Here is a 144,179-nt window from a genome sequence, read left to right on the forward strand (position 1 = left end):
ATGGTTCTTCGCTGACTCCCCCACCCAAGATGACTTGTGGAAATAGCGAGAAACAAAGACTGAACTGTGGTAAGTGCTGGACCCAGGATGAAGGGATTTTTAGCCTGTGAATGGAACACCTGGGGATTCCAAGCTGTAAGCACGTGCAGCTTGCCCCTTAAGAATCTGCAGCCTGCTTGTATCATCACTGAGGGTGAGAATTTGCTATTCATAGATGATCTATGTAGTATATTAAGCTTAGTTTGTATTTTTTGTTAATTTGCTAGATAATCTGCTTTGATCAGTTTGCTATCACTTAAAATCTATCTTTTGTAGTTAATAAACTTGTTTTTGCTTTATCTAAAACCAGTGTGTGGGAGTCATAACTCAGGGAAGAAAGCTGTGGCATATTTGTCTCCCCATTGAGGGCGGGGGCAAATTTCATGAGCTTACGCTGTACAGTACCCTGTTCAGCGCAAAACGGTATAATTTGGGTATACATTCCAGACGGGGTACATGTCTGAGTAGCTGGGAAGTACCCTAGCTGGATTCCTGGTCAGAGCGTCTGCATATAACTGCACCTGGGTGTGTCCCTACCTGTCCGTATGCTGATGAAAGGGAAGGCTGAAGCTTGGAAAGGGCTTGGCAGCTTGTCCCAGCAGTACAGTGTAAAAGGGAGCCCAGGTGGTGGGTCAGGGGGGCTCAGTGGTACCCCAGTTCCAGGTGGCACCCCGGGGGGGAACCTGTCACACAAATGAATTTGCATTTCCTCCTGTCTGCATAACATAGCCTCTTAAGAAAGGGATGCATGACATGCCCCACCCTCCATGGAATCCTGCACCAACTGACTCCCATAACTACTTCTCCACAGAGGAAAACTAAATTATGCTCTGGAAATCATCTAACTTGATTCATTTTATTCTGGGCTAGAGCAAAGCCAATAGACAGTGGGAGGACTCCATTAATAAAGTATTTTTTCCAAAGCAGAGAATACCAGAAGATAACACAACAGCAAATTACTGCATATTTTAAACCCTTGTAGCTAAACATACAGTTCTGGGGCTACGCCAGGTATCTTGTGGTGCCAGTGAAAATGGGATACAGATGTTCACTTGTTTGGATGGAGACACTGCAATAATTCATGCCTGCTACAAATTATATGATGCCTTGTGCTCACAAAAGAACACCTCTATCTTTTTGTCAGTAATGAGAAAATATATTCTAGCTGCCTATCTTAAGGAATACAATGCCTGTGAGGATTTGGAATCTGGAAAGTTGGTTCTTTCTTTTCCATAATGCTACCTCTGCTGTAGAAAGCACTGACTTCTAAAAGGAGTAGTACCATGATACAAAACAAATGGTGTGTTAAAGCCATCACTCAGAAAATCAAGTCAATTAGTGGCAGGGATAGGTGTAAATCGAGTTAAAATGTTTGAGTAAAAAGATATGTCATGGCACAAACTCACAGAAGGACCATGAGAGAATTTGCCATGAAAAAGCAATCTGAAGTGTCAGTGGGGCCACTACAGACTTCTGCTGTCTATAGCCATGTTGGTCAAGGGTGTGAAGAGGTGAGATTCCCGATGGACACAGCTGTGCTGGCAAAAGCCACTGGGATAGGTGTAGCTATACCAGCAAAACTGGACTTTTTCTGCATAACTCAGTTAGCTCATGGGGAATGAAATAACCTGTACTGGCAAACATGCAGTTTTGCTGGTATAAGCTTTGTCCACACTAGGAGTGCTAGTATACCAGAATGGCTATACCGGCAAAGTATACCTAGAGTAGACCTGGCCTGGGACTTAGGCGCCTAAGTGCTTCAATCCCTTATACCAATGGAATTGTAGCTGCTTTTGAAATTTGTACCTCTGGTCTTGCAACCATTCCTTTTGCAAATAGCCCCATTGGAGTCAATGGGGTTACTCAAGGCAGTAAGAGGCTCAAGAATCTGCCCCATCCATTTCAAGAACTGGGGGGAAATGTGAAACCTGTCAGACATATGCTGAAAGGGAGTAAATTTCCAAAATGGGTGAGGCCTGCCCTCCCTCTGCAGATGGAAGATGCACCTGCAAAACTGTCATCCGCATATGGAATTCTGCAAGCAAGTCTGAGTACTTACACCACTGACTTGCACCTTCAATCAGATTTCTGCCAGCAGAAATGCAACTAGATTTGCATCCACAATTCAATGGCAGGTCCAAGAATGCAGGGATAAGTCCAGCAAGGGCAAATGGCATCCCTAAAAGACAAGTCACCTCTCTGGAAATCTGGCCCCAGATCACTTAGCTTTCACTCTGGCTATAATTTTTTCCTGTTTTTCTTGCAACATCTGTATTTAAATAAAGGATTTTTTGCCTCTCAGTCCATTGTCTCCTGGTGAAACCTTCACTGGAGTCAGAGTTAGTGCTGTGTGCTATCACCAATTTCATGGGGCCTTGTGTGAAATTTTGTAATGTTTGCACCATTTTGTCCCCACCGTTTGATCTTTATTTGTAATTTTGACAACATGGCTATGGACTTGCTGAGACTAGGGCAACTTGTAATGTAGCAATATCAAAACTGTTACACCATGGCAAATGTCTAATTTACCCCAGTAATCACCAGGATAAGTCACACTAACAGAGTTCCCATCATGCACCAGTGCATCACATCTACACTGGTGTATCCACACTAGTGCAAAAACAGAGACAGAGCCTATTTTTGTTCTGCAAGAGTTCTCAAAACATGAATTTCCATGTGTTTCCAATGTGGAAAGTACAGTTACTTTCATTTGCAAATGAGACTGGATCTGCTCAAGAAATTGCCAATTTCCAGTAAAAATAGTGCCCATTTTTTGCCTGGAAAATATAGACCCTTTTGAAAATTGTCCCATCAGATTTGGAACAGGATGGAGGTGTGCGTGTGGTGGGGAACAGTGCCATGAATTTCAAGTCATTTTTCATTTCTCTAGGAGTATGTCACACACCTTTAGTCACAATGCTGCATTTTGTGTTGTCACATTAATTTTCACAGCAACAGACTGATATAAACACTGTGACTGCAGTGCAGAATCAAGCAAGAGAAACTGGATTGATTTGGAGGCATAAATATCTTCAGTGATACTGAGGGGAATACAGGAAACAACCAGCCAAGAAATTGCTTTTTGTATAAATGTTATCTTTTTACAAGTGTGCTCCAGTGTGAAAGTCTAGGAGCAACAGGGAAAACAGTGACCTTTTAATCCATTTATCAAGCTGATTGTCGTTCCTGTTAAAGTGAGGTAATACAACAATGAACACAGGAGGAAGAAATTCAGTATGCATTCAGAAAGTTTTCTGAAATACAGGGGCCCAATCATGCACGATCTGCACAAAGGGAACTCCTACGGATTTCAGTGCGAGTTCTGTGCATGTACGAATTACAATACCAGGCTCAAAAAAATGATGTATTTATGACAAAAGATCAGCACGCACCCATTGAACCAGATCCTCCAGTGCTACAAAGCCCGCATGAAGATTCCTTTTGTGAAGGGGAATCCTTCAGGGGCATACAGCCAACAGAATAGCTCCTACACCTGTTCCCTTCCAGCTAGGGGTGCAGTGAGCTTGGCCTGGAAAAAGTGGGTATGGCCAGGCATCCCTGTATCCTAGAGATCCCTAGTGGGTCACCCATGCTTTTGTCACCTCCAGATTGGATTATTATAGTGGGTTGCTACATGGCTGCCATAACTCAAGATCATTTGGAACCTTCAGCTAGTGCAGAAGGAGGTGGCTCTCTTCCGAAGGAATGTTCTTTCCCAGTCTACCTACCAGCAGCGTTTCCCGCAGGGAGCACGTTACACTGGAGCTCTATGATCTGCACTGTCAACCCGATGATATCTGAATGAAATTTAAACTGTTACCCTTATCTCATAAAACATTATATGATTAAGGCCCTGCCTGTTTCAGTGACCACCTCTCCACTTGGCTCAGGAACTGATTCCTTCTTTGGCCCATCAGAGCCCAGGTTTCTGGATTTTCAGTGCATGCTGCAAAGCTCATCTCTGCTACCAGTCGTTTTCAGACGAAGGGCTGAGAGTTGCACTGGGTCCTGGAGATAACTTTTTGTAATGTTTGGTTAGAGATTGTTGATCAGTGCAGAAGAAATAAATGCATAAATAATGGAAGTGGGAAGTGTTCCATGAACCAAGTGCTGGGTAATAACATGAGAGGACACCCTGTTTCTAAAACTAAACTGGCTATTAACAGAACTATTTACAGAGATCTTTCAATTACAGCTAGCATTTCAGCCATGAGCAAACTAACTGACTTCCTGGTGCCTCCTCCAAACTCATCCTTCCTGCAACCTGTGCTTCTCCCAACAAATTCCATGCAGATTGCTCCATGAGGGAATATCACACTGTCCGAACAGATTTTGCTAATAAAGGTGAGTTGTGTATCCACATGTATGCTACACTTCTCACATTTTCCCCCACTCGTTGCTGGAACTGTGTAGTGTTTTGTAAAACTTGTTCTTCTGAGGCTGAGAATGCAGTTCCCAGTTGATAAGGCCAAGCTTCTGACAACAAAGGCCCTGAAGTGGAAAGTCACTTATACCTGAATGGCTTGCAGTAGCCAGAGCTTTTAAACCAAGAACAGATAATGGCATCTTCATAATGGTGTGTACGTTACCTGACACTGGACTGGACTAGATCTGAAAATTCACTCATAGCCAGACCTGCAAACACAAATCCACAATTTTTGAAGGGCAAGATTCAACTGAAGTTCTTAAGCCCTTTTTTATTGTATAAAGATCCATTAAAATTTTCAGTCTGAGCACATTATTTTTTTAACAAAAGAGCACGATACAGCCCAATATATCAGTCTGCAGCAAAGTGATTTGTGTCATGAATACTAATATGCATTTGACGGCATCACATAAATTCAACATTTTGAGAAACATTAGCAAGTTGTAGCTACTGTACTTAAGAATTTTTTCTTTTCAGTTACAGAGAAAAGGAATTTAGCAAGAGTCTATAATTGTATTCTAAAGAAATATGGCTTGGGTAATGGTAAAGCTTATGTGCACCATGCTAGACCTGTGACTAGTGCACATCATGGATTTTGTCTACATTAATCACCCTAAAGCTATAGGAAACATAAGCTGACACTGTGTAGATCTGATTTCCATATTAATTTGTTGTTCATTAGAAAGATTTTCTCTCTCTTATTTGCCGCACCCCCGCTGCTGCACGTTCATTAGGGGAGTGGAATGTATTCCAAATATTTCCTAGCACAGGCAGGGCAGATGGCTAAAAGTAATGTTGCAAACTCCTTTGGAAAAGAAAAAAAAACAAAACACCAAAACCAGAGGCATCAGCTCTCATAATGCTGATGTGTTTCACATTTTTATATCCCTTTGGGTATAAGACATTTTATGTCAGGATTATGTGAAGGGCTGTATATAGATGTGTGTGTATCACATTTAGGGTGACCAATAAGAAAAAGCCCCAAATATCGGGACTGTCCCTATAAAATAGGGACATCTGGTCACCCTAATCACATTACAAATGTGATGGCTGTGTGGCTACTTTTTTTGTTTGTTTTGCAAACACTGGGGTAGAGAGTCAGGTGAAGTTATGCACGAGCCAGAGTCATCCCCAGGGAGAATTCTGTCTGTCCCAGTTGAAAATTTTTCTGGGAGCAACCAGCATACCCGCTGCACTACTGTAAAAGAGACATTAGGTTGTGAGGAATGCAGGAACCATGGCCCCAAATTGTTTCAGGCACCAAATGCCCCCCAGGGTCCTGGGTGGTAGCAGAGACTGTGCTTCCCATTGGTGTCCCAGCCAGCTTTACATAGAACAAGAGAGGGAGTAGAAGTTCCTTATGTCTCCTCCCACACTGCATAGGTACTGGCCCCATGGAAGAAGAGATACCCTGCACAGGTCTAAATGTTCAGATAATGACAGAATAAGTAGCCACGAGTGCACTTCCCTCTTGACTCCTCTGTATAATCAAGAAAGTGAAATGGAATGGAAAATTCAGCTCTCAGATCCACTTGAAAGATCTCAACATTGACTCTCTGCTCTCCCTCCATGCTCACTTCTCCTGCTGATGTCACACAGATGGGAGAGCAGAATACCAGAGTCAAGATCTATCAGGCAGATCTGCGAGCCCTAAGTGTGGGTAAAAAAAGGGTTTTATTTTTTGTCTTGCCAAAGACATCCACTGCTCATGCTTAGAATGATCTCCGTTTTCCCATGAGCCTCTTGACCTTCAGGTCCTTTCTCAAACCAACACTCTTGCAATGAAGCCTTGTAAAAAAAACTCCACTGCTGGATTCTTCTCTCTCTTCTTTTCACACCAGCACAACACAACAAAGAGTCTGAACTGAGTGTCTGCATCTTTACTTTAAGCTCCTTTGCAGCCACTGTGCCTTCATGTTTTCAAAGTGCTTAAGAACAGCGGTGGCACTCAGTGAGTAATAAATAAACCAAGAAAGTAGGTTTGCCAACCCTCCTGGATTGTCCTGGAGTCTCCAGGATTGTCCTGGAGTCTCCAGAAATTAAAGATTAATCTTTAATTACAGATTATGTCATGTGATGAAGCCTCCAGGAATACGTCCAACCAAAACTGGCACACCTAAAAGAGAGAGGGGCTCAGATAGAAGTTCGAACCCTAGATCTGAACTGAGGAAAGTTCCTCCCTGGCAACTCTTAGCCACTGTTGAAAACAGTTCTCTCATGGGTGTGGATGGAGTCAGTCAAATCAACAAGTACTGCAGCTCAACATGCTAGAAATCTGGCAGAAGAAGGAAATGTGTTTGACCCTGTCTACACCAGTGAGTCACCCAAATCCAGCACATAGGGAAGGGCTTGGAAAAAAGCTGTTTTTGACACCAGTTGCAAAACCCAGCAGGATTTCAAGTGCAGATACACCCTTGGGGTTTAATTTTCAAAAGGGACGAGGCCCAGCCCTTCTTTCTGCAGGCACAATTTGCGGTGTTAAAATGTGTGGGTGCAAACTGTGGAACTTGTGCCGCTAGCTATACACAATCAAGTGTTAGAACCCAACTTTGACCCAGCAATTCAATGGCGGGCTCAAATTTTGAAGGCACAAATTGCTCCTCAATTCAGAAAAACATTTAAGCGTGTACTCAGCTTTAAGTCCCTGCTTAAGTCTCATTGACTTCCCAGGAGCCTGATCTTTCTTGTCTTCAATTTTTTGTATAGTTACATGTATGTTGCCTTCAGTAGGACTTAAGTACATGCTAAAATGCTTTGATGAATTGGTGGCCCAAAAGAGGATGCCAATCCTTTGAAAATTTTACCCTCATTATCCACTGTTAGGCTACTTAATGAACCAAAGCATGAGATCACCCTTGTAATAGATTAGTACTTATGTGGGACCATCGTGTTCCTCATTGGAGAGCTGACTTTCGCTGTTCTTTGGCTGGGAATAGCTAACACTAATCCTTGTTAATACCCCCTAGAACTGCCTAGCAAACAGTGTTTCAGCTGAGGTTTAGAACCCTGTCTAAGCCATACACAGACATATATTTTTCAGTGCCGTGTTTTAAACTACTTACCATCAGCTGGCCAAGAGTCTTCAGAGATGAACAGTGGGGATAATTCCATTATCAAGACTTCTTTTTAATATTTTTTTTACTGAAATGTTGAAAAATGTATTTTATTCACAATTATAATGTGTTGGAATGAAGTTTACCCTGAGTAATTTATGGCACAGGCTATATATGTGTAAAATATTATCACAATCATATTTTTAATTAAAATGTGTTAAGACGATGCCTCCCCCTCCAAAAAAAATCTGAACCAAGATTAAGTTTCTAATTGTTTTAACAGTGAGATTCAGTTCAGTGAACACAGGGCATATTAGTTTCCTTGGAAACACTAGCGATGTATTAGCTGTATAAAATCTACAATAAAAGATCTGCAAAAGTAAAGCCTCTAGGTCTTAACTGATATTATAACTCTTTTCATTTTAAAAATCAGATTGATGTGTGGCCCCTGGGAAGGAGTCATTTTGGTGTGTTCTGTTAAGCCTAAAATTAATCAGTTTACAAATGACCAAAATCATTAGGAAAAGAATCTAAAATGGAAAACAAAAACCCTCTACCAACCCAATATTTCTGATTCATATGGTTTATTTAAATGTGACTGCAAATACCACTGGTGCAAGCACTGCAGAGCTCAGGCAAAACTCCCAATGACTTCAGAAAGAGCTACAGAAATCTGGCTCTTTGTGTTTTAACATATATTTTATTACTATTATTTATTATTTAACACACGTGGTATTATACGCCAGAACCTCAGCTGGTGTAACTTGGTGTCGCTTCATTTACACCAACTGATGATGTGGCTCCATAAATTAGTCATAGGCACATAACACCATATGTTTTCATGACATAAGTTTTGGGAGATGTAGTCCAGCCACGGAGCGTGGCACAATGAGGAGAATGGTAGCATGAGGTGCCTGAACTACAACTCCCATGAGGCAATGTGGCAGCTCAAATGGACACATATCAGTGTCAATCTGAACCAAAATGCAATATTTTGTTTCAATTCTCCTGATGGAAAATCAGAACATGTCCGGAAAATCAAAATTTTCTGTGGGAAAAGTTCTATTTTATGGGAAACAGCCTTTTCTATCAAAAAAACATTTTGACAGAATTCCTGATCAGCACAGCACAACACCACTTATGGGGAAACAATCTACAATATTTTAATATGTGTAATTCACTGTGAGCAGAAAATGTGAGGTTATATAGTAACTAAGGACCAAAATACTGCAGAATCTTGTTTTTAAATTAAGCAAAAAAAACACTGCAGATAAATGACCAAATGTATGATTTTAAATATCAGCGTACAGAGTAGATGGCTGGGTTTTAACATGTAAGACTAATAACTCCGTTAAAATCATTTTACCAGCTGCTGAGTAAATACATTTACAGCGAACATCTATATGGATGAGTTTGTATTTTGGGATTCCCACTCCCAATGCCCCGCTCCCTTTTTTTCCCTTCCCCTTTTGTGTTGAAACTTCCAAGTTAACAGGTTTATTAGGTAATGATGACGATGTCAAATGTGCGACTATGCAATCAACAAAGCCTCTAGACTGTAACATATACATATAAGTTGAGCAAATTGAGTGCAAGTTCAGCAGCTCATCCCCAAACAATAGGCCTTTCTAAAGCAATAGGTCTATTCAACTACGTGCTTGGCTGATTGCCACCAAAAGCTGTGACCAGTCAAGCACAGTCCAAGAGTCTGCAACACACACACACACACACACACACACACAATCCCCAAGAAGACTTTTCCTTGTGCTCTTTAGTGATTTCTATCAGCTGCAACCAGATCACTTTCATTGCACTTTTCCCTAGTGAGCAGTAATCAGATCAGATCTTTCATAGAATGAGATTCCTAAGGCATACAGTTAAAAGCATCAGGAAAGTGGAATTGAGGAGGGTATGAAATAATAGGAGACTAAAGAAAAACGGTTCAAGAGTATAATCTTGTTCCAATTGAAGCCATTGACTTTTTGGGAGCAGAATCCATGTGACAAATGTGAAAAGGGTTCTTTTGAATTTATTGGGGGGGGTTAGTACACACCTTCTGCACCCAGTTACACAGAGGTGCCAAGAGTGAGTTGTGTTTAAACTAGGGGCATACACAAGCATGTGTCACCGAAAGCTTTTCTGGTTTAATAACATGGTAAATAACAATTCAGTAGTCACTAAGAGCTGCTGTTATTTTGTAATCTCTGTAAAGTGCTGTGTATGTGTGAAGTGTCAATAATCAGTGCAGAGAATGTCTGAAACTTCTGTTTTTAAAAAATAAGGGCCATATCCTCAGCAGGTGTAAATCAGTTCAGCACCATTGAAGACAACATATTTGCCAATTTGCCCATGTGAGGACCTGGCGCTGAGACTTCACAGATAAACAGTGCTGTATTTGATTTAAGGTTTAGCATTTTATGACCCACAAGGGCCCTTATCCTTCAAAATGACCATAGTTACAACTAGGAATAAGCACTGCCCTTGATGAGAAGCACTTGTGAGATTGGGTCCCTTGTGGCATAGAAAAATATAAGCCTGGATGTGCTTCTGTATCAGGCTGTTTGCTTGTGTGTAGATTTCTTGGGGAAGCTGATGCGTGTGCACACACAGATGTGTGAGTAACTTGACACAGGTGACTAGTGCTATTAAACCAGCTCTATTCACATCTGTAAAGGTACTCCCGTGCATAAGTCTTGCAGGATCAGGTGACCTAAAAAGCTCCTTACTTCTGGCATTATCCCCTATTTTTATTTATTGATAATATTAAAATGATACCATATAATTAAACATTATGGGCTTTATTCTAGCAGGTTCTGATCACTCATGACTCAGGATCAGATCCTAATAGAATCAGGCACAGAAATCCAACATATTACAAATCCTTTGTCTAGCCTTTGTGATGAATTTATCTTGAAAATTGCATTTTTCCTTTCTTTGTGAGTGCAGCATGTTTACTTCTCCCTTTCTTACCGGAACATGGGTGTGTATATTTTAAATACACTGAAGCTACCAAATAACAGGAGGAATTAATTTCTTTTTTTTAAAAAAAACCCCAAGAAGACGGATCTATGTCTAAACTGAACTTCATCCGTGGCAACAAACAATTATGGCTTTTAGGAACGTGTCTCCATCGCTTCGTAGACAGAGACATTGGTGCTACTTTTGCAGGAGGCAGAACAAGTGGGGAGCCTGTCTCTTTAATGCGTCTAGCTCAGGGAGAAGAAGCTGTTTATTCCTTTGTGATAGCAGTGGGTCAAACTGAGGTTAGCAGCCCCTTTTTACAACAGCCTCTGATTGCAAGGGTAATGAATTGTGTCTGTGTGCACAGACACCTCCTCCTCCCTCCCTGCAACACGTGGATTTAAAACCCCACATGGACAGCTGGGTCCTTCCTTCTCTTTGCTGATTAGCTCCCTTGCAACCAGTTGAAACTTCCACTTGAAGGAACTCAACTTTTGATTGGCCGAGCGATGGTGTCATTTACATGTGGAGACACAGAAACTCCTGTCTGTGAGCGACATCAAACCATGTCTGAAACCCACCTCTTGGGGGTCTGGAGAGATTTAAAGCAGCAGAACACTTTGATCAGTGCTTCTCCTCTAAGCTGCAGTAGACAGTTATGATTGTACACCGTTATATTTTTAAATATTTTGTATATTTCCTTGGGTATATAGGTAGATAGAGGAAAAACTGCATATTCCTGACCACAAAATCAAGCTTGTTTTTTCACGGATAGAGTGAAAAGAGTATGTATATTGAAATAGATGGAGAACACACAATACATATTCAAAACCATCAAATCTCACTGTTCTTTTCAGTGGTAGCATTAACTCCCTTCGGAGGGACATTCTTGGAGAGTCTTGAAATATTTGATCATCCTCTAGCAACTGAAATAGAAATAAACTGCATTTGCTCTAATTTATTTATTTTTTGCCTGTGGGCAAAGCAAGGCTCTACACAAAACTTGTACCCCTGTAATTCTCCTTATTTGAAAGAAGGGATGCATGCACACACATATCTGTCTCCCAGCAATAGATAGTGAAATCAATATAATGTCCCTATTTTTTTTTCTTGTTTTTTAATTTAGGCAGCTATACATTGTAGATAGTTCAAATGCTTGAGTGGCAATGTGACAGAATCCATGGACAGAATTACACTAAATCAGATAGTCATCTGCTCGGGTCACTGAAGAATTGAACTGTGGGCACTCCATTGCCTCTGAGTCAACTCCTGGGTTTAAGAGCTCTGTGTGAGCCAGCAGCCTGGGGAGAGTTCTCCTTTGTGTTTTTGGATCTAACTTCAAGTGCTGCATTGCCCCATCATGCATCATCCTGAACCTGAAGAAAAGTCAACTTCATTCTGTGGAGGGTGCATAGAAACACATGCGGGAATACAAAGGTGCATACATGGGTGCTGCTGTCCTGGAACAATTTGGATAGTGGGGGGTGCTGAGAGCCACTGAACCAAACTGTGAACCCTGTATATAATGGAAACCACTTCAAGCCAGGGGGTGCAGCAGCACCCGCTGCACCCCTTGTTCCAGCACCTGTGGGTGTATAAGTGCTTGCTGGAGGCTCAGGGCTATTCCAGAGATGGGAAGCAGTGAAAGTGGGAAACAGCTGCAGTGATGTCCATTGGTCATGTAGTCAAGACCCGATCCCCCTCCCTTGTCATAGCCAAATGAGAAGCAGGCAAGTGCTGCTAACAGAGCCATGCTGAAAACACCATTGTCACTACGACTTATCTGCTTTGCCACTGAAAGTGAGTTGAAGCCTGTTGAAAGCTGAGATGCTGTTAGGACCACGATAACTGCCTTGAGCCTGTGTTCTGTGAATTAAATGAATGCTAAATGTTTCCATAAATAAAGAGCAAACCACAGAGCATTTGTGGGTGGTAGTAACTGAGGTAGCTAAAACAGTGTTCGCTCCCCCTAGGGTACGTCTTCATTGCAGAGTTAACTCATGTGATCAGCAACCAGGTCTGAGCATTCCATTTAGCTTGTCCACAGATGTGAGCAGCCACCCTATTGCAAAGCCCTGCCTCAATTACTGTGTCCTCCATGGTGTGCTCCCTTGTGTGTGTTGCTAGGACTTCTGGGGGCGTATCCCATGGCTCTTTGTGCTGTAGTAAGCTCTATGAGTCTTTCACAGTGAATTGTAGGAGAAGCTGTCTGTCCGGGAATTGTGGGAAGGCACTGCAGAACTGGCAGCACTCGATGATTTAGCCTTCATCCTCACTGCAAAATAGGTGAAAGCGGCACCAGGAGAGGGGTTCGGGGCAACAGCTGGGTAAGAGCCTAGATAACTCTGCCGTGAAGATGTACCCACAGGGTAGAGGTGCTGCAGCAGTGTAGATTTGGAGTGACCCCATGCAACTTACCCAAATGTAGAAGTCCTTTCTTAAAGTTTGGACTGGGGTTTCCTTTGAGAGCAAGGAAACAACAAAGAAAGAATAAGGTCTCCAGGAGCGAGACAAGAGTGTGCCTTTCATTTTGTAAGAGCCTCCATCTAAAATCCACTCATAGCCTTGCCCCTCACCAGGCAGACAGCTATAGACTTCTTGAGGCAGACCCTCAGCTGGTGAAAATTGTCAGAGCTCCGAAATGGAGTTCCGTGGAGCACTGATAACTCACCCCAGGGGAAAATCTGCCCCTTTGCATCTAAAAGTGCAGAACAGAGGTAACAGGAGGAGAGCTACCTGCACCCCAATAAGTAGTTCTGCTTCTCCTTTTAAAACACAAAAATATACTTGTGAACATGTCTCATCAGCAAGAAGAACAGTAGAATCTGGATTTCTCTGAGCTTGCTTTTCTACAAGCATCAAGGGGTCATGAGGCATGGAGAGATATCCATTATGGTCGATATAGATATATAAATGCATCATTCTGTTCTGGCTAGGTTTTGACTATAAGATATTTTATACAGTTAATATAAGATCATATTATATATATAAAATTTGGACAGCTTAACATACGAAATGCACACAGACATTGGCCATCTAGACTGCTCCACAAAAAAGCGCCCTCAAAGCAAACCCTGTCTGAAAGCTGTGCACAAAGCTCTGCTTTCAGAATGTCTGAACTGCTTCACCAGAAGAGCTAGAAGACTTAACTTTGATATGCTGGCTGCAGTTTCAGAATTTCAAAGTGTCACTTTTGTTTGCCTTCCAAAGTACCATTTCTCTGTCCAAAGCGACTGTCTTTCCATCAAGAAAAATCAGCCGGAGTTTATGCTTCTGTATTTTAAAGCGCTTTCTCTAGCGCTGTTTTATTTTACATACTGTCATTGCTATTCTTGCTTTTCAGAGCAAGAAAGTAAAATGTTTTCAACTTGGAAATCATGAATTCTGAGGATGTTTATTTTTTGTTAGTGGTATGCTATATTTCTTACCACTGCTTCCAGCGAAATATAAGTTAGGTTGGAGTCTTTCCATTGATTTCAGTGGGAGTTGTATTGGGACCAAAATCAGGCGGAACAGACTAAAGTAACATTCCAAGGGTTTCAGTACAATCTGTCATTACAAACAAAAACAAGTGGACTTTCTAGCCCTCCTGGTTGTGAAGAAAACTTTCCATACATGACCCAGGCAAATACTGTAAGTTTGCAGAGACAGAATAAAGCATTAGCTACAAGGCAGCTGTGAAGTGTCTTCTTTCATCTAAATTGAGGGTTTACACTGAACCCTAATGATAACTATTTTCTAGATTATTTTTCTTTTTTTCTTTTAATCCCACCATACACAGGGTTGGAATTAAGTCAGCAGGAATGATGGAACATGAACAACCAGGTGAGAGATGGCGCAGTATCCACTGGCGGTGGGAGGGAAGGAGGAACGTGGCTGAGGGGGGAGTCCCCCAATAAAAGGAAAGAAACAGAGGTGCATCCACCCAAAGGAGAGGGAAGGAGGACAATTCAACAGCTACCAAGGATGAGCTATGCTGATGAATACAGTATAAATGCCTGGGGTGGGTGGACATGTACATTAGGTAGAGAACCACTGGGAGAGTTGAATGGAACATGAAGATTGTTCCCCCACGCTGCTCATAGGAATGTGGTGTAGGGTGAATAACTCTTGTCAACCATTCTGAGATCCTCAGAAGGAAGGTGCTTTACAAGTGCAAAACTCAGTTGAAACTGACGTGCACCTGTGTCTCTGCACAGCACTGTTCTGCTTTACCATGCCACGGAACTTGCTATAACTGGCATGGAGCAGATTGGAGTCCCTAGCACCACACAGTTAAAAAAAAAAGAAAAGAAAAGAAAAGAAAAGAAAAGAAAAGTGGATTAAGAGGTTAGTCACCAGAAAATGAAAACCATGTCTGGAATTGTTAGAAATAACGCTTGCTTGAAAATAAATATAGAATTATTCACCATGGTAACTATTGCCCTATTGCGTTACTGAATATCGATTTAACATTTATCCTGGGACTAATGCTGTGAAATATTTGGTCTCTTTAATGGACACCTATTTAGTTAACAAATCTTTGGGGAGCGCTGTTGGGTTTTTGTGTTTTTTCTTTTGTTTTTTTTCCCCCAAACTGCCTTGACCTATTTTCTTAAGAAAATGAATGGACTCCCACGTTTAATTATTTCTATTATGGATCTCTTCTTCACAGTACTTTATATGAACTTATACTCAGTATAATAATTACATGGGATAGCTCAAATGCTTAACGAAATCTAAAGTGTTTGTAGTAAGGCCTAAAAGCAAAGATTTAAACATGTGACTGTATAGGTGCTGAAGGCAGATACTGAACTTCTGTTCTTTAAATGGAGTAATATTATCTTATAATCAAAACATAGCCAGAACAGAATGATGAATTTATGCAGCTCAGTTCATCCAAGGGTTTCAAAACACTGTGAAGACTCATGAAGCTTCACAAAACCCTGGGAGGTAAAATTAACCCCATTTCATAGATGGGAAAACTGAAGCACAGAGAGGTTAAGTGACATGCCTAGGTTCACACTAGGTTTGTGGAAGAACCAAGAGAACCTAGACTTCCTGACTGCAAGACCAATGCTCTAACCACCACATTACTAGGGGATTAGTAAAATTAGTACAGAATTCGGAATAAATCAGTAAAGGTCATCTGATGTACTTTAATTTTTACAAGCCCCATCTAGAATGCCTTTAATTATTCATTCTTACATCACGACAGAAAAATGTTGGTTGTTCTTAAGGCCACATGTAGCTCTTCCGATTAAATTGGGTAGTAAACGTTGCATTTTTAATCCAGCGTCAACTTGCAAACAGTGATCTATTTATTTATTTATCTTGGATGAAAGGTTGAGAAAATGTGTGAACTTGCAGAAGCCTGCATCTGAAACTGGAGCTTATATCTGCCAAAGCTGTACAAAACTTGTAAAATCTCCCCTTAAAACAAGAAAGATGATTCATAGGAACAGAATAAACTCTTGCCCCCTCCTTTTCCCAGCCACAAAGAAAGGTATCCTTTCATCTCCTGTGCCTGCTCTTTCTTACTCACCTACAGCCTGCTCCTGCTCCCAATTAAGTCAGTCACAAAACTCCCATTTAGCTAAGTCTGGGCCTGATCCTACTCACCCCAAATTCCATTGACTCCACTTGATAACTAACTGATCCTAGCCTCAGTAGGAATTTTGGCTGTGCGAAGAGTGCAGAGGCCGAAATGACAAAGTCTATATCCTGAAATGGAGTAATTATTTATCAAACATGATGCAGAATGTCACTTATTCTTGTACAGGAACATGGATGCATATTAGAAGACAGAACACAGAGGGTTGAATGGTTAATTGCAAGATTAGTCCGAGTAGGTCAATGGTTTCCCATGAAATGTGAGTAAGGTTGTATTGTTAACATTGACTTATTTATGTCTATGCTATACGCTGTAAGTGTGAAGCCATATGTTAGTTGCAAGTTGTATGACCTAGCCTCAGCTCACATGCTTACACAGCTTTTTGGGCAAGCAAGCAGGGTCCATCGAAATAGGGTCTTTGCTATTCAGCTTGCATCAAAAGCATTTCTGGAAGAAAAGACCCAGTTATCCAAGCCCCATTTAAGTCATTTAAGGCTACGGAGGCAAAACGGAGCATTCCTCTTTAAGGTTTCAATTCAGCAAAGCACTTAAGCATGTGCTTAACTTTAAGCACATGCTTAATACTCTGCTGAATAGAGTTGGACTGCTGAATCAAGGCCCAAGTTAGTTTAGTTGAGCTTCAGGTTAAACGGGCTTTTCTTAGATATCAAAACCAACATTTACATTCTCTATTTGCATTTCCATGTCAGTAACAAAACCAATTTTTTGTGTTTTCATAGCACTTAACGAAGAGGATCTTGGCACACTTTGCAGCTATTAATGAATTGAGCCCATAAGAGAGATAAGGATTACAGACAGGGAAACTGAGGCATACCTCAAAGAACTGGAAGAAGATAGTGGTTTGGCTAAAGCACAGAGCTGGGAACCAGAGAATTACTGTTTTTTTTTCCCCAGTACTACCACAGACTTCTCATGTAACCCTGAGCAAGTGATTTAGGCTAAAGCTTTCAAATTGGGGTACTCACATTTAAACACTTAAATCCATATTTAGACACCTAAAAATTGTTGTGATTTTCAGAGTTGTTGAACCCTCCCAGCTCCCACTGACGTCAGGGTTCTCTATGTGTCTGAAAAAGCAGACCACAATTTTAGGTACCTACAAACATGCCTAATTTAGGGAGCCACCCAGGTTTGAAAAGCATAGCCTGACTACAGGATATCTGCACCACAGCCAAAAAAATAACTCATGCCCTACTGCCTCCCAGTTCTGTGCCTTAACAACAGACACTACCCTCTCCTCCTAGTTCCTTAACTCAAAGTTGTATTCCATGCACTCATATATGCCTTTTACTATGGAAAGAAAAATCTGTTGAATTGGCAAAGTGACCTAATAGGTTTTCTTTGCCATCTGTAGTTCTACAAAAATTCATATCCTTTTAGCACTACACAGTTAGGAACCACAATCTAGCTTCTTAAGGCTCATTTGCTATCTGTGATGCAAGACTTCTTCCCCCGTTCATATTGGACTAGTTATTGTTGGAGATACCTACTGTCAGATGGCAAAGTGTAAAGCCTACCCAATCTTTCAATAACATATCCTTTTCCATCAGGCATTTTCCTGAGGGGTAGATGGAACCATAGCCATTTCCAAGGGGTATAAAGGATTATTTAAAAACATATTGTAAATAATTGTGAAAAAAGTCCTATTTTCTGTGTGTGAAAATAAAAGTTCAAACTTGCCAATAAGTAAATCATGCCTGACTCCAAGACATTCTCCCTCCATCCTCCATGATTTCTATGGCTTTGCAAGAGATTTTGGTTTTTAATGTGGTATTCATAGTTTGTATGCTTTTTCTTTAGCACAATATTCATGATCGCATGTTTAGGGAGCATAGGCTCAAATGAAGACCCTTTAACTACTTCCAAACAGTAAATCATAGCTATCAAGAATTATGGGAAAATATGCCTTCTTGGAAGATAATTGAAGCTGACTTTCTCTCTCAGTAACAGGATTTACCCCCCCCCCCCGCAAAAAAGAAGTAATTGTGGCACCTTAGAGACTAACAAATTTATTTGAGTATTATGGGACCTTGTTCGCACCACTATAGTAAAGCATGTATCAGCATTTTCATTATAAACCCCAATTTTCACAGGTCTATTTCTCCACTGAAAAAAATCACTCCTGATTAAAACTTGGCACACAAACTCTCCTTGTGGGGATGATTCCTCCCTCCCCACTTATATCTGTCTAAAAATTAAACTGGGCTGGACATTTTTAAATTAAGTGACAATAGAAATGTATCTCTTTGGACTATTTGTTGAGATTTGCACCTATAAGGCAAATGCTGGTTCAGCTGACAAGTGATCAAGCCATACAATGTCTAAGAGCTTTTGGTGCCTTTACCAAAAAAAAAAAAAAAAAAAAAAAAGGTGACATGGAATTTCTGAAGTCATTAAAACTCCTGTTCATAAGGATTACCAGCGGCACCATCATGCTTTGGCAAGCCCCAAAGTGACCTTACATTAAGCCCAATCTTGTAACTACTCCACATACACACAAAGTTTGCACTGAAATTTTCCTGCAGAAACACCACAGATTTATATTTCAGGATTTATAACTTCAGAGCCTGAATCAATGGCTAAACTCCCACTGACTTCAATGACAGCAGAATCAGGTACTCTCTGTTTTCCTCAAAGCTTTTATTTTCCACACCTCCACATTCCCTTCCCTGGAAAGCTGCCCCAACTCTTCACTTAGGATCTGTCTACACAACCAAATTTGCAAAGCCACAGGGATGTTGCTATACTATAATGCCCTATTTTGTTTCTGAGTAACAGCCGTGTTAGTCTGTTTCTGCTGAAGGGACCTAGCCATATTACAGAACCATGATAAAGCCCTGTATATCCTGTATAGTCCAAGGCCAAACTTTTCAAAAGAGGGCACTGATTTTGCATGCTTCAAGTGGTTAGAAATTATTCAGGGCAGTGGTTCTCAACTAGGGGTCCAGGGCCCCCGGGGGGCCACAAGCAGGTTTCAGGAGGGCCACCAAGCAGGGCCAGTGTTAGACTTGCTGGAGCCCAGGGTAGAAAGCCGAAGCCCAGGGCCCTAAGTCCTGCCCCCTAGGACTAAAGGAGAAGCCTGAGCAACTTAGTGTCGCAGGGCTCCCATGGCATGCGGCCCCACACAATTGCCTTGCTTGCTACCCCCTAATGCCAGCCCTGGCTTTTACATGCAGAAAACTAGTTGTTGTGGCACAGGTGGGCCATGGAGTTTTTATAGCATGTTGGGGGGGGGGGGGAGCAGAAGGAAAAAGGCTCAGAACCCCTAATTCAGGGAATGTTAAAAATCAGAATTACCATAAGGGTGATCTCTGGAATGTGCATTTTAATGTACATTACAGATTTTCTAAACACATCTGTACATAACAGTGGGTCACAACAGCATTAACCAAGAATACAATATTTCTGGGGCCTCATTTGCAGAAGTGCTGAGAAGCGTAACTTCTGCTGAAGTCAAGGGGAGCTGTGGTGCTCTGAAAAGCAGGCCACTGACTTGCACAGCAAACCTGCACGGGGTGGACTTCCTTACAAAGAAAGGAAAACCTTCTAGTAACACCCTGAACTGCAACATTCCTGTATGATCATGAAATTTATGTAAATAATTTTTTATTTTTATTTTTAAAACGTATGTGGTGGGAACTGTTCCAGTGATTTTTTTTTTCAGAATAGTTTCACAGTAATCAAAGGATAGGTATAATAATTGGGAAGTACATTTTGCACACGGCAGTCCTTCGCAACAGCCTGATTCTTATAATAATCCCCTTCACTATAAATCGTGCTGCCCTCTACCCCAGTATAAGGAGGGTAAGGATGGTCTCCTAGGGAACTGACCTGGCGCTGGGAGCCAACACACCTGATTTCCATTACACCACTGTGGAGCTGGACTAGCCCCAGGGGAGTTGCTCTGGATTTGCACTGGCATCGTTTAGGTCAGAATTTGGCCCCAGGGGTCGATGCCCGACCGTCACCGACTTGCTGCGTGAGTCTGGGGCAGCAGTCTCGCTTTTTTTTTCTTAATAATCTGCGCTAGACCCCACAGGATGGGGGGTGGGGGGAAGGGGGGGGTGACGTGTCATCACCCCTCGCTGTCCCCTGGCCTGCAGCCCCAGGCCTGGCAGGAGTTGCCTCCTCGGGGGTCTGGTGTGGGTGTCCCCGTGTGCAGGTGGCTAGCTCCCCCCACCCGTTTCAATTCGGGTGCAGCGGAGGGCAGGGGGCTCCCCGCAGCCCCACTACCAGGGACGGTCCGTTATTACCCACGTCGCCGGGAACGACCTGCACCGCCACCGGAGAGCCCGCTGCACGGCCGGGGCTCGCTCCTAAGCCCGCCGGGGCCAGCAGGAGCCTTGGGGCTTTGGACCGGGCCCGCTCAGCGGCTCCGGCCGGGCACGGCAGCGTCCCACCAGGGAACAACGCGACGCCCCGGCGGGCCACCCCAACCGACCTCGCCGCGCGCTCACCCCACACTGCGCGGGTCCCGACAGCTGCGGCGGGAGGGGCCGGGGCGCTCCTCCCTCCCGCGGTGGGCGGGGCGTCGGAGCTGGGATTGGCTCGCGGAGCCGTCACTCGCCTGCCCCCTTCTCTCTCTCTCTCCTCATTCCCCATCCCGCGTCTATTTCCTCCCCGCCCGGCGGGGCGATGGCGAGGGCAGTCCTAGTCTAGCGCTGACGTCACCCTGTCTGCCTGCCTCAGACGCCCCTTTCCATAGGAAACTTGAATCTCCTTGGACTTGAATGAGGAGGAGCGAAGGGGGCGGGGGGGGAGAGGGGAAGCCGCTCGGAGCCTGCCTGGGCAGGAGCGAGAGCGAAACAAAGTCGCGAGTCTGTTTCACTCAGCCCTGAGCAAACTTCCCGGGCCGGCGGGGGGGAGGGGAGGGAAGGGACGCGAGCTGAGCCGAGCCCGGCTCGGGTCTCCTTCTCTTTCCGTCGGGGGGCTGCCGCCGTAGTCGTTCGCCGTGCCCTCTCCCTCCCTCCCTCCCTCCCCAGCCCCCAGGAGGAGCCCGGCTTGATGTGGTGCTGCCCGGCGAGCTCGGCTGCCTTCCCGTTCTTCGCTCGCCCCTTTTTTTAAATGTATCACTTGATGGGTGTGAACAGCACAGCCGCAGCCACACAGCCCAATGTCTCCTGCACATGCAACTGCAAGCGGTCTTTGTTCCAGACTATGGAGATCAGTAAGTACTTGCTCCTTCTCGCTCACCGCTGTCTCCCCGCCCGCTCAACTTTCACAGATGTGTGTGTATATATGTATTTGTCCGTCCCGTCCCCCCACCCCTCCACTCCCAGCCCGGACGGATCGCTTTGTATGGTTAGAAATACAAAAATGTTAAGCGTGTTTGCTGCTCCCCGGTCCTGGCTGGCAGGCTCCGAGCTCCGGAGTCTTTCCCCCGCTGCCTCTCGGAGAGGGGAAAAGTTGTTGGGGTGGTTTTTTTTTAATTTCTTTTAAAAATAAACACCTTGTTTAATTCTCTCTTGCCCCGCCCCGCCCGGTACACCTTTTCTCGTAACGCACCGCAAAGGAGCGAGTCGCGGTGATGACCTCTTGGCTCTGCGTGTGTGACTTGTGTGTTTTAATCCGATTTCAGCCCTCTCCTGCCTTTCTCCCTCCCCCAATTCTCTTACTTCCTTCTCCTCCACCCTCAAAAGTTGCTGTGTATATACAGGATGATCAGATGTCCCGATTTTATAGGGACAGTCCCGACTTTGGGGGCTTTTTCTTATATAGGCACCTATTACCTCCCCCACACACACACACACGCCCTGTCCCGATTTTTTTACACTTGCTGTCTGGTCACACTGTGTATATGTGGGAATCAGTTACATTTGGAAAGATCTGCATGTCTGTAAGGAACGAACTCTCTCCTCTCCCCAGGGCACTTTATGGGGGCCTTTCAGTTGCACATGGAGTCGCTGTATGGGAGACCGGGCAGACTTCTGTGCATTCTGCTGTGTGGTACTAACAGGGAGGGTTTGCTGCCAGGTCAGTGTTCCTGGGGTGGCAGCGGGAGAGGAAAGGTCTGTATCTGGGAAAGGGTGAGTTCTAGTCCGTTTCAGCTGGCTGCTTCTCTTAGCTTTGTCTCTGCCTGCGCCCCAAGGCAGACGGGGAAACAGACTGCGAGGGCTATTTAAAGCACAGGCAGAGTCTCAGCGTTAGGCTGGCGGATCCAGCAGCTCCAGGCGTCCTTTCCTCCGCCAGTCCATCCCTCTTGTTTTATTACAACGCTTCACCCCTGTAATTCCCCTGACACCCCAGGTATCCCTCACTGTGATTCTCTCTTTTCCTGCGCTTTCCCCCACCCCATGGAGCTATTATATTCTCAATAGTCTCCCCCCTCCATTCCCCATTTAGATTTTGCAAAGAGCAGGATTTGGGGGAGTGCAGTATTAGCTCCATTCTTGGTTGTTCCGTTGTCTGTTCCCAAAGGGTGCATTTGAGATCATGTGGCTGTGATAGGGAGATTGTGCGGGTCCCACTAACCTTCTGTACTAATTCCAGCTTTGAAGTGTACAGTCAGCTGTTATTATATGTCTTGATTTTAGGATGATGAATCAGTGAAGTTGCAGAAAGATGTCTGTGTTTTTCTCCTTTCTTTTCTCTCCCCCTACCCAAGACGATAACAATGGTGTAGTAGTAGCATTAAGTGGTCTCATCAATTTGTGTGTGTGTGTGTGTGTGTGCGCGCTGGGGGGGGGAGATACACATGTACATCCAGCAATCTAGAATTTGTGACTATAAATAGTAATCGCTAGGTCTGAGAAGTAGATTAAGACAGTGTCTAGCCTGCAGGGTGGTTAAATAAGTCAAAGTTTTCCTGCCTGTCTGAAGGGGAAGAGGGCCTGGCTAATAAGCTGTATTGTTAGACAGACTGTGAAACCAAATACAAAAAAGCTTGGATCTGTTCACAAAGGTCTGAATACCTAAGGGGTAACTGCAGGGGCTAAACAACTTGTAGAGATGTTGCTGAAGGGACAGAGTGAAGTAAAAACCATCAGGCCATAGAATTCAGCCCTTTTCTTAGTCTTTCTGCTCCAATTTTTTTTGATCTGCAGACATTCTAAATATGTGTCGCATCCTAAATAAACTATTTAACATGAATGCGTTGATGTGTAGACACCCATGTATGATCATGATCACACTTGACTCATTAGCCAGTTTAACATATGCTGTTGCCACACGTTGGGCTGAGTGTTTTCTCCAGGAAGACTCTGCCTGGTATTTAAACATCACAAGTACTATACAAAAGGTAAAAATAACAAAAGACCATGGCCTTCTCCATTCTGGGTGCTGTCAAGCAGTCTTGGTGTCTTGGCTTTGGTGAGCAGAATACAAACCTCCTAGACACAGCACTTTTCCCCCTCACCCTCCACTCCCCCCCCCCCCAATGATGTTAAAGTTTTTGCTGGGAAAGCAATGTCAGGTTCTGCCTGTCAAAAACTTCTCCTAATTAAAGATAAGTAAGTCCATTGAAATGATAGAATAGCTCCTTCATTTAAAAATAATTGTTGCTATTTTAATGGCTTTTCCATGCTAGCCCTGATCTTTCATCTGTTGCTGTTTAGGATTTAGAATATTTATGAGACACAGCATCCTCACATTAATAAAACCTAGCCATATTAATGCGGTTTTGTTATAAAGCTATGCAAAGAATTTACTTGATTAGGAGGACAAAACTGCATTTAATGCTACCTCCACATATAATTTTGAGTAGTTTGTACAATGGACAATTATGATCATCCATCTTCTCCCACTCAGCATATATATATGAAATAAATCCTTTTCAAATTCATCATTTTTTATTTAGGTCCTTCCCCTCAGCTAAGAATATAAACATAAACGTAATGATATTTTGGCTGACACTGAGGCAGTTTGGTTAATTTAGTTGTCTGCTCTTCCAAATAGACAACATTTCTCTCCCTTCTGATGAAGTGATGCTCAGGAGATTTTGACCCATAAGGTTAGTGTTGTCAACACTTTAACAGATAAATCTTGCTTTTAGGTATCTTAATTAGCCACTATATTAAAATTATATGTATGCATGTAGTTATTTGGAGGTTAGAGGGCTACACACAGAAATGGAGCAAATATTTGGAAAACTAGTTTTTTGTTTTTAAATCCATAAAAATGGAGTAGCAGTGGGAGTTTTGTCGAACCAAATATCTCCAGTTTTGTGTTTGCCAATCTGCCTTTTGAAAATAGACAGTATTGAGCTGAGATAGAAAGCGAGCTATGTTTTGGTGTGAGGGGTTTTAGTTTCGGGGACGGGGGTGTTTTTGTAGTTTTTTGTTATTGTTGTTTGAGAAGTTGATTGGCTTTTCTAGCTATTATTTTTAAATGTATTGTCTGGAAACTGAATCTTGTCACAGTATCTCAGCCTGTGTGGTTTTTCTACATCTAGAAGGCCAGATTCTGATCTGATTTACACCCTGTGCAACGCTATTCGAGTTAGGGCAGAATCTGAACCTGGGTGTGTTGCTGCATTGAGTGAAAAATAGAAATTTGGGGCACAGACTTGCCCTCACTTACGCTCAGGCAACCCTATTGGGCCAAATTAGTTCCTGGTGTAAGGAGGTGAAAGTAAATTGAGCTGTGCCCATCGATGCCAGCAGGGAATTTTGCCCATTGTCTTCATTGGGGTTGCGGTACTGTCCATTTTCAGATTTTTCTCCAGTTTCTGAAAGACTCAGCAGCAGACAGGACAGCATTGGGCCCTTAGGCTTTTGGATGGTCAGATTCCTGCATTCCCTGCACATCTTGGGCTGACTCGGATTGTTTGAATTTTGAAAAATCTATTGGCATTCACATGCTGGGCACTAAAACGTGTTCATCTTGAATTTTAAAATAAACCATGCCCTTTGTACGGTATGCACCTTTAATCTTGATTTAATCTCATTCGTGTTCAGACAAAACTAAGCTGGATTTGCCTGATTTTATTAACACTACCAGTACTGAATAGACCATTATTCTTTTTTGACTTTAACAGACCATGTTAGGTATGCATACCAATGATACTATATAAATACATAATAAAGATATGGCTCTCTTTTATGCCAACCAGTGAATGAATGTAAATTATTTCTCTATCCCACAGCATAATGAATCTGAGGAACTTTTTATTTTTTTTAAAACTAGGTCAGATCAAGGCAGTGATGATGTAAAAAGTAGCATATTAAAAGAAATAGCATCTGCACAGTTTGTCTTTTGAAGAAAAAGTCTCTCCTACAGTCAGACTCATGGCATGAGTTTCTTTTTGGAACCGTTTGGGCTGCTTTTGAATCTTATTCGTTGATTATTATTTTTTTTAGAGATACTGTCCATTTTCAGATTCAGGTTCTGAAAGACTCAGCAACATGACAGATGCCAGTCACTGATGTTGCTACTGCCTGTGTGCAACCCCAGGAAGAATTAAGAAAATGTAACTGTTTTTTTGCACAATCGCTTTCATTAAGATGGAAGCAGTTTTGCTAGAAGCTTGTATGTCAGACTGTTACACTGCTTAGCTCCTCTACCAAACAGTGTCTTTCTAACACTGCACCCTTTTCCTGTGCTGTCAGTCAATCAGCACTGTGATCCTGATCCAAAACCCACTGAAGTGGATGGAAGCCTTTTCAACGACTTCATTGGGCTTTGGATCTGACCCATAACAGTTTATTTTGCAGTAGGTTACTTTAAATTGCTGGCAAATAGCTAATTTCTGTGAGGCCAGAGTTGTTACCTTGCTGTGTAAAACGGGACTAGCTACACGAACGCTGCTCCTGGCCTGGATTTAATAGAAAAGACAGAGTTGTGCCTCCACCGGACTGATTATTAGCAGAGTTTTTCACTGGCTATTTGACTTATCTTTTTAAAATAACTATTTTAACTGGTCCTAAAAGCGGTCAACTTTGTAGCTGTAAATATAGTGTAGGAATGCAGCAGGAACGTAGCATAACTGCAAACTCTTTTTAATTTAACCCTCTCTCTATAAGTAGGTAAGCTGTGAAATTGACTCAACAATGTTTCGGTGCAGTCTTTAGTCCATATGACAAGCATGAGTATTTAGACAGATTAAAGCAGGTGGCATCTGTTGGTGGCACTCTGGGATTAGGATTGCAAAGGGGTTTTTTTGGGTTTCTTTTGCCCTTTTTTTTTTTTTTTTTTTAATGCCACGTTCCAAAGTCTTGACTACTGTAGTGACTAAAGAGAGTCCTCTGAGGGTATGTCTACACAACCCAGTTACAGCGCAGCTGCGGCAGCGCTGTGACATGGGCAGTGTAGACACGCTTTATCGCCAGGGGAGAGCTCTCCTGGCGATTAAAAAAAAAAAAAAAATCCCATCCTGAACAAGTGGTGGTAGCTTTATTGCCGGAAGCCATGTCTATACTGCCGCTTTTCAGCGCTAAAACGTTTGTCGCTCGGGGTGTGCTTTTTTCATACCCCTGAAGGACAAACGTTTTAGCACTGAAAGTAGCAGTGTAGACACAACCTGACTTGCTGTAGTGCCAGTACTCTGTGCCACGTTAAACCAGACAGACGTCTTCTCTATGGCCCTAATCAATCAGGCTGGGTGAAGGAGATCAGGGGTGATTTAAGTGTTGGCTGAGTCTGTAAATAACTAATTATTCAGCTGACTAAACAAATCAGTGCTGCGCCCTTCATTGAATAGCTCGCTTTCCTGCTTGCTAAAAACAGCAAAACTGTTTTTATTCAGTTCAGTGTTCTCCATGGACGAGTCTTGTGACTGCCCAGTTTGTCCAGCACTAGAGTCATTTGCACTGGTAATGGGTTTCTTGTGGATGCCAAGCTGAACTCTGCAGGGTTATTTTAGACCAAAAAGGTGGTCTGAGGAAGTTAGGCGGCCACGACCAAAGAATGCTTCTGCGCTTTCCTAGAACTTCAACATGCTAGCGTGATGCAGGTGAAAAACACTAATGACTTCAGTGGGAATGCTTAAGGGGTAAGGTGCTATTATTATTCACAGTGAGTAAGGAGCTGGTCGGTTTTCTTTTACTGATGTTAACCAAAATATTCTGGAGATTTATTATTATTATTTATTAAAGTAGTTAAAATATTTTTTAAGGAAATGAGAACATTCTCCTGACATCCTTACAGCTGGAAAGCAGACATTATACACAAATTTTAAAAGTGGCTTAGATTGCTGGTTTTAAACCATTCTGAGTTGACCATCTGAGTGGATTTCTTTCTGAAGGTAGAACTTTTAAATCTTTGCATTCTTGAGTTCAATAACCAAATACAGATGACTCACCCTAGTATCATGTCTCCTTTCCGCCCCCAAACTATTTCTTTTCAAATGTGTGTCATCATTGACATCCCATGTCAATGGCAGCACTTGACCTGTTGCCCTCTGTTAACTGAAAGAATCTGAGTTACTAAAATATTGACTTTTTCTGTCACACAATATAGTTTTTGACTAAAGTTTTCATAAACAAGACCAGTACATGTCAGCGAATGGCCCATAAACAGCACAGGTCTGCTACCAGCTTTTTAAAAAGCTGTTGTCTCTTTACACAAAGCCTACTTTGTTGCTGAAATCTCAGTTTGATATGTACAAACCCAAGTCAGGAGAGTTCTGCCTCTCTTTGGTTGTGTCTTCATTGGAGGGAGGGGGGAAGGATATTTTTACAAAGATAGCCATCTCCTGTAAAATCCAAGAGCCGGCAAGGAACAGGTTGTAGCTACTTTAAGGAAAGAACTACCAGTGCTTTGTCTCCACTGGGATTTTACATAGGTATCTCGAGCTAGCTCTGTGTTAAAACTTCTTTTTTTTTTCAGTGAAGATATAAATATAATTTACTTTTCTCTCCCTACTGTGCCTAGATATCACAGGGGTCTTAAAATGATGATTTATTATGTGCCCCAGGACAATGACTTCAATCTTTGTGCTTTATTCCCTTCATTCAGTGTTGATTATAAAAGAAATGGAGGAAGAACAAGTATCAAGTACATTTAAAAGAAAGAGAGTCAGACTTTTTTCTTCTTCTTCTGTGCTGTACTCCATGTCCTGATACCACAAGGTGGGTCAAAGTCAGGTGGCATGCATTGGAAGGGGGGCACCTGAATTCATGTATAATGCAAAGCACTGACATGATACAGCTAACTCTTCTTTTTGGTCGATATCGTGGTAGACTTAGGAGAATATTTGACACGATAAGTTTTGTTACTCTGTGTCATGGAGGTGTGTGTTACTCACCGAATAAGACTTTTTAAAATTATTTTTAGGTGTACTGAAATTATATGAGGTTCTCGAATACGAATAATTGGGGTGCCTGATGGATGTTGTAGAAATGCATCTGATAAATAGCTAGATTAAGTAGGGACTGAGGCTTTCTCCACATTTTTCAATATTGTAAAAAAGAATTTAGCCTGACTCTCCTGATTTTCTTTGAAAATGTAAGGAGTAGGTGCCTTAAAGAAGAAAGTTCTCCTTTTAAATTATTATTGTTTTTCTTTTCTTTGCTCTCCAAACATGCTAAAATTCAAAAATCTTTTGGTCAGAGAGCTGGCAGGCTCAATGGAATCCCCGAATGAATTTGAAAACCCAAATTATAAATGGATAGAAAAGGCCTTTCCAAGGGAACCACGTAAATATATAGTGACTCTCATAGTAACTGTGATGATCTAGATTTTTTTCCCATGCGGTAAACAGTTGTACAGTCGCAGGTGTTGGTCTTGTTTCAGTTTAATATTACCAGTTATAATTTAGTAACTCTAATCAGCTAATGGGCTATTTACTTGTAATGGTCTTTAAATAAAAACCATCTTTCAATGAAGAACATTTGCTTTTTATAAAGAAATGGCATGTGTGGCCATTTCTAATCCAGTACTTTAAGTTCTTTGGTTTAGATGGTTACAATATGTCTGTTATCAGCAGTATTTATTTTGCCTTGTTACTAGCAACTCCTGGCATGGAAGGCATACAAGTAGAGATATACAAGGGGCCCTCTGATGCATTATGTATATTCTCTGTTCACATGGGTATATTCCTAAACAAACATGCAAGAAAGGGGCCATTAATGTTAATGGGAGTTGTATGCAAGCACTAAGACCAAGATCCAGAGGGGGAATGTGCCAGTTTGTCCATTAGAGTCAGGGGCTAGGGGGAATGCCTCTGTGACTAAATTGCTGGGTGATCTTGGTCGAGTCATTTGGGGCAGATCCTCCTCTGGTGTAAATGGTGATAGCTCCACTGAGGTGAATGGAGCTATGATCGTTTACACCAGCCGAGGATCTGTTCCTTGGAATCAAATCCCTGTCTCATTGATGTCAATGAAAGGTGAAATCCTGGCCCAACTGAAGTCAATGGGAGTCTTTCCACTGATTTGAGTGGAGCCAGGATTTCATCTCAAGACTCCATTGAACTTCAGTGAGACCAGGATTTGATCCTTCATCTCACTGTGCCTACGTTTCCATCTGTAGCTTCTTCCCTACTTCACTGTCGCAACAGTTAGTGGTCTTTGATTGAATTCCTTGAAGAGTGGTCAAGGTATAAGTGCAGAATATTACATTGTACGGTGTTGTATGTGTGTTTGGACAAATATTGTTAGTATTTGAAAGGCTAGCATAGTCATTTACAGGGTGGGACAGAGATAATTTGTAGACCTGTTATTTCTTAAGTGTTTTCAACAATTCCCAAGGACTATGGATTGATTTTATTTTTATTTTTTTGGTAAAGGGTAATTTGCTTAACACTGCCAAAAATGACTTAAAATAAACTCAATGGACTTTCTGAAGGCTATTGGATAATTTGAGGAGGCAGTATCTCTTTTCAGATAAATTTCAGCTGTATCAGTTTGTCATCTGTATTCAGAGGATTTGGGTAACTATTCCAGATAAACAGGGGGTTGATGGTTTGCCAAGGAATATAGCTTGGAAGGCAGCACTTTGATCTGCATTTTAAATGTTTCTTTGTAATGAAAATTTTTCATAATTTTCTTTCTAAGTCTGTAATGCTGAGGTTTGTTTTTTATTAAAAAGAATAGCAAAAACATATTACCAGACATTTATTATTAGTTCCTTATCTGTAAAATACAGGATTTCGAGATCTCCTGATGAAAAGTGCTATATAAGTGCTAGGAATTATTATTTATTATCTACCTTGGAGCCAGCTAAAAATTCTAGCTCATCACATGTAGTGGTATACCTCCTAACGGCATGATTACGGCAAACGGGAAATTAGTAGAGCTGTTAATCTATTATCAAAGCTTTGAGTTTCTTTTGGATACACTAACTTTCTCCAGTGAGAAACCTAAACTGGCACTAGCATTTTGAACACTGTATATTATACAGGACTTATCTTGACTGTCTCCCTTCTACCTAATGCTGGGGGTCTCTGATTTAGATTTTTCTCCCTAAATAGGACACTTAAATCTGCTTAGTCTTGTATCTCACATATTAGAAGATAGTGACTTAAATGAACATGTCAGGCACTTTGTACAAATAATTTGCTTGGTTTTCTCTAGCTGTTCAGAATCTTTTCTACATCCTCCACCTCACCTTCCTGACCAAATTAACAATTGGTCCCCAGAAAAAGTCTAGGGTGCTTGTTACACACATAATCTCTCACACATGAGAAATGATAGTTGTTGTGTTTGATGGATGTAATGTGGATCCAGGTCCATCTAGAAGAAAGATGGATAGAAACACAGAAGACATTTAAAAAGGTTTAATTTAATTTACTTCTTGAAGCTGATCTGTGCAAGATTTATTTTTTGGTTGGGAAGCTGATGTCCTTAAGGATGAGAGCCTAGAAAACAGGCTTTTGCAAATAGCTTCACCAGTGCCTTCTAGTACTGACTGGTTGCTTTTCTACTGCGCCAGTCACAGGACTTTCTAGGGCAGAGATGTCCTACTGCCCCAGACTGGTAGCTTTCTGCTTGTGGGCACTGGTCAGGTCATTTTCGGAAGAGACCGGCTCCATTCCATTTGTAATCTAAACTAGCACATGAACCCAGGTCACCAGAACCATGTAATACTTAGTCCCATATGAATGCCTTAGGACAAACAAGGTCTTGTGTCTATTTAACTTGTATCTTTCTGCACCCTTCTCTAGAACTAAAATGTCTACCTTCAATTTGACTTTATTATGTTGTGCATGTACTTGAGACTGGATGCTGATATTGGACTTATGGTCGCACATGACCATGTATCTTGTAAAACCTGCAAGCATGGTAGCTGAATTTACAAGTGATGCGTGCTCACATGCCTGAGTTAGCACTGAGTCCTCCTAAACCTTATTTCTGTTATGACCTGATAGTAATTTTGCAGTATGTGTAGAAAAATTTTTGAGTCATGTATAATTTGAACAGTACCCTGGAACTTTAGAATTTGTATCTGATAAGGGGGTGCATTTATGCTGTATTTAGAAGAGTTAGTTTTCTTTTTTGAGATGAATTGTAATGACAGTTGGACTATAGATTTTAACACTGAGATCTAGCACAGAATTTTTAACTTCTCAAGATGCTTGTTGAAGTTATTCTGTGTGTATTGGTGTATTTCTGTAATGCCTTCAAATTGTGTGTGTGTGCGTGCATGCATGCACAATATACGTACAATACTACACAAATCACTTAACAAAATTGACCATGATTCTCAATTATATATGGCTAATTAAGCACTTAAAATACATGCACAAAAGCATTTACATGTGCAAACATATTTGCTGATGCCAGGCTATTAGTACTGTTTGTTTGCATCTGCAGCTTGAAAATTTGGGCATGTAATATGGAATTGCCCTTCAGCAGGTGCAACTTAATTGCCCACATTTGCAAACTCGACTCATGCAATCCAACAAGTAGAATTTAGCTTGATGATTAAATACGCACATGCAAGCTGTTTATTAACCAACAGTTTAAAGTTACTAAAAGTGAAAATATTTAATTACAAAAATTTATATAAATTTGTAAGGATATATGCAGGAATTGTTTGTTTTGGGGGTTTTTTTTGGTCTTGTATCACTTTTATTCACATTCTGTCCAAAATGTCAAGTAGACAGTTTGTTATTGTAAGCTCCTGCAAACATTGTCAGTAATAATTCTGTAAAACTATTAATCAGCTTTGCATGACACTGTGCAAACAGACTGAGTAATTTCTTTGTTCTTTTCTTTTTACTTTGTAATTGGTGTCTGTAAAAGCCCAAAGGTTTGGTCTTGTGGAAAGCATGATTCATTTATTGGTGTCTATGCTGACTAGTTATCTTTCAGTAATTCCAGAGTAGTGCTAGAAGCCAAGAGTGATTCATACATGGCTAAGTGCACAAACAAATGGGGTCATGGCCATCTGCAGAAACTTTTCTAATCTATTTATGGTATCGGAGAAAGAAGTGGGTGTATTAAGGATGATGGAATAGGTGTCAATTACACTGGTGAATGTAACCAGTTAAACAACACTAACCATTACTTAAAAACCACTTTCTGCTTGTTGCTAGGGCTAATTACAATAGATTGCATTTAAATGCAATCATTTCCACTTAGTGTATCTGACCTATGTGTACTGAGATCGTGTTTTTTTTTTTTTAAACAAACATAACTATAGTGATAGTTCCCTTCAACCTACCTCAAAATCTAGAGGCTGACGTTAATTGTCTTTGTAGATAATGGCTTAACCCTTGCTTTCTGTTATCCAGGGTTCCATTGGTATATGCCATTATTCCATTGTACTCAGAATTTGGGCCAATCCTTGCCTGTTCATGAGCAGGGATAGCATTCCATTTTTACACATCTAGCAAAACTTCCATGGAACAGCTTAGAAAAGTAAACACAGTGGGCAAGTGGGTTGGTTCTCCTCTCAGATGCAGCTCCATTGGCTTCCTTGGTGTTCTCCTGTTTGAGTGGAGAGCTGGTTCTAGTCAGGACATCTATTCTGGAGTGACTTTTTCTCCTTTGCATTTGACTAGTGGTGAGAATTGATTTCACTCTGTGCTCAAATGAATGAATGCATCAGTGCTAAGTGCACCAAATATTCAAACTGTGCTGTGCTCAGATAGAAACTCCTTCATTCTGTCTTCTGTTTGGGGGATTCAGAGTTGCCTCAGCATTGCTTAGACGTGTAGTAAAGCCAGACACAGGCACCGCCATGGCACTTGTTGTCTGTGCTGCCAGAAGGAAGAAGGGGGTTTGCGGCGAGTGGGAGAGACGGGAAAGTCCTAATAAGAGTATCAAGGGACAGATGCTGTAGTAATAATAATACCTAGCTCTTATAGTGCTTCCCTTCAGTAGATCTCAAAGTGCTTTTCACAAGCTTAAATGTATTTACTCTCACAAGAGCCCTGTGAGGTTCTAGTATCATTACCACTTTTACTGATTGGGAAACTGAGGCACAGAGAGGCTAAGTGACTTGCCCAGGTCACGCAGAGTGGAGCAGGGAATTGAGCCCAGATCTCCTAAATCCTAAACTAGTGCCCTAGCCACTGGACCATCCTTCCTCTTGCTGTCTATCGACTACGACCAGCTTCGCAATGTGGAAAGGACTAAGAGGCAGGTTTTGGGCCACAGAATCCTCTTTAATCTTCATGCACCCATGAAGCCAACGAGTTCTGCTGCAGGTGTAGGGTCGTGTATAGCTCTTTTGTCTTAAACTGAAATGCTTCATGCATGAAGTAAGTGTATTGTTATACAAGACATCACACTTGCAGTGTACAGATCTCAAAGTGCTTTATAAATACCTCTCACAGGGACGTGGATAAGCATTACATTGGAGATGGGCTTGATTGGCAACACTGAATGTAGTTCATGAAATTTGCAACATGCCCAAGTTCAAGGGTACCCCTTTCCAGGAGGGGTTGGTTTGGTCACATCTGTGGTGCACCTAGCTTACAGAAGAGTACATTGAAGCCCAGAGATCAGTGGCTTGATTACTCAGTAAGTTGAACATGTGCACTAGGGCTGGCTGAGAAGTGGGAATAATGTGGCACAAATTTCATCAATTTTTGAAATTGAAAATTTTAAACACTTTGACTAGCTGGACATAAGAACAGTCTTACTGGGTCAGACCAATGGTCCATCTAGCCCAGTAGCCTGTCTTCCAGCAGTGGCCAGTGCCAGATGCTTCAAAGGGAATGAACAGAACAGGACAATTATCGAGTGATGCATCCCCTCTCATCCAGTCCCAGCTTCTGGCAGTCAGAGGTTTAGGGCCACGCAGAGCATAGGGTTGTGTCCCTGACCATCTTGGCTCTTTTGTATACTTGCTGTGTGTGCACCCACAAAGGGCCCAAACAGGAAATATACTCCAGGATGAGAACTGACCTGGACTTTTGCTCAAACAATGATGAATCTCTTCTGATGTCTGAATTGCATTCTTCTCCCACTTTATTTAAACTAACAGACTGGGTAAGTCAGGTGCTAGACTTACCTGCAGGGTGTGGGGAGGGAGGGAGGAAGCAATGCCATTTGGATCAAGTCCCATGAGACTTCTAGCCATTGAACATTGGGGCCAAATTTTCAAACCTGAATACCTAAATTAATGCTTCTAAATCCATAATTAGGATCCTAAGTAAGTGTAGCCTGATTCTCGGATGTGCTGAACACCTGTGGCTTCCACTGACTTGAGTGGGAGCTGCGGGTTCTTGGAAGCGCTGAAAATACTTGACTGTTCTCAATCCCAGGGCTAGGGATAATGTTCTTAAAGTGAGATTTTTTTTCTAAATGCTCAGCTTTGGCCTAACTCTGTGTTGAGAAAGTTTGAAAATCCAACCTTTAATGTGTTGGGCTGGGGGTTTTTTTGTTTGGTTTTAAACCTTCAAATGGAAAACATAGTGAAGTCATGTCCCAAACCTCTCCTGCTCTCCACACACCTCACCTGTTCTGCATTCCACATTCTGCTGTTGCTGATCCTAGACACACACTAATGTCTAGTGGAGTTACTCACACAGACTTGGCTAATCTGAACATTCCTTTGGTGTGTGTGGCCAAGGGTGGGGTCCCCTGAATGGAGTTAGTGGTTTAAAATACAAAGGCCCTTGCTGCCATCACATGTGTGCAGAAGCACCCACAATACAGCAGCTGTGCTCTCTGTTAATCACATGCACAAAGGGGGTGGCTGGGTGGGAAGGGGTTTGATCAAGGGCCTTGTGGAGCTGAGATGAATTCAGCGAGGTCTTGGCCCTCCAGTTTCCACATTGTGGGAGGAAGGATTTCTGAGCAGGAGAAAGTTCCCTAGTTCTCGGTAAAGCACTTGGAGTGAAATCCTGGCCCTCTTAAGTAACTGGGAGTTTTGCCATTGGCTTCAGTAGGTCCAAGTTTTCTGATGTCTCTGTGCTTGCTCTGGTCTGTTGGCGCATGGTAGGCTTGATGCCACTTTACACCTGCTCGTGCTTTGAGAAGGCAGTGATGTGAAACGTGCGCATTATAGGCCCAATTTTCAGAGGTACCAACAACATGCAACTCCAGGGACGTCAGTGGGAGCTGCACGGGCTCGGCTTCTCTGAAAACCAAATCCTAAACCTTTTGTACAGGTGTAGGAAGTGCTGCGGTTCCCCCTTGCCTCCTCCCCACATCTGAGAGGAAGCGAACAGCCTCCCTCCACTGCTACTTAGTGTCTCAGTTGGCCTGTGTGCTCCACTGGCCCCAATAACAGACCCCAGCATATATAACATTGGTCCCTTCAAAACTGAGCTCAGCATTGTCCAGTAAAGTTATACTGTATAATACTTAACCATAAGTCACATTGTTCTGTTTTACTCATACCTGAGTGAAAATTAGCTTAGGTTTTAATTGTTTCTAGTTTAGGATACAGTATCTCCTTTGTTCTTGTCTTAGGCCTATAGTGGAGACTTTTTAAGGGAAAATACCTTTCCTATGTGGTACTATATACCTTGTTGGTATATAGTAATTTCAAAGACTAAAATATTCTTGTTTTGTCTCCCCCTCGTGCCCCACCCTCACAAGTAGTTTAATATTTTTAATGATTTTAGTTGGTTGTATGAAGTGATGAAGACTCATTCTCCAACCCTGGAATGACTGATCCTTTGCAGTGTATACAGATTGCTCTTGCCGCAGCTTTTGCCATCATATCTTGGCCAGGACTTTAATCATGCAGAATTCTAGGGCAGTGTCACTGAAAATACGGTTCTCATTGGACGTGTCGGTCATTGCCACAGGACTGAGTTGTGAGGAAAAATGAACATAATGGACAAAATGAGTTGGATAAATTCACTATGTCCTTTTATTAGTATTTTTTTAATAGACGCTGCATTCATTGATATGTAAGTTCTGAAAGAAGGTATTTCAAATTTGAAGGAAACCTGCTTGAATGGGTCTAATTTATTCAGTTATGGAGCGAGAGGGGAATGGGCCCCGAAGTAGGAGTAACGAATAAAGAACTAGCTGCTCTTGAATAAGAGTAGCAGTTGTACCCGAACATTAAGGAACTTCTTTATTCACTTGACCATCGAGCTTTGTTGCACTCCAGATGACAAGTGCACTTCAGTCTCAAAGAGCCTATGGCTTTGAAGAAATCTTGCGTCATCCTATATTCTTTTTTTTTTTTTTCACTTGGCATAGGTAGGATCAGAATGTGCTCTGTGTGTGAGTCTTCCCTGACTTCATGTCAAGGAATTTTTTTACTGCAGCTTTGTTTTAATTTTACATTAAACCAAGCCACAGTCTCTTCCAAAAAAAATCTCAGGTGCAAGGCACAGGCCCACTTAAATTAAAAAAAAAAAAAAAAAAACCAACAACAAATCTAAGCAAAATTTGAAATTAGCTGTTACAAAAATAGGTAAGTAGGTCTGTTGCACAATGATTTTTATGGCTTCTAATGTTAATGGCATAATATCCTGTATCCTGATCGCTCTAGTTGAACTGAAAATATGAGGAGCATCATAAGGGGGCGGGGGGGGACAAAAAACCTAAGATAATAGGAATAAAGTTCTAGGAAAAACATTTCCTGTTGTTTTCCAAACTAAACACATCTGTTATATTTTGTTTAGCTTTTTTGTTTTTCAAGAAGGCTGGGAGATGACATTACTCTTCGCTGTATTTGCAAGCCAGACTATATCTGTAATGTTCATTCTCTCAGTATTTGGCAGTAGGCGGAGTGTAAAGACTTTTTTTGTTAATTGTTGTAACTACTGGAAGGTGAAAAATGCAAACTCTCTTGCAGCTGTACTCTCTAATTGTACCAATGCCAAGAGCTGAAGCTCAGTTTTCTAGCTTGATCAATGTTGTTAGTTTAAGTAGTTGGATAATTTAGTAGCTGTAGGCACTCTTGTCTGACTAGCGTGAGCCTGGATTGCTTTGTTTGCCCATCTTGGGAAGGAGAGGAGGGGACTTCCCTTTGAATACAAGGTTTCCCCTGCCTCAAACAACTGTCAGTTGACACTTTCTGTGACCGGTACCCAACCCTTTTGGAATTGAGGGAAAAAGGAAACCGTGGATATGATGCTTTGACCTTGCAGCCTCACATTCAGCTAGACACTCTTTCCTGTTGCCATATAAAGCCTTTCACTCTCCTTTCTGGAGGGGCATAACATTGGCCCTTCATCCAAAGTATCCTCTTTTTTTTTTTTTTTTCTTTTCTTTTTCTTTAACTGGGCTTGCTTACCAGGGATTGCCCATGAAACTAGGCACTAGGCCTTCAGGGCAAAACATCCATCTGCACAGCTGTTAAATAGTGGGATGAGCACTCCTTCCCTTTATTCAACCCATTGTTTAACAATTTTCTCTGTCCTGGGAGTCTGTTTGGCCTGTCTTCAACTTTGGCTAAGGAGTAGCTGGGTGGGACAATGACCGATCATCTTCCTCAGATGCACAGGCCTCTGAAGGGGGAAAACTGTTTCTTTTCTGAGCAGCATCTTAACCAATACAAGAAATGCAGCAGTAGTGACTTCTAGGAAGGGGAAAAAAGGAAGTTGAGGTATAAGAGGAGACTTGATCACTATTCAGCACTTGTCCATTTAATCTCTCAAACAGGGTTTCAAAGTGTTCTCCCACTCCCAACAGGAGAGGAATATATATGTGTATATATATTCTTCAATCACTTATACTTTCTTATGAAGGAAGGATATGATTATTTAGGAGAGGAAGGATGCGTTCATCATATTGCTGGAGCAAACCCTCCACCTAGCATTCAGTTGCTTCAGTGGAATATGCTGCAAAAGGTATGGCTGGCGTTGCTTTAGTACATGAAGATTCATTTAAAAATAAATTAAAAGTTCCAACTGCAAATGAATGAGCACACTTGGGGTGTTGGTTTGTACAATTTAGAAGCTGCCCTTGCATTTCCAGTGATGATATAAGTCATTTGCTGACCCAGCTTCTGTTGGCTATCATGGGGAGATACGGGAAGGCAGGGAATCTATTGCAGTAGATCAGTGCATATTGGCTTTGCCTGCCAAAGGCTGTGCTGGTTACAAACACTGATGAAAGCTAAAGACTGATGCTCGTATGAGCAATCCATAGATAGCATAGTCTCCCCCCAACCTTGTCACTGAAATCTCTGGATTTTAGCTTATTTCTGAAAAGCGCTCTTCTTGAAATCTAATACACTTTTTAGGATGGCCATCCACCTTGAAGACAGCACGAAGCCCTGGTTCCCAGCTTGGCCAATGACCTGCTGTGTGCTTATTGGCAATTCTTTTCTCCTCTAATCATTATCCGTCTTAGGGCATGTCTACGCATGGAGTTATTCTGGAATAGCTATCCTGCATTAAATCTACACTCTACCTTATGAGAAAGAGAGAGATTTCTGAAAGGCTCTTAATCTTGAGATGTGAGAATACTCATTGCTGTTAAACCAACGGGCTTCTCTGTAAGGAACTTCTCTACATCAATAGGTGACTGTGCCTTTACAAAGCAGGGAAGAAGTGAGCCAGCCTTCTAGAAGGAAGGAGGCTGCTGCTTCTAGGGCGTAAGAACCAGGTGGTGATTGACCTGGAGTTCCTCGCTAGCCACAGGGATATGAGATTGTGCTGCTTAGGGCTACCAGAAGGCTCTTGCAGGGAGAATGGGGAAGGGCTGTTCCAAACTAAATCTGAGTCGAGGTTTATTCACTGCATTTCCCTGCCCTCTATAAGAAACTACTGGGAAACTGCTTTCAACGGTGCCAGTTCCTGGAGTTGGGCTCCAGTGGAAGTGTAAGAGGAGAGACCCCTCCCCACCAGAGTCTCACTGCTGAGGTTGTCACTTCATAGCCCTTGAATATTAAGGGTTTGCTTGTTTTGAGTTCTCCTTATTGACTAAAACAAAAGAGCTTATCCAGGCAGAGGTTAAACGGATGTATCTTGTGCCAAATGTATTTTGGACCTTGAAACATGGCTGCCCCCTACATAGACTTATTTTTTTTAAATCCACCTAAGCTGTGCACACCTCTGTTTTGTTGGCAGTCCACTTAGTTGTACAAACCGTATAAGATGAAACCACTAGCAGCAGCAGGTGTTGGCCAAGCCAGTATAACTACCTGTTCTTTGTTCCTGCTTATAGATGGAGTTTGTGGGCCACCATTTAGGACAGTGGTTCTCAACCTAATTACCATTGTGGGCTGCATATGCAGCTGTCTGTGTGTTATGTGGGTTGCAGCCATACAATATACATATTACCTGTATGGCCCTGAGGATGTCACATGGGCTGGGTACTGATTGGGCCACTGGTTTAGAGGGTCGTTCAGTAGTAGTGCAGCCACAGAAGTGATTGGGCACTGGTCCATGGTGAAAATTCACTGAATGTTCTGCAGTGCTCAGGTCTTTCCTCTAACAATGAGGAGTAGTCTAGAAGGGATGAAAGGAGAGGAAAGGGGTGGTGGCTTAAGTCGTTTGCAAGAATTCACTTTGAACATTGTTGCTTGATAGCCCCACTTATATTTAACATTATGTAAAATGGGTTATACAAATTAATGGACAAATATGAACATAGTATAGCCAGACAAGGCCAGGGAGAAAGGCAGGACGTAACTTCCTAAAACCCCGCATGATGACACAAACTCCAGACTAACATCTTCCACACAACCACGGCCAGTCCCAAAACATCGTGGATAAGTTATATGGGCAGATAATGTGTGTGTACACTGTGTGGCATATGAGTGATGGCCTCCCTCTTGGCTGACACATCAGCGATTGAACCAGGAACCTCAAGAGCTAAAAGCATGAGCTGCTACAGCTTGAGCTAAAGAACCAGCCTCTGTAGCTACCAGTTGTAACAACTCATCCTCTGTGGATTGGCATGGAGGCAGGGAGTGGGTAGGGGACTGGTAACACACTCAGCAGTGGGCTACATATGCACCTGTAGCTGAATTTGAAGTGGTGTGGGAGGGAAGTGACCAGTGACTGCTTTCTGACCCCATATCACCTATCCCAAGTGGGACTCATCCTATATGTAGCTATTTTTGTAGATTTTAGACATTGAAAGCAGTTGGGTATCTTCACTTCACCAAACAGGCTGAGAAAGATCAAGGAGGCGGATAGAACTTGTCACCACAAGTGGGTGTTGAGCTTGGTAGATTTCTTTTCTTTTTCTCTCCATTCATGATAAATTTATGAGATGCTGCTTCCAATCAAAACTTTATTGCATACACATGTGCCACTATTGCACACTGCCCAGTGAAGTCCCATCTGCCCAAAGGAAATGGAGGGTACAGTTTACATTTTACAAGATAACTTCCTAATTCCTTCTGTGAACAAGGAATTGATTTGCAGTGTATCTGAACTTGCTCCTGTAAAACAGTGTGACTTAAAAGCAGTGAGTAGACTCTGAGCCTAGAAATCCCAAGTTGTTTAGCTACTGTGGTAATTTACACTGACACTCTGACCCTTAATCTCTTTCTAGGGTGAAAAAGTTGCCTATCTCTGTCCTCTCAGGAACATTGGAAGTAATTTTAAAGGTCTCTTTCAGGAGAAAGGCTGTGTTAACATAACCTTTTAAATTGCTTCCTAGACTGCTTTCCTGCAGTTCTCACTTGCCATCTTGCAATGGGAAGGCTGGGAGGAGAGAGAGGTGCAATGCAGCCTTTGATTTGCTAGTTTTGGTGTTGACTCTCCTTGCCTTAGTGTGTTTGATGTCTATGGCACATGTTGCCCTCCTGTTTATGCGTCAAATTTTGACTAATACAGAAAATCTCCTACTATGCAAGGCTGGTAGTCTTTATCTGTAGATGCCAAATAACACTCACTAGCAGGACATTACTACTCCTTTTCTTTCCCCTCTCTGTGAATTGTGGCTACGTGAGTGAAAGAGCTCAATGTATATCACAGTGGTGCCTAAATTGTTTACCTGTGCTAATAATTGGAAGCAGATGCTCAAACTGGTTATGGTTACATTAATTAAGAGTTGAGACTAAATAATACTGCATTAAAATATATAAAGAAAATAAGCAATTCAAAGCCTTTTATCTATAATCTAGCAGGTTTGTATTGATCACTATTAAACGCCTTTCTAGGGAAACCTCCATTTGAGTCATTGGTGAGTGCTATACAAAACTTTTATTTTTATACAAAAACTTGTATTTCGTTTCAAAAAACTTGTATACAAAAAACTTGTTTTTTGTATTTATTGGTGTTCTAAGATTTCTTCCTGCTTGGTGTGAGGCAGGGTTTAACTAAGTGCTAATTTCGAATGGAAGTCCAAGTAGTGTTCTAGGGCTGTGTCAAACACAGATTTACGAATCTGCAGCATCCTATATAGGAGAACTCCACAACTCTGTCTCACATAATATGCTACATTATATTTAAGAGGACATTATATAGTAGCTCCCTACCCATTATATCCAAGTGCTGCATCTGGCCTTGATCAAAGTAAGCCTGCGTCCAAGGATGATCTAAATGATGCACCTCACCTGAGCTCTAGATCAGGTATCTGAGACCATTTAGCTGTTTAATCAATTGGTCAGCCTAGAAATGGATATTTGTAGCATTACCTTCAGTTGAATTCATGACAGGATTGCGTGACCTGCTGAAGTTTTGGTCTTTGATCTAGTGCCTAGATTATTCTTGGCCCAGCTGAAGGTCACGTGTTTTCAGTTACAACATTCAGTTATTGTTATTACAAATCATTAGTGCAAATTTTTATGTTCCGCCCAAAGCTAAAGTCGTCTTCAGATCGTTGTAAGTATCCACCACTACCTGAGTATCTTAGGAGGCCTTTGCCTTTTCTGAAATGCTAGCTGTCTCAAAATCTAGTATGTGAAGATTCCTGGGGTTTCTCCCAGGGTTAGAACAGGTGCAGTGTAGGCCTTTTGTACAGAAGACATGATACTCCAAGATAGGCAGACAGCCCATGAGAGTCTCCCACCTGAGGCCACCAATGTTGTATGACACAATGTAAAAGGTAAAAGAGGGTTGCAGTTCCTGGAGATGATAGGGAAGGCTCTGATAGGCTGGGAGCGAAGAAGAAGGGTGACTGTGACCGCCAAGGTGTTAGATAAGGCCCGAAAAGTTTGTATATTTTATCTAGGCCTTCCAAGGTTAAGTCCTGACTTGGTGTTGGATGTAAGTGCTCCTGGGTAAGCAGCTGTACTGGTATAACAGTGAATTAAAAGGGGAATTCATTCATTATAACTTCAGCTCATTTGGAAAGAGGGTTTTTTCAGTACTTTTTTTTAACAGGAAAGGAACAAACTAACTTGTAAAAAAAAAAATTAGTATCACTGAAGTTTGCAGGGGTAATGGCACTAAGGGTCAGAGATATTTCAAGTTCTCAAATGTCCTGAGGTCTTTTGAAAATCAGGCCTCAAAACGAAGCAAATAGCTACTTGTATGGGAGTTAAAGGTGAGGCTGCTAAGGTGGTAGGAGTACAGATACGTTACTATAAGGTGGGTGCACAACTGGTTAAAAGACCAAACTTCTAGAGTAGTTATCAGTGGTTCACTGTCAAACTGGGAGGGCATATCTAGTGGTGTTCCAGAGGGGTCAGTCCTGAATCCAGTACTAATCAATATTTCATTCCTGAATAATGGAGTGCTGAGTATACTTGTAAAATTTGCAGATGGCACTAGTGTTTTTGCAAGTGCTTTGGAGGACAGGATTAGAATTCACAACAACCTTGACAAATTGGAGAATTGGTCTGAAATCGGCAAGATTAAAGTGCAAAAGCACAACTACAAAATAGTGAGTAAATGGGGTAGGTGGTAGAACTGCTTAAAAGGATCTGGACATTATTGTGGATCATAAATTGAATGAGTCAACAGTATGGTGTAGTTGCAAAAAAGGCTAATATTCTGGGGTGTATTTACAGGAGTATTTTATTTATTTATATATATATACATATACATTTATATATATACATGGGAGGTAATTGTCCTGCTCTACTCAGCACTGATGTGGACTCAACTGGAGTATTGTGTCCAGTTTTGGGTGCTGTACTTTAGGAAAGTTGTGAGTCCACAGGAGAGGAACAAAAATGATATAAGGTTTAGAAAACCTGACTTTTCAGGAAATGTTAAAAAAGCTGGGCATGTTTAATCTTGCGAGAAGATGGCTGAAGTGTGCCCTAGTAATGGTCTTTAAATATGTTGACACTTTGTATGCAGAGTCCACTGAAGGTGGGATAAGAAGAAATGGGCTTGATCTGCAGCAAGGGAGATTTAGTTTAGATGTTAGGAAAAGCTCTCTAACTATAAGGGTTGTTAAGCTCTGAACTAGGCTTCAAAGGGAGGTTGTGGAAGATGGAGATATTTAAGAACAGGTTGGATAAACACTTGTCAGGGATGGTCTCGGTCAGGAGTAGGCAACCTATGGTACGCAAGCCAAAGGCGGCATGCGAGCTGATTTTCAGTGGCACTCACACTGCCCGGGTCCTGGCCACTGGTCCGGAGGGCTCTGAGTTTTAATTTAATTTTAAATGAAGCTTCTTAAACATTTTAAAAACCTTATTTACTTTACATACAACAATAGTTTAGTTGTATATTATAGACTTATAGAAAGAGACCTTCTAAAAACGTTAAAATGTATTACTGGCACATGAAACCTTAAATTAGAGTGAATAAATGAAGACTCGGCACACCACTTCTGAAAGGTTGCCGACCCCCGGTCTACGTTTATTTGGTCCTGCCTCAGTGCAGGGGGATGGACCTGATGACTGACTTCTCAAGGTCCATTCCAGCCCTACGTTTCTATGGTGCTTTGTGTTCTGTTTTTCTTTCAAATGTATCCTGGCACCAAATCCTGGTCTCACCTTTCCAGGTAAACTGGGCAAGTTAAATATTTCAAGAGTGACAAGATCTAATTATGAAGCTTATCTGTATGTTGCTGGACTACAAACAGCTTTCATAGTTCACTCAATGGAAATGGGGTGTAAATCCCATTGTCATGCTATTAATGAAATAGTATGTGTACGACAGTAGATATTTGACATATTGGGTGTGGCAAGAGGGCTGCAATATTATGAGGAACCATCTGTACCAGCTGATCTATTTAATTCTACAAACCTGCATAGTTTGGGGTTTTTTCCTTCCATTGTTTGACAGACCTAGGAGCTGTCATGTGTAACCTGCAACTTCCACTGTTGTCTAGTATGGAAACAGCTGTTAAAGTGCTAATTTTCCTGTTCTCCTTAAAGTCTTGATCACTCTTCTATTTGTTGCTCCTGTTCTAAACTTAGACTTTGGTTAATGAGGAAACACTTCTGTGCATTCTGTGAAGGCAGACATGTGTGCACTTCAGTGACCTGATTTTTCATAAGTACTGGGAAGCCACAACTCTAGTTGAAGTTGGTAGGAGCTGTAAGTATTTATTTAGCACCCATGAAAATTTGGTCCCAAGTACCTAGTAGACCAGACTCTCTGATACGATCTGAAGCTGCTTGCAAAATGCTCTTTGCTTTCTTAAGAATATGTTGTAATTACATTTATGGGGTTCACAGACCTAAATTTGGGCATTGGTTTTACCTTAATTCACCCTAAATATAAAACATCTTTTCTTCTTTGATTAAAACATAACTTGCAGAAATCCGTATATTTAAAAGTTAATCCTTTATATTGAGGTTCCATTTATAAAGAGTTTACAGAGTGTTAGGAAATTCTATTTATTAAAACATCTATGAATCAATTGGTGCAGAGCCTGACAAGTCAGTAGGTTGTTTATAACCTTGGCTTATAATCAAACATCTATAACACACTCTACTCATGTTTGTAACATGCTTTTAAACCCTATAAATCTCTTGTTAGCCCTTTATAAACCATTTAAAATGAATCCTCAGTCAAAAGCTGTGACCAAAAAGCTTTATGCATGATTCTATTTAAAAGAAGTCCAGATTCTACAAGGTTCAGGGCAAAGTAATCACTTTCACCAGTGCCAAGTGGCTGTGAAATGCCACCATTCTTAATAAGGCTTTGCACTCACTTTGCGTTGGTGGAAATAATGACTCAAGGAGCAGGGCTACAGAGAATGGAGCCCCAGGTTGGGAATAGCTGGTGTGTGGAGCAGTGTCAAGAACAGATGTAGCCAATGTGTCAGGTGAGGAAAAGACTTACTAAAATCTGATAGAGATTTGATTTGTTTTGTTTAAAAAAAAAAAAAAAATTTTTTTAATGTAGCATCAAATACTTCCAAATTGTCTGCTGTTTAGAAGCTTTCTGTAAATATGTTGGACCAGCCCAGAAAGCACAAGTGTTCAACTGTGGTTTTAATTTTGTCAAACTTGCACCAGTTATCTTGCTCCTGTAGCATGTGAGCAAAGCCTTGTTCTAGTTCAAGTTGTTTTTTTGTGGTTTTTTAATTTTCATTATTGGCATCACTCCCCCCCAACTCCTCGTTGGTTGGTTGGTTGTTTGTTTGAGAAGATTCTGCTGAGAATTTGTCTTTCTATAGTAAAAAGAAAAGGAGTACTTGTGGCACCTTAGAGACTAACCAGTTTATTTGAGCATGAGCTTTCGTGAGCTACAGCTCACTTCATCGGATGCATAGCATATCGTGGAAACTGCAGAAGACATTATATACACACAGAGACCATGAAACAAAACTTCCTCCCACCCCACTCTCCTGCTGTTAGCAGCTTATCTAAAGTGATCATCAAGTAGGGCCATTTCCAGCACAAATCCAGGTTTTCTCACCCTTCTCCCCCCCCCCCCCACACACACACATACAAACTCACTGTAGCTCACGAAAGCTCATGCTCAAATAAACTGGTTAGTCTCTAAGGTGCCACAAGTACTCCTTTTCTTTTTTCTTTTTACGAATACAGACTAACACGGCTGTTACTCTGAAATCTTTCTATAGTGGGGTAGAAGAGGATTAAATGTGAGTCTTTCTAATGAAAATTAATTATTTTCTGTATTCACTGCGTCTTGGCTCCTTTGCCTAACATTTCCTTGAGTTATCCAAAAAAAGGTTGTTTGGAATACAACATAAGGCATTCTAATAATCTTACCATGAACCTAATTTCACTCAAATTCAAACCAATGGCTGACCAGGGTTTTTGTTTCGTTTTTTTAAACCCCATCCAAGAACCTTTTACTTAAATGTTACACAAAAAGGGGAGATTGCAGAACACAGGAAAAAAACAAGAGAAGACTTGTAAGGCACTTAAAAGCTCCAGTCTGCAACACAAAATCCCTCTGTCAGATGGTTATTCTCAGAGGCTTTGTCTGGGACCCTGACTGCAGCTACAGATTGTGCCTATATTGCAAAAACCTGCAAATCCAAAAAATGATTTATTCTGTAGCTTGCACAGAAAAACCTCCCCTGAGAATCCACACAGAGATGCCTGCAAGCCTCTTTTGGCATTCTTGGGCATCTGGAGCTGCATTTTTAGGGAATGACAAGCTTTCACTTCTAAGGGAGGATGCACTAAAAACTACACTTGACTGAGCGGGGGTAAGAGGGAGAAGCGTCTCTCTTCTATGCAAGCCCCGTGTTGCACTCAAATAAAGGGGAATTTTTTTTAATGGAACCTTCTTTACATTTAATGACTTGCCCTTTAGCTGTGACAACCTGGCATTAAAACACTTGTTAGTTTGCACAACCACAATAGCATCAGTGGCAGCATTAGCCAAGATCTGTGCTGGCTTCGCTGGATAATCCCTAACTACATCTCTCTTTGGATGTTGAGATAAATCTCTTAAAACTCTTCATGCAAGGGGTCAAAACACAAGCACCAGGCAGGGAATACTATTTCAAGTAAGACTGATCTGAGAGATTTTATAGTTAACAGCTTTTTTTTTTTTCTCCTTCCCACTTTTGCCTGCAGACTCCTGAATACCTAGTACAATCTTCTAGTTTGGTTGCAGGGCTCTTTCTCAAAAATTCAGTTGATGTTTGAATCTCTGACTTTATCCTTTTAAAGGATGTGGGACAATGTATATAGGGCTAAAGAACTTCTGCTTCCAAAAGAGAACCAGGAAGCTGAATGCTAAACTGAGGCACTTGGGAATTCCTTCCATCAAAATATATGGCAATGAAAAACTAAGCAGCTCTTACTGTCTTCACAGTGGCCTCCCAGAAAATGTTTATTTTATAACATGAGAACTTGAGATGATTCCTTCCCCAAAGAGCTATTTTGGTTGAGGTACAGTCAGTATATACAATAAAATGGAAGGGAAAGGAGTGGGGTGAGGGGACAAACCTTACAGCGGTAAGATTGCTTGGTTACTTAGTTTAGGCATTTGCATATTTCACCTGCAATTTCCTGGTAATATTTCAAGAGTGGTCTGGCTGGCATTAATGGATGTGTCAGACATGGGTTATGATTCTGGTGGCTCCATATGGTGTACAGAGTTGGTGATTACGGGACTTAGTAAACATTACAACAAAACTACCCACCAGACGAGTATCTTAATTGGAAGCTTTGTCCAAGTGGACACTGGAATTGCATTGCTCATTCTGACAAAGTGGTTCATTCTGCTCCACGGTCAAGTCCATATCCCGTTCATCAAATGAGACAGAATTACAGTTTTCCTCCTCCTAGTCTCTACCATCTCTCGTAAAAGCTAGAAACCACATTGGTGTTTGCACAATGCTAAATATATAGGCAAAAATGCGCTTTCCATTGACTTCTTTGGGCTTTGGATCAAAATGCTTGAAATCCAAGCCTTATCTGTCACTGTTCTCAAAAGACTGGAATTGAATCCTGTAATGCCTCAGTCAGTAGGTAAATGGCCTATGTCCGTATTTCTTTATTTCACTCTATTCTTTCAATATTTGGTTATATTAGTCTACACTTTTTCCTCTCCATAGCTACACACTATTGATAAAACCTCTTTGTAGGATCTATGGATTTTTCTGTGCTGAAGTACAGAAAAATGTACATGCAATTACCCCAAAATTTCTTTTCTTCACATAGTAGGACTTATAGATAAAGGTTGACCATTTGGTAGCTAAGTGAATAACAAAGCTCTTATGCTCTGCAGTAAGCATATGCATAGTCAGTAGTTAATGTTTTATTTATCTGAATATATTCAGTTACAAGGGCTCTATTTCTGTTGCAGCTGTGGAAGCTGGCTTATTTGTCTTTGTTAGGCATATCTCTGAGTTTAGTGACTGGGCTGCAAGTGGGCTCTGAAGACCCATTATAAATTCTGTGGATTTCACTGTGCTGAAAGAAAGGAAACTTTTGGATAAGTTGGTGTAAATCCTCGTCTTCTTTCACTGCCATGCTGACTGGCTTTCGTGATCCAGAAAATACCACTTACATTTGGATACAGCAGTAATTTCCCCAGGTGATATCACAGAAAACAGCATTGGCTCCCCATGCATGAATTGTTTTTATTTATTTATTTGAGGCTATTGGGAATCTTCCATCGGAATGATTTTCAGACGGAAAATGCAGTTTTCACAAAGTATTAATTTTTCATCAGGAAAATCTAAATAAAATATTTTTGTTTCATGCTGGTTTGGGCTGAATCAGACTATTTCATTTCGTTGAACTGACCCAGAAAGTTTTATTGGACTGATTTGAAATGAAACATTAATCTGTATTTCCCTATGGCACATTGCCTTAGAGGAGTTGACGTTTCGGCCTCCATTCTCTCCTATGGGACGAGCTTCTATAATGCTGTGCAGATTTCTTTCTGAAAAAGCTCTTTGTGGTGCATCATGGGAGGCACATGACCCAAAGTATGTCATGGGAAATGTAGTCTGACCAGGGAGCCTGGCCCATAGGGGAGAATAGGGGCATCAGGCTTCCATACTATAGTTCCCAAGAGGCAACACATCCCAGATGGAAAATGCAGTTTTAATGTTAAACTGATTTGAAACAGGTTTCAGAGTAACAGCCGTGTTAGTCTGTATTCGCAAAAAGAAAAGGAGTACTTGTGGCACCTTAGAGACTAATGAATTTATTTGAGCATAAGCTTTCGTGAGCTACAGCTCACTTCATCGGATGAAGTGAGCTGTAGCTCACGAAAGCTTATGCTCAAATAAATTCGTTAGTCTCTAAGGTGCCACAAGTACTCCTTTTGATTTGAAACAAAGCATTTCAGGTTCTTTCAAGAAACCGAAATAAAACATTTCAGTTTGGGAATGTCAAAACGTTTTGTATTGATCAAAAGTGGTGAAATGAAATGGTTTGGTTTGACATATCTGAATCAAAATGTTTTTTGGAATTTCCATTCCATGAAAAATTTTGAAATTTCAACCTATCGTCCCTATTCAGGTCAAAAAACTGTTGAAATGTCAGAACTTCCCACAAGATGGAAATTCCAAATGTTGCTCATCTGTAATATTTTCAAATACTTTTAAAAAGTATACTAAAATACACTCCAGGTATTTGGTAACAACCCAATTTCCTTAAGACTGGGGGAAGAACTTTTGGGGATGTTTGGTGGGTCTCTGTTTCTACTTGTACAGTACTTGTACATTTCCCATTATTGTGGTATCTGAGTGTTTCACAACACCCCTGTGAGGTTGAAAAGTACTATTATCTTTGTTTACAGATGGGGAATGGAGGTACAGACTTAGTGACTTATGCAAGGTTACACAAGAAATCTAGGGTAGAGCTTGGACTTGAACACAGGTGTCCTGACTCCTAAGCCAGCATCCTAATCACAGGGTCAGAATGGATTTCCCCAAATTGTTTTTAGACTAACAGCAAGACAAAAGTAGAGACTCAGTGAAAGCGATCATGGTGTATGCTCTCTCTCCTGTAACAGTCTGCACTGAATTGAACATGAATTGGTTGCATTAGTGGAGCTGTCAGAGATCCGCGGAATACAAAGATGCTAAGGGGAATCCAAGCCCATTTAAACTGAACATATTAAGTCAGATAAGCAAATTCCAGCCCCCAGGGGTTTAGCAGACTTGATACGATGCTGTTTGCCTAGACTCCCTAGAGAGTAGCAACACTGACCAGAGGGACCCTGTGTTGTGGAAGCCTATCCCAAAGCATCGATTGGCTAAAAAGGGACAAATGTAGTTTGGCTCTTTCACTGTGGTGGGATGTAGTTCTGGGTTTTATTTACCAAATATTAGGGCTGGAGCTTCCATTACTTTTGGCTTTCTCCTTCCCTTCCTGTCTAGTCCGGCTCCTTCAATGTCTATAGCAGCCTCTGTTCTCTAAGGCAAAGCCTGTATCTCCGCAATACAATACTTGCCTTCTCTCACATTCAGACTGAAGGTCTAGACGCTTTCTCTACCTTTTGTTAGTGGAGGTCAGAGGTTAGGGAGTGTTCCCAGCCAGTCTTCTCTCGACTGATCAGGGAATGCATCCCAGAATACGGAGCTATGCTTGGGAAAGGAAATGGGGACTCCGCCAGTGGGAGTAACCCCGCTATTTAAATATGCTCAGATTTATAATTATCAAGGCAGCTCCCAGAGAGAAATGTGCTTTTGAAATACAGTCAAGATTACTCCCACTCCAGTTCTTACATGCACAGATGCTCAGCTGACACCGTCTAAATAAAAACCTTTTAGCCTATGCCAATAAGTCTAGAGCAAACTGCCAAAAAGCATCTAGGACCAAGATACAAAACGAAGTCAGGTCTCAGCAGAGGACTTTATATATAAAGGATGCAGCTGACCTGCCTCTGTCTCTTGAAGACCGCATACAAGATGGTTCAGTCTTTAGGGCTTTATTGAATGCAATAGTGGAATTGCAAAGGTTTTCAGCAGATACAAAGCAAATAAACTCCCAGCAACAAAGTCGTTGATTCTTTTATGCAGATTTGTGATGAAATATTTGTTAATTTTTATTTCTTTAAATCACAGATGGTTTTTGTTTGAAGGAGAATTGTTAATCTGCAATTTTAGCTTTATTCAGTGCATGTCTTTCCTGTGTCTCTCCTCCCCTGCCCCCTACCGTCCAGCTTCCCCTAAACTTAGATCATCCCTAGCTTTACCTTTCATTGGACAGTTTGGGTCCGGTTGTGCCCCTGCTACTAAAGTCTGTGTTTGGCCCATTTGCCTGATAACTGAAATTGTTAGATAAATATGTTGGAAGCACATTTATCACAGTCCCATGGAAAGAGGACAAAAAAAACTGGCAGGTTAGTACTTCTTTTCATTTAATTAAAAACCATTTAATAGTAACAGTGGGCTTTCAAATCCTGAAGTGCTTATTCAGGCAAAACTCTCCGTGAAGTAAAATGATTCAAGATTTGCCCCACTTTTGTGTTTATATGTGTGTGTGCATATCAGATGTTTAGAGTGCGCATATGTAGGATAATATATACAGGAAACTTCTTCAGGATTCTGGGGACAATGAAATTATGAGCATTTTGGGTGGGAGGGTTGGGGTTTTTTTTCCCTCTCGTGGAGTTTGTCATGTCAAATACAGTGGTTTTAAAAAGAATACAACCGATAGCTATTTCTCCAGATATCTAAGGCTATTATCTCCGGCTTTTGCCAAAATGAGTCAAGGAAGAATTCTATATAAACTCCATGGTTGATTTGACAGCTGCAGAACTGTGGCAGGTTTGAAGCCTGATTGTTAAGCAGAAGAGATGTAATTTTTACAGAGCACATCTGTCTGGTAATTTACATCTTGGGAGAGGTTAGAGGGGGAACAAAATCCAATAAACCTACTCCCCACTCTAGCCCTAAAACCCAGGTACTTTAACTAGGCTGGAAGTAGAAGCCTCGGTTCTGCAAAGCTGGTTTTGGAATTGGGGGGAGCCATTTTAAAAAAACAGAGGTATTGGGGGGGGTCCCCTTCAAACATTTGGTTTTTCAATGTCTTGCCAAAGAGTGACTCTCTGAATTTCTCCATTCCAATTTGGCAACTGTTTGAGCCCATGTGCCACCAATTACCCACAAAGACACAAACACACATAATCATTCAAAATGGAGCTTTTGCCAGAGGAACTCTTTTATGATTAGGCCGGATATCTTGAGCCAGTGGTAGGGTTGCCAGGCATCCGGTTTTCGACCAGAACACCTGGTCGAAAAGGGAACCTGGCAGGTCTGGTCAGCACTGCTGACCGTGGCATGAAAAGTCCGGTCGGCGGTGCAGCGGGGCTAAAGCAGGCTCCCTGCGGCTCCCAGAAGTGGCTGGCATGTCCCTGCGGCCCTTAGGTGCAAGGGCAATTAGGGAAGCTCCGCACACTGCTCCTGCCCTGAGCACCGGCTCCACAGCTCCTGTTGGCTGGAAATTGTGGCCAGTGGGAGCTGCAAAGCCGGTGCCTGCAGGCACAGTGCCACCTGGCTGCCCCTGCACCTAAGAGCCGGACATGCCGGCCTCTTCTGGGAGCCTTGCGGAGCCAGGGCAGGCAGGGAGCCTGCCTTAGCCCCTCTGTGCTGCCAACCGAGAGCCGCCTGAGATAAGCTCCACCTGGCTGGACCCAGCACCCTGAACCCCAGCACCCCAAACCCCCTCCCGCACCCTAACTCCCTCCCAGAGCCGACATCCCAATCCCCTGCCTCAGCCCTGAGCCCCCTTCTGGAGCCCGCACCCCCCTCCCACATCCTAACCCCCAGCCATGAGCTCCCTCCCACACCCAAACTCCCTCCTGAAGCCCACGCACACACCCCCTCTTGAACCCAAACTTCCTTCTGAAACCTGCACCCCGCAGACCCTCCCGCACCCCAACCCACTGCCCCAGCCCTGAGCCCACTCCTGCACTCCAAACCCCTCATCTCCAGCCTGGAGCCCCCTCACGCACCCTGAACCCCTCATTTCTGGCCCCACCCCAAAACCCACACCCCCAGCCAGAGCTCTCACCCCCTTCCACACCCCAACCCCCTGACCCAGTCCAGTGAAAGTGAGTGAGGGTGGGGGAGAGGGAGAAGGGATGGAGTGAGTGAGGAACTGGGCCTCGGAGAAGGGTCAGGGCCTTGAGGAAGAGGCAGGGCAGGGCAAGGGTGTTTTGGTTTTGTGCCATTAGAAAATTAGCAACCCTAGCCAGTGATTGCATTAGCTTAGCGAAGCGACTTGCGATCCTTCCCAAAAGCTGTACCCCATAACCCCAGTCTGGCTCACCTTGCACTAAAAATTAACCAATTGACTTTGGAATGCAAGCAGGATTTGGCATCTCGATACTCTCTACAGTTCCTGCTGGCTAGCACACATGTCATGCATATATACACTGGGCCCAGTCCCATTAACGTCAATGGAAAGAGGTAACTGAGTGTAATGTGAGTCTGATTGGGCCCCCTGCAAATATATATTGGCTCATCATCAGAGCGGCACCAAAAATCTTTGTGACTTCTCACTTTAAAAGAGTAGCTCCGCTGAAGATAGAGGTGATTTCTAAGCACACACAAGCCACCAAATTTAAAACTGCTTCAAGTTAAAAATGCCACTTTAACCCTTGTAGAAATCATCTCATTTTGAGTAAAACAAAACACCCTTTTGGCTGTGGGTTCAATTCCAACCAGCGAAAGCTTAGCACAGATATAGATGGATAATTTTTGAGATGCATGTTGACCAGTGCTAAAACATCCTTATAAATGGCTTCTAAGGTGCATATGCTACAATAAATGCAATACTTTTGTCTGCTAAGGATTCTGTAACACCTGACCGAATAGGGCACAGGAAGCAATTATGGGCTAATTGCATCTTTGGACAGCAAAACCTGCAATGCATTTAACACTGCTATTCTTATAGGGGAAAATATTAAACTTTTCATAAGGGAAGAAAAGCATCCAGCTCCATTCTTTACTGCTCAGTTTAGTAATTTCTTCCAGATAACCAACACATCTGTGTCAGTGCAATTAAAATAGAAATTCTGTCTAATGAACAGTTGTAGCCCTTGGGCTATTGCAGAATAAGCTGTGAAGTTGGGAACAGTCTTATTAAAATAATAATTAAGCAATGAGTGGTGGGGGGGACACAAATGGGGTAGAGGGGAATGTTATGGTGCAGTAAACAGATAATCCGATTTTGAACTTAAAAGACAACCCCCGCCCCCCTCAATCCTACACTCCACTCATAACTGCCACATGAAGCAGCTAGAATAGAAACTGTGTGTGCATAACTGCCTCCTCTTCAGAACATGCTTTTGATGCCCTTTGTAATGTCTGGCCAGTTTTACCCTATCTTATAATAAAATCAGATCTTTAAAAGTCATAGCCTTACACTTGGGTTTTGCTGAAATTGTTGCCCGGTAGCATTATCTGTCAAGAACATTAATTAATTTCTACTGCATCACAGGCGTTGTAAATCTAATCAGTTAAGCCAGATCAGATATTTTGCATATTCTTTATAAATATTTCGGCTCTCAAACAGACGATAAAACTGGGGTGGAAGGGGGAGATGGTTCTTGTATTGGCTGAGCTTTTAACTTTCTGTGCTTCTCCCAGAAAATTGTCCTTTGTCAGTAAAAATGGTTTAGACACCCGTTCGATTTGCATTAAGTTGCCTTTTGCCCCTAAGAGGAGAGGATGATGTCCATTCAGGTTGCATCTTGGTGAAGGTAGACCAGTTGCTATTACATGAAGTGTAATTTTATGTATTTTTAAGCCTGCAGCTTTCAAGGCAACATTCAGGTTTTCTTTTTTATTTATGTATGTTGATGCATTTCGTAGTTAACCCTTTATACAGAAAGACTTCCCATTCTAAATCACTCTTTCATGTTCTTGTGGATCACCTAACACTCTTGGAGCTGGGCTTTAAGTACATTAACATCCGTATTAAAGATTCTTTTGCCAAACAAAGATGTATACATCTCTAGTTAATAAAAACAAATGCCAGCCAAATTCCATTGGAAAGATCTATTGGAATGGTTTTGATGGGCTATAGATCGAAGAGCTGTGGGTGGGGTTTTTTGTTTGTTTTGGGTTTTTTTGCTTTTTAAATGTTGGTTATGAACTCAAGTGATTACTAACTATTTTCATTTTAATTCCATCTGATAAATGGTTTCAAATGCAGAAAGCAATACTGCATCTTTAAATGGCTACTCTGTCTGCGCATCTCACAGGACTTTAAATGCCCTTTGTTGTCACAGTCTAGACAGGATGCAGGCAGAATATTTGATATGTTATAACTTATAAGGCAAAGATTTGACAAGGTTGAACTAATTTACCGGCTTATTTAAAACTGAATTTCAAAATATTTCCCCCTGCAAACAGTCGTCTTTTTTTTCGGGTTTTTTTTTTTTTTTTGAGAAGTTAGTGCAGTACGTTAAATTGCTTAGACTCAGAGAGGAGACATTAGCTTATTGCAGCATGCAGTACTTTAATTGCCCTTTTTATGACTGTCTAGACATCATGCAGATGCATGTTTGTGGTGAGAAGACATTTCCCCCTCTGGTTATATGATAGTCTGAAACCTTTACATTCGCTATCTTTTTACTCCCCAATCCTGGAATGTAATGGTTTTCCCACAAATTATTTTACTTTCTTTTTTTCTTTTTTAAGGGGCACTTCACTCTCCTTTTTGTTTTCTGCCTTTATAATATGTTTTCTTGCAAGTGCTAACATTTTTCTGGGAGAATACAGGTAGGTAGGACGAGTATCTCTCGGAGTTGCATAGGCAGATCACATTACAAAAGCCATGATTATATTTGATATATATTATTTGTGTGCATTCACATTGCGGTAAGAAGAATACAGCTTGGTAGGCCAGGTTTAAGAATGAAAATATCAGCACGGTTTGAATGGGTTTGTGGTTTTAGTTATGCAAATTAGGTGCATTAATTAACCCGTTGCTATAGCTACTATATTGTTAAACAGTGGAAAAGGGACAAGCTGTGTCCGTGGATAATCCTCCCCTCTGCCCACCCCCATCAAACTCTTCAACCCCCACCAGAGCCAAACTGCAATGTAAACTGCTATTCCCTGCACTCCCCTGAAATTCTCAGGGTCACTGTGTTTACCTATACCACAGGCATGCCCACGGTGGAAGGGGAGGGAGCAGAGCTAGCTATCCACTGCTGCAGCCAGACTTAAAAAACCACGAGAGCCAAAAGCACATCAGGATATTTAGGTCCCTACAAAGCTGATTAGAAGCCAAGCTAAAATCACATCTGGGAAGAGTGGGAAGGGGGGGGGAGGGAGATAGGCAAGAGCAGAGAATGAAAGAGGGTCTCTTCCCCATCCCCTTGCCCTTGTAAAAACCTATTGTTGGTGTTGACCTCACTGAATAGCTGTAAATTTTCCACTGCAACCCCGTGGTCCATCTACCTTCTGGTTCCTACGTGCAGGGTGGGAGAGGTCTCCACTGGAAGGGGGCGGGGAGCAGATGTCTCATGAGGATTCCAAACTAATCCCTCTTCTGCTGTAGTGACCAAAGCATATACTAAATAGAAATAGATTTCTGATTGTTTCAAATCATCTTTGTGGCTGGAAAAGGAACAGGGGAATGGTCTTTGGATTAGTGAAAAACAGATTTCTTCTTTTTTAAAAAAATACATAAACACCAGTGCTTGCTCCAGAAGTTAGTTAGCCCTCAGGCAGTGGCCATAATTGTAATGGAAATAAGTTTATTACCCTCTCCTCTGTAATTTTACCAGGCCCGTGATATTCCTCCTCGTCTACTCCCCCGCCTCAGGCACTCAAGCCAATTTGAGACTAGAACTATAATACTGAAATGGCGAAATTCAGATCAATTTCAGATTTTTGTGTGTGTTTGGGATTTTTTTTTCTAGTAAATTTTATGGCCACAGTTGACATTTGCCTTACTTGACAGAAGCAACTGCCTTGTGATGTGTCTCTGGCTTATAAACAAAAGTGACCAAACCAGGCAGGGGGCACAAAAGTAGAGGAAATAAGAAAATGTAAAGATGTTCTTTTGGTTACTGCATTGGACTAGGAGGAGATCTGGCTTCAAATCCAACCACATCCCTATGCGTGACTTTGGGCAAGTCACTTTGTCTCTCTGTGCCTTGCTTCCCCATGTGTAAAATGGAGTAATAGCATTTCCTCTCTCCCATGCTTTGACTTGCCTGCATAGTCCCCTGTCCTGCAAATACTTTGCTTCCCAAGGAGTCCCATTAGAGTCCATAGAACCTAATGAACTATTAGAGTCAATAAGATGACCAGCCTGAGTAAGGTTTCAGTGGTAGCGCAAAAAAACCGAGGAATCCTTGTGGCACCTTAGAGACTAACAAATTAACATGTGTAAACAAAGGTTACACGTGTGCCTAAGTGTTTGCAGGACTGGGACGTTCACCTGTAATATCTTCAAGGCAGGGACTGTATTTTTGATGTGTTTGCGATACCTAGCATAATTGGGACCCAGATTTCAGTCAGGGCTTCTTGGTGCTTCTGTAATACAATAATAATATAACCCTGGGCTGTAATGGGACTGTTGTCTAAATAATGAAAGTGGGATAGGGAAAGGCATGATCAGCAGACTGTCCAATGAAGAACCTCTTCCTTGGTCACAGCAGATACAATGTTGCAAAACTGACTTTGTAGTGCATCCAGTCCCAAGTTCTGAGCTGTCAAGTAATGAAGCAAAGCACTAGTGAGAGTGAGATGTTATCAAATATTATTGTCTTAGGCTAGCAGTGTAACTGTGTGTATATGTGCAGGGATCATTATTTATTTGTATCACAGAGCCCAGCTGAGACTAGGGTCCCATTGTGCTTAGTGGTGTACCTGCACATAGTGTGAGATCATCCCTGCCCCAAAGAGTTTGTAACTTAACGCTATGTCTACCCTACAAAGATAAATCGACCTGTGTTAGGTTGATGTACAGCCACTGCATTAAGTACTGTGGTGGCTGATGTCCACGCTACCCTCTTTCTGTCGGTGGTACGTGTCCTCACAAGGAATGCTTCCACTGACTGAGGAGGGGCAGTGTGGGGGACTGAGAGCCAGGGCTCACAGCTCCACTCAGCTGCCCCCTGGGGCTTCTCACTTCCCTGCTCCCAGCTGGGAGCAGGGGGGGCAGTCACCCGGGGCTTCTCGCCTCCTACAGGGAGATCCGCATCCAGAGTACAGTTGGTTGCCATGCTCCCAGTGGCCTCCCCGGGAGGCAGCAGAGGGAGCCCAAGCTGGGAGCCTGGGTGGCAGCCCGACTTGGAGCAGAGAAGGGGCAGCAGCCTGGCTCCCCAAGGGGAAGCCAGCTTTCTTGTCAATTTCACGGCTCCAGCCAAGCTGTGAAATTGACAAGAATGACAGCCAACAATGGATGTAAGGAATGCAATGTCTATGCGGACACTGCTTTGCCTTAACTACACTGACATAAGCCCTCCACCTCTCGTTGAGGTGGTTTTATTATGTTAGCATAGCAGGGAGGTTACATCGGCGAAGGAGCATTTCAGTGTGTACACCTCTACTGTTTTATTGACAAAAGCTGGCTTTTGTCGAAAACACCTGTGTAGTGTAGACAAGGCCTTAGACAGATTGTGACTCTCCTATGCATATTGGTGAAGTTACTCATGCAAGTAGTCTCACTGTGCCCCATGTACAGTAACTACTGACTAGTGCAGGTAAGATCCTGATTAGTCCACAAATCCTAAGTAGACAAGTCAAACAAAGTGCTGGGGGAGAGGCAATATTATGGAGAAGCTGAGGCAAAAAAAGATTAATTGATTTGTCAGGGGTCACACAGGAAGCCAGAAACTGAACCCAGTTCTTCGGATGCCCAGGTCACAGCCTGACCCACAAGACACTCATTCCTTGGGGGTAGGGGGGTGTATGTAGGTATATAGAATACACACATAATTTTCCCTTTATTTCATTATTCCTTCTCCAGATTCAAAACTTCAGAACATACATAACTTAACCTGCTTTGGTGTGATATTTCTGACAATGGCTCAAATGTATATTCTGCAGTAGCTTTTCAATAGCAGCAGGAAACAGAGCCAGTTACTATCCTACAGAAAACAATCTATAGTGCCCCTACCAGAGGGGATCTAGACTTTCACAAGTAAGTGTGGAACTGCATGCGAAAAGTCCTGTGAACACCAGCCAGCTCTCCAGTATGGTGACAGACAGCGCTTAAAAGAAGATGGGAGTGGAAACCTATTCCATCTAATTGCTGTTAGTTTTCTGGGGAGGTGGCAAAGCTCTCTCTGGAAGAGGTTCACTCTCCTCAGAAAGTCCCTAGCTGACAATTTGGTGAAACAGATGTGGGCAGCAACAAACATCTATTTCTATAACTAGAAACAAATTTGGTAATTGCCTCTTTCAACAGGACTTGCTCAAGCAGGAAATGAAATTCCTAAATGGCAGTTAGCAAAAGTATTTATAGCTAAGTTCGTAAATGAGATGTGCTCTTTTGTCATGAGTTTCTGATGGCTGGGGGGGGAAAACCTATCCAGCAGCAAACCACATATTGATCCAGAGTGTTTCCAGTGTACATGGGACTATTCTGTCTCGTTTTAATAGAAGTTTAAAGCACTCCTGGCTAACCAAAGCATCTTTTTTGTCTTTCAGAGTGTATATATACAGGGGTTGATTTCTGATGTTTACACCAATGTAAAGCCATTGGTTTGTGTGGAGTTGCTCCTGATTGATGCCAGTGTGATTGGCACAGTCTCTCTGACTTTCTTGACCCTCTGTACAGGGCCTCATGCAAACTGGAAGCCTGGGGGTTATTGTTGTCTTTTGGTCAAGGGTGGAGTTGGGATCTGACTTTTCTCTCTTTGGACAGGAGAGGTGGGTGGGTGCTGAGAGATCATGCCATAAAGCTTCAGCTGTTAATTATTGCTGTTGCTAAGGAGAATAAAAGGGGGAATTCAGCAACTCAGTGGGCTTTGTTTCTGGTACTTGAGCAGCCATCTAGCTGTGGTAGCTTTGTAGAGTTGACAAGGGATGGTGAAGTAGCTGTTTTTGCTTACTCTTTGGCCGGTAATGGCTAGAGGAGGGGGTTGAAAGTTTGTATAAAGTGTAGTCGGTCTATAAGTATAAAATCAGATTCTGAATTTAAAAAGTAAAATGACCATCCCTACTCTTGGAAATAGCTTCCAAAATGTGGTACACAAACTCTGGTTCTTCCATAAACTCCGATGGGCTTTGGAGGAGTCTCTCTGTGCATAAAATATGTTGGTTCAAAAGACTTCATGGGGGGAAACTGGACAAAAAAGGGAGTTAATCTTTAAAAGTGTCTCACTGTCCTAAGGGATTGCCATTTAGTTCATATACTCTCTCTCCACAACTCCTATAACACTGGTTAGTCTCTTCCCTGTCCCCATTGCTTCCTCCTTCTCCCCCCCCCCCCCCCAACCCCATGTAATGAACCTCTCCCAACACGGTGCTGGAATTACTTGTTGCCAACTTTCTGTCTTTCTTTGTTGTTTTTTCTTTTTTTCTTTTTTTACAATTACTTTAAAACAAAAAGGTGACCCAACTGAAAAATTTGCTGATTTTTAACATTAATGATCATAAAGCTTCAAGTAAGTGGTAAGGATTGTCAGATAGATCCTTCTCAGTTCCTGGGAGCTTTGGCTTTGAACTTGACGGACTCTTATTCCTTAAGGCTGTGTCTGTGCTAGCTTGGTTAAACTCCCATCTTAGCACTATAACTAGCAGAAGTGCGACACAGTTGTGTTTTAGGGCAATAGTCAGAGCAGGTCTAGATGATGCTGTGGCAAAAATGCCTAAGACCCATCTACACTGATGTTGCCACTGTTGCTGTCACTGGCAATCGTGAAATGAGGGTGATTTTCACCAAAAAGGCTAGGTCCTAAGAACTCACGGCCATACTTTGTCTGTGACTCAGGTAACCGATGACACTTGCTTATCCAGTCTGACAAATGAAAAACTGAGCTGTATTAAAGTGCAGTTATGGTCTGAGAATTGACGCGGAGGGTGACATCTTGGTGTTTCATCTTTCTCGAGCAACGATTTCTGTTGCAAGCTAGCTCCCTTTCTGAGTCAGTGTGATTTGTTACTCCTTACCCCCAGTGCTACAGTTCGCAAGCTGGAATCAGTATGTTGTGTGGCGTTATTTCCGCTTTGTACAACACAGTTGACCATGTTGACTTGGGAAATATAATGTAGCTATTAAGTGTGCTGAGGCAGAAGTGATGCATGAAGCAGAACTGAATCAAACTCACTCTTCCATAGTTATGTACCTAGTTCTACAGTGCTGGCTATTATGGGCCTGATTTCAGTCTCATTTATGTCCATGTTTTTTGCCAGTATAACTCTGTTGACTTCGAGATAGTAACTCCTGCAATGTGTGTGAGAGCAGGATGGGGTCCTATATTCTTTTTTTCACTATTTTCTATCATGCATTGTTGACAGATGTACTGAGCTGATGTTATTTGGAAGGTAAACAGACAAATCTGTGCAGTAACAACCAGATGCCATGTTTGACGGTCCATATTTTCTCACAATGACCATCCTCCTGATGTGCAAGTGATGAACTAGAGAAATGTACCATCTTAGTGTTTGCCCTTTCTTCCCATCCCCTCCAGCTTTGGTAGCAAGAACATTAGAGTCTCCCTAATATGTGGTGTTTGGGATCTGGTGAGTGCAGTATCTATAAACCAGGAGCTGGATTCTGGCTGTGCCACCTTTGGGCAACCACTGAGTTCTGGCTCTTGTAAGGGCTGAAACAGCTCCCAGCATAAGTTAGAGCAGCTTCAAGGACAGCAGGCCTCTTACATTGGGGAAAGTGCAAGGCTGTTCATGTCAACCTAATGCTGCCCCTTTGTGTTCCTATGTGGGTGGAGGAGTAGGAATTGGCCCCTACATTCTCCTTTGGATAATCAAGGCATCGCAGGTAGTCCAAAAGGCAGTTGTTACACACAAGTTAAAAGCTGTATTCCTAACTGTTAATATTAGACTTTTTTGTAAATCTTTTTTTGGATCACCAACAAAACTCCTAGGGACGTGTATTCAAACTCTCTGCTCTGTCTGGAAAAACAGGGGTCCAAGGTCTGGCCATGTTGCTTGACCCGTGTAACACTACAGCATTACGCCAGATACTGCAGCTGGTCTCAGCTCTTCTTACTCAAGCAGATTGTCTGTTTGAGTCTTGCCTTCAAAGAGGTGCTGCTTGTTCCTAAATCTCCGAGGAGCTCTAGCCTTTCCATGATTTAGGCACTGCTGCCTCAAACAGCAATAGGGCATCGTCTGATGTTGCCAACAAGACTTTGGCAAACATAAACCTTACTGTTCGTTCACCGCATGTGTGTCTGGCTTTAGAGCATGAGGTATAGGGAGGGCAGGCTTTATTTTGTTTGTTTTGTTTTTTCTACTGAAGTGATTAAGTCTCTATTTGGGCAGATCCTGATTTTTCAGGGCATGCCAAGTGCTGGGAGGCTGTAAGCTCTTTGTGGCAAGAACTGAATTCCTGTTTATCTTTGTACAACACCTAGCAAAACGGTGCTGTGGTCCAAACTGGGGCCTCTGGGCACTACTTCTGTACAAATAACAGGCATGCTTTGAAACTCAGTGACAGAGGAAGGAAGTTGTCTGACTATATCTGGCCATGCGCGTCAACAGCTGACAGACAGACATGACGGGGTATCTTCTTTCTCCCCTTCCCGTTCTCCTTTTCAATAACCAGCACTTGATTTTTCATGGCTTCTGAGCACCCATATCTCCTTCTGGCTCCCTCTGGAGTTTGGGTGCTGAGCCCTGCTGAAGATCAGGTCCATAAGTTCTGGTGAAAGGCAGCATCTCTGGCTGCCCTGCAGTGATAAATTGTGGTCCTGAGGCTTCAATGCCAAACCTTTAATTGGCTTGTTCTTTGGGAAACTGCACATGCAGCAGTGTCTCCCTTCAAGTGCAGGAGATGGGTGGGTCCTCCAGGCAGCTGGCCCAAAAGTAGGCTGCGTTACAGAAAGCTACAATATTATTAAAGCAATCCAAAGGCTTGAATAGTGAAAAGCATTTCCTACTGAAACCGGAATACACAGGGCTCCTGCTCTTCCCTCTTTTCCAAGAGCTGCTTTTCATTTTCTCCCGCAGGTTCTGTGGGGCATCTTGTTCAAAAGTCCTGCAAGTCACCACACGGGCTTGAGTTGACTCTCCTATTATTGATGGCAGCCCAGTGTTCTGTATGTCCAGCATCCTACTGTGTCTCCTTCCCTTTCCCCATCAAGCCTATCAGGTACAGAATTATGGAAGCTAGAAATGGGGGAGGAGTGCATGGAGACCTATTGGCGCAAAATCCAAAATGGGGGTGCAGAACGCTATATGGTGAACACCATCTGATTTAGGCATCTTCTCTCTCTCCTTCCCACTACTTGTCTTATATCGTTAACACCTGAACCTGTCTTAAAGTCAAAACCTTGCACTGTCTTTGTATTTCCTTTACAGCTGGTTCTACAAACTGGCACTGCCATCAGGGACTACAAGGAATCTGTTCAAGCAAAAGATGCCCCGGGCGGGGGGAAGCATGAAAGGATTAGAAAACCAGGATGAAAATAGAAATTAGGATTGTGCACATAACCGTTACATTTTCTTTGTGAGTCACATTGTTAGGGCAGCCGTTTGGCTGTTGGAGGTGTTAATGGAAAATCAGAAAACAACACATGATCAAAAGTACCCACCATGGATTGCTGAACCTCTTTTTATTAATTCCTCCAGCTACTTCTGTCTTGCTTGGAAAGTGTGTGTGTGTGTGTGTGCGCACGCGCGCACTCCCTGTTCCGAGACCAAGAAAATATTTTTAAAACTCCGTTTGGGAGAGTGGGACCTTTAATCCCATATAAGTTGACGTTTAGTTTCCAGAGATTGTAGAGGAAGTTGAAGTGTGTGGCCAAATGTATCACAATGCCGCTACTTTTAGAAAATAATGGTAGATTGCAGCTTTATTGTAGTAAGCAATTCACTTCAGATTGTATAAGCTTCAGAACACACTCCTCAACCTCATTGTGTTTTGCTCAAACCTATTTTAGATGTAGGAGAGGACAGTGTATTTTTGTTGAATTGAAAAGATATTACACAATCAGAATATTATTGTTTTAAGTGAATTCTCCTCCTGATGTGAGATGGCATTTCACACCAACTTGCCTAAACTCTGCTAGAAGTCCTACCCTATTCTCTTACTTCACTGGGCTGAGTCACATTCGTAAAGTGAGACTTCACAAATAGTTGCAAATGGTTTATGAAGGAGTAACACAGGACACCTAGATTCTATTCCCATCTCTGCTACTGTCTCATTATGTGACCGTGGGCAAGTCCCTTAACTTCTCTGTGCCTCATTTTCCCAGTTCTGCCAAAAAGTGTCTACAAAGTTGGATCGGTATTTAAAGTGCAACAAGACCCTTGTATGCAATGCACTATGCAAGGGAAAAACGTTGCATAAAGGTCTTCAGTGCACAGAAGTAAAACTTCTCCATTCAGTATTTCTGCGGTATGCTTGCATCTTTGAGCAGGATTCTGTTTTTTTGAGCCACTGGGTGAGATTTTTTTTAAGAGGGCTCCAAAGGCTTCTCACCTCAATCACAGGGAGTCATCCCAGTGTGGCTGACAGCGGTGTCTCCTATGACAGGTTACACTCTAGCTGCTAACCTAGTTTAGAGTCAATTAAGTCCCTAAAAGATTGTTAGCTCCTCTCTCCCCTCCCACTGTCAACCATGTCTGTTTCATGAATTCACATAACCCTCCTTATACCTCTTAGACCAGTGGTGGGCAACCTGCGGCCCGCAGACCGCACGAGGCCCGCCAGGGTAATCCGCTGGCGGGCCAGGCCGCGAGGCAGTTTGTTTACAATGACCGTCTGCAGTCACAGCCGTCCGCCTGCATTATCTCCAGCAATGCTGTGGCTAAGGGAAAAGGATGTTGAAACTGACTAGAATTAAATTCTATCAACATCTTTAAAGATGAACATCCTCAAACTACCCACTGTGGGGAAAAAAAGTCCTCAGTCCCCTGTCTTCTGAAAACTATTCTGATGCTCAGGAGGATGTTACTCAAGTTGCCCCTTAGTTCATTTTCAAGAGGCAAATTTTAAATCTGTTAATCTTCCTATAGCATTTACTGAGCACTGGTAGTCAGGCAACAGGAATCTTTTTGCACAAAAGATATCCTGTTCAGTATCCCAATGTAGCTTCAGTATCCCAGTGTAGCTAGCTACAACAGTTATTTGAAATACCTTAGACAAATTCAGAATCCAAGGCAAATAAATGTACAATGCTGGAAATAGTTCTTTAGCCATTCCATTAACTTCTTGGGGCCCATTTCTCTGAACATTTTGTCCCATTTCTTGAACTTCTTAATTAAAAAATAATACCTTATTTTCAGAGGAAACTGGCCTCTTTGAGAGGTGAAGGCTTTCATGTGTTGATTTGCAAACAGCCATTTTATCAATCTTACTGGAAAAGAAACCGGTCCAGGAACACCTACCAATTTATCCCTTCTGTAACTCTAAGTCGAGTTCCATCTCTGTACAGTCTTTCTTCCCCCTTAGTACTCAACAGGAGAGTCCCTTATCACTTATGCAGAACATGACCAAATCAAGATAAAACCAAATTCCCCCTTAAGCAGAACCAGGCTAAGTGAAAGAAAACCAACTCAGTACTTCTCCTGAGCAGTGCTGATAATGACATTGGCAGTGCAAGAGGGTGGCTGTGATTCAGAGAAAAACGTTGTTTCCACTGGACTCTGAAACTTGTAATTTATAATAAAATCTGTGTTCCTTTCAGTCTATTTTCTTCTTTACAGTTTCAGAAATTCTTGCTCACTTCCTGTTTCTTTTTTTCTACTAATTTAATTAGCCTTGCTATATAGATTAGCAGTAGATGCTAGTGAATGAAAGCTGCGACTGAGTTTCCATTATAAACCCAGCTTTGGCCACCTCTCTATAACCTGGTGTTAATAACACTGGGGAATTTTTAGAACTTTCCCTGGTATAGACAGGGCTTTTCTTGTTATACCTTCTTCCTGTATTCTCCTCATCACCCAGGACTTTCGACCCCCTTTGTATATTACTCAACAACCACTTTTTATGTTGGTCGCCTGGACCTGTCTGAGGGTCAGAGAGGGGCAGGGACTTGACTGAGGGTGCAGTGAAAGAAAGATGTTGAAAAGAGTTGACTTTGTATAGAAACAAGCCAGCCTTTTAGTGGTCGGGTTGTGCCCCCCTCTCTGTACCTAGAGGGACTCACTGTATGTGGATCACCCCATTTCCACCTGGACAAGGGGTACAGTTCCCTCTAGGGCTCTCCGCCCCCCCCCCCGCCCCGATGGTGCCCCCTTTTCGGGGATCTGTGCTAGAGGAAAGTAAGGAGTGGAGAGCCTGGGGAGAATGTGGGGAGGGATTCATACTATACTAGCCTGATAGAACTTACTTGCGGAAAATAGAATGACCCTCTTCTGCATAGCCCCCTCCTTGGACCTTCCACAGGCCAGAAGGTTCAACAGTTAGGACAGCACCACTGGAGCCATGCTACCAGGGGACCGTGGAGGTGCTGGGGAAGGGGGTGCAGCTGTAAAGGGGTCCACCCGGATCCCTGAGAAGGGGATTGGGAGTAGGCTGAAACATATTTGACACTCCTTCCACTCCGACCCCTGCCAAACTCTATGGAAAACCTTCCCAATGGGATGATGTGGGTTGAGCCTAATGGAGATTTACTTCCCCAAAGCAGCATCTTGGACCCTCCTGCATTAAATCTGGTGCACAGGTAGGTAGGGAATGGATTACACACAGATACACACCCTAACCTTCTCTTAGTCCTGGCTCAGCACTTATCATGTATGGACAGTGACTTGCTAAAATAATTCAGAACGCCACTGCTTTGATGCTTCCTTTCACAGAGGTCTCTAGTGTCCAGCCAAACTCGCAGTGCATGGGCACAGAGGATGTGAGGCAGCTGCTATTATTTTGGCATTTGTTAGGGTTCAGAGAAAAAGAAGTGCAGACCTGTGGAGTATGTGGGCAAATACTGCCTGAATGATTATTATAAATGGAAACCTGTTCCGTCACCTGTGACCGGATCCAAGAGAGAGAATTAGCCACGTGGTTTTAGCAGGAAATAGGATGGACATTTTCTTTCTTTCAGTAACAAAACTCATCAAACAGTTACTCCCTTTTTTTTCTTTAATTTATTAACACAAGGAATTAACTTCTCTGAAGAGTAACATCTCTATATAATCTTTACTGCTGCTCTAATGTGTAAATGTTTGTCTTGAAAATGACAGTGATAAGTCAGAGCAAAGGACAGAAGAATCTTCTTTCTGTCTTACTGCATGGTCTTGTCCAAGCCCTTGAACCTCTCTGCACCTCCGCTTTCCCTGTCTGTAAAGTGGGGATAAGAATACTAACCCGCCTTAGAAGGAAAATAAGGCCTATGTATTAATGTTTTAAATCTCTCTGCTGTCCTTGGAAGGAGCTATTTTAAATGTTTATGAGAGTGAAAGTATGGCCTTATTTAAGTCAATAACAAAATTCTCATTGACTTCAGTGGGGTCAGGATTTCACCCAGAGCTTTTGCACATATGTGAATTTTGTATGTCTAGAATGACACACATAGTTGTTTACATAAAAGTGGTCTTGCACAATCGGAGGCTGACCTGAGCCTGGTTGAAAGCTTGGCCCTAAATCAATGTATCCTGTTCATAAGGGCTTGCCTGCCTGTGATGCCAGCTGCCTCATTATCTCGCTGCTTCCGGAGCAATCATAAAATATCATTTCAGATGCTCTCTTCAAAGAGTGTTTCATTAAAACCAGAGGTGATGAGTGATCCTCCACTGGTTTTGATGCCAGTCTAGGTAGCATCCAAAAGTTCAGGTGCACATCCCAAACCACCTGGGTTGGAAAATGAGCTGTGAACCTTTAAAAAGTGAGGTTTTCTGACAAGGAGCCTGGTATTTCTGGATTGGATCTGGTGCTTGGACCACCTTTCTTCTGATACTGTGATTGAGCCACCTCCAATCCTGGCAAATACCTAGGAGTGCATGAAATTTATGAAGAAAAGTTTTTAAAACTCAGCAAGAACACACATTTGGGGTATGGTTCAGAATCTAGATTGTGGTCTAGATCAGTTCTTTGTATCATCTGAACTGCCTCAGAAACTGATTTAAACAAGGAATTCAAATGACAATATCAAGCGAATTTGGAGGAAATGGTAGTCAAAGTAAAAGAAACAAAGCATTAGAGGAATCCATTTCACCAAGACTTCCTTTGACTCTGAATTAATATGCTTAACTTTAAGTCTCGTTAAAAACGTTTTTAGTTTCAGCCCAGTTTACCATAGCATGTATGATCTGTGTATTCTTTACCAATTTGTAAAACAAGAAAGTGTAGTTGGATTACCATCTTCTAAATAATTTGGCCCTCCCCACCCTCACCCCCTTCTATTGTATGGTATGTAATACACATAATGACTAAAGCTTATGGATAGTAATAGAATTGTTCTGACTTGCAGATTGTATCCAACTGAAAGCAAAGGTCTTACTGGAAAATACTCTTTTGAAAACCACCCTGTACCTTTGTACCTTACAGATTTAGGGGTTTTTTTTAATTAGTTCAGTAAAATAGAGGTATATTTTCCATACTTACCTTGTTCCCCTACAGCGGTGGAGTATTGGCGATCATAAATAAATGGTATAGCAGAAAAGAACAGTTATTGTTATCTATTCTGTATATGGGAACAATAATTGTAAAATAAGGAAATGCATTTTAAATCGTCACATTTCAAATGCATCGCAAATATCGTGTGGCAAAGCTGGTTCTGCTTAAAAGCTGAATACTTGCACCACCTGATACTTGGAAAGAGTAATGATCATTGGTAACGGTATGAATATTAACCCAAATCACTGTCTTCTTTTTAAACAAAATGTAAACCTTTTGTGGATGAAATGCTCAATGGACATAGTATTTGAAATGCTCCTAGCAGCTTTCAGAAAGTTCGTTCCTTTCAATGTCTGGTTCAATTTGATTTTAAATTCTAAAGAACCAGGTCTTCATTCAAATGAGGACTAAATCTTGGCTGTGGTGCTCCTGGAGCCTAGATAAATGAAACGGCTTGCCAGTTGAAAGTCACTCAAATGGGGAGCTGCTAGTCAGAATGACAATGAGTTATCTATCCTCTGCCTTGTCACATAGGGAACAGTTACTAACCAGATTAGATTTTCATACATTTCAGACACTTTCAGTTCCTAACATCTTCGGGGGCAGACAGAACTGCAGGCATGACCAAATTTGCACATGGTTGTTTTAACCAGGAAGGGAGTAGTTGTTCCTCTTAGCAAGTAGGCAATTTCTTTACAATAGTGGCACCCACACTTGGCAAGGCTAAGGGGCCCATTCGCTCTTGGCACACTGTCAAAGTATTACACCAAATTTGTTCACAAATTAAGACAAAAAGTCAAAATAGCTGTGTGTGAAGCTATAACTCTGTGAACTTCTGTCATCTGGGGTACACTGTATAGGCTGTGTTTTTTTGTAGTCCACAAGCTTTGGGAGGCACTTTGGGCTCCTATGTTTGATTTAATGTAACACTATGATCCATTATGAAACTGTTGTTCAAGGACAGAACTGGTTTAAGAGGGCAGACTAGTGATAGAAACTTGAATGCACTACTTGATAAGTGATTTCACTTGACCCTAAATATCCATTTCCAGAAATTTGTTAATCTGTAAATGTATATCTATATAGTTGCAGAGCGATCACACACTGATCCCAAAACCAGCAATGTCTGTCTAGACAGAAAATATAGAGAAACAGGTTGTCCCTTAAATGTGGTGTCTGAACCTGTTAGTTTGAAATGTATTCAGGAGTGAAAATTATGCTAAATTAAATTAAAGTGACCTTACTTTCTATTTGGAAGCCAAATTTGTCCATCTCATAAAGCCTGGTGCATTCATAACACCTCCCTGGGGGGAAATTACAGACAGAAATGGAATGAGGTCTCTTCTAATTGAAAAATGACAATGATTAGGAAGCCAAATACAAAACGAGTGGGGTTTTTTTCTTGGTTTTTTTTTTTTTTTTAGGACACCAGCAGAATTATAAATGATATTCTTTGCAGTCCTGTCACCTCCCCCCCCACCCCATCCCTTTTTATTTGCACAGTGGCTGAATTGCATGGTTATTATATACTTTAGGGTTTATTAATTAGTTTGACTCTAGCTATTTGAATGAAATTTTACTATGTAGATCCCGCTTTCCAGGGAGTTTTCACTAGTTTTGAAAATGAAGCACATGAATACAAGTTAAAACAGAAAGAGGGGTTGGCATAAACTTCGATGCTTCAAGTAGATCTGGCCCTTTTGAAGCTTGAAAAGAGCAAATTGTGTGGGATATTTTTGTTTTGTTTTGTTTTTCAAAAGGGCGCATGAATGTTCTTCCTATTGTGATACAGCACATCTCAAAATATCTGACTTAGCCACAGGCTCAGATGCTGTGCTGCTCACTGCAGGCTAGAGTTTGGGGGCAGAATGAGACTTGCAGGCATCTCACTGATGCAATCCCCATAGGTAGCAGCTGTGATGGGCGCAATAATGTCCAGACACTTGTGGCTGCTGGTGTCTCTATCACCCTGTCATCTAGACCTGCGCTGAAAGTTGCTGATGCATTGCCCTCATGAGAGGCACACTGATGGCAATGCAATGGTGAGAAATCTTTATTTATAAAACTCAGCAGATCCCTCATAGATAGCACCTTGCTGAGATGCACAAAAGTCTCTAAGTTCAGATTCTGATCGCTAGTCCAGTAAAAATCTAGAGTCACTCTTAGTGATTTTTAGGTGCTTAGGAGCCATTTGCTTCCCCATGCAGACGAAGAGAAATGATCAAGGACATGAGCATAGACATAGGCGCAGGACAGCTGATCCACAGCGGGCGGGAGGTGCTGGGGAGGAGGGGGAGGCTGAGCACCCACTGTTTGTTTTGGGCTTTTTTTGTTTCTTTGTGTTTTCCCCGTGGGTGCTCCAGCCCCGGGACACCCACAGAGTCAGCACCGATGGGATATGAAGAAACAATAGCTGAAATGAGAGGAGTGGACCTATGATGCTGCAAAAAATCTGCTTGTAGGATGTTGAGATTACAAAAGTAATTTCCCTCCCAATTAAGAAATTTAAAGTTCTAATTTTTTTTCTAATGTTAACTTTCCCACACAGCACATATTGTTAAACTAAATTATAAATTTAAACAGCCTAATTCATAATCAAAAGTAGTGAGTGCTATGTGATACACTGTAGAACCAATCCATTTCATCATGTCACCTGCACTCTGCCCACTAATCTACCTCATTTGAGTATTCACTTCTAATATTCCGAACATCTGCCTTTAAAAGAAAAGGAAAAAACCTTGCCAGAAAGAAATATTTCCCCTTATCTAATAATCATACCATGTTCGAATAATAGCTTTTGGCACCTACGTTGTAATCAGCCAATTAAATTAGTGGCAGACTAGGCAATGTTTGGTACTGGACCAGGGATAGAGTAACAACCTATGTTCCTGACCCTTACACCATCCCCAACCTTCCCCACTGGGAAAACATCCTTTGTTCAATTCCAGACTCTCCAGTCACGATACTTTTGTGTATGCAAACACTATTTTATGCAGCTTTTAGAGGACTATAAAACTTGAGGTTGGACTCATGGTAACTAAGAGTTTTACAGGTGGGAGGGATATGAAAAACACTCCCAGATGGCTTTAGCTTTACTTATACCAACAAAATTCCTTAAGCAGTTTAGCAAGACTTGGCTAATTGATGAGTCTCACACCCATCGTGTGAGAACTTTTTCTTTATAACCAGCTAGTCTTGTTTTTCTTTAGACAGTCTTCAGAATCTTTTGGAGTAGAACCATGTCCCTTTCTTAGGTTTTATGAGCCATTTGGTCACTGATATCACTCCTTTCTCTTTCTTTCTAGTCACCAAAACATGTGTCACACTTCATCACTGGCAAAGTTGACTTGCCTCCTTAAAATCCAGCTTTGTGTAAATTATGCGGCAAGCAAAGCATTCCATAATGTGGGACGGTGGTTTATCGAGCTGATAGTCTCTGTTACAAATATGTAGGAGAGAAAAGAGGGCTCATCATTATAAAGGTGTGCTGTTGTCTGTGCCCTTCTGCTTTAAAGAGCTGTCATACATCTGCTGAAATGGAGTCACTGAGTAACTTGGGCATTTTGACAAGGGCAGGGTCATTAGAAATGGAATGTTCTTCAGAAGTGCACTGTCTAGACTTTGTGCCAAGCCTTAGTTACAGAAAACACACAGGACCTTTGCTGGGACAGCTCAGAGAGAGCATAAAGAGTTCAGATTGGAGAGGCAGACCAGAACGGCAGCCTGAGTAGCAGGCAGTCTTTGTGTCTACTGCAGTTTTAGTTGCTATCTGTACTTTGGCAGATTTTTTGAAATGAGTATATGGCAAACTCTTGTGAATCCAAGTGCATGTATAATCCCTAGCATGGTACAGGTGCATTCTGAATATCATATCGCTACAGTACCCAGTCATCTTATGTGATCTCCATTTTTCTTCCTGAATAACTGAATGAGGTTCCCCTCCAGATTTCACATGATTGGTGTCATCTTATAGGGAAAGTAGGGGGGGTGATGAGGATATGTGCTGGAAAGTATATTGTACGGTAGCTGGATGTGGAGAGTTTCTAATTAGAACTGATGGAATATGGGAGTTTAGAAAGGCACCTGAGTTTGAAAGGGGTTGTTGCAATATGCTGCCATCTCTTGTAGTCTGGCCACCCAAAGGAAAGTGAACTGGGACACCTCCCCAGTTAGGTCTGTCTCTCCGAATGGCAGCCATTTACAACAGGCCTTTGGATCTGAATAAACATCTCCAGGGAACCTTCTTTTTTTAAAGGGCATTTGGTGTTTCCCAGTGGGCAGAGGACCACAATAGCCCCATTAGGAAACAGAATCGCTCCTCCCAGTTAAGTCTGGCCTTCTGCAATTCTGGTACTCTCGTCTCTCTAAAGAAACACAGACTAGCCCAAAAATGCAGGTCTCCTGCTGCCCGGAAGACATAGATGGCAACTATGAGAACCCCCTCTATCCTGCAGACAGGCAGCCATAAATCTGGTTAGTAAAACAAAACAAAAAAAAAACCCTTGCTCCTATATGAACCTCCTCCTTGTCAGGCGAGGCTGAGGCCTGTGCAGTGCGTGATAGGACTGCCAAATGCAGTCTGCCCTAACTCCACCCTCAAGGCAGCCTGCCTGTCTGCCAAGTGCTTAGAGCTGTCTAGGAAGCAGCCAAGCATGCCCAGGGCGATAGCAGTTAACACAAGGACAAGGGGATTGTCTCCCTGTCAGGGTTCCTGTTACCTTTAACCTCTCATGGTTGGAAGGAAACAAAAGGACTCCGGGTATTGGTTTAAAGCCTCTCATCCTTTTGGTCATGCAGGGAGACTTTCTACAAAGGGCCCTTGAATGTTAATGGCAGATATTTAAATGAGGCGGAGGGCCTGTGTGACTGTTTCCCTTCATGGCATTGTGTGGCTTTTTGACATGTATCTCATTGAGGTAGAAAGTGCAGAGCTCCCTTTTCTCTGGAGTGGATTTAAAGACCTCTGTTTATTACGGGCCCCAAAAGAAGCCCCAGCGACAGGCTGCAGCTGTGAACGTGGGTGTTGGGGGACAATATGCGCACTGTATGTTATCCATTCAGTGGAGAGCATTACATCTAGATTCTTGAGACTTTGAAAGGCTCTGAAGGGGAGAGAGAACTCTTTGCTGTCGCTGGGTAAATTTCTCCCGCCATCGCCTTTCCAGCCCTTTTCCGTATCCAAGAAGCTCATGCTTGGAAGTTATAGCTTTGTAAAAGTTTGAGAAGGGAGTGTTGGGGGTGGGGGGAATCTAGCAATATAATGCACACATTTTTCTCCAGGGAAGCCTTACCTGAAGTTTTCCCTATGCAGTTGCATTACAAAAAATAAGAAGATTTATAAGAGTTCTTAATAGTTTTTTGGGGGCGGGAAATCTATTAGAATTAATCATGTGGGGGTTGTGCCTGGAAGAGATGATTAACTCGCTTTAAACATCCTTCTCTCTCTAGAACCACACATCTCAATCCCAGCGGCGTCAAATAGCCCTTCATTCTCCCACAGAGTATGCTGCCTGTGTGATTTTCAGATTAAACCTTAAAAGAGAGTGGTTCTAGGTAGTTGGTATGCTGTGCCCCTCACGATGACATGTGGGCACCTGATCTGCTTTACTGTTGAAGATCCCATGGCTCCCTTTTTAAGAGAGTAGGGTTTGTCCATGGGCCTTAGCTAAAACTCCCATTCATCACTGTTTGTGCAGGGTACTGTGAACTGATTGTTCCACTCAGTTGCTTCCTTCCACCCCAGAGGTGGTTGCACTTTCAGTGGTGCTGTAGGTAGCTGGGCTCCAATCCTGAAAAGACCTGCTCTCACACTTAAATTTAAGCACCCAAGTATTCCCAATGACTTGAAGACATGCCAAAGTCTTTGAAGGTTGTAAGCACAGTCAGTAGTGTTTTGGGGTGCTTTGGGATGAAAGGTGCTATGGGAAATGTAATATTAAGACTGGTTTGGTGGCAGATACGGCTGCTGCTGCTAAGCAGAGTTAATTCCAAGGTAACTGGCCAGAATTGCCACCTGGACTGTTTTGCTTTACATTTTATTTTCTTTTACTTCACTGCTGCCAGAAGGAAAATGCTCCATTAAAAATATCTGCCTGAGTCAGCAGAAGCCATCCCATCAGATACAGATGTTACTGTGATGCTGTTCTGTTTAGGCGCTCTTACATTTTAATGCAAATTACAGTATCTGTGATAGCGGAGGGCACAGCTTTTGAAAAAGTGGTTTCTTTGGCTTTTCTTGTGGAGGAACAGGTTCTATGTAAGTCGTCTGCACTGTTGGCTTTGCTTTTCCTCCCTTTTTTCCCTTGAAATGGCCCCAGTCTTTACAAATATTGCTGGGGGGAAAACAACTTTCCTGAGATTCCTTCTGCTAATGTAGCCCAGATAGAAAAGCACCAGAGAACAGGTGAGCATCTGTGTTCGGCTGACAGAGTAACTTCTTGGCCAGCTGTCAGGGAGCTGAGTTGCTCAGGGTGGCTTCCAGGCTCTCCCTGGATGCTGAATACATCTTCTCGGAACTAGGATTATATGGACATATCGGTCAAACTGTTACGTGCTATCTCCGATATCTAGTTCCAGCCAATGCATGCTACAGTCCAAGTGAGGAACGATTTCCTTTGACTTTAGGAGTCATTCCACACCAGTTGCTGTCTAGTGTCTGTCTCTTGGAGACACACTGAAGTTAACTGGTAACCTGTTGAGGCTCTTTGTGCCAGTTCACACCATTCAAGCCCCCACTGTCAGCTGGCTGTGCTGAGCACTGAACTGAATGACATCTGGAGATCTGGTATATTGATGTGGTGGGGAGGGATGCAGTCAGTGTAGATTCAATGTCTGTCCTCTCATGAAAAGCACGAAGTCTGATCCACTGTGTGTGTTTTTTTGGCAGATTAACTGGACCTAGAGAGAGAGACTTGTCGTGTGGGTGGGACTGGGAATCGATTCCAAAGTGTTGCAGGCTTGCTGTGACCCCTTGAGCAGGTCTCTATTTACAAATCTGTAAAACAGGGATAATACTCACCCAACTCACAAGGCTGTTAAGGCCTAAATTTAATACAGATCCTCATCTGAATAAGGCCATGTAAATGTTAAGTGTACTGCAAAACCGAACTCAGTTTTTAAAATTGTTTAATTAAGACCGGAAGTATTTGAGGCGTGCCTTCATTAAATAGGGTGACGAGGCATTCAGCACAGAAGTAAAACTTGGACAGCCTGGTTTAGTGGAGGCATCTAGCAAACATTTCTGGTAGAGATGGGCCTGAACCCAAACCCCTGGGAGATTTTGAGAAACTTGGTCTCTGGACTCTAGCCTCGCAACTCAAGCCGATAAAGCTGACATCTAGGTATGATTTAGAATAATTTTGTCTTTGCAGATCACATTTAAAGACAGACCCTCATCTATTATGTATGAGGGCTGTTATTCCTTGGTGCTAGTCATTTCCTTTTTCTGTGTTGCTTAAGTGGAAGCTTGCAGAGAACTTTTGTGTCTGAGAGCTTGAAATATCCATGGAAGCAATTCAGCTGTGCAACTCCACTAGCTGTGTGGTGGAACTCAGTCTAGGATTTCTTGTGCTGTATTTCATGCAGCTTTCTAAGGTGGCTCAAAATGCATGTCTGTGTCTCTTGCAGCGGAGTTGGAGTTTGTACAGATAATCATAATCGTGGTGGTGATGATGGTGATGGTGGTCGTTATCACATGTCTGCTGAACCACTACAAACTCTCTGCACGATCCTTCATCAACCGGCACAGTCAAGGAAGACGGAGAGATGAGAACCTATCTTCAGTAAGTAACTCCCCCATCTCTGTGTGCATTGCTGTCCAGATGATCAGAAGCTTGTGAAATGTTAAAGGTGAAAGGAGTCCAGTTTGATTGCCTTTGCCCATCTAGTAAAGTGCTTGTGCCATTTAGAACCCTACGAACGGGCACCTTCCAAGCAGCTGAATCTTTCAGGTGGTTGGGGTCGTGCAGGATTTTGTGTAGAAACTTCAGGTTAGCGTTCTGTGCCTTGAGAACAAAACCACCACATGTCTACAGTGGGGCACTTTGCATGAGGGCAAGCACAGCGGCCTTTTTATGCTCTGCAACATCCAGACCTGCAGCTGTGAATGCGTATGCCAATGCCAACTAACTGGCCTGAAGTTAACTCAAAGGGGGTACCACAGCATGGCATGAGGGGGCTTTTCCTGTATCCCCCTGAATCTGAAAACACCAGTTATAAACACCTGGATGGGATTCACATTATTGACTCACGTAACCCCAAAATACAGCAGTCCTTTGGGTATTGCATTGGCCAGGGAGTCCCTAAACTATACTCTTGATTAGAGATGAGGGTGCAAATATCATACAGAATTTACTAGGGTGTTCTGTAGAAGTGGTCCAAAAGCTGCATTATTACCGCTAGAAGAGCAATGTTGTTGGGGTTTTTTTGTCCCATTATTGTAGTGCAGAACACACAAAACGTGGTCAGTCTAACAAAGTGAATTCTTCCTGAAATAATAATGCCTGAAAAGTTCATGGTGCAATTTAAGCTTACTGCTTCTTTCGAACAAAGAGGAAATAAAATTATTTTAATTGTAGTGTTGACACGAATTCAGTCAAAATCCATTCCAATATCATGACAGATATTAGTCACGTTGCTTAATGCGCAACTGGAAGATGTTCAAACACTATGGTGATGAGCACATTATAAAAACCTACATAGAAAAGAAATAGAATCTTTATTTTTCTTGGCGGCTGCACATGTGATTTTTCCACTACTCTTTGTCTGATCTACCATTTAGTACAGCAATAACTTGCATTCATATATTGCATTGCATCCCGAAGGATACCAAAGCTCTTTAACAATAAGAATCTTTCAAACTACCACTGGTGTAGAAGGCAGTACATAGCAGCCCTGCTCAGCGGTTTGGGATAGGAAGTGAGGAAGAATACTTCATCTGTTTGAAACTGTTCAGGAGTTTCCATAGGCAGAAAGTAAAAATGAATGTCCCCAAATCCATGCAAAATGAAAGTCACTTTTTCCCAATTCACAGGTTTCCACTATAAATCTAAAGCACCGACAGATGTTTAGTTTGTCATGTATGGTGCACCATTCCCATGTATCCAATGTTTCCTACAATCTAGAATCAAATGAAGCTATCCCTTTGAAAACAGGAAACTTGACATTCAAAAGAGTGAGTTCTAGTAAGTCCTCCTTGTGACACCTATTGAAGTGCCCAAAGCATGTAGTAACATGGAACCTGCCTACACTTTCCAGTATTCGTTTAATGTCCCAAAGAACACAAACCATCCTCATCCCACAGATGCCCTCTCACTTTCGCATGAAATAATCCAAGGTAGCTGAGGCCCCTTGACAAGGGCTTCTTGCCAAAGTGAGAGACACCCTCAATTGTGAAATCGTGCAATTCAGTTAAAGGACCCTTCATTTAGTCTGATGTGGAATATGTCTCTAAGGAGTGAGGGAATGAACAAATTCTTTAAACCAGGCAAGAGGAGTGAACTGCAAGGGGGGGGGGGGAGGGCGTATGTGAACTCTCTTTAACTATGGTGACTTGCAGATGAGGCATTTTACAAAAGCATCTGCCCTGTTTGGAGTGAATAAGCCAGGGGATCAGAGCTGAAATTCTAACCTGAATCCAGATCCCAGTGGTTAGTGTCAAAAACCTTTGGTGCCGTTCTTCCTAAATTCTCATGCACCTGGTTTCTGCCAGTAACAAAATATCAGAAGAGAGGCTGTTTTTGTCATGCTTCCAATCCAGCCAAGAGTCGACAGGAGCTGAAAGTTCAGGAGAGAATCTGTTCTTGCAAGATTCCTAGCCCACAGCAAGCTACATAGAGATTTCATTAATAAATCAGACCAGCTTTCCATCTGGTCTGGTATCATGGCTCTCTGACAACAGCTCATCCCAAATGCTTCCGGCGTGCAAGACACCCCATCATGGACACTTGGGGAATAACCTTGGCATGAGGAAAGCATCTTTCTGCTCCCAGTGAGGGGTTGGTTGATGTTCACATGTAGGGAATTAAGAGATCTATGCAAAAAAAGCTCACCTGCAATGCACTTTATTATAAACTAGATCTCCACAGGTGTGGCGAGCCCTCAGATTTGGTCTCTGATCTAAGGTGCCTGCTCTTGATGGACCAGCCTGCATTTAGAGGCTTACGTGCTGAGATGTGCAAGGTTCTGATTCATTCTTGTGTTATGCTTAAAGCAAGCTGCTAAAACCTCCCACAGGACAGAAAGTTGGTGCAGTTCTCTATGGTCTTTGAGAGCTCTTTGGAAGTGGAACCTCATGGGCTTGGGGAAGGAGGGAAGCAGTGCAAAACCAAGATAATCACCTGGCAGGTTTACACTATGCCAGTTCAATGCCGCTTGCATTGTGTACAATACTTCCAGAGCCTGTTTGAATTTACCACTGAAGGAATACTTTTGTAACACAGATTAGCTCCATAGATCAAAAGCCACATTATCTTTTATTTTTAGTTATGAATCATGTCTTAGTTTCCTTCCTCCCCACCTCCAGCCCCCCGAGGAGAGCTTCACCCCCACCCCATCCAGTGTAATTAACTCACAGCCACACATTACTTTCGTTACTGGCATGCTGCGAGCACTCCTGGAAGGACAGAAAAGCCCCCTAGTGTGCTAAACAGGAAGCTCATTACACAAGGATCAATCATAATAAAGATTTTAAAAGTGGCCTATTTAAGATTCAGCACAGTATGATTTTTTTTTTCCCTTTAGAAGACAATGTTCCAACATCAATTGCTGCCTGTCATCCCTGCGCATTCTCTGTATTGAACTAGATAGTGGTTTGCCAATCCACAGAGCACACTGAGAAGTTCTTTTTTTAAAGGCAAACTTTTTCATGCCCAGAGAAGCCCACTGGAGCCATGCACTTGCCATCTACTGAAGTACTCATGTGGCCTATTGCTTGGGTTACATTTTTTTCTTTTATTTTAGATCTGCATTAGAGCCCACATGGTTTTGCTTCTGAACATTTGCAATTAAAAGAAGAGAGAGCCTTACAATTCCCCCCAAATGTTTTTAATGTGACCACTGCTGGCACCATATTTCTCTGTTGCCTTCTCTGCCTGGCACAGATACCTTCATTTCTCTAGAGTCCGACTGTCTCTAGGAAACACTGCAAAACCTTCCTTTCGACACAGCCTTTTCCACCATGAAAATGATACTCAAAACACTGACACCCCCTTCTACTACTAAAGCCCTACTGACTCCCTGGAAAAGGAACTCCAGAAACCCTTCTCCAAGCACAGTGTTAACTCCCAAAAAGCTTCACTGTTGCTATTACCATTTGATTTTACATGGAAGGTACTCGTGTACTACTACACTGATGGGCAGCCATGTAAATAGATGGTTAGAATTCTTAAATAAATAACTTTCAGATTGTTATAATCTCACACAATTGTATGGAAAGTCTTGCAGTTTTTTTCTTTAAGCCCTAGACCATGGAGTCATGTACAAACACTGCCATCTCAGCTTTTTAAGAAATAAAAAGTAGGTTTCTAACCATCATACATGCAGAGGTAAGCTTGAAAACTCATGACCCTGAGTGCTCAAAAGTTAGAAAGCCAAATAATAATAACTCCCAATGTAATACTTTGAAAATCTGGTTATCTCATGGTTGGTGTGGTTTTGGTTTTGATTTTGGTGGGAGGGTGGAGGGATGGCCTTCCTCGTGATTTTGGAATGTTTAGGATTGGCATTATAGTGCTCCCATGGCCAGAAGATGGATGTCTTTTTTAAAAAAAAAAAAAAAAGAAAAGAAAATCATGATTAATATTTCAGCCTACAAACTTTGCACACTTCTGGCTGCTGCTTTCCTGGGCTGTTTTTTATTTTCCTTTCTATATTTAGAGATGAGACATAAGCTGCTCTCAGGCACCATAATGATGGGTACTGTAAAAGGCCCCAGTCCTGCAACACTGTAGCACATCCTTAATTTAATTGGGGTAACTCAGTTGTTTGCAGGATCAGGTCCTAAAAAAGCCTAAATAGAAAATCCCAGATCAAACCACTTCAGATTTTGGATCTAGATCTGAACTTCACAGCCTCCCGCTCAGTCACTGCTTAAGTTTCTGGTTGTTCCATTTTAATGCTGTTCTAGTTCCTCTTGGGCACCATCCACTTGTGATTTATTATTTTTTGTACCTTGGTAGCACCTGGGAGCCCTGGTCATGGACCCCATTGTATGGTGACTACTACAGAACATCAAACAAAACGATAGTCCCTGCCCCAAAGAGCTCACTACTGGATACTGCAGGGGGGTTGGGAGGTGAGGATTCCAGGGGGAGGGGAGCTTTGAAAGTAACTTAATTCACTTAACAATATTTCACCTCCCCTTTTGAGAGCTACCTTATACAGTGCAAAACCCAAAATCATATATAGTGGCATGGCATTATTCCCTCTGCCTTGAGGAAAGCACTGTCCTTCCTGCTGCATAGCAGCTGCCCGTGTGGAAACAGGTTGACATCACTGCAGGGGAAATGGAAAAGCAGATGGGATATTGTAATGGCACTGCCCACTGCTAAGTTAAATATAAAACATCTAGCAGAAGGCAGTGAGGCACTAGCTGCTCAGGAAGTTTGCCATGAGGACATTGCAAAGTAAACACTTAAATGTTTCGAAGTGATTCCCTCTGCTGCCCTTTGGTTCAGATTCCTTTTAATCAAGGTAACAAACAGTAATCAAACATACCTCCAAGCCAGCAAAGTTTTAATCCGTGCGTGCAGCCACAGTGAATGTCTTAAAGCCATATGTTGGCTCTGTATTCACTTCTGAGTGCATCATCAGCCATCTTCATATTCCTAGTATCTCTTCTGTTGCATTCCTTGCCTAGCCATACAACATAATCCCATGCCTCCTTTAGAGAGATATGCATTTGGTTACAAAGAGCCAGATTCTTAACTGATGTAAATTGGCATAGCTCCCTCGATTTCATTGATTCCATTGATTTACACTAGATGTTTCCAGTGATTCAAAAGTTCTTTGGTATTAATTGTTTTGAGTCCCTTTTGCGGGTGGATGGGGGAGTTGTTTTGTTTCCAGACAGGATTTCAGTCTGTGATGGGTGCAAGTGCTCTTTGTGACTTTGGATGTTGAGGGAATTTTACCATAGAATATCTTTACAGAACATCACTTCCTGTAGGCAAAAGAAGCCATATGCAATTAAATAGACTAAACAATCAGTGCCAGTGTCAACAGTTGCATATTAAAGTCTCAAAACTCCCTATAAAAAATTGCTTTGTTCACAACTATCAGACATTTCAGCTGCATAGATATGTGGTATGAAACTAAAATTATAGATCCATTTTCTTTAACTCCAAAGTATGTGGTTATCCTAATACTTAACCTTTAGCATTTCAAGGAGAGACTCCCTAAACTGGGTGTTTTGGGGCTTGGCTCCTGATTTTTGAATGCCTGCGGTTGGTGACACTGGGATCTAATTGCAGGACTGGGGCCAATGCTTGAACGCAGACAAGGTTTCTCGTGCCTGAGCACCAAAAAATGAAACTGACCAAAAAAACCAACTCTAATGAAAGAGAGTAACACTCTCTTTCATTAGAGTTTTCACCGTCCAATTCAAGCTGTAAGTGAAATTAAAAAAATAGAAAGCATAAATGATGAAAACTAGATTTTGAGAATTCTTTCAGTGTTGTTAATCTAATGCTCTTAATAATGCAGGTAAGAATATTGACTGTTTTTAAGACCTATGACTATATACTTCGCTCTTGTAAATTATGTGGCTCCGCTGACTGGAGCTACATCGATTTACACCAGCTGATGTTCTGGTCCAGAATGTAACTTGGTAGAATTCCTTAGAAAATATTTGGCAGTTTAGACTCTGGCCGGACAGGAATGATTCTCAATTCTCCTCCTATTCTTTCCAATGTAGGAAGGAAGTCTGTGGCCTTCAGAAAGCACAGTGTCAGGAAATGGAGTAACAGAGGTAAGGACAAGGCTGGTATTGCATAATAACCTCATCTGTTTGCATGCAGGCTATGATACAGGCTGAAATGTTCCAAAACTCACTCTCTCTCCTTTGTCTTCAGCAGCAAATCTACACTCCAAGACCCACAGACAGACTATCAGTTCCATCCTTTTTGCAGAGGGACCGTTTTAATAGATTCCAGCCAACGTACCCCTACATGCAACACGAGATTGATCTCCCACCCACCATCTCCCTATCAGATGGAGAGGAGCCGCCCCCTTACCAGGGACCCTGCACACTACAACTCCGAGATCCAGAGCAGCAAATGGAACTAAACAGAGAATCGGTCCGGGCCCCTCCTAATAGAACCATCTTCGACAGTGACTTGATAGATAATTCAGTGTTTGGAGGGCCTTGCCCACCCAGCAGTAACTCTGGCATCAGCGCGACCTGCTATGGAAGCAATGGTAGAATGGAAGGACCGCCGCCGACCTACAGTGAGGTGATAGGTCACTATCCGGGCTCTACGTTTTTCCAGCACCAGCAGAACAACAGTGGCATGCCCTCGATACTGGAGGGCAATAGACTCCACCATTCACAAATCAATGGCCTCGAGAGCACAACTGCATGGAACAAAGATAAAGAGAAGCAAAAAGGGCATCCCTTTTAAAATAAAATAAAATCAAACACGAAAGTAAGAACACTCTGCACTTCTCATTAAAAGAAAAAAAGAGAGAGTTGGGGAAGACGAGCAAAAAATAAGAAGCCCTCCCCTACCACTCTGTGTATAATATTTACTTGTTATGTCTGGTCTGAATGCACAAGCCAAGAAAGCTTGCAAAACCATTTCTTTATTGAGCTGCATCTAGAAGTTTAAAAAGGAAAAAAAAAAAAAAAAAGAATCAACCGTAGTCCTTCATTTTTTGTTGTTGTTGGTTGTTGTTGTTGTTTCTAGTTGAGCTGTGTGTGTGGATGCTTTTTTTTATTTCACTTAACTTTAAAAAAAAATATTTGCACAAAAACATTTTGTTTAAAGATCTGCAATATATATATAAATATATATTAAAAAATAAGAGAAACTGTATGTGTGAGGAGCAGGAGTATTTTTGTATTAGAAGAGGCCTAGTTAAAAAAAATTTTTGTTGTTTTCTGAACTAGGAGGAAAAAAATGGCAATTTTTTGAGTGCCAACTCAAAAAGTATGTATTACATTGTAAAAAAAAGACAAAACAAAAAAAGCAGAAAAAAACAGAAAAAATCAAAAGCAGGGGTTTAGAGTTATTTATATAAATGTTGAAATTTTGCACTATTTTTTAATATAAATATGTCAGTGCTTGTGTTGGTCAAAGCCTCTATCATGTCTACCACAAAACTGTTAAGGGATACATTTCAAAGTGAAGAATAAACTAGCTGGAAGGGGGTGGAAAATCCTAAAGTTAAAGTGGCAACCCTGGAAGTAACATTGCAAGAGAGACGGCATCTTATGCAAATCTTCAATTTCCATAGTCACCCGCGTGTTACCCATACAGGACAGTCTGCTACTGGGTCGTTTAATGATAGTCACTGCTTTATACATTCCCTATAGAACAAGAGGAGTTTGTGTGTTTGCATGTATGTTGCCAGTTAGGATTATTGGAGTTAAACAAAAAAACACTTTTTTAAAAAAAAACTCTCAACACTTCTGTGAATTAAAAACAACAGAAGCAAAAAAAAATTACTTTTGAGGTGGTGGGGGTGGGGACAACTTCTATTTTTTTTTTTTTTTTGAGGGGCGGGGTGGGGGGAGGGAATAAGCTTCGGTCTGAAGGAAAACAATGAATTTTTTTATTTTTATTTTTTTTTTTTTGCTTTTCTTTAAATATTAAACTGAAGGGCCCTGGTTTGAGAGAAAGCGGTGGTTACTGAAGTGACTGAGTAAACGGGAACGTAATGGAAGTCTGGCTTTTTAGACAGGTTTTTAAATGGGACACTGAAACAAGTTGAACAGTCTGCAGTTTGTTCATGTCATTTTCATATGATGTCAAACTGCAAAACTTTTATTTGGAATAAAACAGTGCAATTGTCTTGCATAAACGTCTGCAATCCTTGTACGCTGCCTCTGGCTTTTAACTGTTTTTTTTTTTTTATTACTTTAGAGAAAGAGGCATAAAAAACAATAGATGGAAATGAATCTGCTCCTGTGATGTATTAAATAAAGGCTAACGAAACCATGCTTAATGCTTTAGAAGCAAAACCCTTTACCTCTTCTGAATATTTCTTGATTCGAAACAAGCACCATCCCTTGTCCCTCAATGTCAAGGTTCCACCTCCCCCCCTCCAAGCACCTCCTCAAAATCATTGGATGTGTTTTTAATTTATCTTTGTTTCATAAGCATTTTGTCTTACTGTGCTATTGTTTACATTTTTTCTATAGTGTGGATATCGGAGAGACGTTTTACCCTTGTGGTGAATTTGTATGTGACAGTGTGAAATATGTGTGTGAGAGAGAGAGAGAGAGAGAGAGAGAGAGAACACACATAAGGGAATAATTGTTCTCGCTACCTTGTGTGCAGATGTTATTAGCTGAGCTACACCTCTCCATTTGCTGGGAGAGGATATCTACAAATGTGAGGAAGGGTCAGATGGGGGAACCACAAAGAGTGAAGATTTTACAAGGAGGTGTAACTTCTTTTTCTGCAGGATGCTAACTAGTAGAGTAACATAAATGAAAGATATAAAGGCAATAACTATAAACTATTGTTGTTAAGCAACTTTTCCTATTACTTGAAAACAAACAAACCATGAGAACAGTTTTGAAGTTTTGACCATTTGAACAATATTTATATATATTTTAAAGGAGATAATGAATAGATGAACTTGAAGTTTGATCATTACTTTGTTTTTGCTTGTGGGTTTTTTGTTTTGTTTTTGTTTTTTTGTTTGTTTGTTTTTGCCTGGTAGTAGTCCAGTACCTTCGCAGTATCACTGCCTGCTTTTTCACAGCTTCTTGAAATCTTCATAACTGTACAAGTCATGTCACCTAAATTTTGTTGACCTTCAAAACAAGAAAACAAAAAACAAAACAAAAAAAAGTCATGCAAAGGAATAAATCTAGTTTGTCATGAAAGGTACAAAACTGATGAATTTATACAAGTTTTTAAAATTTATCTTTCCTTTATGTAACATGTCTAATTAGTGCCTTATTAAAGAAACAGTAACCCTCCCCTTGAAGAGGGAGAAACAAATCTTTGCTAGTGTTGTGAGTTACCAGGGTCTGGTCTCCTGACCTTTAGATCCTTGCATTAAATTTTCCCATTATGTATTTAAAAGGGGTACTGCTTCTTTAAATGCTCCCTTTCACCCACTAGACCCAGTTTGATGTGCCTAGCCATGTAAGGTGCTCCCTTTCTGCCATTTGTTTTCATGGACTGTTTGTAAGGTAACTTGAATACATTTATGCACATATCCTACTCCAGGGGTAGGAAACTGTGGTGGATATTGTAAATGAGATACCAACCAAAAGACAAACTGAAACATAATATCTACTGCCCTCTTGAGCCAAAATGCGTGAATAGTATTGTTGGGTTTTCTTTTTTGTTTGTTTGTTTGTTCCGTAGTCTAACTAGTTTGTTTGCTACAAAAATGGTTACCTCAGCAGGTTTTGGGTGGAGTGTGCATCACATCTAAAACTGTATAGTAAATATGGAAGCGTTATCCGGACTGGAGGTTGTTAAGTAACTGAACTGTCTTGTCATTGGGAGGGGGAAAGAGGGGATTAACATGCCCCAAAAACCTGTAAAAATCAATCAGAAAGATATCTGGCTCTCCTGAAGAACTGTCTAATGGGGGTTGGCAGGAGAGGATTCTAAAAAGAATAGTGAAAATAGAGCTGGTCAACATACAGAATCTAATTTTCACTTTTCACTTTTTTTTCCCCCTCCCCCATCCCAACTATTTCCCAGGAAGAGTATTTTCATTTGTTTTTCTTGTATGCAGAAGATATGTCTGTATAAGCAGGAAGGCTCAAAACCATTGAATTTTCAATGAAAAGGAATTCCTCTTTCAACTCATCTATTGCACAAAGACAAAAAGAATCTATCCTTTCTTCCAACAAGGTGTCCTTAACGTCCATCAACAGGGATTTAGATATGGGCATATATGGAAAGGGAAACCACAGATCCCAACCAATCTAGTTTTCCAGCAGCACTTAACCCTTTCAGGTGAATTCTGAGCTCTTCCGAAGTCAATGACAAAACTTTGGGTGACTTCACTGGAGCCAGGATTTACCCCCAGTCATTTTCCCCCCTAAATCCTCTTTCTGCTTTGTGTAATCCATGTGTGTGTTACCCAAATACTCAAGATGGGGCCCAAACCAACCCCAAGATCCTAACAGGGTTTTAGGAATCATGGTCTAACTTTTTTTTGGCTCAGGGTCCATTTCTACTGAACACTGATACCCCATATTACCACCAAGTTACTAAAAACCAGCTGTGCCGCACAACAGCTGATGTATCTTTGCCCTTGGTTTCTCCCTGCCTTTCTGCAGATGAGAGAACTGTACTTGAACTTGATTGACTCCTGTAGTGTAGGACCATAATGGGAGATTTGCTGTTGGTGTTACAGGGAATGGGAGGGGGAAGAGTTTGAAGCCCTTTAAGAAGGAGCACCCTTTCACTTGTTGTTTAATTTAACAAAAGCAGAAGAAACAAGACATTGCTTATGCTTCGCAACCTCTTGTCCCAATCTGCCTGTTTGCTAGAAGTTTGACATGTTAGCTTTAAAGTCACGTTACCTTTTTCTCTTTGTATCTTCTAGTAGGGCAAACAGCATTCTTCAATAAAGTGCCACCAAAACTTAGTGAACTGCAATGTGAACAAGGATTTTTAAATAAGGATGGCAAGGAAGAATGGGTTTTATTTGGTTCTAACACTGGTAAAACTAAGTTCCCTTCACAACCCTTGATTTCAACAGTTGGAATATCAGCTTTACTAATCTAGTGCATTGTTTCCTTAAGTATTTTAAAATTCATTCTATCTTAAGTGGGGGAGTAAGGAGAACTGATTGCTTTCTTGGGAAATGACCCCTTTTGTATGCATATGAATCAATAAAATTGCACTAACTGCTATACTGAAAAAAAATAAAAGCCCAACGTTTTTATTAAGGGTTGAAAAACGACTGAATCCAGATGTGTGGCATAAACAATGTTAGTCAAGAACAGAATGAATTTTTATTCTCTTCTGTCCGCTCCGATTTTCTATGTACAACACAAAGCTACAAAAAAAAAAGAGTTTTCCAGAAACTGTGCTTCAAATTTTTGCTGTACTATAGAAGCTCATGAAGGACGACATTAAAGTCCTAATTTGCCTGCCTTATAGTCACATTTCATTGTATTGATATTTTCTTAAACTTCCAGTTGCATTGCTTTGGCTTTGAAGTTTGTTATAGGCAGTCCTGTATCCTGAATTCTGTTCAAGTTTAAACTTATGTAAACTATTGACAGCACATGCAATGCAGTACTTATCTATATTTTGCTGGTTTAGTATGAATATGTACTCTGATGCCAAGTTACAAGAATCTGTTGTAAACGCTTATTGTGTAACAGTAACCGATAGTGGCAATTATATGTCATTCTAAAAGCTGCAATACTTATACAATAAATTTTACAATACTTTGGAATGTTTGTTTTCTCCTTTTGCTTTCTTAGCCAAATTCAGAGTTTGCCAACACAACGTATTTTTAAATGCACTTCCCTAATTTTTGAAAACACTGGAAAAACTATATCCTCAGCTCTGCGTTTGCGTGTAGGGGAGTTAATCACTAACATTCTTAACGGGCTAAAATGACAAGCCAGCGTATGTGTAGACACTGTGGTTTTCAAATGAAGCTGTAGTCCTCTCCTAGTGTATTTGCATGCTAAATATTTTTGTTTTGTGTGTTTGCGTGTGCATGTGTGTGTCTGTGTGCACAGCTAGGTACTGTTCTCTTTGGAATGTGCAGCTTTAATTGCAGAAGAAGCATTCCAGTTTTGCATCATGACTCCAATATATACCACCCTTGTGATCCTGCCTTTGCGACAAGAGCATGGTTGATGGTGAGAAGTTCTTAACTTGAGTAACCATCAATCAGCGGAGAACTGTCTAGATTAACTTAAGTCTTAAACGCAGATAACTCGTGTGACTCGTTTCCTTGGAGGCTGTGGTCAGCTTGCAGCAATCACAGATTAAAAACCTAACTGTTTGCAGGGTTTCCGCTTTCACTTTCTTAAGGGTGTTCTAACAGCTGGGTTCAGCTTTGCAGGAGGTGCCTGCGTTGTGCAGGAGATCAGACTAGACGATCATAATGCTCCCTTCTGACCTGAAAGTCTACTAGTCTTAAAGTCTGAGTCTGTTTTTCCTCTTAAAAGTGTGAAGCCTGTAGTAACACTGCACTTCCATAGCACCACTCCTCTGAGTGCCTCAAGGGCTTTGCAAATATTTAATTAAGCCTCCTACCAGCCCTGCTCTGTTGGTGGTGATATTGACATGGTGTTCTAGATGGCTAAGCTGCACCACAGACAGTAAGAGCAGCATTTCAAAAGTGGCCACTGGTCACAGGCACCTCCGGTTTTTGGGTGCCCAACTTGGGGCAACGTGACTCTACCCTTTGGAGGTGCTGAGAACTTGCAGCTCCCATTGACTTCAACGGAAGTTCTGGTTGTTGCACACTTCAAATCAAACTGTCGAAGGTGGGCACACAAAATCACTGACTGCTTTTGAAGACATCAGCGTAGATGGCTTGAAACAGATTCATGGCAGGACTGGGAAGAGAACCCAAGATTCCCAACTCCAACCCCCTTGACTACATTGTTTATCATCCGCTTAGTGTTTTTATCATTCAGTAGTCTTTCCTGCCTGGGAATATAAACATGGAGGGAAGCTGCTATGCTAGTAAACCTCCTGCCACGCCACCCCTTCCAAGGATCTAATAGTAGGATCTGGTGGATTGAGGTATTACACTGCTATCCCTCTGAGCTATTTGAACCTCCTATAGACCTCCATTCAAAATACCTGAATACCAGATGCCATAAATTGGCCTAACTCTAGAATAAAACTACATTTCAGCAAATGCATCCAGCCCATCTTAAAGTGTCTGAAAATGTGTGTTTGAAAGTTGAGACCTGACCAGTCATTTCCACCTGATGCATTCTTATTCATAGATAGTAAGGTCAGAAGGGACCATCATGATCATCTAGTCCAACCTCTTGCACAACGCAGGCCACAGAATCTCACCCACCCACTCCTGCGATAAACCTCTCACCTATGTCTGAGCTATTGAAGTCCTCAAATCATGGTTTAAAGACTTCAAGGTGCAGAGAATCCTCCAGCAAGTGACCCGTGCCCCACGCTGCACAGGAAGGCGAAAACCCCCCAGGGCCTCTTCCAATCTGCCCTGGAGGAAAATTCCTTCCCGGCCCCAAATATGGCGATCAGCTGAACCCTGAGCATGTGGGCAAGACTCACCAGCCAGACACCCCGGAAAGAATTCTCTGTAGTAACTCAAACCCATCCCATCACAGGCAGATCAGGTAAAGGGTTGATGTTTTGAAGAGTTAAATACCTGTGGGAGCCAGAGCTGTTGTGTAGACAGCACTTGTAAGTACTATGTCTATTAAATTGTTTTCCTTTCAGTTTTTGGGTGTACAAAACACTACCCTGGGGAGTGTGAGCTCAGAGCTGGGTGTGTATGTGCAAAGTTTTGAAAGCATGGTCCTCAAGAATGTGAAATCCTTTCTTTATTCAAGCAATACTAAACCCCTGAGGATCATGGAACATTGGTGTGTGAATGTGCCCAGTATTTTACTCAGCCATCAAACAGGCACAAAGTCTTTCGTGTCTATCACGTATTTAGAGCAGCTGTTGGTCAGGCACTCCTTGCAGAACTTGATTTAGCAGACTTTAACACCTTTTTTTTAAATCAGATTGGTGGCTTCTTACTGGAACAAAGTAATTACTTTCAGAAACTGGGCGGTCTTGGGTTTTTTTCCCCTCTTTGCTTATGCCAAGTAGTCTAGCTAACCCATTTTACTAGTAGGCAAATTGTGGAAACAGGAAATTTTAAGTGTATGTTAGGGGATAATCTTAGGAAGCACATTTAAAACACCAGTGGGTCTGAAAGTTACGCATCTGCAAACAGGAAATGAAAACATCACCTTCTGTGAAATTAACCAACCCCGTTCATATCTCCGCTATTGTGCGCTCACAGACAATGTCAGCTGGACAGTGTGTAAAGTTAAGCCTGTGAGTAAGTTTCTGCAGGATCAGGGCCCTAGTTTTAAAAAAAAAAAAAAACCAACAAGGCTGAAAAAGCACTGATTGAATTAGTTGCTCAGCTATAATGGCGCAAGAATGGAGTACGGTAGCTTTTGCAGAACGCCCGAGTATTGATCATTAACTCAGGTACTAGCCAATGCTGAAATAAGGTTATCAGAAGCTTCAGCAAAAGCCAGAATCCAATAACGTACCTAACCAGTGCTACAAATGGGGGTCACTATTCCTGAGCTGCTACTAATGTTTACAGTGCTGTGTGGAGGGATTTCTTGTTTGTGTGTTCGTACAGTACCTAGTGTAATGAGGTCCTGGTTCATGCACTACAATAACGTGAATATACGGATATCAACTGTGCACTTACTATGGCATATGTCTCTTGTTGCCCATCCCCTTTGCAGTGTTTCTTCTTAGCCACAACTGTGGAGTTGTGTATACTTGTCAAAGAATTGTTTACAAATTATTTCTCAGATCAAAACCAATAATTTTATTTACACATCATCCACTGCCAAGGAGTCCAGGTAAAAAAAACAGAGCATGGAGGGCACATGGTAAAGTACTGCCTGCCTAGAGTACAGGCGGATAACGAATGGGCAAGGACAATTTTAATATAAGCAACTGGAAAGGAAGGTGTTAGCAACCTGGTAATAGCCAGGAGGAGGTTGGAAAAGAGGCTTCACTTAGCATCTAGGATCAACTTTAACATAAACAATAATATTTTAAAAGGGTGAGGGAATAAAGTAGAGGTTTCAGGAGTGACTGAGTTCCACAGCTAAAATGCAATTGCCTGATGCCTTCAGGTGTAATGATGGGAATCCTAAAGGGGTAGGATGTAAGACCAGATCCAAAGCCACAATGTTATCGGGCCAAAGCAAGGATAACCAGAGTTCCCTCCCAGCCAACTGCTCCTTGGGCATGACAGGGTAGAACATGCGCTAGGAGTTGGTGCTATTATCTGCTTCCTTACTCTGACAGGTGCTCCATTGCCAGGCAGCATCTCCCCCTACCATGTTTACATGACTGCAGTGCTTTATTTCCCTTTGGTGGTTACTGCAAGACCATGGATTGCAGCTCCAAAGCCATTGGGATACGTGTAACTCTTGACCTCCTTTTAGAAGAGCCACCCAACCTGCAAGTTAAAAAACCACACACTCTGTCAGAGAAATGATAAATCTCTTGGCTCTTGCAAGCAATTAACCTGCCTAGTTAAGTCTGAGAACTGTCAGACTGCAATACCCTTCAAAGAGTCTAAACCGACCCAGCACTGCCAACCGGCCCATGCAAAACAGCTGTAGCGAAATGTGAAAACAGCTGAAATGTAGCCCTTTTCAAATCCTGAGCACTACTATGAAACCAAAGGGTGTGGGGGATATTTTCATCATGAGAGCTTCCCCTAGCCCTCACCCCCACCAAGTTGGGTCACATTTTTTCCTCTGCTATCCCACCGCCATCAAAAAAAATCTGAGTAGCTTTTCTGGGGTTGCCTTTTTGAGTGTTGAGTTGGTTGGTTGCGTTTAGTCAGATGGCTGAAGCCCCATGTTATTTCCTAATGATCCCTGATTGTCTGCGCATAATTAACATGTTCAAGGAGGTCAGCTGATGCTAATTCGACTTGTTTTTAGATCTGTGTGGGAAGGGATAGGCCCCTTAATTTTGCCAGAGAAGTGTGGACCTACCCCTACAAAAGAAGCTGGACAGGGCTAACGGGAGACTGATCTTCCTTAACCAAGAATGAACCACTAAGTAACTATGTGATGGGGGATATTTAGTTTGGCTCCAAACGGAAGTAGACATCTCATCATCGGTTTACTCTTGGTTCATTTTGTTGAAGGAGAGGTCTGTTGGGAAGAGGATGAAGGGGGTTATAAGGAATGGAGGACTTTGGGCCTTATGGGGACTTCTGTAGGATGGGATCAGCATTTAAAAACTCTGGATGTTTGCCTGAACCTTTTATTTCTCCAGTGCTAGCTTCATATGCATTTCTCCAGTGCTGTGCCTAGCTTTCCTATACTGTTACATGCATTTTATTTTGAATGGCTGATTTATGGCATGTTTTATGTGCAGTTTTGTAATGGGGTGGCTTGTTTGTTTTAGGGTCTTTGTGCCGTATTGCACTGTATTTTAGGGATATTGCCCAATTCCTATCCGCTACATACTCCTTTAATGTAAAAGGACATTAAAATACACTGTAGTATGGGAGCAAACTGATATTTTAACAGAGGGAAGCAAGTTCTGCAGCTGAAGTCATTGACCTAAAGTTTTTAAAGGTCCACATCTTAGTATGTCAAGAGGAGCATCCAGCTGCTTATTAATGACAGTGCATGGAGATGGTTTCTTAAGTAGATAGTGCAGATCTAGTCCATGCATTTGTAATGCTCTATTCACCACCGTATCAAAGTTTGTTACTCACTCACACCTTGCTGCGAAGCTATATGTAATTTTTTCATATACAAAATGTGTCCAGGAACAAGGCTGATATATCTACTTGGTAGAGCTGTTTGAGAAAGGAATTTTCCATATGTGGGAAACTGACCTTTCAAAATTGCTTTCCGTTCCCAATGAGAATGAAAAATTAAAATAACAAATTTGTGCAAAATTGAATATTCTGAAATGTTTCAAATGAGAAATGGCAAAATGAGAAGTCTACATTTTCAATGGAAACTAAACAACATTGGGTTTTTTTTGTTTTGAATCAACATCCCAGAATGACCTTTTTCATTTCAGTTCTCCCAATCAAAGATTGAAAAATTCCAGCAAAGTAAAAATCCATCCACCTCTACTATTGGGTGTGGGGAAGGGTTGCCAACCCCCCAGGATTGCCCTGGAGTCTCCAGGAATTAAAGATTAATCTTTAACTAAAGATTATGTCCTGCGATGAAACCTCCAGGAATATGTCTACCAGAATTAGCAACCCTAGTGTGTGGGGGAAAGAATTATTGTAACTAAAAGACTTCTCTTCTCAAACAGCAAGGGAGGCTACAGTATATTTGAAGGGGGAGAGATTATTTTAACTTGGTTTTTCAGTGACGGAAACCATTTTTAATTGTGACTCTTAAAAACCACAAGTGGCAAGGGCCTTGGTTTTAAACATAAAAAGACTTTAAAGAAAAAATTGATTCCGCCTTACCCAGCACTTCCAACACTGAGGCTATTTTTGTTAAATTTCTGAGTCTCCCCCTGGCGCTGCTTGCTGGAAAGTGTCTGTACCAACTTGAAAGCATCAACACTTCACAGCATCTCTCTTGCTTTTTTTTTTTTTTTAATTTCTTTTTTATCCTCAACATTTTATCTTTCCCATCATAACCCAGACTTTTCTCCACTGTTGTTTGTTACAGCTTCCAATCTGAGATCTTCTTCCTCGGGCATTGAGTTAATCCTTGTTCCCATTGCTGCTTGACAGATGATTCGCTTCTCACGTAGCGTCGGCAGTTCTAGCCATGTTGCTGCCTATGACTGCATTTAATAATTTTTTCTTCCTGGAGGCAGCTCAATTTCAGGCAAAGGGGAAGTTTTTCCTACCCAGCTTTAGGAGCTATTCTGAGTCCTCTAGTAGCATAGCCTACATTATAGGTTCACGGCTACCAACATGCAAAGAGGTTGTGGGTTTTATTTATTTATTTTATTTATTCTGGTAACACCTGGTGTGTGTTTTGAAGAGATCTCATACACAGTGTGGCTTAACTTCTGCAAGTTCAGAGAGTTAGAGCAACTCTGCTCTCCCCACAACCCTGCCTTGCCCTCCATCCCACAAAACCCATAGAGCTCAACACCATGCAGTTAAAGAAGGAGTGGCTTCTATAGGATCTGGAGAAAAGTGAGATTGACATTGTTTGGGTGTCCCATGTACCCACATACTTCACATGCCTGTATAACCTGTAGATTAAATGTAAAAAGAAAAGGAGTACTTGTGGCACCTTAGAGACTAACCAATTTATTTGAGCATAAGCTTTCGTGAGCTACAGCTCACTTCATCGGATGCACTGTGGAAACTGCAGAAGACATTATATACACAGAGACCATGAAACAATACCTCCTCCCATCCCACTTTCCTGCTGGTAATAGCCCATCCAAAGTGACCACTCTCTTTACAATGTGTATGATAATCAAGGTGGGCCATTTCCAGCACAAATCCAGGTTTTCTCACCCCCCAGCCCCCCTTTTCCCAAAACCACACACACAAACTCACTCTCCTGCTGGTAATAGCTTATCCAAAGTGACCACTCTCCCTACAATGTGCGTGATAATCAAGGTGGGCCATTTCCAGCACAAATCCAGGTTTTCTCACTCCCTCCCCCCCCCCCCCCCCAAACTCACTCTCCTGCTGGTAATAGCTCATCCAAACTGACCACTCTCCTTACAATGTGTATGATAATCAAGGTGGGCCATTTCCAGCATAAATCCAAGTTTAACCAGAACGTCTGGGGGGTGGGGGTAGGAAAAAACAAGGGGAAATAGGCTACCTTGTCACCCTACAGCAGATGGCCTACAGAGGATAATAGCCTGCTGCTGCTACCAGCTAATAGAGGTATTTGTTCAGCCCAAGTGACTTTGTGTGTGGAAGGTCCTGGGTTCTGTCTATATTGATGATCATTGGTGGAAGTTATTATACATTCCTCTGAGCAAAAGAGCCTGGGGATGGGATGATACAGCCTTAAGACTAGAAGGGAAAGAAGGGGAGAAACCTAGAGTTGATCCCTCCCTGGATTTCAGTCAGCATATCTGGCCACAACTCTCAACTGTGTGTGGGTTTTTTGGTTTTGTTTTGGTTTTGTTTTTTTAAAATCACGGCAGCTGTGCTGCTTACTTGTCTGGCATTCTGCAGACTGTCACAGTTGTCTGCCCCTCCCCGTATCTGACTGAGAATTTACATGGCCTGCTGGCTGCTGCCGATACAGATCAGGGTTGTCATTCGAAACACTGAGCATCATCCTTCTTCCAATAGTATAAATGTGTTTTGTCACCCGCAGGGTTCTTCTGAAATGGGATCTCAGCTAACAATGTAACATGCATTAGAGGATTGTTTCTTTGAAGAGAATCCATAGGGACTCTTTGCTGAGAGCAGTGGGAAAGATTGCCCGTTTTATCCAAAGTTTCTTTACTTTTCTTTTTCTCAGTGTGTGTGGCATAGAGAGTGGGGGGAGTGTTTTGGATCCAAAGGAAAGTTCTTTTTAATCATGGCCAAACTAACAAAACCCTGGCAGGACATGAAAAGGTCCAAAGATAAGACTCCTAGACACTTGGATGATAGCATTCGCTTGGCCTTGATTTTATCTGCTGTTTCTTATATTCTTAGATGCCACGAACAGTAGCTAGGACATTTGATATGGGGGCTGGGCCAGAAACCCAAAACACAAGTGCCACCTGGAATTAGCACCCAGAGGCCTTCGGCTGCAATTTTTCCAAAGGAAACTAAGGGAGTTAGGTGCCCAAATTAATTGGGAGCTTGAGCTGCTTTTGAAAACCCCAGCCTTGGCCAATAATACAAATCTGTTTTTGAAATGGGTACGTGTACACTGTCCAAGAACAGTAAAATTATCATAAAAGAGGGCCTGATTCTCCTCTTGCTTACACCAGTGCAACTACGTGGATTGCAGTGCAGTTGCTCCTGATTTGCATGTGAATGGACAATATAGTCCTGGGGGGTTATTGCATGTGACATGCAAATTTATATTCAGAAACGAACTTTTCTTAAAGCAATGGTGTTTATCTGGAAAAAACAACACGCAGACAGATTCCCCAGCTGGGTGCAGCTCCCATTTATTCCAGCTGGCTCTTAGGAGTTCCTGGCTCTCATCTGCCCATTTAGATCCCTAGACTGAGTTCTACTCTCAGCCCTTGACTTCTCTCCCTTCGGGTAAGTCACTTAACCTCTCTGTCTCAGTTTTCCCATCTGTAAAATTGAAATAATACTGTTTGTTCTTGTCTCCCATGCATATCCTATCTTGTTAATCTAGTTCATCTAAAATTGCCTTGCAGCTGAAGAGCACTATGCAAGCGATAAGTATCAGTTGAAAAAAGGTATGTTTTTATTTATGTTTTCTAATTTAGCACAGATACATGTCTGTAGTTTAGTGCTTAGATTCAGAAGCCATATGGTAGCAAGATTTTTGGAGTACAGGACAAAAAAATAAATCCCAGACTTGCAGCTCTTTTTAGTGTACTTTTGGTTGGGCCAGATCGCTCAGTTTGTCATCCCCTAAGAAATTACTCCAACTGATCCTAAACAAAAACTGACTCCAATCAAAGTGATTACTGTAGAGCAGTTTAGAATAAACAGTAGCTGTCAGTTCCATGTAGTGCCTCTTCCTATTAGGAAGTAGAATATCTGTTCTATTTAGGATGTGAAAATACATAGCATATGATTTGCTGTCTAGTTTTGGTGGACAGATGCAATAGTTTTCAGAGGTCTCAAGTGAATTCCACAGGGATCTGTTCTGGGCCGGGTGTTGTTTAACATCTTTATTAATGACCTGGATGTCGGAATAGAGAGCATACTGATCAAATTTGCAAATGACACAAAGTTAGGAGGGGTTTCAAACACTTTGGAAGATAGAACTAAAATTCAAAGGGATCTTGATAAACTGGAGAACTCCGCTATAGACAACAAAATTAAATTCAACAAATACAAATGTAAGGTGCTATACTTAGGGAAGAAAAACCAAATGCATAAATACAGAGTGGGTAGATAACTGGCTTGGCAGCAGCACTGCTGAGAAGGACCTGGGAGTTGTGATGGATCACATCATCAGCTAGAGTCAACAATGCGATGCTATTGCAAAAAAAGCAAATGCAATTTTGGGTTGAATTAACAGAAGTATAGGATGTAAGTCACGTGAGGTGGTAGTACCGCTCTACTTGGTACTGGTTAGGCCTCAGCTGGAGTACTGTGTCCAGTTTTGGTCACCGCAGTATAGAAAGGACGTAGAGAAACTGGAAAGGCTGCAGAGATGAGTAACAAAGATGATCAAAGGGATGGAATGCAAGCCATATGAGCAAAGGCTGAAGGAACTGGGTACATTTAGTTTGGAAAAGGTGGGGGGGGGCATTATAGCGCTCTGTAAATACTTGAAAGGCTGCCATAAAAAAAGAGGAAGAAAAAATGTTCTCCCTTGCCACAGAGGGCAAGACAAGAGGCAATGGGTTCAAACTGCAGCAAAGCAGATTTTGTTTAAATCTCAGGAAAAACTTCCTAACTGGAAGAACAGTAGGACAATGGAACAGGCTGCCTAGGGAAGTTGTGGAAGCTCCTTCACTAAGGTTTCAAAAAGAGGCTGAATTGCCGTCCATCTTAGACGGTTTAGACACAACAAATCCTGCATCTTGGCAGAGAGTTAAACTAGATGATCTTTGCAGCCCCTTTGAAACCTATGGTTCGATGAATAACACACTCTCAGGCAGACACCCTTTCTGGTGACTATTGTGAATGTGATAGGAATTCAATGAATACATTTGCCACTAATTTTTTCCTCCTATAAGGGATACTGGTGGTCTCTTGGAGACTTTTAGTGCAAGACAGCTAGCAAATGTATGCTTACAATAATGGCTGCTTCCAGGGCTGGCTACCTGGAGGAGCGTTTGGAGAGCAACAAAGGGTTGCAGCTCAAAAAAGAAAAAGCTGCAGGTTAGATAGGAAATGTTTCCTAAGTGGCTCAGTAATTCGGCAATAGAGTAGTGCAACTGTGAAGATCATTGAGCCACTGTGGCGGGCTGGGGATAAGGGTGTATAACACACTGGCTCGTCTGCCCTCTACTGGATAGAATTGGAAATACTCCGATGGATCTACTAGAGCTGGCTGAAAAATGGTATTTGCAAAATTTCTAAAAAAAACAAAAAAAATATATTTCCCCCAAAACTTTTTATGGAAAATAAATTTTTAAAAAAAGATTGGGGCATATTTTCAGGTTTTTTCCTCAGAAATTTGCCTTTTTTAATAATAAAAAGTAAAAAAAAAAATTCCATTTTCATAACCTGAAAACTGCTAAAAATATTCTCATTTTTCACTGAAAAATAGCGATCTTAGACAGAGACAAAGGTGGGGGGGACGCGGCATTTTGCATCAGAAAAAAAATTTTCAACTGAAAAATATCAACCCTCCCTAATGCTAAATTCTACTTCTCCTTGGGTATGGAGATCCATCTTCAGCCCAAACACCACAGTCTGTGCTTTGGCCGTGGATGGGGCCCACTTCAAACGTCACTGTGAAGGTGTGACTGGCTGTGTGCTGCAGCACAGTGACTGCCATTGATCCGAGGTGAAGGTCACTATTATTTGCATCACAGTGATGTGTAGAGGCTCCAATCAAGAAGTAGGGCTCCTCCAAGCTAGTTGAGATTCAAACTGGCCCTGTCCAGAGATCTGATAGTCTAGGAGTATGACAAAATGAATAGATGGATGAAAACCAAACTGGGAGGGGGGGAGACAATCTTGTTCCACGCAGAGTTGGACAAGAAGGCCCAGATTTTGCAGCTTTCTTTTTTCCAGCCTGGTGATCTAGAAGAGGGATCAGCAACATTTGGCCCACGGCCCCCCAGGGTAAGCCCCCTGGCGGGCCGGGCTGGTTTGTTTACCTGCCACGTCTGCAGGTTTGGCCGATCACGGCTCCCACTGGCCGCGGTTCACTGCTGCAGGCCAATGGGGGCTGCGGGAAGCAGCGCGGGCCGAGGGATGTGCTGGCAGCGGCTTCCTGCAGCCCTCATTGGCCTGGAGCAGTTAACCGTGGCAGTGGGAGCCGTGATCGGCCAAACCTGCGGACGCAGCAGGTAAACAAACAGGCCCGGCCCGCCAGGGGGCTTACTCTGGTGGGCCGCGTGCCAAACATTGCAGATCCCTGGTCTAGAATTAAGCTTTGATGGATATAACCATATCCTGGACAAACCTTACTGAATTAAGTTTAAGTAGTTTAGGAGGCCATTGTATTAAAAATTAAAATGTTTAGGTACTATTGAGGGATTGTATGTATTTTCATGGGGGAGGGGGACCACAGACCCCCAGGAACTAGGGGCCGGGGGGGAGCGGTTAGACAAATTGACTCAGGTTGTACCACCTCCAGAGAGCTACCACCACATCTACTGGTTCAAAATGGATTTGTCAGGGACCAACAGACACAGAAAGGACTTTTGGATAAACAGCCAGAGTTAAAACTGACTCAGAGCTTTCTCTTTGATCCATCAAATGGATAGGGCCTCTGGTCCAAGAGGGGCCCCAATCAGTAGGAAAGGGCTGGCAGGACTTTGACCTACAGAGGCCTTATAAGACTCCTAGATTCTAAAGCCAGAAGGGAACATGGTGATCTAGTCTGACCTCTGGTATAACACAGGCCATAGAACTTCTCCAAAATTATTCCTAGAGAAGATCTTTTAGAAAAACATCCCATCTTGATTTAAAAGTGGTCAGAGATGGAGAATCCAATTGTTCCAATAGTTAATTACCCTTGTTGCCAAAAATTTAAGCCTTATTTCCAGCCTGAATTTGCCTAGCTTCAACTTCCAGCCATTGGATCATGTTATACCTTTGTCTGCTAGATAAAAAGTCCGTTATTAAATATTTGTTCACTATGTAGATACTTACAGATTGTAATCAAGTCACCCCTTAACCTTCTCTTTGTTAAGCTAAACAAATAGAGCTAATTGAGTCTATCATTATAAGGCATGTTTTCTAATCCTTTAATCATTCTTGTGGCTCTTTCTGGAACCCTTTCCAGTGTAACAATATCCTTCTTGTATTGTGGGCACCAGAACTGGAATCAGTAGTCCAGCAGCTGTTGTACCAGTGCCGAATCCAGGGGTAAGATACCTTTTCTGCTCCTACTCGAGATTCCTGTTTATGCATCCAAGCATTCATTGCCTTAGTTCTTTTGGCCACAGTGTCGCACTGGGAGCTGATGTTCAGCTAATTATCTATCACAACCCCCAAATCTCTTTCAGACTCACCGCTTCTCAGGATAGCATCCCTCATCCTGTAAGTATGGCCTACATCCTTTGTTCCTAGATGTGTACTTTTACATCCATATTGTATGCGTGCGCCCAGTTTACCAAGTGATCCAGATCACTCTCTATCAGTGACCTGTCCCCTTCACTACTTACTCTCCCCCAATTTTTGTATCACCTGCAAACTTTATCATTGATGATGTTATGTTTTCTTCCAGGTCATTGATAAAAGAACCAGTCCCTGCAAGACCCCCACTAGAAACATAGCCACTTGAAATGTGTTCTTGCTTTCAGCAAAAAGATGATGGACTGGTAGCCACAGAAAACCCATGCTTGGGGTTTGAAGTACTGTTCAACAGCCAGAGCCCTTGTGGAGTGAGGGCTGATTTCTGGTAAGCTTATTAGCGTGCATGTAGGTTCTTTTATTGTTGTTAATGTGTTTTCTCTGTAATGCTTTACTTTTCTTGCTGAGACAAAACTGTGTGGAAACCGAACTGTGGCAATTACACTGTATATCGTCTCTGAGGAAAGAAGCAAAGCAATCCAAAGCAGGCCTGTTTTTTGCTGGGGATTTCACAGCATAATCTGGAAACTATGTAGCCTGGAAATACCCTGATCAGGAGGGAGAGAGATGCTGGTCTTCACCCAAGAGTGGTGACAGCTGCAGAGTCTGGATCCTAAAGTCGGCACCCTTGCTGGACCACCAAGTAGGAATACAGGTGCAGCTGCCCTAAACTGTGACATCAGTCATTTCTTTTGAAGAACTGGGAGGTTCGGTGCCTTATGAAGGAAATGCTTTGTGTAGGTTTCAGGGAGCACTGCCACTGTGCATTGCATTGTGTCCCCGTGGTTAGGGGTGGGGAAAAAACTGGCAAAAATTCTTAGAGGCTCAAGATGCCTTTGGTGGTTTCAAGATCTTTAATGACCCCACATGGTCAGAACTCAGTCAGTGCCCTGTAGCAACATGCTGGTGCTTTAGTTCAGAACTGGCTCAGAAAGAAGGGTGCGCCCCACTGAATAACCAGCACCACGTCCTGGCAGTGAGATGCTCCCTCCCATCCTAATTAGGACCTCTTTGTGGGTCACCACAAAGGCTATGATCACTGCAGGCAGAGACTGCACAGTGCCTGACTCAGGGCTTCATCTGGCTCAGTCACGATGAAGAACAGGGAAAATGGACTGACAAGTTGCTAGGGTTTTTCCACATCTCAGCCTGTTGAAAGTATGTTGTCAGAGAAGATTAAAAGATGCACTAATGACATTTACAACCCTAACTAAATAAACCAATGGCACCAGAGTGTAGGAAGGCGAAGTAGCTTTAAACATTCAACCTGCTGTGGTCAGAGTGGATTCTGAAAAGCAGAAATCTGGGGGAGCATTAACTATCAGCCAGGATTAATTATTTGTCAGCTCTCAGTGGCTATTCATATTTTTTTTCCTCTGTAGTTCAAGCTCCTCATTTGAATACACAAGTTGGCTTGAGATTGATTGCTAGCAGAAGCCATAAATCACAATCGCAGCATCTAACGATGGATTTTGAAGGCCAGTCAAAAAGTGCCTCCTCGGAGTATTTGTCCCTTGCAAATGCAGAGAACCTGGATGATGAACAATTAGGTAAGCTTGGCTCTGTTGAATTGGATTTGATTCAGAGTGCTGAAGGGCAGGGGTGGGCAGCTTTAGTGGTGGTGTGCATTGCTGATAAGCAGGAGGAGAACTATGTGTAAAGGTACCAAAACAAACCGCTCTAAAGAAATCAAATGTGTGGGTAGAACTGGCTTTGCACCCCTCTTATCCCTCTTCCTTTTTACCAGTGCAGGCTCACTGGAGTTACAGTATAGATGGCAAACGTAAATCACCTTTTGCACTGCTCTCCCTTAATTCCCTCCTACCTGGACTTGTGCTGTCCCCTCCATGATGGTATTTGTAATATCTGAGAGTGAGCCCTGCCACTTAATGTGAGGGATGTGGCAAAATGAGTCTCCATGGGGAATCCTGACATAGTTTCCTATTCCACGTGTCTTGTTCTCTTGGTGGAGGGTGCGATATGGCCCAAAGCTCCAGGCCTGGTGCTGTTCTGGGGTCTATGGAACCAAGAGTATCAGACCTCTCTGAGGGAAGGAAAAGCGAGGTCAGCCGGGAGTTCGGCAGGAAAGACTGACTGACTGACCGAAGAGTCCCTTCCTGCTTTACATGGTGCCCGGAGTAAAGAAACGCTTCAGCTGACCAGTATTGCCAGTCCCAAGAGGTCAAACATCATGAGTTAGGCCCCACAAAAATCACAAAATTGACAGAAAAATAGTGATTTTTTTATATAAATCATTTGGGGCTGCTTTTTATTTGCTTTTTGGTTTCTGAACCTTTACAGTGCACCTGCTTCATGTTCCCCAGCTTTTCTCTGCAACCACAAGGGCTGGAGATGTCCTGTCTTTTTTTAAATGAAAGCTGAGATTCTCTTGACTTCAGCAGCTGAGGCTTTAAGAAAAACACCAAATATCATGAGAATTGCAAACAAAGCGTGAGAGCTGACACTACTGATCAGCTAAAACACCTCTCACTAGTTTACTCGGAAACTGAGGTACCAAAGTGTGGCTGAAAGGGTTCCCATCTCTCTCCCTCCATCTCTGGTCACTGCCTTTCCCCAGCATCCCTCTGTTTTTGGTCTGGGTTCCTTGGCACCTCGCCTGCTGTCGGTCTGTTCAGGCACAGCATCCCCTGCCACTCTGTTGCTAGTACAGACCTGTCAATGTCGGAAGGCTATAAAGAGAGGTTTGAAGAGGAAAAGGAGGGCTCTTATAGCTCCATTGAAACTACAGCTGTTTCAGGCAGCTAGCATTCCTGAGGCCCAAATATGGGAGGAATCTGGGAGCCAATGGCTCCAGATTAGGGCCACAAGGGAAAAAAGGGTGCAGGACACTTTAAATTATATGAATTAACCCTAAACTTCCAGGTCAAGTGCATGGTGCATTTCTTTGACCTAGACTTCTGTAACGTAAACATACAGGGGTGGGGGTGGGTGTGTGTGTGTGTGTGTGTGTGTGTGTAAACAAAAACATGTTAGTCACAGTGCTAATGCACTGCCAGAAGGTGATCAAATACTTCAGCAATGAGCACATTATAAGGACCTATATAGAACATGGTGCTAATTATTTTAACATCAAGAGCAGCGAGTGGGATTTTTCAAAGCTACCTGAGGGTTTTGATGCTCGTTCCCATTAAAACAAATAGGAGTTAGGCATCGAAGTCTCTTTGGCAGCTTGGAAAGTCTGATCCAACAGCTAGAGTCTGCTTCACGATGCAACATCTCCTCGGCAGATGGTCTACAATGATAAAAGCTAGAACTTCAAAGCTGTATAGGGGAGAAGGGGAAAGGTAAATTGGGGCTAAACTGGGGGTTTTCCCCTTTAAGGAGGGACAACTGAGAACAATGCCAATGTGTCCTTAATTGTATCCACTTGTGTGTTACACTCTGCAGGAGGCAACCCAGAGACATCGTGTTTCATTGGGAAACCCGTTGTAATATTTCAAAGTGATGGCATTTAATCAATGAGAGGTTCTAGTCTGCCACTGAAATCAAAGGTGTTCTGACAGTGTAACACTGGAGCGATGCAACAGTGAATCACCATCAGTCCTTGTGACTTACAGTCACCTTAGAAAGAAAAGGAGGACTTGTGGCACCTTAGAGACTCACACATTTATTTGAGCATAAGCTTTCGTGAGCTACAGCTCACTTTATCGGATGCATTCAGTGAATGAATCCAATGAAGTGAGAGAGATGCATCCGATGAAGTGAGCTGTAGCTCACGAAAGCTTATGCTCAAATAAATGTGTGAGTCTCTAAGGTGCCACAAGTCCTCCTTTTCTTTTTGCAAATACAGACTAACATGGCTGCTACTCTAAAACCAGTCACCTTAGACAGATTTTCACTGTGTGCGTTTGTAACCCACGTGCCTGATGGGGAGATATCTCTTTAAGAAATGGTGGATGGGTAGGGGAATCAGGGCCAGCTCTAGGCACCAGCTTCGGGGCAGCAAAAAACCTAGAGCCGGCCCTGGTAGGAATGAATTATGTCTGGATCATTGTTGCTAGGTAGATGCACAATTACCTCTCCACACACAGAAGTTTCTGGAATTGGGTGTGGTAGTTTTGGGTATGCTCAGTAGGTTCCCTGTTGCTGGACTCAGACTCCATGAGTGACCAAAGACTCTGAGACTCAGTTTTTTCTTTATTTATGTTCATGTGTAACTGTAAAGATCATTTGTGTGGCTTACACAATAGTCATGTTATGTTATAAAAATTAAGTTATTGTTATTTAATTTTCTTTATCATAAGATTTTATAAAGTTGGCATTTAAGAATTAAGTTAATTCCTTTTATTCTTTTGGACTTGATTATGGGCAGGTTGACTCTGTGTAATTCTTGCTGAAAATCCTCAGTGCCATAACTCTGGGTCTCCATGTGCTTTGCTATGGGTGTCGGGTTTTTTTAGGCACTGGAGAAAGGCAATGCAGTAAACACTAGCCCACCCAGAGATTACATGTTAACATGAAGCTGTGATAAACATGGAGCAAAGAAAATGAATTGAATTAAAAACGTTTAAATAAACAAAAATATTCAAAAATAAGGACATGCAGCTCCTTGTTTCCCTTGTCTGATTTTTCCTAGTTAAGACCTGCCGTCTCCATGACAGCCAGTGTTTTTCGTTAGTTTTGTTTTCAGAGAAAAATGTAAGTTTCGTTTTCCATTTACAGGTTTGCAGCATCGTTTGAACCATGTTACTTACTCTTTGCTCCACCCACAACTGATCATCTGGCAGTGTGTGACAGGATGACTTAGCTCTAGGATTCACAGCGTAATCGAACCCAAATGTTCAAACATCAGGAGTCAGGCCCTGCAAAATCATGAGACTAGCTTAAAAAATATCAGGACTCTTTAAAAAATAATCAGTGTGGAGTTATTTTTATTTGCCTTCCTGTCTTGGAGTCTTTTCAAGTTTTTCTTCTGTAACCATGAGGGTTAGAAACTTGCATCTTTTTGTTGTTGTTGTTGTAATGAAAGCTAAGATTTTCCTGTAATCGCTTGACTTTGGAAGCTGGTGCTTTAAGAAAAAAACATGAAATATTGCAAGATTTCCCATTGCAAATTGAGAGTTGGCAACATTGAGTTCAGCAGAGCTTATTCCTTATTCGTAACTCTCCCAGGCCCAGAGTTTTGCATGCATTATTTGCAATTGTAGTTACCACAGCTGCAGTAACTGTGCATGTGAAAGCCCCATATCAACTATTTGCATAAATAACTAGTGAAACTGTAAAAAGAAAAAGGAGTACTTGTGGCACCTTAGAGACTAACCAATTTATTTGAGCTTAAGCTTTCGTGAGCTACAGCTCAGCTCACGAAAGCTTAAGCTCAAATAAATTGGTTAGTCTCTAAGGTGCCACAAGTACTCCTTTTCTTTTTGCGAATACAGACTAACACGGCTGCTACTCTGAAACCTGTCATAGTGAAACTGTGCACACAGTTGCTGTTGTGAATACACACAGTGGCATGCATACAGCGTATAAATAGCTGGGCCTTGTTCAGAATTTTGACATGACCAAGAGCTTTCAGGTGGAAGAGAAACTTTTATTTAAAAAAGAATAATGATCTCTGCTAAAAGAAACGCAAAGAATGGCTCATACACAATGGATCCTAATGCAGCAGAGTACACAGCATGTTGTCCTTTATGAAAGTATGAGGATGTAGATCCATGTGACTCTGCTCCCTGAAGCTCAGAGAGATTTCAAAGAAGGATCTTCCAGATCAGCAAGTCTGAGATGTGCCTAAGTGGATGACACTGAGCGAAGGACACTTATGTAAGAGAAGGGAACACATAAAGGTAAGCTGTGGGGAGTGGAATTCCCCAAAACCTATTCATCCCTCCCGATTTTCTATTAATATCCTCACTGCTTCTATCAGGAAGTTCCCTACTCTTGCTTTATGATTTATATTATATCTGCTGCAAATTAAAATTGCCAAGAACTGTCTGAGTCAAGTGTAATGCTTTATTCCCAAGACAAACATTTGTACAGTGGACTTTGTCTTGTCAGCCTTCTCGGTTTCAGTTTATGAGATATGTAAGTTTCACTTTCCACTTCCAGCTTCACCACATAGTTATTAGTCCTTCGTCAGAAACCCAGCCCCAAGTTATGCTTTTCTTTTTGTTCTGACTGGATATTTGGTGCTTGCTGATACATGCTCATACATTGGAGTCAGTCGTTTTCTGGAAAGTTCTGTAATTGACTTTCAATCTGCTTTGGGACTCGGATAAATGGCAAACGCACCATCTAGTGCAGGTAAGATTTGCTTTTAAAGACATTCTGAGTTTTTAGTGAACAATTGCCTGACTTTTCTAGCTGCTCATTTATACTCCTTGCTCTTTCTATTACTGCTGATGTTGAGCATACAAGTGTAACCGGTGTGATACGAGTGTTGTTAGGTGTCCCAGCAATGGGAAGGTAGGGAAGGGGGCTTCAAAATCTAAATTATGGGTTGTGTCTTTGTCATCATTCGTCTGCCTTGGAAGAGTGATTGGAAACGTCCCTGTTTACTTGCGAATGCCATGAACAGAGCTGGCCAGAAAATGGAATGTCTTTCTGTGGAAAATTTTTAACAAAAACAAGATTATTTTCAGTAGAAAATTTTGAAAGTCAAAACCTTCTTGGTTTTCAGCAACTGAAAACTCTGTTTTCAGCCCAAAACTGTCCAATCCCACCCTGCACCCACCCACCTCCCCCCAAAAATATGAAAGCAGAAAATGTCCTGTTTTACAGGCAAAAGTTTTTGTAAAAATTAATATTACCAATGATAGCAGAAACTTTCAGCCAACCCCTCGCCCCCCGTTTTCCATAGGAAAACAAGCTTTGATGGGATATTATTGACTAGCCCTAGCCATGAGAACTGGGGGGGAAATGGGTTTTCCTACTGACCCCACCCACCCCAAAGCTGGCAGGTGGGAGGAGCAAGCTATCAAGCAGTTATCACAGGGGTGGGCAAACTACAGCCCGCGGACCGGATCCGGCCCGTCAAGGCTTTGTATCCAGCCCAGGGGATTGCCAGCCCCGTGGCGCAGCAGGGCTAAGGCAGGCTCCCTGGCCCCGAGCTGCTCCCAGAAGAGGCCAGCACCATGTCCCTGTGGCTCCTGGGGGAAGAGGCAGGCAGAGGGCTCCGTGCACTGCCCTCGCCTGCAGACACCGCTCCCCGCAGCTCCCATTGGCTGGGAATGGGGAACCGTGACCAATGGGAGCTTCGGGGGAGGTACCCACAGATGAGGGCAGCGAGCGGAGTCCTCTGCCCTCCCTCCCACAGAAGCTGCAGGGACATGGTGCTGGCTGCTTCCGGGAGCGGCGCAGGACCAGGGCAGGCAGGGAGCCAGCCGTAGCCCCGCTGCGCTCTGCTGCCACCCCAGAGCCGCTCCAGGTAAGCGGCACCAGACCGGAGCCTGCACCCCAAACCCCTCCTGCATCCCACACCCCAGGCCCCTGCCCTGAGCCCCTTCCTGCACAGTGCACCCCTTCCCACACCCCGCGCTCCCTCCCGCACCCCAACCCCCGGCCCCAACCCTACATTCATGGCCCTGCATATAATTTCCCTATCCAGATGTGGCCCTTGGGCCAAAAAGTTTGCCTACCCCGAGTTATCATGAAGACATCTGACAGGACGGGACTGAAGGGTTAAAAATGGGAGTCAGATCTGGCAATTTCATCATCTGGGTCCATTAGCTGTTTTCAAGCTGGAAGACGGTGTGCCCATGAGAATCACACCTGCTCGGTTAGTTGTGTGTAATCCACACCTGTGGCCCATGGTACTGCAGCATGGCCTTAGCCAGAGGGTCTCCCGGTCCACGAGCCACCAGCTGTGCATGGCCTGAGGCTCTGGGTGGCTGTGCTGTTAGGTTTTAATTAGGTGTAAACTTGTTCAGCGAGCTAGCTTTGGTGGCCGAGCTACTAAATCTTTATGAACAACATAATAATTAAAGAAAACAATTAAATGGCCACAAAAAACGATTGGTTTGATGAGAGCCCCCACAGCTGGCAACAGCGAGAGCGCCAGCTTTCCCAGGCTGTTTTACTGCTCTGCATTTCACATTCTTACATGGACTAGATCAACTTGTTGTGCCAGGCTAGACTTGCCCTGACCAGATAAGAGGTGAGAGAGGGAGCTTGCCTCTAATTATTAATACGCTGTCAACGTAACAATAGCGAACCTTCTAAACGTGCGGCACTGTTCTACTCTGGGGCCCAATCCTGGGTAGCCTGAGCTCCCACTTAGCAGAATGGGAGTAGAGGAGCTTTCTAGGGCTCAGCACCTTTCAGAATCAGACGCCAGTTTTCTCCACTTCCAAACTGGACTTGAACCACATTACATGGTTATAAGACTGATGTAGATGGGGTCTTCTTTGCAGCGATGTAAGGAAAATTCAGTCCTCTTTTTCCCCTTTCTTTCCATCTTAGCTGGAAAGGTTGACCATCTTTCCAATCGCAGAATGTGTGTTTACCCTCTTCTCTTCCCTTCCCTTCCCTTCCCTTCCCTTCCCTTCCCTCTCTAGATTCAGGCTGAATCCTGTAAACCCTTTGCTTGTGTGGGAATCCCCATTGACTTCCCAAGGACTGCACACCACATGAGCCTTTGCAGGAGTGGCCCCTCTATTACAGCCTCCTGTTGGTTGCAAGACCTTTTTGTGGCTTTCCTCACCCCTCTTTGGATTGTCCATTAGACTAGAATTTCCCATGGTAATGCTTATCAATCAAGCCAGTGACTGTATCACGTTCTGATCTTGGTTACAGGGTAAACTGAGAAACTTCTTTGACTTTGTATAGCTTTTTGGAGAAGGTGGCGGGGAGGGGAGATAAAAGAAGAAATGTACATGCTTTCATTTTCATTTTTTGTCTAAAACCTTAGCATGGAGAAGGGTTAGCATTTGCCTGCCATCTGTATAAGCTCCCAGTAGTTCACATCCTTCTGAAAGGTTTATTTGAGTTATCTGAACTTTTTATTGCTTGCAGAGTTGGGAATGACCTGAGAAGTAGCTTCCCTGTGATGTTTTCCCTGGTCCTTTTCCCAAATCCAAACATTTCTGAATCTCTGAAAAAGGTTCCATTAGAGCCTGGCTCTCAAGAGGGACAAAGGTTCGGGTTGGCAGGACTAATCTCATCCATGTCCCCCAGTCGTCCCTATTGGTTGTGGCGAAACCTCATAAAAGCAAACCATCTAGGAGTCATTTCCCATCATGCTTCAGCCTGAACTGTATCTTCTAAAGTCATTCATTTATTCTCCAGAATTGGCTGAGATACAATGTGGTGATACAGGAATTGAGTGGAATCAAAATTACATTTTAATTGTAAACATTTGTCCAGAAATTAATGTCTCTGAACTAATAGTTCTCTCCAACCAATGTGTTCAGAAACAAATGACGGTCTCTAATTGATTTTATGATATAAAGGGACATGTACATGTAGAAAATCACCCAGGGATAATTGCAAATCCCCTTCTTTCAGCAGGTATCCACACAATCACTCAACCGATGCATTTGCTTGTTCTCACACAGTTGTCATTGAGTAGCTGCATGGGCATTTGCAGGAGCTGAATTTTAGCTGGGATGGATTTTTTAAATGTGCTGTGGAGCTGAATTTGGATTTAAAACACCACTACAAGCAGCCTATGCTGTATAACAGTTTGCTCAGGGCTCTAAATAGACGTCCCCTTACTAAGATCTTTATTGATGACTTTCTCACAGAGTAGGTATTTATGATAGCCTCAGATCCTTGAGATCACTCAGTAATTCCAGTGCCAATCCCAATATGTAAAGATGTTTTGAGCAACATCCAAGGACCCTTTTAACAGCTCATTGATGGTTCTTCCCTCTGCGAAACACAACTTGAAAAAGAAACTCCAACAAAGTTCTTGCTCTTTCTTTCTGAACTATTTTTTCTTGAGTTTTTTTGAGTTATTTAATTCATAAAGCACCATCACTGCAAAGCAATCTGAGAGGTGGCAGCACATATAAACAAGTGTCAGAATTTGAAAAACATAAACCCACTCGTGAAGGGTGCTCTACAAATGAGTCCTTGCCCTGATTCAGAGCAGATCTCAGGATGTTCAGCTGATCTCAATTGCCTTGATAGGGTGAAAAAAAGGCATGTAAGTACCTTAGGTCTCAATTATTCAGATTTCAACACCCATTGTAAACTTTCCTAATCATCTTTTGTCATTTTTAAGCACATTTATGTGGATTATTTATTACAAGTACAAAGTAGTCTTGTGTCACCGGTGTATTTTTCAGATGTCTGAAGGTAAATTACCTTAGTTGTTGAGGTGTGCAAAAGCCCAGGAGTTCAACATACCTAATTGTAGTTTATTGACCCAAAAAAAAGCTACAACTGGTCCACCTTGGGTAACAGAAGCCAGGACTGGAACACCAGTGCTGCTGAAACTCTCACTCAACATACATGGGCAGGACTGTGTGGGCCATATCTCCTGGCTGTAGTCACTCTTATCTATTCTTTATCTTTATTAGTACAAATTTTGCATTATACAATAAATGCATAAATGTGCCTAAACATGCATACAGCACTGGCTCATACAGGGCTGACATCTATTGATTTCAATGGACTTCAGATCAGGGCCAGGTAAAGAACATCTTTCCTGAAAGGTCTGGCTCGTCAAAGAATTTGGGAGAAGTCCAAACCAAATGGCACTTGGCAATGCAACTTAGGAAGCAGTGCTTCTCATATCTAAGGAGGCAATTCTCACCAATGTTAGCTGAATTTAACTTTACATACAGTGAAAACTTTACAATATGGCTGGGAAAATTCACAAAATGTGCCGTGAATGGCACTGAAATTCAGAAAATAAAAGCAGCTGGAGATGTGAAATCCAGTGGAAAGGGTATCATTCCTGGGTCTAGACATTTTGCTGTGTCACATCTTTCACTTGAGGGTCAAATTTTGCCTTCAGATATCCATGTGAGTTTCATGTGTGAATATCAGAACATAGGATTTGGCCTGCATTAGGAAGACAGTTTGGGACAACTTGTTTGGGGTAGTTTCTCTGTGGTTGAAAGCCCATTCTCTAGGGTCCAATCTTGAGTGGTGCTGAAATCAATGGGAGATGAGGTCCTTTCCAAGCCATAACTTCAGGTCTTGAATCATCCTCTACTGAAGTCAATACACGTATTTCCATAGACTTTGATGGGAGTGGGATCAGACCCTCAAAGAGCGGGAGTCAGAAAAGCTTTACTCATTTGCTAGCCCATCGATACTATATGGTGTATTTACAAAAATACCAGGCATGCAGTGTCTGGTATACCCAGCTCAGGTTTTTTCATTCATAAACTATTTAATTTCAGTGCTGGAACTCTGCTGTCATATATGCATGTCAACAGCCCATTGTCAGTTTAGTGGTAAAGTATTAGTCAGAGCTGACTATTTGCAGCTTCCTAAACACATTCATGAATATATAGCAATGGCACAGGACTGCTTCACTCAGCCTTTGAATTTTTTACAATGATGCTGTCACTTTTGAGCAGTGTCTGCAGCCTCTCTTACTATCAGCTTCAATAAACAAATGTAATCAAAGTTGCATTCAAAAGTAGCTTCTTGGAGTTTCTCTGGAGGAGCAAATAATCTGTGTTTATTTTATTTTTTTAAAGTCTGCATAGCAAATGATTTCCTCATTTTAATGATATTGATTGTAATGTGCTTGCAATAATTAACGCTGCTGCTAATGGATTATTGGAATTTCTCTTTAATAATATCATTAGGATACATTTCATGCATTTAATGGTTTTTGTAAAATGACAGTTAAGCCCTCTTGCCTTGGATTTCCTATTTCCTGATTAAATTAGTTTGTTTGCAAGAGCAAACCATGTTTCACAGCTGTAGCATTTTGGGGGAAATAAAAGTGTTTTTTGGTTAGATGTGCCAATGTATTTCCAGTCAGAGATGGTTTTTCTGCTCTTTGTCAGTTTCAGTGCTCCTCTCTGCTTTACTCCCCTTCTTTCCTGGTCTTCACGAAAAGAAATAAAAAATCTCTCATGACATAGAATCTCTTCTATGGAGATAGAAGGCCATGAGTAAAACACGCAGCATTTGGATGCAACCAGGATCCTTGGGATTGAGATCCTTATATTGGACCTCACACTGCACCCAGGAGAGGCCCTGATCCAAGGGCCACTGAAAGCAGTGACAAAACCCCCCTGACTTCAGTGGTGCAAGATCAGTCTCTTAGCAAGCAGGAGACCTTGCACCACCCTGCTGACTGCTTTTTGTCTGAGTTCTGGCAGCACAGAATGTGTAGCATCCCTCGTGGCAGGGAAAGGACAAGACACAGTGGTGATGAATACAAGAGGGTAATTTCTGTTTCTCTAGCTCACAGGCTAATTTAGTCCTTGCAACCTAACATCTCTTCAGTTCTTACTCTGCATGAAGCAGTCATAGAAGGGACTGCTGACTCTTACAAGAATACCCAGAGATGCAGAGAGGTACCTTGTCTCTTTCAAGATGGGGTACTAACTTACCACTCATGAAACCACATGACCTGAAGGAAGGGGTAGCTACTGGGAATTTTAGTTATGCCTCAGAGACAGGAGGCTCTTTTTGTGTTTGTGAGGAGGGGAAGCTAATGCTTAGACGGATGCAGGACCAGTGCCTCTGACTTCACCCCTGGATATGGCTGCATTTTTCCAAATGGCATCTCTTTTAAATTGTCAATTTGTGGCCTCCAGAAGCTAGACCCTCACATCCCTTCCAGACATAATCGGTGGTGCTAGGCTTGTGAAGTGGCGTCTAAAGAGGACAAATCAGTCCAGTATGGGAAAATAATGTGGGTATCACTTTTTAAAATAAGTCCTTAAGCCAATGACCATGACTGCTCTGAGGATGTCATTTTGGGTGAGTAAATACGTATTCATTAAAGCCTAAATATGTAACTGCACCTATTTATATGACGGACAACTGCAGTGCAAAGCCACGCCAGCCCATCATTTCAATTCATTCCATGCCTCCACCGCTTGTGTCTGGTCACAGTTCCCCATTTGGCTTCTGTGATCATTATTGCGTGACTATTATATCCACAGTTAACAAACAAAAAATTCAGACTGAAGATCAGAGGCAAGTGAGTAAAGTCTGGTTGCCAAAAAAAAAAAAAGGGGGGGGGGTTATTGTCTGAATTGCTTAGAATTGTCTGTAGATGGCTTTTATTGTTTACATTTAGCTTCACAAATGGAACAACTCATCTGGGACTACTTAAGGACAGCTCCCACTCCAAAGAAGGCCTCTGAGATTGCCTGCGCATGTTCAGTGAAAAAACAGGAAGCCAACAAAGTGCTGTACCAGCTGCGTAAGGAGGGAAAGGTTGAGAAGCAGAGTGACAACAAATGGGTTGTCCGGGCAGATGACACAGAGGTGGAATGTCATCAGAAAACCGCCCAGTTGAAAAGCGGTAAATGTTTTGAAAAACCTTTTTAAAACTCTGTCCGCAATGTCCGATGCTGAGGGCATTTGGGAGCTGAGTTTGTTCTCAAATCTGTAACTACATTGCAGCCTAACTGCATCAGAGACTCTCAAGCCTTTGACCCCAATTACTTTGAGTCCGTTTTTATTTAGTACAGTGAGTTGCAAGTCAATCGACTCTGGTTTTTTTTCTTTTGTACAGAACTGAAACTTGACTAAAGCAGAAGGTGCATTCATTCCTAGGCAGTTTTTGCACTGAACCTTGTCCAGGGTGGTAGATTAACTCCATGTAGTGTTCTCTGAGGGTACCCTGCCCTAGGACATTTCTTTTGTAATACCTGCAATCTTGGTGCATCCCAGAAGCAGACAAAGGTTGGCTCTTCAGAAATATCTTGGAAATATCTTTTGCCAGAAGCTGGGAATGAGTGACAGGGGATGAATCACTTGGTGATTACCTGTTCTGTTCATTCCCTCTGGGGCACCTGGACTGGCCACTGTCGGAAGACAGGATACTGGGATAGGTGGACCTTTGGTCTGACCCAGTAGGGCCATTCTTTTGAGTGTCAGGCTCCTCTCTTCGCTCAGACACGGGGGGTCTGCACCCAGGGAAGGGGGTAGTTTAATCCTCTACAGAATACTCCACCCATCCTGTAAAAGCCTCTCCATGGCTCCAGATTCATAAAGCTGTGACGAGGAACCAGGTTCCCAGGCAGGGAAATCTGGCACTGCCATACACTTTGCACTGGAGACCTTCATCCCTCCAGGAGGCATCTGGAAGGCATAGGCCCTGTAAGTACAGCTTCTGCAGAAGAATGATCCTGTGGGTCTCATGGGATCCCCAACTTCTTCCACAGGAGGGTCAATCACTCCCTGAACCTCACAATGAAAAGCTCTGCATGAACCCCCTATGGGCTTCGATCCAGTGTCCCTTCCCCTTCATGGGGACCATGGGGCCCTTTATTAGCCAGGGATCTTTGGCTGGGATAGTTTTAAGATAACTAGAGAGAGGACAAACTCCACATAAAGGCAGAGAAGTGCCCTTCCCCCTCCCTGATCAACTCAAGCCATGCAGCAAACCAACCATCTGCCAATATCCTAGCTTTACTAAAGCCCCACATTTTCTGGAGGTGGGTGAAGATCAGAACCGAGGGTATGCAGCAAAGATGTCTGCTCCCGTGGGAGCCTGCTTTAGGGGATGGGGACAAGAAAGGAAAATGGGGAATCAGTCTCTCTTCCTAGCTAAATAGCAGAACTTTTCACAAATCCCCCGCCCCCCAAATTACAGTGCCTAACAATGTTCTTTGTTGTAGATGACAGTGCCCTAGTCCCATTGCACCAGCCCGTGAACACTGTGACTCCTGTGAAAGATGACCTCAGACTGTCAGAAAATCGTAAGATATTTGCCACATGCCTAAGACCAAATAGACTAACTTTAGAAATCTACATTTAATGATTTTTGGCAGCCACAATAGAATGCTCTTAATGCTAGCATTGCACTATTGTATGTGTAGAAGTCTAGCATGGGTCTAGGAGTCATAAATCATATTTCTGCTAGGAATACCTTGTGCTAGTAGCCCGCAGGCCATGATAAAGCCTCATCATCCCAGGTGCACCTCCAGAAACCCTCTGTCTCAGGGAGGTAGATCCCCACCCCAGGCACCTTAGCTCCCACAGGGGAGCACATGAACTGCTACACCCCTGTAAGTGGCACAGGATACTGCTCTATCTACTCCATGCAGCCCACCAGCTCTGGTAGTTGGTAGAACTATGGCTCCAGCTACTCCCCATTCCCTTTGCAGCCGGTGTAATGGTGGGCCTGAGCTGGATAGCACAGAGCTCATTACTGGCAATCCCAGTGAAGTCATGTGAGCTGATAACTTGGTAAGATTCAAAGGGGAATTTGGTAGACCATGTGTGGCCTTGGGGCCACAAATTATCAGCCCAGTGGTCCCAGGGAGCAGGATACAAACTTAGCTGCGTTATCCTCCATTTCTGGCAGTGAATCAATAAGCCCACCCTTTGTTTCCCAGAGAAAAAGATTTACCAGTTTCTGTCAGAAAATGGATCTTGCCGTGCATTAGCCATTGCCAAACATACGGGAAAGAAGACACAAAAGGAAGTCAATGCAGATTTATACGCGCTGCAGAAAAAACATGTCCTCAGCCAGGAGGAAGACACAAAGCTTTGGTCAGTTTACGGACAGGGCACAGGTATTGTACTGAGATGCACTTTTCAGAACACCGCATTCTGAGTAGTGTTACAAAAAGCAGCTTTGTTTTCTTTATGGCTGTAAACGCTTTCAGTTAGACAACTAAATGGTCCTTCCCCGGGCCACGTCTCTTTGGCTTAGAGAACGTGGGCTTTACTTCGATGTGCCTATCAGCACCAATGCTCACAGTTTGACTGATCTTTAATCAGAAGTTCTGGTAAACGGCTCAGAGCATGGGGCTGGGAGACTTGGTCTTGAGTCAGCCAGACAATGCCCAACTCACTGTGTGCCCTCCTAGGGCGATGGGGGTTCATTTAACTCCTTTGTGCTTCCATTTCCCCATCCGTAAAATGCGGAGAGCACTTGTCCACCTTGTAAAGGGCTCTGAGTTCCTGAAATGATTAGCACTGTGTAGCCACAAGTTATCGTTATGCCTATGCTGACATATATTAGGCAAAAAAGAGATGTTGTCTATCGATCTCTTACTAAAATCATTTCATCTCACTACTTCTATGGCCTTGGCTTGATCAGTCCCATTTCTATCATTCTTTTCAAATCCTGCCCTGGGATATACACTGTTGCCGTTGTTCATTGTACATCGTTTTTGGGTACTGCTGGCTGACTGAGATCAGCCCTCGCCACTGGCACCATTAGACACACAGACACAGAAGTTATGTGTAGCATCAGGCTCCCTTACTTCTGTAGCTCCTCCCAACGTCTTCCTGCCCACAACCCTCCATTCTGAGATAATGAGACAGCAGAGAGATCTGCTACCAGTCAGGGTCACTATGAAATCAGGATACCTAAACACCCCTTACTCCCTCTAAATACACAGAATTAGCAACATAACGGGCTCCTTTAGGTGTGTCTACACTGCACACGAAGTCTGGGCTCTGACTCAGGTTTGAGCCCAAGCCCCACTTCAGTCCACACACAGATTAGTCTGTCTTGGGTCAGCAAGCACACAGGACCCGGGTCCTAGGATTCTGCTAGAGTGCGTCTACCCAGTGAGCCAGCAGCCCACCGTGGAGTGTCTCAGAGCCTGGATTTACAGACTCAGGCTCGTGGGACTCGCATTACAAGGCTAACAATAGCTGTGCAGACTTTGTAGCTTGGGCTTTGAAGCCTAGAGAGGGGATCACTTTTGTCACAGGACAAGAATTGCTTTTCTCCCAGGAAAATTGTTTGTCTTTTGTACTGGAGACTAATGTGTGTTTTGTTCTTTTCCAGGTTACAAAGCAACAAATCCTGGAGCAAATAAGGAAGCAGTGCCAGTTATTATTCAGCATAATCCAACAAACATTATCTATCAGGGAGGAGTGCAAAACACCATCTCTATAGCTGATTCCAGAGCTACTCAAATTGGAAACTACAACTCACTGAATCTAGTGGATAAAAAAGATGGTAATCATCTCTCTGCACAGGTTTATGGGTGCTATACTGGTTATCCTCTCTGAGAACAGACATGAACAACAGCCATCATAATTAATAACATAAAAAAGATTTCGTATTTTACCAGAGCTGGTTGGAAAATGGATTTTCTGTCTCGTGGGATATGCCAACATTTTGAAATTTGCTTTTGTGCCAGATGGAATTAAAAGTTAAGTTACTGCAGAATGGAAATTCTGAAAAATTTCTGTTAGGAAACACCAAATCGTTTCATGTCAATAACTGAAACTATAGCATAAATGTATTAAATATATAATATATAAATATAATAGATTAAAATTACTATTGCAATATACACCTAATATAGACCTTATCAAAATGAGATTGTCAAAACGAATCATTTTGGCACTCTCCCATACAAAATTTCACTATTATTATTATTATTTTATTTTATTAATATAGTTATTATTCCTTCCCTTTACACTTATACTTTAGATTCCAGACCAACTGTTCCAAGTCTTAGGGCTGCATCAGAGAATGCTGATATGTTGCCCTGTGAAGTAGAAGCTAAAACAACCACCCAGGGTGGTCAGGAAATTGATGTCACCGAGTCCACACTCAAGAATACTGTCATTGGTAATGATAATCAAATGAATATCATTATGAAGAACTTCATTGACAGTCGAGAGGAGCATCTAGACCAATATGGGACTCCAGAAAAGAGTAGGTACAGTGTGTTGGCTTGTGTTGAAGATACTCCAGTGCTCTGCAGGGCACTGGTTATACGAGAACTCCCTCAAGCACAGCCCTGTCTGCATGAGCGCTGACTTGTGAATCATTACAAAGCATGTCAGTGCTGAAACAAACCTTTATGACCCTAGAAATTGGGCTTAATGCTCAGAGTCTGTGATGTGTGAGTAGCAGTGGTTATTGCACTCCAGCCCTGTTCATGTCTATCTGTCCCCTTTCACAACTGGGGTAGGAAAACTTTCCTCTGACATCCTACTAGCGCGTATTTGTGACCCACTCCTATAACAAAAACCTCTTGCAAGCCTTCCATTTGGCTCCGCTATTTATGGTAGGACACCCTCCCATAAAGCCTGCATCCCAGCTAGGCAGGACCAACTTCATGACAGAGTGCAGCCCAGAAAATGGACCCTAATTATTGACTCTGCACCTGTCATCTGCCTCTGATTCCCACCGACTTCAAAGGGATGTAGGAGGAGGCAACTAGATAAAGGAAAAGTATTCCCAAGTGGTTAGAGTGCGGGACTGTGAGTCAGGAGAGCTGGGTATTCTTGACTATGCCACTGACTCGCAGAGTGGCCTGTGGCAAACTGCTTAACGTCATCTGTAAAATGAAGATGCCAATATTTTGTACGTTGCTTTGAGCTCCTTCATGGAACATGCTGCACAAGTGCCTAGAACTTTTTAGAGTTATACTAGGTACCCTCCTATCTGTATCCATTCATTTCTGTGCAACAGACTAACGTGCTGAAATGCTGAGATTTCTGCTACTATAATGCAAATCTTAGTCCCACCTGAGCCCTGGGAAATGAGTATGTCACCTTTTCGACATTCACTGATTCCATCTTTCTGATTTCTTATGCTCTCCTTTTTATGACAAATGCCCCCCCCCTTTTTTTTAACTCTAGATCCATTTGGTGACATTCTTTCTGCCAGCCCTGGACTGTCACTGAAAATTAACACCTCCCGCCCCGGGGAAAGGAGAGCTCCATTTCAAAGAGTCAGCATCAACAAGTCTCAGATGGAGAACGTCATGATCGGAAACAGCAACCAAATGAGTGTTCATGAGCAGTGTGGTTCTGCCAGCCTCGCAGATGAGGAGACAAATGAGGAAGACGATGTTTCAGGTCAAGATGGCAAACAGCGTGTTGACGCTTGTAGGCTTCTCTTGCATGTAAACTGTGCCTGATGTGTATGAGCTGGCTCCATGGTGTGTGCCAGACATTTGAAGACTACTGACATCTAGGTCATACTTGCCAAATTTGGACAGGTGGCCAGTTCTGAACATTCTGCACTATGGGCCTGATCCAAAGCCTCTTTAGGTCAATTGAAACCTTTCCATTGGCTTCAATGGGCTTTGGATCAGATTCTAGAAGCATCACTATCAGTGGGTCCTTCCCCCCCCCACTTTGGGCCAGATCCTCGCATCCTTCCTAATGCTGGGGTAGATTGGTACTTTGCACAGGAGGAGCCCTAATTTACATCACTTTGAGGCACCCCCACAATATTCAGAGGAAACATTAAGAACAGTCCCACTTCATCACATCTCTCCCCCCTTCGAGACCGAACTGAGCGGGGTCACTTTAGCCGGTGACCTGGGGAAGTTCGAAGCCACCAACATTCCCATGGATGCCCCAGCATCTCTTCCATTTCTTGGTGGGAGTTACACCAGGCCCTTCCAGTTTCATGCCCTCCCTTAGGTCGGGGGTGGTCAATAGCACTCGCATGCCGCATGTGGGAAGGTTTATGCGGCCTGTGCCCTTTTGCCACCCCAAAACCCCCGGGGGTCAAACTGGGATCAGGTCTTCTCCCAGCGCTCCAGTCTGGAGGGCTGCAATTCGGGCTCTCTTGGTTAAGAGTCCCCATCTTGACCTGGGCTACATACTGTTCACTTAAAGAACTAGCGTGAAGACATTCCTTTCTCAACAACCTTGTCTCCCCAACAAGCTGGCCAAACACAGCCACTTGGTTATATGACTGTTTAACTTTCTTAACAGCTTTCACTTCATCTGAGACCTTCTCAAAGCTATCCACACTGGATCTTTCAACAGGAAAGTCAGTGGCTTCATTCACAACAGAAAAGTTCTGGCTGTTAGGAACTGAAACTTTCTTGATTAAATCACTTTCACACCCTTCAGTTGCAGTAAACTGCTTGCAAAGACTCCATGAGGATTCCTTTCCCCAGGGGCTTTTCTATGCAACAATTCACCCTTCACAGAAATTCTGCCCTTACCCTCTTCACCTAGGGCTTGCTCAAGAGAAACACTTTCCTGATCTTACACCAGTGGCGAATAAGGTGTAACAAAGCTCTTTGCTACCTGTGACATGTCCCCTCCAGGGAGCCAGCAAGGGGGTGGGAGTGGCTGTGATTTCCACCATGCAGTGCACAGTGGCCTTAGCGGACGGGAGGATTCAACCCAAGGGTTGATTTTATTTATTATGGTACTTCCCCCATCATGCTAAACTGTAATTACTTTGCAAGCACCTTGATTCCTCTTTTGCTGCATGCTGTACTTTTCACACCAGTATTTCTTATTTTTGTATCTTAATCGTTTATCATGTGTGTTCTTTAAATTGTAAATGAAATATACAGAGATAGAAGCAAATGGTAGCTACCAGTGTCAGTAACCACAATGTATTAATTTTAACATAAGGATTGCACAATTCAGTTGCATTTATAGCATGCAGGGCAGCTGGCGCACAGCTCTGCTCTGCTCCAGTCACTTAAATGCTCTCTCACTTTTCCTCTTGCTTAATAATTCCACTAGATTCCAACTTGATTTCGGAGCAAAGCAAATGGACATCCTGTGATGATAACAGCATGGATCAGTCAAGTGACATTTCCATCCTTTGTGAAAAGCTGCAAGATGTAATCATTGGGAACAACAACTACATGAATGTAGAAGAAACTGCAGATACTGAGAGGGGTGAAGGAGATGAAGACATATAATAGATATGTGGGGAAAGCAAAGATCTTGCTTATGAGGCCCTTGCAGAAATTCACAAATGTGAGCAGGAAGAGGTAAAGAAACTTGCTAATTCTAATTATTTTTGCCATGGAGAAGGAAGATATTTTCTGTGATTTACAGACAATAAATGGAACAGGACACACTGTTCTCTGCCTACTCAAAATGTTGAAAAGCAAACAGGATCCCTATATCTTTCCTTAGGGAGTTCTTCTGCAAGAGAAAGAAAAGTAACGGAGTGAATCAATTTTATGCTCCCTGTGAACTTTCAGAGCCCTAGCACCATCGTAAACCTTGAATCCACCCAGGACTTGGAAATCTTGTGCTGTGGCAAGTGACAAATTTCAAATGCAGCTGCTATAAAACTCAGTTGCTTACAACTAGTTTGCACCATCCTTCTGCTGGTAGGCTCCAAGGCAAGCTGCTAACTGGAGGTGATAGCCCAGCATGAGCTATGACTCAATTTGGTGGAGAGAGCTTTCAAATTCTGCCTCTTTGGAGAAGGAGATGAGCTAATGGGTGAGGTGCAGGGGTGAGAAGAAAGAATGCAAAGCATATTGTTCTTGTCAGTTTAAGATTCTGAACCTCTTCTGGGACCAGCCCAAAGTGGGAACCAAGGTTGCGGAGCCAAAGCTGAGCCACTCCAAAGAGACTACTCCATCCTAGTAGACAATTGTACTTGGGACAGTGGATACCGGGATTCCTACCTCAGAGCTGGGAAAGGGGAGGCCTGTTCAAACCAGCTATACAGACACATTTAGGGGGTCCTGTGTGTACTGCAAGAACAGCTGAGCTAAGCCTGGTTACCAAAAGTTAACAGGTGTCTGTTACTAACAGAGTTCAGTGTTTCCAGCTCTCATTAAGTTGTCATAAGTCTCGCAATGTTCACTGACTTTCTTAAAGCCCCAGCTCCTACAACTCAGAACCTCTCTTCTTGTTTTTAAAAGGAAAAAAAGGTTGAAAATGTGAACAAAGCATGATCTCCAGGCTCAGAAACCAAAAAGTCAAATAAAAAGAACCCCAAAAGGTGCAGATGTTTAAAATCTCATGATTTTTTAAACTGCTCTCATGATTTTGGGGCTTGATTCATAATATTTGAATGCTTGGGGTTGCTAATACTAATCACGTGGTGCTTGGACATTACCATGCCCGTAGCTGGTTACAAACTGTTCTAAACATTGTACTATGGACAGGGTATTATACAGCTGGGCTCCAGAAGTAAGGAATCGTTAGAGGAGAATGAGGGACTCTGGAATTTTCTTTCCTTTCAGCTCAACGGTTCCACACTATGTTGACTTCCCAGGTACTTCCTAGGCCTGTGTCTTCATGCAGGTCTTTCCCAGAGGGATTATTTTGGTTTCTCTCTCTCTCTCAACATTATGCTAATTTAGATAATTATTGTCAGTGTTTTTGTCAATGTTTAGATTGTTTATGTGACAAGAAAGCAAGTGATGGACACATTGTATAAATATGACAAATTAATTTAATGCTGCAGCTGGGTTTTTAAAAGGGATGAATGATTTTATTTGTAGTCACAGAGACAAATTGAAGGTAAATGGATTCCCTGCTGCAGAGTGTAAGCTGATCACTCTACGTGTCAGGAAGGTATTGACCCATCTACCACACAGTAGCCTTTGATAGCTATGCTATGGGTTGATGTACTTGCTCAGCTCTGGAGCTCAAAGACCAGAAACCAAAAACAAAGTTCACGCAAATCCCTACAAATCAACACACCAGGTGAACTAAAGTAGCTGGTTTGAATCCTGGAAAGGGGATCATGTCTATTTACAAATATGGGGCCCAATTGTCCAATCTGCCTGAGCTCCCCAGAAGCTGAGGGAGAAAGTGGAGAGGGAGATAAATGGGTTTCCTTCCCCTGTATTCTGGACCCAGCCCCAATGTATGGTACAACATCAGGAGTGCTCTTACATTTGGGCTATCTAGAGCCCCCTCAGGGGCCATTCCAGCAGTGGCATTCTGCTTCTCTTGGCCATGTCTCCAACACACCCTCTCCACCAAGTGCTGTGAAAGGAGATGGTGTCATTCCCCTCTGCCAAATCCACCAGCCTTTGTGCTGCCAGAGTGACATGAAGGGTCCCGTTGGAGCATTGAGCCAGTGGGATTTCTCGACCACCTTTTAATGTCACTGCTGCATTTCCTGTTCAGTCAGACATTGATCAATCTGCACCTTGTTTTTCAAGGCAAGGTAGGACTAGCCAGTGAAAAGTGTATGACCCCAGAGTTAATTTACCTCCATAACTAAGTAGTAAACTAAATCAAAACCACTTCAGTAGAGCACGAAAAATTTAACGAATGAGTAAAAATATTGATAGGTACTCTCTGCAAATCAGTGGAGTCACAGTGTTGAATATGTCCTTTTAACTCCATGTCTGAAAAGACCTAGATGTATAGCACTCCACCTAATAATTACTATTTCAAGTTGCTTAACTCAGGGGTGAATGGAACCAGCGACATCAATTTGCATGTGCAATTGTAATATCTATTCAGCCAAAGTGACTCAAGATGGCATCAGAACTACCTCTGTGTTCCTTTCAAAACATAACAACAACCTCAAGAGGATTGGTGTCAGGATTTGTGCGTGTAAAGCCAAGAGCATACTGTATTTGTAGTCAGTGGATGACAAGCAACTGACAGATCCCACCTCCACCCCCAGTCAAAGCAGCTGAGATGCATGTCAAGCTTACTTTGACTGCAATGTGATCGTTCTGTTTTCCTGTGTGGAGGTAGCTCTAAAATTAGGGACACTGGAAAAAACAGACCGAAAAAAGAAAGAGAGAGAAAGCTCTCTGATCATAGCTAAATAGCAAATCAATGCCAAATGTCAGAAGTGATCTAAGTGTCGGCGTATGCCTCACTATACCAAAGTCAGATCGTTGTCCTGTGATGTCTGGTATTCCACTTAGGAGTGGTTGTAGAGATTAGAGACCCGGGACATCATGGTCAGGGTTATCTCCTGTTTACACAGACCCTTATCTCCTCACTATATGCCCCCCAATGGCCACCCTGAATAGTAGCACTACACGTTTATACCTAACTCCACAGGGATCAATTCCAATAATTAAAGGCTTAAATTATTCCTTCTATGGCTTACGGAATTGCCATGTGAGTAAAGGGCAGGAGATCCTTCAGAAAACCCAATAATTGACCTATTTAAGTCAATGAGAATTTTTGGCCATTGGGACAAATATCAAGCTTAATATGGGCCTGAGTTTGAAACCCTTACTGATGCTGTGTGGCACTCATTCAATGGGGGATTAGTCATGTAAATAAGTCCTATCTGATGTGAGTAATGGAGGCAGATTTTGGCCCTAAATCATTACATGAATTGATCTTAGGCTCAGGAGAAACTGCATGACTCAGTTCTAGCTTTAAATAATAAATCTCAAGCCATAAAGTACCATTTGGCTTTTGTCAAAGTTGATCCAAAAGGGCTGTGCTGAATAATAAAAAATATCATGGCTTTTGGTGTTAAGTTGCATCTTCAAGCATAAAATCCAGCCTTGATGATGAAGCGGAGCCCAGCCTGTTTCACCCAGGCCAAACATACTCAACAAGACCCTTATGCTACTTTTCATTTAGAGGAAATGTCTTTACATGGAAAGAAAAGAAAAATCCTTGACAGATAAGTAATTAGGAAACATCTGGCAAAACTGAAGGCAAAAGAATTCATTCCAGGCAAAGGTGGTTAGCTGAACGCTTTTCATCGTGACTCCAATTTAGCATTTAACGAAAAAAATAACACTCCCTGATGAAGTGTTTAAAATGGCAGATGGCAAAAATTATGTAGATGTCTAGCACAAGATGCTAAATAGATTAAGGGAAAAACATATTGGATAGTCTAAATGTGGAGATGTGCGCCCAGAGGCAGGGCAAGTATTTTGAAACTGTCATGATATTTTTTGATAGATTTCCTAGAAGCAGTGTGGTTCCAGGAATGACAGGTGATTGGAAAGGCTGAGTACTGGACACTGCAGTGTTTGCCTTGGAAGTACAGGGTACCTGTTTCCAGTGATGGTAGTTCCTGGAATGGCAACACAGCAGAAATGCTCCATATGCTATATTCTCCAGTGCCCTGCACCTCGTGCCATCATTTACACCGTACAAATTGGGTATAAAACACCACCAAATCCGAATGATAGCATACCCGCTTTACAGGGGTGTCAGTGATGATACTGGGTGTTTGGCAGTGAAGAATCAGACTTACGGTGTCTGTACTGTAATTTATTGCTGTACTAGTCTATCCCAGGTACACACTGCTTTATGAGCTTACAACTGGGACCAATACATTATTCAGTAAGAAAGTGTGAATTCTGCCAACCCCCTCTCCCCCAAAACAAACAAAAAACCACCCTCTGGAAAGCAAAGACAGGAAGCATACACGATATCCCCCTCCCAAATTAATTGCTACTATTTTGATTAAAACACATTATCATATAAATATTTGATTTAAAATGTGATTAAATCTTTCCTTCTTATGAACTGTGACACCTTTAAAGCCTAACCTTTTATGGCTTAGCGCTACATAATTATTTTGCTCATTAGCTACGTTTAATAGTTCGATCTCTTAATATGCTTTGCCATTTGGAACCTGCCGTCAGTGCCAAGTTCAAATCAATGCTGTTAGTTATTTGTGCCATTGCAGATAATTAAACAAAAATTAAAAGCGATTTAACCTTGCAGATATTCACAGTGTGGTATTAATCTGGCTTGGGACAGACTGGTATTCAAAGACTGGGAGTGACTCAATTAGCCCAGTGCTATGGGCCTAATTCTGACTTTCTTTATACAGGGACAGGTAGGGCCCTGTGTTCCCAGACCAGTAGGTGGCTGCATGGAATAGGTAAGGGCAGTCTGGAATTTGCATGGGCAATTACATCTCTGTAAATAAGTTTTAGAGCAGCCACAGAGCTTGATTCTGTGCTTGTAATTTGTGCAGTCATTCACACCTGTGCAAAGATAAAATGCTACCCTGTGAGAATGGGATTCTTTCACTCTTGCTTTCACTGATATAAGTGAATGCACCAGGGTGTTAGAGGCTAGGAATCTTACAAGAACCTACTGTCACTTCTGTTTTTGTTCCTGGTTGAGAATACCTTTTCTCATGCTATTGCTGAACTTCCCACTTTACCTGCAAGTTACCAGAAGCTTAAAGGCAGCAGCAAATGTAAAGAAAGTACCACAAAAATCATAATTCAGAAGCTTTACTAAAAGTCGGGATCTTTTGGAGAGCAGGTGAAGTTTGGGGAGAAGAAAGTTTTCTTATTTTTTCACCCCACTGGTTCTGCCACCATCAAAGCCTCCCAAAGCATATTTCTATGGACACATTGAAAGGCTAAAAAAAAGAGGGTGGTCCTTATCATAATACCACTCGAGTTTAAGGCCCAGAAAGTTGCACTGGAAAGAAAGACATTTGGGTCCGATTCTGTTCAGTTATGCACATGAACCCAGTGTGACAACAGTGGGATTGCACATGTAAGCTAAGAGCACAGTTTGCCCCTTAGCTTACAAGATCCAGGGAACTATTTTACCTTTCAGAGGACTTGCTGCTGCAAGGCTTAGCTTTCACCCGAGAGGAGGGATGGTCTTGTGGCTAAGCTGGGGGACTGTAACTCAGAAATGGGCAGACTGAAAGACAACAACTCCACTGCATGAAATATACTGAGTTTTTGAAATTAGTTTTCATTCTGAGGTGGAAGGAAAATGAGACCTTTCAACATTTTTCATGAAAAAATGACACTCAATGCTAGGCTAGTCAGCAAGCTGGGTGGTTAGGGCACTCACCGGGGATTTGGGAAACCCAGGTTCCAGTTCCTGCTCCTAATCAATCAAAGTGGAAATTTAATCCAGGGTCTCCCACATCCCAGCGATGTGCCTTAACCCCTCCCCCCCTGGGTTATGGGCCATAAGGGGGTTGGCAGAGGGTGTCTCTGAGAAACCTTCCTGATGAATCCAACCAGCTCCCCGCAGAAGATCTAGGTTCAATTCCAGTCTCTGCCACAGACTTCTTGTGTGATATCAGACTTCATCCCTTAATCCTTCCAGTGCTGATTGGCATGATAATGCTCCCTTCCTCCCAACCTTCTTCTGTCTTGTCTATTTACACTGTAAGGGCTTTGGGACAGGGTCTATCTCCAGCTATGTGTTTGTTCCACGTCTAGGACAATGGAGTTTAGCTCTTGGTTAAAGCCTCTATGTGACATTGTGAAACTGTTACAAATGAATGGGAATAAAGGGTCCTCAGCGGGCTCAGGCCTGCAATGACTGCAGAGCTTGAGACCAAAGCTGGAGGTGTTATTCTTCAGTGCCTGCTCATGCCAGCCTTAGCCCTATTTCCTGATTTAAACCACACACAAAAACTTGCCTTACATGGTCCTGGATGCTATATTTAGCTTGCCAATTAATCCAGCTGGATTAGAAATCACATAGCCCCTTAATTATAGGTGTATAAACTCCAGACTGGCAGCTGTTTTGACATTCTCAGCTGGGAAATTTGCCCTAAACAGTCAATGCCCCAAGCTGATGCAGGATCACGGTCTCATGACTGCCTATGCTCATGCCCATCTGTTGTGATGGCATCGTGCCTGCTCACAACTTGCTTGGATCCATGCCCCGGGACACAGGTGCCCGGCAATAATAAACTGAGATGGGCAGCCTGCAAGGATTCTCTTTTTCTGCGGGAAAACCTTTTCTCTCTTCCATGGGCCTTTCTCCTCCCCTGATGACATCAGCTGAGAACAGGTGAGGAATGTGAAAAGCTTCATGGGAACGTCCTGCAGTGCACTGCTGAAGCCTGACTGTATGGCGGAGACAGACCGGTGGGATTAGGTGGAGGCAGTTCCAGGAAGCACAGTGCTCCACATGTACCAGGAAGGCGGCTGGCTGCTGGGACAGGAGTGAACCGAGCACAGCAGGGAGGGCATAGTCTACCACGCATCCAGCAATGGTTCTAACAGAGCTCAAAATATATGGGACATCCATTGGCACTGCTCCTTCGAAGACAGATCTGTGCTGAGTTACACCAGCTGAGAATCTGCTACGTAGCGTGATCTTTTGCAGAAGCTAAAAAGGCCAAACTGCAACTGACAACCAGGCCCCGGCCCTGCCACTTCACAGGAGGCAAAAGAAAGGAGGGCATTTTAAACCTCTTTTTCCCCCCCTCCTGCCTAAGAAATATCCCATCCAGCTGTGAGTAGCCTGAACGATGGGCAGAGCAGAGAAAATAGGGCATACGACGTGCCTAGACACGCTCGGTCTGGAGAGAATAGCAGCGCATCAGTGCAGCAGATATTTCAACCCCTGCTTGTTGATTGCTTTACTGAAGACACAATCACTTCCCCATAAGCTATTCGAGTCTCTCTAACTCGCTTTCCTTTCTTGAGTCATGCTGCACATCTCATGAGAGTGCATAATATGCTACACTCTTCTAACACTTATCCACATCTAATGAACGAAACCTCTACAGTCTGTTTATGGTTTGTCACCAGCAAATCAGTGGCAGAACCCAGAACTGCTGAACCCCATTGCTGTATGTAACCACTAGACATTGCACCCTCTGAATTTGACAGCCAGCGTTTAGATTGGAGGTGGGAAAACTATGGCCCGTGGGCGGCATCCGGCCCGTGGGACCGTCCTGCCCAGCTCTTGAGCTCCCGGCCGGGGAGGCTAGCCCCTGGACCCTCCCCTGCTATCCCCCCTCCCCTGCAGCCTCAGTTCGCCGCGCCACCAGCCCTCTGGGTGGCGGGGCTGCGAGCTCCTGCTGGGCAGCGCGGCTGCAAGAGCCACTGGTGTAGTGTATTAAATTGCTCCCCGTAGGAATGTGCTAATTACAGTGTACTACTTATGGCTGCCAGTCCTGGTGCTCTGAGTGGCATGGTAAGGGGGCAGGAAGTGTGGGGGGGGGGAGTTGGATAAGGGGCAGGGGGTGCCCGGGGGCAGTCAGGAGACAAGAGGCAGGGGGTGGTTGGATAGGCGTGGGAGTCCTGGGGGGCCTATCCGGGGGCTGGGGTGTGGATAGGGGTCGAGGTAGTCAGGGGACAGGAAGCAGGGGGGGTTGGATAGGGGGTGGGGTCCTGGGGGGGGCAGTTAGGGGAGGGGGGGTCCCAGGAGGGGGCGGTCAGGGGACAAGGAGCAGGGGAGGTTGGATGAGTCGGGGGGCTCTGAGGGGGACAGTCGGGGGCGAGGAGGGGGAGGGGGAGGGGGCGGGGGGCCAGGCTGTTTGGGGAGGCAAAGCCTTCCCTACCCAGCCCTCCATACAGTTTCGGAACCCCGATGTGGCCCTCAGGCCAAAAAGTTTGCCCACCCTGGTTTAGATACAGCCTGCACATTAACTTTGAGTGCTGTGTCCCAGGGCCGTGGGAACTTGGAATTACAGTGTGTCAGCATTAAGGGTGCTCAAAATTTCTCCAATTACATGTTTTTGTGTCTCAAAAGAAAATTGAATGAAAAACTGCTGATTTTTTTTTTCAATTTTGTGTTTTGTTTTTGTGACTTTTGTAATCAAAACTTTTATTGACACCATAATTTTAAATGTTCATTTATTGAAAGCCTGGTATGCAGCAAACAGAACATTTTGATAACAATTTAGATTACAATAATAATAAGCAGGACATTTTTTGAAAAAGTAAAGCCTGCAAAATGAAAACAACTTTGCAAGTATTTACAATTTAAAAAAAAAATCGCCCTGTTCTATTCAGTATCAGTGAAACTATCTAACCCCATAAAGATCTACTTAGGTTTTTATACTGTGCCCATTACCATAGTGTCTGTTTGCTTTGGATCCCATCTGGCTCGCTGACTATCTCGAAGGAATTAGTCACATTCAAAAGTCCTGCCCCAACATGCACTGTTTCTTGTGCAGAACTCTGGATGTTTTTCAGGACAGTATTAATTTCTCAGACGTTTCAAAGGCCATATCAGTAAGCTGGAATGGGTCTTTTAAAACCAATACAGTTGCTTCTCCCAACTGCTTGCCTGGGAAACTTGGCAATGGAATCCGGGATGGGGCATATAGGGAAGTCCCAAAAAAAGTTGAGTTCTGGTCTGGAACGGATACTTCTGTAGTTCCCTTGTGCCACAGATTCCACACGAGAGAAGTTCTCTGTCTCACCTCAACAAGACGTGAACCACACAGACATTTGCTTGCTGCTGCACTGCCGTTTATTATAATTCTTGCAGCTCCTTGGCTGCTGAGGGAAAACGTGCGAATCTATGATACCTGACCAGTGAGTTAATTCAATTACCGGCAGTTGATAAAAGAGTAATTCGCTAAGTGACTCTTGCATCTTCAATTCGAGGAACCCTGCCAAAATCTGCAGCATGGTTAGGTCTCCTGAAGGGTTTGCTGTCATTTACAAGTGGTGTTTTGTTGTTGGTTTTCTTTTTCTTTTTTTCAGCAACTGGTGCTTTGAATGGTCATCTCTGTAAAATGGGGATAAGACTATTTCCTCTCACACCCTTTTTAGTCTTGTCTGTTTAAACTGTAAACTCTTCAGGGCAGGGCCCTTTCTGTGTGTTTGTACAGCTTCTAGTACAACATTGCTCCAAACTCAGATGTAGTCTTTAAACACTGTTGGAACAGAAATAATCATTGTGTGATGGGCCAGTGGTACCTGACAGGTACTGGCCCACGAAGCAGGCAGTGTGGAGCTGCTCTAGGAAGGACCTGGTGTGGGCACTGCTGAACCTTATTCTGTCTGTTCAGCCAACTCAGGGCAGGTCTACACTAGAAATGCTACATCGGCGCAGCTGCACATAGTGACCACACCGGTACTGTAACTTTTGTCACTTGGGGCGGGGGGAGGGGTGTCTTTTTCACACCCGAGCAATGTAAGTTAGATCGACATAAGCGGTAGGGTAGACTTGCCCTTAGTGGTCTTCTAGTGGGTTCACTGCTACTTACAAGTTTCAGAGTAGTGGGATTTGTTTTGCAGCGACAGGTCCTTTGAAAATAGATGGTTAAAATGCTACTTGAGGAAAAGCTACTTGAACTTTTTTTTGCAGTGGGGTTTAAAATGCACGTGTGTCTGTAAAAATAATGAAAAACGTGCCCTGCTAAAGCTAACAAAAGTTCAGCTCTCCTGGATATTCTTCTCCCGTTTTTATTTTCTGTCTTCCTCTAGCTTTAGCACATAACCGAATCCCAAAGTCCTTTTCCCGTCAGGCTTGCTACAGTGCGTTGATCCTTCCCGCAGTTCTATGCTTTCCAGAACAGTTCCCCGGGCTACCCGGTGATTGGAAAAAATTACAGTTGAAAACAATGGTTCGTTATTTTAGATAAATCAAAGAGGTACATTAATTGGATGTGGCAAACTTTAAATTGCCAACAAATGCATCAACTTGCATTTAATTTATCCCTTGCATTCAGAAGGAGGTCTATGGTTAAAACAGCTGGTCAAGTCACCAAGCTGCTGTAGTCTGGATTTGGGCTGCATTATTTATAAATAATTAGGAGGTTGGTAAAGTGAGCATGGACATGATCTGAAGGAGGCGAGGTACACAGTGGGGTAGCAGAGCCATAACTGTGCAGTCTAACGCTCAACCCTCGGGAGACCTGGGTTGAACTTTTCAAAGCTGTGCAAGAGATTTAGCCACACACCAAAGTGAATGGAAGGTCTATGGCTAGTTCCCTTGCACTGCCGTGAAGATCCAGGAGCTGCTTTTGCTACAGGACATTTTTTTGTCCCTCAGACAACAGTATTGTGGGACAGCGTTCCATCTTACTGCCAATAAAGGAGTGAAGAGCTATTCATCTTCTTCCCGTGCCCCTCCATGAAAACATACCCCACGTCTTGAACTGCCTGGAGAGGAGGGGAGAGGCTTTCTGGCAAAATCTGTCCAGGCTCAGACAAAAGTGGTCTGGGGAGCAGAATATAAACGGGCTGAGGCCTCATTGACACACACAAAGACGCTAGTTGACGACAAATGGCTTGTGTATCCACTTTCTAAGGACAAATTAAATCCTGTTTGCAACCCGGGTGAGGCCTCTTTGTTTACATTAGTGTCTGGCATGCTACAGTTCATGGGACAGCTCACCTAGCAGACGTAGATATCTTAAGTAGTTTTCCATTGAAACTACAAACCATATACATGTCATATTTTCCATTGCCCATTTGAACAAAGATCGGTGTTACAACTACAGGTATCACCTGCAGACTGGATTGAGAGAGAGATTTAATGCTCAAGAACTACCCAGCAGAGGTTAGCTGACTTACCTTAAAGTTAAGTCTTTTTACAATGCATGCATCCTATGTACACCCATGCATGGATCTGTTGATTGCAGAGTCTTTGGGCTAATACCTAGCTTATATATAACACTTTTCCTTAGTAAGTCAATGGCAAAGCTCCTGTTGACTTCAGATTGTGTCCTTAGTGCACAGGTGATGTTGTACAAGGTGCTGAGTGTCTGCAGCTATGTCATGATGACAAAGGACCCAGCAGCCTTCAGTCAACAAGAGTGCTGGGCTGGCTGAACAATTTAATGCTCATAGTTATGTGAGTGGGACAGAACGCCTACTGCCAATGCGTTAGAAGCACAGTGGCTTCCAGATGGCAGAGATGCTGGAAGAGCAGGTGAGAATAGCGATGGGGAACCTCTGACAGATTTGGGAGGGCAGTTTGCGTAAGCAACCAAAGCAGGTGACACTCTATGGTCTGTGTACTGGGAGGTCAGACTTGGTGATCTGATGGCCTCTTGTGAATCTTGTGAAGCTTAAACCTGTGAATCTTTAGAGCAGGATGGTCAAAAGTGCTCAGTGTTTGCCTAACTCTGCTTTCTTTGAGGTCACTGGGAATTTTCCTATTGACTTCAAGGGAAGGAGAATTAGGCCGACACTGAGCACCTGGGAAAATCCCACCTTTTAAATGTTTATTCTTGGGCCTGCAAAAATGGGTTGGAAAACTCTGAATGGAAATTATTGAGAACTTTCTGATCTTTTCTCACTTCTGGTCAGAGCAGCAGTATTATAACATCAGTCCCTCCAGCAGTGTGTCAGGTCCAGCTGGGACCCAGAAAGGCAGAGGGATGTAAAATAATTAGGTGTGTTGGTGGGGAGGGAAGGGAAAACAGGAGTTATTTGTGGGTTTTATGAACCTCAAAAGGGATTTTGATGCAAGTGCTAGGCAAAGTTTTTGGGCCTGTCCTTATCTGATCCAAGCATTTGTGTGTTGTTAGCTTGGGGCGGGGGGTAGGCCGTACGGGGCTGGGAAATGAGTTCTGCTCCTGGGCCTGTCACAGATTTGCTCTGGTTGCTATTTTTGATTGATATATTTTACTGGCATTTGATGCTCAAAAGAGCAGATGTAAGGGTCGCTACTGGAGTCTGAGGCCTGTCATGTGACAGGTGTGTAACTTTTTGTAACCCCAATCCATGTCATGTGAGTTAGGCCAGGAAATAAAAGACCAGTCTCTTGCCAGCATCCTCATGATTCACACCTTTATCACAAGCACCACCCTTTACTGGGTGAAGAAGCAAGCCAAAAGTAGGACTGTAAAGTTATATGTTTTAAAATACTTATTGAGAAGGCTGACTCAGAGGACAGCAATTCTGTCCATGCTCACCGCAGCTGTTAAGGAAGCAAAGAAATACCAACGGGTGAGTTCCAGAAGCTTTATCCATCACCAGGAATGCCAACCTTAATGGGACCTACGCCCAAGGATAATGCAGAAATCATTGTCCAGACATTTTGCGTATGCTATCACTGGCATCAGATCAGAGCACACTCAACAGTCATCTAGTTACCCTCAGCATTCAGTATCAGATACTTCACTTCTAAATCAGTCTGGGCCAGCACATAAGAAGAGAGGTCTTTGAACCACAGCATGTTGTTAGCAAAGCAGATGACAAATTCCAAGCACTGTTTGGGGGAAGATCACAATTCACCTCCGCTTCTATTTTTATCAAGAACGCCGGCAGCTTGTTTGATTTCGATGGTGAAATTCATAAATCCCCAAATATAATGCCTGCACCTCAAAGAGCTCATCTTCTGCTGAGGCTGGGTTCCTAGAAGCTTTGAAGGATGCTTACTGGAGAACTTGCTTTGTTGGATTATTGACTGGAATCTGTAACGGAGGAGGAGCTCAGCTGGTGCTTTTTCTAACCACTCCCTTCCTTGGTGTTATATTTCTCCAGACACAGAGCTGCTTTTCGATTTAAAAGCAAAGCAAAACCCAGAAGAAAAAGCTGAAGTAGCATCTCCAGGAGAAAGTGCAGTGGACACGGCTCCTCGGTAACAGGTTGTAGGAACTCTCAAAGAAGCGGTCGGTCTGTCTGCACACAGGCAGAGCTTACAGACATGTCCAAAACAAAGGCATCTTATTAGGATTTATTTGTATGAGCACAGCGCTTAAGTGCCAGGACCCAGGACCCGTTATGGGCCAGGACCCCATTGTGCTAGGCTCTGTACCAACACAGAACAAAAAGATGGTACCTGCCTTGAAGTGCAAGGTCCCTGCCCCCTACAATCTAACAGTATGTCTACACTGCAATCGAAAGTGTGATTTCAGCATGCATAGACACAGGCGCCGACCTTCCAATGTGCCAGGGGGGTGCTCAACCCCCCGGCTCTGTCCCAGGCCCCGCCTCCACTCCACCCCTTCCCCCAAGGCCCCGCCTCTGCTATGCCTCTTCCTGCCTCCACCCCACCCCTTCTCCCAAGGCCCCGCCCACATTCCGCCCCCGCCTCTTCCCGTTGCATTCCGCCCCTCCCCCAAGCGTGCGGCACCCTTACTCCTCCCTCCTTTCCCCCCGGAGCCTCCTGCAGGCCGCGAAATAGTTGATCATGTCGGGCGGGAGGCATGGGGAGAGAGTGGGAAGCGCTGATCAGCGGGTCTGCAAGGAAGAGGGGAGCTGAGGGGGGTTGTTGGTGGGTGCTCATTACCCACCACTTTTTCCCCGTGGGTGCTCCAGCCTCGGAGCGCCCACAGCGTTGGCGCCTATGTGTGTAGACACACCTGCACTACCGATACGTTAGCTGGCATTGCTAAAAATATCAGTGCAGCTGCTGCGGCCTGGGCTGGACAAGGCTGCCTGGAACTCAGGGTGCATATTTGCAAAACTAGCCCATGCTGAAGCCCATGCCGCGGCGGCTTCACTTCTATTTTTAACTGTGCTACCTAGATTAAATCTACGTGGGTATGTCTGCCTAGTCAGACCTTTGATTGCAGTGTAGTCACACCCTGAGTGCAAAATAAAAGACAGCAGGCGTACACAGACAGACGGGGGAGCACAGGCAAACGACGAGAGCATATTGGTCAGCACGGTAGGCAATGGAGTCCGTTGCCCCAGAAGCCTCCCCAGTGTCAAGAGAGGGTTCTGAGGAGGCGTTTGGAGCACAATGAGTTAGCCTTGCAAATGCTTACGGGGAGCTCCTCTAAAGCACCTGGAGCAGTGTAGGAGAAGGAATGAGGGTGCTTGTTTCAAAATTTAACAAGGGGATGGTAAAGGCAGAATCATTAGGCCATTGGAGGTGGGAGCTGACATGTTTCATAACTGCAAGACTATAACAGGGTTCAAAAAAGAACTAGATAAGTTCATGGAGGATAGGTCCAGGACTGGCTATTAACCAGGAAGGGTAATGGTGCTGTCCCTAGCCTCTGTTTGCCAGAGGCTGGGAATGGGTGACAGGAGATGGGGTCACTCGAGGATTACCTATTCTGTCATTCCCTCTGAAGCACCTGGCACTGCCCACTGTCGGAAGACCGGATACTGGGCTTGACGGATCTTTGGTCTGACCCAGTAGGGCCGTTCTTATGTTCATAAATGGCTGTTGTTGGCCAGGATGCTAGGAAGGCTAATGCTGCCATAGACACAGCATGATTTTGGAAAGAGCTAGGGAGGGTTATGTTGATGCTGAAATGCCATTTGTTAGTGTCCTATTTTGGCATCCTTCTCAATGCGATCCGTGTGTTTGTGGAGAATGAGTGGGACGGGTATGTGAATGACGGATAATGTGAGAATAAACACAAGGCCCTGGCTAGGTCTGCGCTCTCTGACTTGCCTCAAGCTGTGCTGTGCTGGTTAGAGCATATCATCTGTGGAGCAGGCTTGGAGGCTGGTTCCAGCACTGATGATTATGAGCTCACTGAACCAGAGTTGCCAACTGCCCATACAATTACAGGAAGTCTGTAAAATAGAGGGGGGGGAACGGACATTTTGGATTTTTGGTCAAATACATAAACCCTCACTTCTCTGTCTGTAACTTTTCTGCCAATCAGTGACCCTGTTGTGAAGGCTTTGTATGCAGTGTTGTTGTAGCCATGTTGATCCCAGGATATTAGAGAAACAAGGTGGGTGAGGTAATAGCTTCTCCAGCGCTGTGTGAGCTCGAAAGCTTCTCTCTCACCAAGAGAAGTTGGTCCAATAAAAGATATTACCTCTCCCACGTTGCCTCCTGGAGGCTTTGGGCAACCCTGCACTGGCACCGTGAGGGACAGCCGTGAAGACTGACTGCTGAGGAAAGGCTTTGAAAATCCATTTCTAATAGGAGAATAGATAGTTGTAGTACTATTCCTCTCATTTCCGCAATGGTGGCACCTGGGAGCCCCAGTCGTGGCCTATGGCTCCTGTGTGCTTAGGTGCTGCACAAACACAGAACTAAAATACCTTGCCCCAGAGAACTTAATATCGAAGAGTAAAGTACGTTCCCAGGTAGAAGGAAAAGAGAGACGCATCATGTTCTAATTCTACAGGCTGCTGGTGAAGGAGGAGGCTGAGGTCTGGGAGCTCGAGAATCTGGTTCCTTCTCTCTCTAGCCTCCAGCCTGTCAGCAAGAATAAAGAGAGTTGTGCCCACACCGCAGGTAGCAGGGGATGCAGGTGGTGGGTTAGAGATTGCAAGTGTCGTGGTGAATTGATTATTTCTGCATGGCTGGGGAAATCAGCTGATAAGAGACCTGAGACTGAGAAATTCTCCATCTGCATCTTCCTGTAAAAGATTCTCACGAAGCAGGACTGCTGCTGACTGCAGCCACTTTATTGCATGATACAGCAGCAGGTGGAGTTTGGGGTTTTTTGTGCATCCAGTGCAGATGGAAGAGGCCTGACTGGTAGCTCTGGAGACAGGTACGGTACAGCAGTGCAAGCTTCTCCTTCCTGCATCTCAGCCCTATTCTGGAAGGATAGGAAGGGGTTCAATCTTCATGGGCCATTCCGTCCTTGGTCTCCCTTCTATGACTGCCAGTAAAGGGGCCTTTAGTGTCACTCATGAAAGCAGTTATGCTGTGGATACTAGTCCATGAGAAACTGGATTGAGAGCAAGCTCATTTCATGGAGCCACCAGATGGGAAGGATTCTAGTGCTACTCTCTGGAGCGGATTAGAATCAGTGATCTGTAAATTACCCGATTCTCCTTTCCCTTACACCTGTGTACATGAGGAATAAGTCTACTGAGATCAGTGGCATTACACTGACAATATCAGGCATCTTGGACTGAGAAGCATATCGGGCCCAGCCTGTTAAACCAGAGGAATGTTTTCTGCCCTCTACCCATGTTTCCATCTGTGCCACTTGGAATGGCCAGGTGGGAAAATACCTAGTTTGGCTCGTGCTGCTCTTTCAGCACTTCTTTAAGCATATTGTTTAATTACATCAGCTCTTGTGGATCCTGCTGCTGAACTGTAGGATATTTAGAAAAGATGGAAATACAGAGGTGAGCTGCAAACTTCAGATTGGAATAGGACCATATTTTGAACACTCCCAAGTTTAGGATTGTTTAGACTGAGGTTTCTAGTTTGACTCTTCACAGAGAGGGTGATCTGGGATTGGGTCCAGATTTCCAGTACCCCCAAAAGTTTGGGGATCTTTTAAATTCAGGGCCTATCTTTACAGAAATAACCAACCAGTATCCCCCCAGATTTGCTCTGCTTACTGCATGAGGTTCATCACACCCAGAAATACTCTTTGGGGCCAGTGGCAGAGGTACAGTGCATCCTGGGCACACAGTGCCCAAGATAAAGGCACACATTTGTTAGGGGGTTCAATAGGTTGGACTAGCACCCACAGGCTGTGCCAGAACTAGACAAGGGGTTACAATTCTGCAGATTCATTGCAACAGCTTCACTTGCTCCCTCCCTGTGGTTAATAGTTTGCCCCCCTGTTTTTCACCATTTCCTATTAAGGTTCCCAACATCTGTCAGGAACTGGATCCTGAGAAATAAGGGGCATGGTGTTGAAAATTAGCCCATCCCCAGCAAATTTAAAACGATCAGAAAACTAAGTTGTGGGCCCCAGAGAAGCAGGAGGGAACTGAATGGAGTCAGCAGCAGGAAAAGATCAGCCTCCAAGACACACAGCAGAGAGCAGCTCCTCCTCTCACCCCACCAGTGTATTTGCCAGCAAACACCCACATGCAGTAAGTACACTTCAGAGTGAAGCTTTGGAGCCAGGGCTTCTGCTGTGGCTAAGAGGTTGGAGGTGCACAGCTGCTGTTTGCACTCCCTTGACCCTGCAGACCCTCAGTGTCAGGCCAGTCTCCCCAGTTTAGTACAACTGGGCTGTTCAGATGTGCACCATTGACTCAGGGGGACACAACACCACCCAGAAATCACTGTAGTTCAGAAATCCCGTGGCTTGAATTTTTTCTTTCTGGCCCTGCTCCCTGTTTTGGTAGCTATGAGTGGGAGGTGGCATAGCAGTTTCTATGGTGCCACCGTAACATTTCTTCATGCAAGGTAGATCTTTTGGATCTGCCAGAATTACAATCTCTCTGTGCCAGTAGCCAAGACCAGGGACTTAGCATTCATGGATGTAAGACATGGACAGAATGACCTGAAAGATCCCTCCCATCTCTCCTCCAGTCCTTGGGATTGTTCCTTACTACAGACCCTGCAGTGCTGTATCCCGTACTGAACTGACAGCCCCGGAGAATATTCACAGAGCCATGTATACCACAGCGCAGCGTCACTAAACTGTGTGACTGATATACCTCTGCCTGAGCCAGAGGGGAGTTCTGTCTCCAAGCTTTCAGCCTTGATCTCTCTCACCTAAGATGGCCAATGAGAGAGGCAATTGTGGGGAGTGAATTTACATGGAGCAGACACCTGTTCTTAGGCGATGGACTGAGACCCACCAAGCTCACCTCAGATGGATGACTGAACAGCCCCCATACCAGGAACAACTTCTGGTTGCTGCTGAACGGGGCTAGACACAAGCAAGCTGCAAGTGAGGGGCTCTGTATCCCAGCACCAGTGCCCTGAGCCATCCTGTCCCCCTCTTCCTTGTCTCTGACAAAGGAAAAAGGGAAGAAACCAACAGTAAGATCACACAGCCTCCCAGTTCTTGCAATAGCTGGCGGGAACTGCAATTAAGGTCTGCTGCAATTTCTTCATTATCATAATGACAGTGCTCAGCAAAATATACGAGAGACATTGATGGCGATGCCCAGATGCTGGAACCATACGACGCCACATGGAAAATCATGGTGTGGTATAAAAACTAGGCTTTTATAATGTACAGCTGGCTCTGCATAATGCCCTTGTAATTTATCAGTCTACAGCATCTGGTCCTTTGCTGTCATTCTTCGATTCTCAGACAACTATAATCTCAAGTGTCTTAATAATAACACAAACCTGCCAGACGGGGCGGGGGGAAAGAGACTGCTCCCTTTGTGATGCTCATCCCAAATGAGAGGGGGGTGGGGAAGAAACGACAAGGGAGAATGTAGAGAGGGTTTGGAATGTTCTACAAAGGGGAAGGTACAAAGGGAGGCTGGAGGGAGGTGAGTGACTGCACAGGAGTCCCAGCCAGGACTCTGCCCAAGGGGGCGGGCTGCAGAAAGTATTGCTTTGGTATCCAGTCCTGAAAGATCTTCTGAGGCATCAGTTCTGGTCTAGCCTAATTTCCCTTTGTAGCTCTAATGAAAACCATTCGGCTACTCCTGCAGCTTCAGTGTGTGTGCGGCATTGGTAAGTCCAGGGGAGTCTGGCTTTCCCTCCTCAGCTGAAGCATATTAAACACGACCCCCAGCCCATGCTCTCCAGGAAAAGGGGGCCAGACAGTCGATCCAGATGAGAGCCCTGTGACTTCCCACAGAACTGCTCTCCAGCTGTCAGCAAGGAGCCGGGATTCTGTGATCAGTCCCATCTCTCCAGGCAGGAGAGCCAAAATCTGATCCTTTCTTGGCAGAGCTGAATGAATAAGTCATAAGGGATGTTTCACTTTGAAAGGCCTATGGCAGATTGTCCGGTACATCACTCCACCAGTGCAAAGCTGCCCTTAAACCAGTGTAACCAGCTGTTGGAGGATTCCTCCTGTGTAACGGGATCCATGGATGGCATACAGATGCAATAGCAGCTTCTATGACACCAACCTCTTCTGCCCTATAGCTGGCACTGGGGATGTGGCCGAGGGCCCGCTATGCCTTGCATATTCATGGTCTTGGGACCATTGCAAGTTAAGACAGCCTTCAGACTGCTCTAACTTACACTCGGGGCTCAGCATAGTGCACAGAGGCCCCAGGACTGAGGGAGCATAGATGGCTTTTCAAGCCTTTGCACACCCCTCTGCATGGCTGGATTGAGAGTCCCTGAGCCACAGCTGGAGACCTGGCCCTATAACTTGTGGATGGGAAGTTAATTTCTGCAGCATACCCCTGGAGTTTTGTATCCAGACGCTGTAACATGTGAGGCCTTCTTTTAGTTTGATTTTCAAGAACTCTTTCTGTCCCCAAGGCCAGTTGCTGCCTTCCCCTTTCAACACATTGAAGGAAATGTGCCCGCAGTCAGCTTAATTAGGTTTTAAAATTCTTTACAAGATTCCAGAGCATGAAATTTCTGCATGGCTAACACTCATCAGTCTAATCATATTAATCTCCCAGTTCTATCTCCCATTGAAGTCAGTGAAAAGCATGGAGTAGAATTGAGCCCTAAATGTAAACTCATCTGCAAAGGAAAAGTGCAGGCATTAAGCCAAATTCTTTCAATTACATTGGTGTAAATCTATTAACTTCACTGGAGTTAATACACACTTGGGTAACTAAGAAGGAAATTTGGCCCATTTTCTTCTAGGAAGCTTCAGTCCAACAATGCTCTGATGTAAATTGTAGACAAACACCACCCCATCACCCAGCCACAGGACTGGCTTTCTACTTCACCTGGCCTATGTTCACAAAAATAAGGCTAATTTCTTTCAGTTTAGGGTGCTGTGATCATCAAAATCGCCACCATAAGTATGATCCTTGTGGAAGGAGAATTCCTGATTTTCTATTTTTTATTGCTATTTAAAGTAGAACAATTTTCATTTTAGTTCATTACACAAACTATTGGGCCCATTTATTTTTCATTCATTAGAATGAAAATTAAAATTCGACTTAAAGCCTAGAGAACACTAAGTTCACCTTTTTAGGGTCTTTGTGTGTGGGAATCCAACAAAGTGCAAAGAGAAATCCCTATGATTCATCTGCTGAATCCCCCAAAATGTAAAGTATTTGAAACAATTCATTCAAAGACCACAAGATGGCAATCTAAGTAATCTCTTTACGCGCAAGTGAAATCCTTTGTGAAATTGCACTGAACTTTCACATTGTGGTTCCATGGTAAGTTTCGGTGGTTTTGTTTTTGGGTTGGTTTTTTTTTAATAATAGGGAAGAACAAAGGAAGGGGAAAGGGAAAAAATATGGGACCAAAAGGGGTCAGACTAAAAAGAACCAGAACTCCCAACCCACTTTAGAATAAGAAAATGCTAGTGTTTTTAAAAGTAGAAAGAGATGGTCTGAGATGGATTTCAGCATGACAGTCAGTGTAGACAGCACTTCCACCAATAGATGGTGCTGTATCTTTATCGTAGGGTTCAGTTGTTGTTGTCTTGTATGTTATGATGATGTATCTAAGCACAGTTCCGTCAGAGCAAAACCACCATTGCCTGCTGACTTAAAAGACAATGATGGGATCGGTGAGTGTGGGCAAACGCCCATCAGCCTGAGTCTTGAAGATGAGGGCTCTAACATAGTCAGGATCTACCCGGTTAAAAGCTTTGACAAATCAACAGGGTCACTAACTGTAGTGGCACATGGTGACTTTCCATGAAAAGGGTGTGTTTGAAAGTGTTTAGACCCTTTGGGTCCAATTTGTACATGTGTTTAATGTGACCAAAGACCCAAATCTGGTGCATGCATGCAGTTACCTGAGTGAAAATTAGGTGGCCAACATGGGTGGGCCTGAGTTAATTGTATGCTTATATTATCTGAATATTAGGATTCTCATTTACTGCACAGAGTCTGGAGTAAGTACAGAACATATGTCACATTAGTGCCAATGAAAATGCCTGCTGTATAAATATTTTGTGTGCCTTTGGAGAGATGTGGTTAATTGAAATACTTGCCACTTGCCTCTTCTGCCTGCATGTCCTACCATAATCCCCTTAATCCCCCAATAAAATAGTGAAAGACAATGGCAAAAAACAATTGAGAGCATCAAGGGCCAAATTTTCAAACAAGTGAAGTTAATAAACGTATACAAATCAGGTAAGTGCATTCAGGTGTCTACTGGGGTATATTTGTGTGGATATTTGGCCCAATTTCACTTCATTCTAGCTGAAGCAGTTCGGAGACCCACAGAATTTTTCATACTTGGCACACAGAGACCCGCATGTGTATTGCTGAAGTTGATACCACAGGCCAACTATCTCTTTGGTGTCAAATGGAGCTGTCTCAAGAAAATATTGTTACGGGAGCCATCACCAGGTGGTGATGTTATATATAGTCTTCCAAGTTGCTTTTTTTTTTAGTGTGCGAACTAATGTTCAGTTTTGGGACGAGATGCAGTGTTGCTATTGGTTTTTATTATGCAAGGTTCTGTGTGGAAACAGTTTCTGGAAAAGGGGCAGTGCAATCAGCAGAAGCGTTTGCTCTCTGCCTTTGGGCTCTGATGAGATTCATGCCTTAAAGCAGAGTTAATCCCTGGGAACCGGGCATTAGTGTTTCACTGAGATTCCTAGGAGATGGGACTGCCCTGCATGCTGTTTGAGTCCCTCTGTTCCAGGACTGGCATATACATGTAAATAAAACAAGTTATACTTAGATTGTACTCCACATCACTGATTTCTCCTTCACTGGCCAACCTGCCAGGTCCTGGACATCAGTTGGCAATGGTGTCAAAATGGAACACTAGTTGTGGAAGAAGGGACAATGATATAATTGATCCTTTATGGCTTTCTGATGCTTCTACCATTCTGGATGGAAATTAAGTGCTATGGTGCAAACCTCTTCTCCGGAGCATTTATCAGAAATGCAGTCTGCATAAATAATAAAATGCCCATGATTTAAAAATCATATATTTCCTCTGGCATTTACACTCAATGGGTCCAGATTCTGCCCCAAGTCACACCCAGGCAGTCCTACTGACTTGAGTGAGGGTACATAGATGGGATTCAAAGCAATGTTTGGTTCAACATCTGCTGGTCTCTTTGGTGTGAAACAAGTAGAAGATTGTGTTAAGCACCCTGACTGGCAGAACTGAATTCTGGTGTTAAAGCTAATATACA

At 43.0% G+C, this 144,179-nt stretch overlaps 2 protein-coding genes and 1 long non-coding RNA gene across 5 annotated transcripts; all 3 read left to right on the top strand.

Moving 5' to 3' along the window:
- The first annotated feature begins 21,058 nt into the window (after positions 1–21,058).
- PMEPA1 (prostate transmembrane protein, androgen induced 1) lies at positions 21,059–84,321 on the top strand. 3 transcript variants are annotated; one of them, XM_074969794.1, is made up of 5 exons: positions 21,136–21,260; positions 27,986–28,098; positions 76,364–76,518; positions 82,650–82,703; positions 82,807–84,321. In XM_074969794.1, the coding sequence occupies exons 3-5, from the start codon at positions 76,405–76,407 to the stop codon at positions 83,353–83,355; spliced, it is 717 nt and encodes a 238-aa protein (XP_074825895.1). In that variant the 5' UTR covers positions 21,136–21,260; positions 27,986–28,098; positions 76,364–76,404; the 3' UTR covers positions 83,356–84,321. The 3 variants fall into 3 exon arrangements, with proteins under 3 accessions (XP_074825894.1, XP_074825893.1, XP_074825895.1); XM_074969793.1 differs by lacking the exon at positions 27,986–28,098 and having other exon boundaries at positions 21,059–21,260; positions 82,810–84,321; XM_074969792.1 differs by lacking the exon at positions 27,986–28,098 and having other exon boundaries at positions 21,060–21,260; positions 82,807–84,319.
- Positions 84,322–100,897: 16,576 nt separating this feature from the next.
- On the top strand, positions 100,898–105,688 carry LOC141997297 (uncharacterized). Its single transcript, XR_012641708.1, has 3 exons — positions 100,898–101,285; positions 102,340–102,507; positions 105,641–105,688. It is a non-coding gene; the product is annotated as an uncharacterized LOC141997297 (long non-coding RNA).
- An 8,377-nt stretch (positions 105,689–114,065) lies between these two features.
- ZBP1 (Z-DNA binding protein 1) lies at positions 114,066–124,835 on the top strand. Its single transcript, XM_074969558.1, has 7 exons — positions 114,066–114,365; positions 115,687–115,767; positions 116,407–116,586; positions 117,816–117,989; positions 118,470–118,697; positions 119,630–119,848; positions 121,490–124,835. The coding sequence occupies exons 1-7, from the start codon at positions 114,146–114,148 to the stop codon at positions 121,669–121,671; spliced, it is 1,284 nt and encodes a 427-aa protein (XP_074825659.1). The 5' UTR covers positions 114,066–114,145; the 3' UTR covers positions 121,672–124,835.
- Positions 124,836–144,179: the final 19,344 nt, after the last annotated feature.

This window comes from Natator depressus, chromosome 13 (genome assembly GCF_965152275.1).
Source record: "Natator depressus isolate rNatDep1 chromosome 13, rNatDep2.hap1, whole genome shotgun sequence".
In the NCBI taxonomy this organism is placed as follows: Eukaryota; Metazoa; Chordata; order Testudines; family Cheloniidae; genus Natator; species Natator depressus.

Coding starts and splice junctions, on each gene's coding strand:
- PMEPA1 (XM_074969792.1), top strand. CDS start 21,158: ATGTATCACTTGATGGGTGTGAACAGCACAGCCGCAGCCACACAGCCC. Junction 76,519..82,649: donor GAGATGAGAACCTATCTTCA/GTAAGTAACTCC, acceptor TTTCCAATGTAG/GAAGGAAGTCTGTGGCCTTC. Junction 82,704..82,806: donor CAGGAAATGGAGTAACAGAG/GTAAGGACAAGG, acceptor CTTTGTCTTCAG/CAGCAAATCTACACTCCAAG.
- ZBP1 (XM_074969558.1), top strand. CDS start 114,146: ATGGAACAACTCATCTGGGACTACTTAAGGACAGCTCCCACTCCAAAG. Junction 115,768..116,406: donor CCTCAGACTGTCAGAAAATC/GTAAGATATTTG, acceptor TTTGTTTCCCAG/AGAAAAAGATTTACCAGTTT. Junction 118,698..119,629: donor ATATGGGACTCCAGAAAAGA/GTAGGTACAGTG, acceptor TTTTAACTCTAG/ATCCATTTGGTGACATTCTT.